The sequence below is a fragment of the Aquarana catesbeiana genome, linkage group LG04 (genome assembly GCF_042186555.1).
Source record: "Aquarana catesbeiana isolate 2022-GZ linkage group LG04, ASM4218655v1, whole genome shotgun sequence".
NCBI classification, from domain to species: Eukaryota; Metazoa; Chordata; class Amphibia; order Anura; family Ranidae; genus Aquarana; species Aquarana catesbeiana.
This window is the reverse complement of record NC_133327.1, coordinates 352,519,114-352,663,292: the sequence shown is the minus strand read 5'-3', so window position 1 is coordinate 352,663,292 and position 144,179 is coordinate 352,519,114.

Genomic DNA, 144,179 nt, shown 5'->3' with positions numbered 1-144,179 from the left:
TGAGTTCTTTGTGGGTAGGGGGGCCATCAATATGCCAGACAATTTGTGAAACCTTGATCAAATAAAAAAAAAATTAAGCAAATCTTTGGTGACATTTACTGCTTGTGTTTGTTTTAGCTGACCCTGACCGAAATGTGGTGAGTCCTGAAAATGGCGTGATTGTGTAACCTTATACAAAGCACTGTTGGGTGTTATTTACTAAAGGCAAATACACTTTGCACTACAAGTGCACTTGAAAATGCACTGAAACTGCACTTGTAGTGCAAAGTGGATTTGTCCTTATGAAATAACACCCATTGTCACAGAAAGCAGCAATTACATCACCACAAAGTGTTGTAGCGTTGAGACAATAATCCACACATTCTTGATTAACAATCTTTTTAATACCTGCACAATCACATGTGCATTTAGAAAAGGTTTTTAAAACAAACCAACATATTTGTTGTATAACAATTTTTGTGGTGGCATTATCAAAAATAGAAATGTCCATTTAAGATAAAACAGGCATGTTTCAAAACAACAAGAAAGACACAAATCTTGAACTTACAAAGTTCACATTAGGTAAAACTTGAAGGCATTATCATACATGAGTATTTAGGAACTGTGTTTGATATCGCGTTCAGATGGGGTGAAGTCACCCCAGGAAAAGCCAAATTTTGAAGATGCACACCAATTTACGAATGTCAACATGTGCTAGCTGCCATCACGGGGGATCAAGGGACATGTTTTGGGGGAGCAACCCCTTCCTCTCAGCTACTTTATTATTGAGGAAGGGGTTGCACCCCAAAACATGTCCATTGATCTCCCGTGATGGCAGATAGCACATGTTGACACACTGTGTGCATCCTCAAAATTTGGCTTTTCTAAAAATCGCTAAAACATTTTTAACATTGTAGCACACAAAAAACAAAGGGATTTGGAGGGGTTTTAAATTCTCCCCAAAACATCAATGATGTTATTATTTTTTTGAATAACATCATTGATGTTTTTCTTGAGGTTTTCCAAAGCTAAATTACACCCCATGATCTCCCCAATAAGGATCTGTGCACTTTCCGAGATGAAATGCCCTGAATCCACAACATCACGATCACCTAAAAAGAGAGAAACCAAAAAAAAACAGGTATTATAAATATGCCGGCATCCATCTCTTACCTGAGCCTGTGGTCACAGACACTCACCTGTTGTGGTGCCAATTTCCACCATGACTTCTTCCTCCTCCTGCTCTGCTTGTGTTGGGGGTATTTCCCCTTCTTCCCGAGGTGGGGGGTCTGTGGTCTCCTCGGATGAGGGGTGTCCTCCGAGTCTTTTCTCCCCTATGTAAAACAAAAATGGTATACTTAGCACACAGATATTTAATGGCAGAACTATAAATATGAAACATTGCTTGGAAGTGGTGTACAATTGTCTATTTTTGCAGAGTTCCAAGATGTAGAATTTTTAGTGTCCTTTGTCAAGCTTCTATACTTTACCTGTTTTGTACAAGCTTCACAGATGGAGACCCCCCTATAGTATCCACTGGAGCACCTGTGTGGGCCCCCTAATAAAAAGGGTGTTCTTGTGTCCCACACTAGTGCTCCAGCGTCCAGATGTGAAAACAGCTGCTGAGTGTCCTCTCCTTACACAGAATCTAGTTTGCATTTCATTCTAGTAACAAACCCATCTACACAACCAAATATTTTTCATACAAGTAGGCCCTAAAAAATGTGGGCAAAGGCATATGGCCTAAACAATGGTGTTTTATAGACCGAAAGAAAAATGTTTGATACGAATGAATAATGTGCCCATGAACATGAAAGTTGCCATTTTAAACTGTACAACACTTAAGAAAAGCACATGGAGCAGCACGAACGTAATAAAGACAAAAAGAATAGGAACACAGCAGAACTACTTACTTTTTTGCAGCACTCTCCGGATCTTTCTGTACTGCTTGGGCTCTCTTAATTTCAGGTCCGACCACCGCTTCCGGAGCTGATCTTTCGATCGTCGTACCCCGAAATTCCGGTGCAGACTTTTGACCACTTTCACCATGATCTTGGCCTTTCTGATATTGGGGTTGGGGTAAGGTCCATACTTTCCATCATAGTCAGCCTTCTTCAGGATGTCGACCATCTCCAACATCTCACCAAAGGACATATTTGAGGCCTTAAATCGTCTCCTTCTGGATTGGGATGTTTCCGGATCCGGGCTTTCCTCCTCCTCCTCCTCCTCGTTGCTATAATTAGCACGCACCTGCTCTGACTCCACCATGTGCTCTTCACCCACTGCGCCGAAGGAAAAGGGGCGGGGAATAGACTAGAAAGAACGTCAGGGACGGGCGGAGTTACACGCATGAGCAGTGTGTATAAAGTGTAACACGCGTGCGTAGTACGTACGATCTGTGAGCGGAGGAAGGAGTATCGGAGGCGCTGATCGTGATAAGGAAGGTAAGAGCCAAACTTGGGCCTATACTGCTTCTAGACTGAGGCCTATATTGTAACTAGATTAGGAAAGTTTTGCCTGACATTAGGGTTTGTCTTGTGTTGTGTTTTGCAGTGAAAATGGATATCTTGAAAGATACCTACTTTATGGCAATCTTCATAGATATGTTTAGGGAGCTGCCTTGATAAACCACCCACATTATAAGAACCAAACAAAGAGGAAGGCAGCGCTGGATCAATTGCTGGAATTTGTGAAGACGGTGATCCCCACGGCAGACATGACCTATTTGAAGACCTAATTGGTGGCCTGAAGAGCACTTAGCTAAGGGAGCACAAGAAGGTCCAGGATTCCCAGAGATCCGGAGCAGCAGATGACATCTATGTCCCCAGGATGTGGTACTATGAATTTTCTGGCAGGTCAGACTGAACCCAGGCCAGCACTCTCCAGTCTTCCTTCCACGCTTCCTTCCCCCCCAGCTGAGGCTTCTGACGCCCAACCTGGGCCTTCCAGGCAGCAACATGTGGAGGAGCCCAGCTTGAGCCAGGTATAGCATTCCTCTAAATATTTCTGCTTGTCCAATCAATGATGTTAACTAGATGTTAGTTTGGAGTACTAATTTATGATTGTGATTGATGATGCAAAAAGTAAAACCATGCCCCTTTTTCATACACAGGGAAGTCTCAGCCAGGAGGTGGCGGGGCCAAGCAGGCTGCCTTATATCCAGGTCCCTCCCAGCCACCTGCAAAGAGAAAGTGGCAGCAAGAGGAGTACCCCGGAGCAGGCTGCCATAGGCCTCTTTTGGAAGGCTACAGAGGCCCTGACAGCCCCCCACACTGTGGAGGAGGACTTTGCTGGCATAATTGCCTGCAAAATGCAGCGGATGGAGGAGGGCCAATAACTCATGTGTGAGTCCTTAATGTTGGATGCTCTCAATAAGGGGTTGAGGGGCCAAATAACATCTGCTACCCACATTTGTGACCTCACACATGGTCCTCCTCCTCCTCCAGGTCCTACTACTCCTTCTCCAGGTCCTACTCCTCCTCCTGCCACATCTCCAACAGCAGAGCCACAGCCAGGAAGGAAGCGTGGAAAGAAGACTAGAAAGTGATGACCTTGGGTCCAGTCTGGTCTGGCAAAAGATGCAGGCTCTTGTAATACCACAGCCTGGGGACACAGATGTCATCTGCTTCTTTCTGGATCTCGGGAACTTCTGAACCAGACTGCACTCCCTTAGATATGGACTCCTCAGGCCACCAATTTTGATTTTAAAGAATTGATGTCTGCCCTGGGGGTCCAAGGCTTTGCCAATTTCTGCTGTTTCTCCAGCGTTGCCTCCCTCTTTGTTTGGTTCTGAGCCCTTAATAAAGGAATTTTTGTTTCAATTATACTCGCCTATGTGTGTTTTCCTTCAAAAAGGACAGTTTGTTTGTGAGGATTCAGGTACATTTCTAAAGTACAATGTGAAATTAACAAGAGACACCAACACCAAGCAATCTCCTTGAGATTAAATAATACAAGATATCAATGGTGTTGTGGTAACTTGACACACAAAACACACACAAAAATATTCTGGAGTAAAACTAAAAATAAAATAAAACAAAGATCAGCCTTAAAAAAATACAAACCTAAAAAAAAAAATAAAAAAAAAAAAAAAATTATGCCTTAAAATAAAAAAAATAAATAAAACAACACAAAAATAATTTTGTCAGATGTGACAAATCAAAATATATTGAGGGAATCCCGATAAATAATAAAGAAAGAAGTTTGTGAGAAGTCTGTGTGAATATGAGCAGCAAAACTACTTCATTCTTCTCACATTATAAAGAAGAAGAGAGTTCGCTGTATTAAACCATTTTTAACATTGCACCGTGACGAAAGTGTTGTATCCATTGCGAACGCTAATATAACCAGACCGAGCGGTTCCATCTCGGAATTTCTTCTGAGCATGCGTGGCACTTTGTGCATCGGAACTGGCCACACACACGGTCGGAATTGACGCGATCGGATTTTGTTGTCGGAAAATTTTATAGCCTGCTCTCAAACTTTGTGTGTTGGAAAATCCTATGGAAAATGTCTGATGGAGCCCACACACGGTCGGAATTTCCGACAACATGCTCCGATCGGACATTATCCATCGGAAAATCCAACCGTGTGTACGGGGCATAAGGCTATGTTGGTACTTTTAGAAATAAAAAAATAATTATTAATATAATACTAAAACTGTATCAAATCCTGCAAAATTTACGGTTTACCACCTGGGATGTAGGAAGTGTCAGAGATGTGGATATTCTGCAGTTTACTTTGGTTAATTAATTTAGACCCAGGGCACAAATAAAAGGACAATGAATTAAATGTTAGCTTTTATTAATATAATTCCATTTGATATTTTTGTATTAATTTATTCCCTATATTTATATAACACATGCACTTTACAGAGTATATAGAACCTCTCACGTCAGTCTCTGCCCCTAATGAAGGTGGCAGTGTAAGGTTTATTCTGCACTCAATGCAAGTACATATATATGTTTAAAGCACCTCTATGATGAACATGTGCTTACAGTATCATTACTTATTTTCTAAAATGAAGGCACACAATGATCTATAAATAGAAGTGGTATATAAAGGAGTTTTTTAAAAAATCAACTGGAAGGTCTTTAAAGCAATGTTCAGCTACATATTTGTTGTAAATGTGAGATACAAACAGGGAAGAATTGGTGTAACCATTTTGTGAACACTGAGCTTAAGAGAAAGGTATTATGGGCTGGACTCAGCTGTAAGATAGATAGCAATCATTCCATTCCATCAATCATTCAATCTCCATTGCAGAACATGTCATGTGATTCACAATAGATAACTAAGTATCAAACTCTGTATATAAGATTCTGTAAAGTGTTACAGTCAGTAAATTGAAATAGTTGGTCACAATTCAGGATCTTATATTTTCTACCTGATAAGTATACAACAAAACATTAATTTGCAGAGTGGGTGAGCAGCTCAACGCAATGGTTGTCAAGGTAAATCTATTTTTATTACTAGCATGCAATTATTTGGTTTATTCAGGTAAAAAGTAGAACATTTCAAAACTTAACAGAACTCATTGTGTTATATTTTGAGTTGTATTGAATTTTTCTTCACACTGAGAAAAAAAAAGCATTGAAAGGATAGACTTCATGTAATTTTTAAATTTTGATTAATAAGATTGGTACATTTCATTTTCAGATCAGGAAATATACCTGCCAAAATGTTATATTGTAGTAATGCTGGTTATCCTGTCCGACATACTGACAAGAATATGCTTGCTGATATGTCACTTCCATTATTATTATATAAAGTGACATGCTATTTGATTTGAAGTTTACCATGTGCATCTGTTCTCTCACGACTCAAAAAAAAAGAGATGACCACACTGAGACATGACATCTTATGCCACATACACACGATCGGAAATTCCGCCAGCAGAAGTCCGATGTGAGTTTTGGTCGGCAATTCTGACCGTGTGTGTGCTCCATTGGACTTTTACTGGCAGAATTTCTGCCAGCAAAAGATTGAGAGCAGGTTCTCTATTTTTCCGACGGAAAAAGTTCCTATCGGAAATTGCGATCGTCTGTAGCAATTCTGACGCGCAAAATTCCTATGCATGCTCGGAAACAATTCGACGCATGCTCGGGAGCATTGAACTTCATTTTCTCGGCTCGTCGTAGTGTTGTACGTCACCGCGTTCTTGACGGTTAAAAGTTCAGAGAACTTTTGTGTGACCGTGTGTATGCAAGGCAAGCTTGAGCGGATATCCGTAGGAAAAACCATCCAAGGTTTTTCCGACAAAAATTCCGATCATGTGTACACGGCATAAAACTCTTCTGAAGGAGTCTATTATCAAGGAGTCTACAAGGTACCTTTCCTACACAATTACTCCTTGACTAGTGGGTGAGCAGAAAAAATACAGTTATTTAGAAGAAAGGTAAAAATGTTGCCCTAAAAATTTGAAAAAAAAAAAAACCAAGCTGACCAAGTATTAACAAAGAAAAACACTCATTTTTTTCCTTTCAATAATTTTTATTGAATTTCAAACAATGCAGAAAAATACAAAGTGAAGCACAGAGATTTGGTTGCCATGAATGCTCATTACAGTATACGTATAATGCAATAACAGACTGTGGCGTCACTAGGGTTGGTGTCATCTGGTGTGGAAAAAATTGGTGTCACCCCCTCCACCAACCATAGTCCCCCTTCAGTACAGCCCCCCCTCCCTCAGTACAGACCCCCTCCACTAACTACAGACCCCCTCAATTAAGTACAGACTCCCCACTAGGTACAGACCCCCCTCACTCAGTACAGACCCCCCCATTCAGTACAGACCCCCTCACTTAGTATAGACCCCCTCACTCAATACAGACCCACTTTCCTCAGTATAACCCCCTGCAGTATAGACCCCTCTCCCTCAGTACAGACCCCCCTCCACTAACTACAGACCCCCTCCATTAAGTACAGACCCCCCCTAAGTACAGACCCTGTTTCCTCAGTATAAACCCCCCCGCAGTATAGACCCCTCTTCCTCATTACAGACCCCCCTCCTCTAACTACAGACCCCCTCCATTAAGTACAGACCCCCACTTAGTACAGACCCCCTCTCACTCAGTACAGACCCCCCTCACTCAGTACAGACCCCTTTTCTCAGTATAAACTCCCCTCCACAGTATAGACCCCCTCCCTCAGTATAGGCACCCCCCTTCCATCAGTATAGACCCCCTCAGTGCAGACTCCCTCCCTCCGCATAGACCCCCCTCCAGCAGCACAGACCCCACTCAGTGCAGTCCCCCTCCATCAGCATAGACCCCCCTCAGTGCAGACCGCCTCTCCATCAGCATAGATCCCCTCAGTGCAGACCCCCTCCCATCAGCATAGACCCCCTCAGTGCAGACCCCCTCCCATCAGCATAAACCCCCTCAGTGAAGACTGCCTCTCCATCAGCATAGACCCCGAAGGGCAGACCCCCCTCAGTGCAGACCCCTCTCCCTCAGTACAGACCCCCCCTCCATCAGTATAGACCCCCTCCCTCAGTATAGACACCCCCTTCCATCAGTATAGATCCCCCTCAGTGCAGACCCCCTCCCTCAGCATAGACCCCCTCCATCAGCATAGACCCCCTCAGTGCAGTCCCCCCTCAATCAGCATAGACCCCCCTCAGTGCAGTCCCTCCTCCATCAGCATAGACCCCACTCAGTGCAGACCTCCCATCAGCATAAACCCCCTCAGTCCAGACCGCCTCTCCATCAGCATAGACCCCCTCAGTGCAGACCCCCCTCAGTGCAGACCCCCTCCATCAGCAGAGACCCCTTTCAGTGCAGACCCCCTCAGTGCAGACCCCCTCCATCAGCATATACCACCCTCTCAACTTGCGCTGGTAGTCCACCCTCTCCCCTCCCATAACACCCCAGAACATGTCCATATACAAATACAATACACTGTTCAGACCTCAGAACAGCATGGGATAGCCACAGCAGTGTGTCCCTCCTCGGACATGTAAACAGAGAGGAGGCGGCTTTGGTCCACTCCGCTGAGGGAGACAGCCGGAGAGACACAGATCAGTGCAGGGGTGTGCGGACTGTGCAATGCTGCTGCCCACAGGTGTCACCCCAGTCACCCAGGTGCAGCCTGCACCCCCCACCCCCCCCTAGCGACACCACTAATAACAGAAACAGGTACTAAGGAACAGCGAGATTGCTCAATGAGAAGAACTTTACATGACATATGGAACACCAAGGACAGGGCCTTCATAGTAGAGCACTTATGGAGCACAGCAGATGTCAAGTTGGTACCACTCAAGCCACCATTAACCATAGTTTACTAGTGGATAAAAACCTACCCTCTGAGGATGTGAACATGCGTTCATAAGAGCCATAAGTATGCACTGAGGAGACCACCTCTTCTAATAGAATTGGGTCATCAGTCTTCCAATGATGAGTAATGGTCAGTCTTGCAGCTAAGAGAATGTGGACAGTCACCAATGCAGGTGAAGTGGGAAATTGTCAATTCCTATACTTAATAAGGAAAATTTGGGGGATGGGTCTACAGGGAATTTGGTGATTTTATAAATGAGTGTGAATACTTCTATCAGAACGGCTCCACTGGGCTGATTTGACAAAGGAGCTGACTCGCTTCGAAACATGTTACCGCCTCTTCTGTGACGTCACCATGCCCCAAAGTCATCACATGTCCACACCAGCACTGGCTTGCTTTCCAATCTGTTACGATTTCTCCCTTAGACTTCCCTGCTCATCAACCATGATGGATCTGCCTGCCATTCCTACCATCATGCAGCCACTGTTCCATCCTGTTGCAGTGAGTTATAAAGAGTATACCAAGATACCCCTGGACTATTAGCCCTCTGGAAAAGATGTACAGACTGTGAATGATGATATGCCCAATTTCTCTTTCATCCTGTGAGTGGAATCATAGTTGTTTTTAGTGTTCATTTAATAAATAGATAGGGCACCTTTATTTCATTTTCTTTTTACAGAGATTGATCTTATAAATAAATTCCCAAAGATTGGAGGAATGGGTCACTTTATAGCTAACGGTCAGAGCTGCCGCCCATTGAGAGAGGCATAAAAGAGCTACCTATGTCTCTCTCCCATTTCAACATCGGTGGTAATTTGCTAAATATAGTTTTTGCTTCTAGTAAGTTGTAAAATAGTGATATACCTTTGATACAGGTGTTATCACTTGATAAGTATTATCATACCCTATTGTGCACATAGAGATGGAGGTGAGGGCTGCGTAATATGCAGTAGGTTATCTGGATGTATTAAAAAGTATTCTGTAGGGGTGCATGAGCGGCGCTGAGATAAATGGACGTCTGAAGCTGTAGCTTCTCTCCACCCGGGACTCTAACGGCTTCCCAAGGGCTACAAACATCATTATTCTCAGCAATTCCAACACCCCTCAAGCTGCATAGACTTGGTGCATGCCGACGAGGAAGAAGAAATCCCGAGGCCCTGTTCAGAACACCCTGACACACTATCTCCTCCGCACGTGGGAACAGTACAGCATGTCCCAAGATGGCGCTGCAGGGAGAAGTAATTCTCCTGCTCCGACTCCACCATCACCGCCGACTCCTTCCCTTAAATTGGGCTCCAACAGTGAGTACTCAGCCGCTCTCTCTAAAGCACATCTTGAAGCAAGCCTAGAAGCTATGTATGCTAGGCTGGCTACTAAATTTCAGACAGAACTCCATAAGACTTCACACACACTGTCACAAGAGATTGCAGCCTTGGGCACAAGGACCGAGAGACTTGAAACAAAACATGATGAACTGGCCCTGGCATATAATGATCTCAGTAGGGAGCAGGAATCATTAGCATCAGCTTTCTCCATGATTCAAGCACAAGTCGAGGGTCTCGACAACAGAAACAGGCGCAATAATCTACGTTTAATAATCTAACGAGGGATCCCTGAGTCAGAGACTGAATTAATCCCCACAGTGATCCAGATATTCAAGTCCCTTCTCCTGGATTATGATTCTGCTGCTTTCAAATGCGACCGCATTCACAGGGTCCTCCGACTAAAACCACCTGATGACAAACCCCCCCCAGGTATGTGATCCTCTGTATGAAAGACTTCCTCACCAAGGAGGAGATTCTGAGGGCAGCCCGGAATAAGCAACGGATCATGCTGGATGATCATTCCATCCAGATCTATCCAGACGTCTCTCCAGCCACCCTGGATAGAAGAAGGGGATTGAAAGAGATTACCACAGCTCTCCAATCAGCCCACATTTGTTACAGATGGGGTTTCCCCTTTAAATTGCTGGTTCCCCACAACAGCACCACATACTCAGCCTCGTCCCTTCAGGAAAGCCAGGAGATCTTGGTGAAGCCGGGCCTCCTTGAAGCTGCAGCGATTCGCTGACCACCATCTACACCCAGACCAGCACCATCATCTGGCAGACTCCACCACCTAGGAGAGATAGAAGAAGGATCTGCTATGACATTGGAGACAGAAACGATGAACACCCTCGCTGATCAATTTGCTGCCCATGCAACTTAATAGTCTCACGACTGTTTGCACTCAATGCCTTTACCAGCCTACTCAGAAGTCTGTCCCTCTGAGCCACTGCATGTCCTTCCCACCTAGCAGACACTTTACTCACATACTTTAGGGCTGTGTTTCCCCCCCACTTTTTTTTTGTGTTTTTTTTTTACTTTTTTTCTTTTTTTTGCTAGCCCTACAGATTCCACTCCTTGCAACACCATAGAACGGTGTTTGCGAGTTGGCTCACTGGATAGTTTCTCCTTTTTATCAGGTCATTTTTTTTCTACCTGATCCAGTCCTAAAGTTAGTTTTCATGACTTTCTCAAGGTCACCAGACTTTTTTCTTTCTATCGTTAGGTCAGTCAGTTTACAGTTTGAATGATAATCTCTCCCACAGGTTTTTTTATGATATCTGTATGGTATATCCTTACGTCATGGCTTATAAATTATGTATGATTAGAAAAAAAAGAAACTCCCATGAATTGACGTGAGATTTGCCACCATCCCTAGGCAGTACAAAAAGAACCTCAGAAAATGGGATTTTAAGGGCAATAATAGAATTAAAAACCAATCTTCTAGATAAACAAACATATAAATGACACAAATACAATATATTACAGTGATGGCAAAAAAATCCCACTACATAGATGCTCCTCATCCATGAGTGTGAGTCCAATGCGTTTCAAAATAATTAAATATATATTCTTCCTCAGGGACAATTTGACATTTCTGAAAAGTACAAGATACAATGTAAATATATAAAATACAGAGATATATCTTATAGCATACATCTGAAAGGATATATAAAGCTTATATCAAGTTATACAAAAAACGTACATATCAAAAAGCAGTGATTCGAATAAAAGGTTCCTATACCCCATCAGACATCCACGGAGCTTGTATTGGCCTTTCAACATGCAAAAAAACCCCAGATGTTATAATCCAAAAGAGGCACCAAATTAGTAAGGCGGAATACCGCCTTAAAAACAACGGCTGAGGGCAGCAACAATAGGGGGGCCTATGAGAGAAATATACAGCATGTGGTAAGGCTCATATCTGAATAAACATATATATAGTTGTCATTAAGCAAATAAACCTACAGTCCAAACTTGGGCAGGATACAGGGTAAACCCCCCTCCCCAATGAATCCCTCAAAACTGAAGGGTCAGAGAGGTTAAATATCCACAATGCCAACAAGTGTAAAAAAACAAAAAACAAACAAACAAAAACAACCATAAGTACTTACAAAATATGATGTCCGAATCAAAATCTCTGATTGAAATTTGTTCCAAATGGGAAAATCCAGATCACCAGGAGGATGGAAATAAAAATTCCCAACCCTAAGGGGTAATGGGGGGAAAAATACAAGGACCATCTAAAAAATAAGACACAAGATAGCCATCAAAAAGGGGATTCCAAAGCCATAATTAACATAAAAAAATGGGAAAAAGGAAAATAAACGCCACATGGTTAAAAACATACAGTGGGCATAGTATCACTCCCCAAGAGGAGCCCAAAGAACTCCCCTCCACAAGTGAAGCCCAGAGCTTTAAACCACAGGAGTAGAGTAAATTGAAAGAATGTCTAAGAGAGCTAAACAAACCAACATTGGTGAAAATTCTCACAGATTCACCTAAAGCAGCCCAAAATCCGTAGTAACATCTAACTGAGGGAGAGGTTAATCCTCTCCTCTCAAAGACAAAAATGTTCAACCTCCAAATGGGATGTCGAGAGATAAGGATGGCAGCTCTGGGGTTCCCGGCGTCTTCCTTATATAGCCCGTGCCTTCCACTGTCAGAGCCCCGTGGAGCGTCAGGGGACGACGCTACACCAGGTGTCAGTGATGACGTCATCCCCCGAGCGCCGCTCGCACGGTGGACCCATCGGCAAAACAAACAATGTCCAAGGCATCAAGCTACGACAGAATGCAAGGGGAGTGCGGCTAGAACATGCAGCCCCACCCCCTACAATCCTGGACGTGAGAGTAGAGGCATTACTGCTGACAGTAAATTGTCGCTGCAAATCACATGATGCCCATTGAGGATATCTGGACAATCCAAATCAGAAACAGCTCCGTAATCCACACAGCGCAGCAGATGTAAACAAAACAAAGGGCCAAAAGAATATCAGGATTTCATAAGGCATAAGGAAAAAAGACCCCTAAGGGGAATCTTTCCATAAAGGAGGGACTAATAGCCCCCGACACAAGAATTATCCGCCCAGAACTGTTAGAACGGTGCTGAAAGCATCCATAACCACAGCTCGGGAGGAAAAGTGGCCCCCAACATCGTGGGGACCTACGTGTGCTGGATGCATGATGATGGCCACAAGTAGAAGTGGAAAATGCTGGATGGGGTACAGGAACATAATCTCATCACATGTATATAAAAGAAATATAAAGAAAACACAACACAAATCATATTGCATAATCTAACCACCATAAAGGTGGAGCACCAACAACAAAAAGTGTATGTCATTAACTAGTACATTTCCAATAAAATAATATAGTACAGCAATAGATAATGTCATTCTAACAGATCTACTGACAGAAAGACAGAATAAGAAGGACAAAAAGAGGAGAAAGAGGGAGTGGGACGTGATGGATTTTAGTTTTTCCTGAACTGAAGCCTTCTAAAAAAGGCCTGAAACTTTCAGCCTCATTGAGGCCCGGTGGGGTAGTAGCATCTAAGTATCTAATCCAGCGTATTTTGCACTGTAATAGAATTTTATTCCAGTCCCCACCTCTAATAGGGATATGGACTCAATCCAATACTGTAAAGTTCACAGATGGCATCCTATATTCATGTCCGCTGGCCACATGTCTTCCAAGGGGGAGGTACAGGTTGCCAATTCGCATACTTTGTAGATGTTTGCTAACACGCTGTCCAAATTCTTGTCAGGTTTTCCCGACATAAAAAGCCCCACATTGGCATTGTACCAAGTACACAACTCCCTGAGTCTTGCAGTTGGCAAAATGCTTCATGTGGGAACGTTCTCCATTGGGTAATTGGAAAGAGGTTCTCTTACCAATGACCCCACAAAAGGAACAGGAACCACAGGGGAAGGTCCCCCAGGTTTTACAAGGGTCCTGTCTTAGATTCCCCTTGTATTCACTCTGAGTAAGCATCTCCGCCAGGGATCCTGCCTTCCTGAAAGTGATCTGGGGTTTAGGGGTAAGAAGACCCCCCAAAATGGGGTCTTCGGTAAGAATCAACCAATGTTTTGTAAGGATCTTCCTCATAGTGTTGTGTTCATTGGAGTAGTGTAGGATGATTCTTGTTGTATCAACCTGTTTTTTGGTTTTAGTTTTAAAGATTAAAGCGTGTCTATCCTGGTCCTTGACCCGATTAAAGGCTTTTTTCAGGGAGATTTTGTGTATCCCCTTGCAAGTAGTCTCTCACTTAGTTTGTCTGCCTCACACTGAAAAGCTTCCAGTGTGCTGCAGTTCTGCTTTAGGTGTAGGAATTGGCTGAAAGGTATAGATTTTTTGAGGGGTTCAGGGTGGAAACTGTCGGCATGCAAAAGAGTGTTGCCGGCGTTTTCCTTCCTGTAAAGCCTGCTGGCAAGTTTCCCATCTTGGTCTTTATAAATGCTGATTTCCAAAAAATTGATCATGTGGTAATCGTAGGACATTGTAAAAAATACATTCAAAGCATTATGATTCATGACTTTAAGGCAACTCTTAAGGGTGTCTTCTGGATCATTCCATATCAAAAAGATATCATCTATGTATCTTTGCCAAAGAATGATATACTCAGTGTATGGAGTTACCTGGTCATCGGATAAAAAAGCTTTTTCCCACTCCCCCAGGTACAGGTTTGCATAGGAGGGGGCGCAACACGTCCCCATAGCAACCTGGAGGTAGTGGGAACCCTTAAAAAGAAAGATGTTACAGTATGTCTTAAAATGAAATCCAATTAAATCATAAAGGCTTCGTCAACCAGGCGATAAAATTCCTGGTTGAACCTATCAACTTAGTGAGGCTGAAATTTTCCGCTATCGCCTGGTTGACAAAGCCTTTATGATAGGGGCCATTACTCGTGAACTGTTGGAGTTTATACGCACTAGACACCCTTGTACTCCCACTATGTATGCACTTCCAAAAGTACACAAAGATCTTCATAACTCCCCAGGCCGTCCCATCATTTCAGGGAACAGGCTAGCATATCCAAAGATATTAGTCAAGTCATTGACCAACATCTAAGACCTCATGTCCTGGAGCTGGCATCTTATACCAAGGATACTATCCATCTATTGCAAATATTGAATGATTTGGTGATTCCTGATTCGGCCATTCTGGTCACTATAGAGGTCGAATCATTACATAACAGCATACCGCACGATCTAGGGGTGGCTGCTGTTAGTCGTGTTCTACAACAAAAAGCAACGACGGAGTCGAAATTCAACAAATTCATACTTGAGATGTTGGATTTAATTTTAAGACATAACGTCTTTCTTTTTAAGGGTTCCCACTACCTCCAGGTACAGGGTGTTGCTATGGGGATGTGTTGCGCCCCCTCCTATGCAAACCTGTACCTGGGGGAGTGGGAAAAAGCTTTTTTTATCAGATGACCAGTTAACTCCATACACTGAGTATATCATTCTTTGGCAAAGATACATAGATGATATCTTTTTGATATGGAATGGTCCAGAAGACACCCTTAAGAGTTGCCTTAAAGTCATGAATCATAATGCTTTGAATTATTTTTTTACAATGTCCTACGATCAATTTTTTGGACATCAGTATTTATAAAGACCAAGATGGGAAACTTGCCAGCAGGCTTTACAGGAAGGAAAACGCCGGCAACACTCTTTTGCATGCCGACAGTTTCCACCCTGAACCCTTCAAAAAATCTATACCTTTCAGCCAATTCCTATGTGGAACTGCAGCACACTGGAAGCTTTTCAGTGTGAGGCAGACAAACTAAGTGAGAGACTACTTGCAAGGGGATACACAAAATCTTCCCTGAAAAAAGCCTTTAATCGGGTCAAGGACCAGGATAGACACACTTTAATCTAAAACTAAAACCAAAAAACTGGATGGTACAACAAGAATCATCCTACGCTACTCTAATGAACACAACACTGAGAGGAAGACCCTTACAAAACATTGGGCGATCCTTACTGAAGACCCCATTTTGGGGGGGTCTTCTTACTCCCAAACCCCAGATTACTTTCAGGAAGGCAGGCACCCTGGCGGAGATGCTTACTCAGAGTGAATACAAAGGGAATCTAAGACAGGACCCTTGTAAAACCTGGGGGACCTTCCCCTGTGGTTCCTGTTCCTTTTGTGGGGTCATTGGTAAGAGAACCTCTTTCCAATTACCCAATGGAGAACATTTTCACATGAAGCATTTTGCCAACTGCAAGACTCAGGGAGTTGTGTACTTGCTTACAATGCCAATGTGGGGCTTTTTATGTCAGGAAAACCCGACAAGAATTTGGACAGCGTGTTAGCAAACATCTACAAAGTATGCGAATTGGCAACCTGTACCTCCCCCTTGGAAGACATGTGGCCAGGGGACATGGATATAGGATGCCATCTTTGAACTGTACAGTATTGGATCGAGTCCATATCCCAAATAGAGGTGGGGATTGGAATAAAATTCTATTACAGCACGAAATGCGCTGGATTGGATACTTAGATGCTACTACCCCACCGGGCCTCAATGAGGCTGTAAGTTTCAGGCTTTTTTAGAAGGCTTCAGTTCAGGAAAAACAGACTAAAATCCATCATGTCCCACTCCCTCTTTCTCCCCTTTTTGTCCTTGTTATTCTGTCTTTCTGTCATTAGATCTGTTAGAATGACATTATCTATTGGGGTACTATATTATTTTATTGGAAATGTACTAGTTAATGACATACACTTTTTGTCGTTGGTGCTCCACCTTTATGGTGGTTAGATTATGCAATATGATTTGTGTTGTGTTTTCTTTATATTTCTTTTATATACATGTGATGAGATTATGTTCCTGTACCCCATCCAGCATTTTCCACTTCTACTTGTGGCCATCATCATGCATCCGGCACACGTAGGCCCCCACGATGTTGGGGGCCACTTTTCCTCCCGAGCTGTGGTTATGGATGCTTTCAGCACTGTTCTAACAGTTCTGGGCGGATGATTCTTGTGTCAGGGGCTATTAGTCCCTCCTTTATGGAAAGATTCCCCTTAGGGGTCTTTTTTCCTTATGCCCCTGCTTCGGGCTGGGCTGTGATTTTCCATTCTTCCATTCAGCCCGACTACCATTTACATATATGGGGGACCCACTAAGATTACTTATTTAGTTGGATTACAATTTTTTAATACCCTGGACATATTGATGCTCGAATCTTGTTTGGGATATCCTGATATTCTGTTGGCCCTTTGTTTTGTTTACATCTGCTCCGCTGTGTGACTTACGGAGCTGTTTCTGATTTGGATTTTCCAGATATCCTCAATGGGCATCATGTGATTTGCAGCGACATTTACTGTCAGCAGTAATGTCTCTGCTCTCATGTCCTGGATTGTAGGGGGGCGGGGCTGCGTTTGCTAGCCACGCTTCCCTTGTATTCTGTCTTAGCTTGATGCCTTGGACATTGTTTGTTTTGCCGATAGGTCCACCGTGTAAGCGTCACTCGGAGGATGACGTCATCACTGACACATGTAGCGTTGTCCCCTGACGCTCTATGAGGCTCTGACAGTGGAAGGCACGGGCTATATAAGGAGGACGTCGGGAACCCCAGAGCTGCCATCCTTATCTCTCGACATCCCACTTGGAGGTTGAACATTTTTGTCTTTGAGAGGAGAGGATTATCCTTTCCCTCACTTAGATGTTACTACGGATTTTGGGCTGCTTTAGTTGGATCTGTGAGAATTTTCAGCAATGTTGGTAAATTTAGCTCTCTTGGACATTTTTTTAAATTTACTCTACTCCTGTGGTTTAAAGCTCTGGGCTTCACTTGAGTTCTTTGGGCTCCTCTTGGGGAGTGGTACTATGCCCACTGTATGTTTTTAACCCTGTGGAGTTTATTTTTATTTTTCCCCTTTTTTATGTTAATTATGGCTTTGGAATCCCCTTTTTGATGGCTATCTTGTGTCTTATTTTTTAGATGGTCCATGTATTTTCCCCTCCATTACCCCTTAGGGTTGGGAATTTTTATTTCCATCCTCCTGGTGATCTGGATTTTCCCATTTGGAACAAATTTCAATCAGAGATTTTGATTCGGACATCATATTTTGTAAGTACTTATGGTTGTTTTTGTTTGTTTGTATTTTTTTTCACACTTGTTGGCATTGGGGATATTTAACCTCTCTGACCCTTCAGTTTTGAGGGATTCATGGGGGGGTTTACCCTGTATCCTGCCCAAGTTTGGACTGTAGGTTTATTTGCCTAATGACAACTATATATATGTTTAATCAGATATGAGCCTTACCACATGCTGTATATTTCTCTCATAGGTCCCCTTATTGTTGCTCTCCTCAGCCGTTGTTTTTAAGGTGGTATTCCACCTTACTAATTTGGTGCCTCTTTTGGATTATAACATCCGGGGTTTTTTTGCAAGTTAAAAGGCCAATACAAGCTCTGTGGATGTCTGATGGGGTATAGGAACCTTTTATTCGAATCACTGCTTTTTGATATGTAAGTTTTTTGTATACCTTGATATAAGCTTTATATATCCTTTCAGATGTATGCTATAAGATATATCTCTGTATTTTATATATTTACATTGTATCTTGTACTTTTCAGAAATGGCAAATTGTCCCTGAGGAAGAATATATATTTAATTATTTTGAAACGCGTCAGTCTCTCACTCATGGATGAGGAGCATCTATGTAGTGGGAGTTTTTGCCATCACTGTAATATATTATATTTGTGTCATTTATATGTTTGTTTTTCTAGAAGATTGGTTTTTAAACTTTTTTGTACCAATAAAATCAATATAATTCTTTTATACAATTTCTCTACCTATCTATTTCTATTATTGACCTTAAAATCCCATTTTCTGAGGATCTTTTTATAAATTATGTATGCTTAGACTTATTACTACCGTCTGCAGGGCGGTGGTGGCTCCCCTGGTTGGATTGGAATTGATTGGATTACACCCCCTTGCTACCCCTCTCTAATTTCATACTTGATTACCTCCCAGCTGATAGTACAACATTGCACCACCCATGGCAATTACTTGTATCTCACATAATGTAAAGGGGTTTAACTCCCCCATTAAGAGACGCAAGCCCTTTCCATTTTATAAACAATTAGGAGCCAAGATTCTCCTGATTCAGGAGACTCATTTTTCCCAAACCTCACATCACAAATTCCTCAACAGAAATTTCCCCCAAGCTTTTTACTCTCCCCATTCTGCCAAGAGCAGGGGTGCCGCCATACTCCTGCATGCTTCCTTCCCTATGGAAGTAAAACAAGTATATAGAGACAAAGAAAGCAGATACGTCATTATTAAGGAGTTATACACAATAGAGAAATAACAATTGCCAGAATTTATGCCCCAAATGACACCCCTGCATCTTTCTTTAAATCTTTCTTTGATAGACTTGCTACTTTTCAATCACCCCATATGATCATAGGAGGAGACTTTAATTTGGTGGCTAACTCCACACTTGACAGATACTCCTTGGCAGCCACAGCTAAAGCCTTCCCCAGGTCTCTCACCTGCGGCTTACTTGAACACCAACTGGTGGATACCTGGAGAGAGATCAGGGAAATTACCTTTTACTCCCATCCCCATAATAGCTATGCTAGATTAGAGTATATATACACCTCCCCCATAATTTTAGCTAATTCCACCAAAGCAACAATCCACATCTGTGTATGGTCAGATCACCATGTAACCTCCTTCACAACGGAATTTATCAGACTAGCCCCCACCCCCACACCCACACGTGGAGGCTAAATGAAGCACTCCTCTCTGATTTAGCAGTTGACTCAGAGATAGCAAAGACCATGGAGGAGTATTTTATTCTAAATGCCCTTCCTGAAACCCTCTACAGTCTGGACTGCCCATAAAGCAGTTCTGAGGGGCACACTTATTGGTATAGCCTCGTTTCACAATAAGATTAACAGACAAAAAATATTAGACCTCACACAAGAGCTAGATCGCCTGTATAAAAATAGAGACTCATTGAATCTAGAGTCCACTAGACTATCTATTAACCAAAAACGCCTAGAATTAGACTCACTCTTATCCACTAAGGTTGAAAAAGCCCTTAGATGGTCCAAAGCCAAATTTTTACTTTACAGTAACACCTCCTCAACCCTATTTGCAAGGAAGTTGAATCAGTCTACTCGTCCCCCTCATATCTATAAGTTAGCCACTGGAGCAGGTCTGATCACCTCTCATCCAAAAGAGGTCCTTAAAATATTTGAACAATTCTATTCGACCTTGCTGGCACCAGGACGATCGAAACCAACACCGGATGATGAAACCTGGTTCCAGGCTATCCCCATACCCACTCTCTCACAAAACTGGACACACTTAACGCCCCATCACATTATCGTAGGTCCTGAATGTGATTAAAACCTTGAAGATGGGTTCAGCTCCGGGCCCTGATGGTTTTTCCTCTATATATTATAAGAAATTTTCCATTTCAGTTCAGCTCTTCAACTGGGTGTTACAGGGTGGTAGTTTTCCCGAAGAGATGTTATTGGCTAACATGTCCCTGATACCAAAACCTAACAAAAACAGTACACTTCCCCAAATTTATAGGCCAATTTCCATCATAAACAATGATTTAAAAATATTCAGCAGAATCTTAGCTGACAGATTGGCAGGAATAATCTCTTCCCTTATATCCCCCTATCAATCTGGCTTTATTACCCATAGATTCATCACAGATAACACACGTCTAGCTGCAGACATTATCCAGGATGCTAATTTATCCTCCTGGAAACTATTTATGCTCAGCCTAGATATACAAAAGACTTTTGACAGCGTCTCCGGGAGTTATATATCCACTCTCCTACAACGCATGGGTTTCCAAGGCAAATTTTTGCAAGCCTTTCAAGCCCTTTATCAAAACCCTAAAACACGTATTAAGATCCTAGACTGTAGTTCCAAATTTTTTAACCTAGGAAGGGGCACCAGGCAGGGGTGTCCACTTTCCCCTTTAATTTTCGCCCTCGCATTGGAACCGCAATACTAAATAACCCAGGCATATCCGGCTACACCAAAGGTCCTTCAACCTACAAATTTTGCATGTACGCGGACGACGTACTAATGTTCCTCACTAGCCCCCTAATTTCTTTGCCAAATCTACTACGGACCTTGTCAAACTTTGCAAGAATCTCCGGACTTTTGATAAATGTCTTGAAGTCCAGTGGGGTTTCCACCTGTGGCACTTCACCAGCTTAGACAAACTTATCCTTTCACATGGGCTGAGACCCATCTCCCATATCTAGGCATTAATCTAACAGGAGATTTTTGCAAACTTTTTGAAGCCAACTATCCCCCGATGATAGCCAAATTGAAGAGAACCCTCAGACTCTGGTCCCCTCTCCATATTGCTTTCCTAGGCAGCATTACGGCCCTCAAAATGACAATTCTACCCAGGTTACTTTACCTGTTCCATTCACTTCCAATTAGACTCTCTAAAACCTGCTTAACATTCAGGCCCATTTTAATAAATTTATTTGGCATGACAAACCCCTGAGATTTGCTAAAGATGTTTTATACTGCTCCTCAAAGAGAGGGGGCTTGGGAGTCCCTCAAATATGGTTCTACTACTTAGCCAGTAGATATACGCAACAGGCCCAATGGAACATTAGGAACTCCAGCGTCCCCTGGGTCAGATTCAAAAGTGATTCTATCACTCCCCTATATCTCCCTGGGCTGATGTGGTCCTCTAACCCTTCTAACCCTGAATTGGCTTTTAAAAACCAAATAGTCTCAATAGGACTGAAGCTATGGAACCAGTATAAGGCAAAATACAACCTTATATCGCAAACACCTCTAGGAGCCTCATATCTTAGAGACTCCAGATTCCCCCCCAGCATATGATCACCCGGAATCCTTCCTAGTCTGGACTGAACGAAATGTGACCACATTGGAAGACTTTCTAGTTGGGTTGAAATTTGCTACGTTTTCAGTTTTACAGACTTGTTATCATATACCGGATAGGAAATACTATAATTTGCTACAAATCCATAATTTCTTTCAACAGCACTATACCAACCCCCCTTCAGATTCTAAAACACTCTTTGAGGACTTATGCCACACTTCCCCACGTCAAAAAGGCCTTATCTCGGAAGTCTATAAGACACTAGAATCAGTGGATGAGAAACCCACATTAAAATACAGATCCCAATGGGAGCAAGAACTCGGTCTAGAGGAGGAGGACCTGGACTGGGAGAAAGGCTGGCAAAACATGCGAAAATGTATGAAATCGTTAACAATCAGGGAGACTGCTATTAAACTGATGACACGGTGGTATTACACCCCCGTGCGCCTGATTTATCCACAAGCTTTCCCTATGTGCTTTAGGGGCTGCACCCATTTGGGCACCTATCTGCACTTATTTTGGGACTGTGAAAAATTACAATCCACCTGGAAAGAGGTATTAAAAATGATTGACAAATTAGCAGGGGGATCCATAACCCTGACTCACCAGCACTGTCTCCTATTTCAAGTTCTCCCTGATACTCCCAAACCCTTGATGAGATTGATCCACTCAGTTTGTATTGCCATGCATTGGGCCACTGCATTACATTGGAAGACATCCTCGGTCCCATTCGCACAAGTTATGTCATGCATAGACCACATGATGATAGCCAAAAAAAATTTTCATGCCCTACATGATTCTATCCCCGTATTTGATACTAAATGGAACCCTTGGTTCCTGTTCAGACTTCAAGACTGACCGTAATTAGATTAGTTGTTTCGATTTCTTTTCATTGTTTTCTTTTTTAGTTAATAGGAATATCCTTCAGGATTGTTGCACACCATCAGAATAAGTTAGTTCTCTTATCATTTGTCGAGCCAGACGCTACTTTGACAGGTTATGATCTAGACTTTTGACATAATTGAATGCCACCTATCAATAGCTTGATGTAATACCTATTATATTGAAGGATGTCATTTTTTCATCTGCACGGTAATTTTGTTACTCTTAATAAAATCATTTGAAAAAAAAAAAAATTCTGTAGTTGGAATAGAGAACGAATAAGCCACGTACACACGAGCGGAATGTCCGACAGAAAAAGTCAGACGGAAGATTTTCATTGTCTATTCCAATCGTGTGTGTGCCTCATCGGACTTTTTCTTTGTAAATTCTGACGGACCTAGAAATAGAACATGTTCTAAATATTTCCCATGGAACCAATTCCTATCGGGAAAAACGCTCGTCTGCATGCTGTTCTGACGGACCAAAAACTACGCTTTCTCTGAAGCAAGTATGAGACGGAAGCTATTGGCTACTGGCTATTGAACTTCCTTTTTCTAATCCCGTCATACGTGCTGTATGTAACCGCGCTCTGGACGGTCGGACTTTGGTCGGACTTTGGTTTGACCGTGTGTAGGCAAGACCGATTGAATGGAATTCTGTCGGAGTTCCGTCGGAGAAACCTTCGGAGTTTATTCCGACGGCAAAACCGGTCGTGTGTACGTGGCATTAGATTATAAATCTAATAACTGCAGTATACCCAATCCTTGCCATGAACACATGCATATATTGGGAATTAGTAGGGGTAAAATAGAGGCATTGGCAATAAAATAAGTGAAGGCCGCCACTGTGGCAGCAATGGTAGGAAAGATGATTGTGTTGTTTTGTTTCATTTGGGGTTTCTGATAAGCCAAACACTTACTGTAGGTCCTGACCAGGAATTTGCAGATATTCAATGTCCTTCCAAGGACAAAAGGCAGTACTAGTAAACCAAGTTTTAAGTTGTGCCAAAATGAATGCAAAGTTGTAGTCTCTAAAATTTATATACCCTGCACCACCTACAGATCTATGTTTTGTTAGGTTTGACTAGAAACTTTTGACTTTTGCCATACAACTTGTAACCTGAGTGAGTGTGGGTGCGTGTCTACAATTGTCCCTATCCCTGTACATTGTGTCTCATTAAGATGCTCATCTATTATATTATTATTTTATTTAAGGTACCCATATAGTGCCGTCAATTGTTCGCAGAGCTCCACACATACATCACACACTCACATCGGTCCCTACCCTTCAAGGAGCCCACAATCCAAGATCCCCAACTCACATTCATGTACTAGGGCCAATTTTGGACAGAAGCCAATTAACCTACCAGCATTAGTGATGATTAATGCTTTTAATATATTCTTGGGGAAAGTGGCTGAGGAAGCAGCAGCATTGAACATGTGGGCAATGTGGGAGAGGTTTGAATTGTTTATAATACTCTCCTATAAAGCCATTGGGCCCAGGAGCTTTATTGTTTGGTAGAGAATCAATGGTATTTCCTATTTGCAGTGTCGTGAAGAGAACATTAAGGGCAGCTAGTTGGTCGTTAGATAGTCTTGGAAGGTGTACGGAGTCTAAGAATGCCTGAATAGAGGCATCATCATCCGGCTGATCTAGGGACTTTTTCAAGTTATAAAGGTTATCGTAGTAGGTACTAAAGACATTTGCGATAGCCTGCAGGTTAGATTTTGTTTAGTGATAGGGTGGTAGATGAAGGGAATACGAGTTTTGATATGAACCCCTTTAATTTGACTAGCAATTTACATGCCCTGTTGCCACAAGCACAGAATTGCATTTTAAAGCATTTCTGAGTTTTGTCAACATTTTCTAAAAGGAGGGACTGTAATTCAAGCCATGATCTAAGTGATTGGGTGCTGTTTATTAAGGGAGTCTGCAGTCTACATATAAGCTAAGAGATTGTCAATGTGCTCCTTCCTTAGCCTCTTGTCCCAGGCCCCCATTTGAGTGAAGAGTCTGTGTTGCGCTTGAAGAAGTCCTCCAGATGTGGCGTAGGGAGTTTAAATAAGGGTCAGATTGAAGAATCCTCCACAAGAAAGTGGGAGATGCTCTAGGAGTATGATAAGCAGCTTTAAAGCGGGACTACATCTTTTTAGAAGAGACGTAGAGTCAATGTGGGTGTCAGGCGTGATATTGAAATCTCCACACGCAACTACACCTTACTGAACAGTGAGAACTTTCCGGTGGAGTTTTCAAAAGAATCGTAGTTGATGGACATTCGGTGCATATACTGACACAATGGTGTAAAGAGCGTTATTGAGAGAGCATACCAGGATAAGGTAACGCTCATCTGAATATTTGATGCAGGATTGCAGTTAAAAGGAGAGGGACTTCTTGATAGCGGTAAGGACGCCTCTCTTTTTAGTTGAGACAATAGCCGTGTAGATGTTGGTATAGTTTTGGTTAGTGCAGGGGGGAGGATTGGAAGCGCAGACGTGGGTTTCTTGTACACAAAAAATGCCACAACTGGTTTTCATAGCCAGTTTCTATAGGGATGATCTCTTAGCTGGATGATTGAGACCGTTAATGTTGAGAGACCAGATCTTGATGGTCACGTGGGAGTAATTCTGGAAATGACTTGAAATGCGTTTGTGTTCTTACTACCAGAGCAATATAGCAAGCCCCTCTGGATGGGGTACTCTGGATGTTGATATAAAACCATATAGTAAACAGTAACCATTCGTAAGAAAAGAATCAAAATGCTATGTTCGGCAACCAGGTGTAAGTAGTACTGATAAGCTACAGAGACAAAAAAAAGAAAGCAAACAAGCAATAAACTAGGTCAATGCCCAGAAAATGTTTCCTGGTAACAGGCGTAACCAGTGCCATGAAAGGCAAAAGTGGGCTAAAAAGCTCTGAAGACCGAGTGTGGGTTTGCACAGCACAGGACTGCCTTGGATCAGACATTCCTGCTGCTATTTGGTAAAAGCGATGTCTATTGAGTCTTTGAGGTAATGGATGGGCTTGTTGGTTCTCCCCGCTGCCCTGATCCATAGGTGTGGCAGTAGATGGGTCGGGAATGATGTTCCATTCCTGCAGGAGGCCTTCTTGGATCGAAGATACCATGTGTTTAATACCATTGTAGGTGGGGGACATTTTGGCCGGTGCTATCCATTAGTATTGGATGTTGTGGTTGAGCAGCGCCTTGGTAATTGTATTGAGTTGCCTGCGACGACATAGGATGTGTTGGGAAAGGTCTGCAAATATTTGCAGCTGGCTGTAGGGATCTGGTAAGGTTCCCAGCTCTCTCATTTTTTGTATAAGCTGCTAATTTATGTGATATTCAGAGAATAACATCTCTGGGTACTGTTTCAGATAGGAATGATGGTTTGGGAAGCCTATAAATACGGTTTATGAACAGTTCAATGTTCTTAATTATGTCGCGAGCATAGAAGGATATATCAGAGGGCTGCATCCGTTCTGGTATTCTGCGGATCTTAATGTTGCGATGCGATCTATCTTCTATGTCCGCTAATTTATCATTTATCCACTTGACATTCTGCACATGATCCTCCTGAGCATCAATAATATTATTGAAGGTCGTAGCAATGTCTCCTATGTTAGCTTCAATATGAGAGACTCTGTCCTCAAGTACAGTTATACTGTGGCCAAATGTATGCATAAGAGAGATCATATCTGCTTGTAAAAAACTCCTCAGGGACATTAACATGTCCTTCAGTTTAGTGTCCATCACAGGTTGGTCCATGGTGGGGAAGGAAGCTATGGAGTTATCCTGGGAGCCCTGAGGTGTCAGTGTGGGAGACAGAGAAGAAATGTGGCTCACCTCATGGCTGGCTTCAGAGGAATCTAGTCACATTTTGTATTTGGTAAGGTTGCTGGAGATAGGGGAGCCTGGAGAGGATAGCGGGGTTCCCATCCTGGAGCATGAGGGAGCCTCAGGGCCATCCTGGTAGAATGCAGGCTGTCCAGGCAGCAGAGGAGGTTGAGATGCGGGAGCTGCATCCAGTGAGCCGGCTGCAGCACCATCTTGGCTGCACCTCGCATTCAGGCATTTGTAAGCACTGGTCTCATCCCCCTGGCACTTTCTATTAACTAAAACAAAAACGTCTTAAGCTTGAATACACATGTAAAATGCTTGAAATGCATTTCTAAAATGCTCATATTCAGGCAAAAATGCTAAAAAAAAACTTAAATAAAAACACCTGAAAAGTACTCTGCTCAGGTGTGAATGCAGCCCAAAGCTTAACTCCACATTAACTTTAAATAAATAATTTGGGCCAAGCTGGCCCAAACAAATGATTTCCTTTACTAATAGATGTGCCCGCTATCAGCATTGTATAAACTGTATAAACTGATTTTTTTTTATTCATTCATAAAAATGTAAGGCTTCCTATGAATGACTGAGCTGTGCTCAGCATGACATGATTTTGTTCCGGCAGCAGATATAAAGTCTATGTAACACTACTGAAACATAGAGCTGTATACTGTATGTAGTTAATGCTACATACAGTTTATGTACTGCAGTACTGGCAGTGGGTGCATCTATTAGTACAAGAAAAAGTTTATTTGGGCCAGCTTGTTCCAAAGAAACTATTTAAAATGAAATGTACATAGAGGCAACTAGGTTTCCCCACTGTTTCCTGCTTTGTGGCGCTACATCACTGCTCTGTTTCACAGTTTAATCTTATTTACTAAACTGAATGAAGTGAAGCAAACATTGTCTACTAGTAAATGCTTGAGGTGATGGTAGCTGTATTAGTGCACTTGCGACAGAGACAATTGAGTACTGTCCATGATACTTTTTTTATTTGCACTAACATACAGTTGCAAACGAGGATGAATTTGTACAGACATACCATCAAGGAACATAAAGAAGATTCTGCACATCTGTGGGACATCACTTCTCGCAACAGGACCACACTATATGAGACATCAATGTTTTAGTTCTTAAAGGGAATTTCAGAACTATCCAGGAAAATTATGCGAATTTTGATAAAAATGTATGCTTCACCAACTGCGCGCCTTGTCACCCCCGACTTTGTCTCTGACACAATCCCCTTAGCAAAGGGAATGAGGCAGGGATGCCCCCTATCCCCTTTGCTGTTCAACTTTGCAATTGAACCCCTATCAAGAATACTCAATTCCCCTAACGGGGTTAGTGGCATCACCTAGGGTAACCAAATTCTCCATTCCGCTCTGTTCGCGGACGACATACTGCTATTCTCTACCAACCCCCTATCCGACTTCGACAGACTCCAAGAACTTTCTGCAGCCTTCCGACTATGCTCTGGCTTTTGAATAAATTTGGACAAAAGCGAAATTATAGCACTCCACCCACGCTTATCTATTAAATGGAGACATCTATCACCGCTTGCCCTGGCAACCCAACATATCACATACCTGGGTATTCATATAGGACGTGAGCCCTCCTCTCTATATCTACTCAACTTTTCCCCCTTAATAACCAAAATTGTGAAGCTTGGGCAGCCCTCCCTCTCTCGCTCTTTGGGAGATGCCACCTTTTTAAAATGGTGTCATTTGCAGACCATACCTCTTTTACTGAGACACTCTGATGTACAAAAAATCCAGGGAGCGTTAACTGCCTTTCTATGGTCTTGCAAAAAAACACGCATTGCGCTACAAAAACGACGTCTCTCAAAGGGTGAAGGCAGGGCAGGACTACCCAATATACGTTTTTATAACCTCTCATGCCTACTTAGACAGGGTCTAGATTGGCTGGCTGGAAAGTCTAAATACTCCAATACTGTACTTGAAGGTGCTATGGCCTCCCCATATGCCCTTTCAGCTATCCTTCACTATAATCCTAATACTCTGCCACCTCACCTCAAGACAAGTGTACTCTTCAGGGATACAGTCATCACCTGGAGAGAGGTCAGGAAATTACTGGGACTACCTTCTAGTATCTCACGACACCTACCAATCCAAGGGAACCCTATGTTTCTCCCATCCACTCTGCACAAAGCTTTTAGTCAATGGCAAGCCAAGGGCCTCACGAGGATAACCTCCATGTACCATGACAACCATGAATTTAAACCTTTCCAAACCTTGCTGTGGGAATTCTCATTGCCACCGACACATGTCTTTTTTTACCATCAACTCACTGACCATCTAAGGTCTTGCTGTGGACCCAAGTCCGATCCCCTTCAAATGTCCCTCATCGACACTGTACTTCAGAGAGATGACTATTCCATCTCCAGTATCTACTCCTACCTCATCCAACACCAATCACAAAAATACCATCTCAAACCATTCCAATAATGGTCTAACATAATGGATGACAACGATCTGCTGGAAAAAATCTTTGAGAGATATAGACATATCCGCAAACTTACTGCCTCAGAAACATGGTGTGAAACACAATTTAAGATCATTCACAGGGCTTACTACCCGTTCTGCTTCAACAAGGCAGACCCAACTCAAGCACAATGCCCCTGGTGCTCCCTACCTCGCCCCACACTGCTCCACCATCTCTGGGAATGCACAGCTATCACTACCTACTGGAATTCTGTGATGGCCTTCATCAGCAAAATCAATAAAACGCAGATACCGAAAGACTGTCTTCTATGCCTGTTCGGTTACACGCCACCATCATCCTCTTCATCAGCAATAGGCCTACTAAATATTACACAATGGGCTCATTTATGTCTTTAGGTTGCCCGCAGGACTATTATGTATCACTGGATCACATCGACACCACCCAATCTGCCGGCGGTTAAAAAAGCTATGACATCACTCTTTTACTTGGAGAGATTGGACGCCATTACACTAAACTTTTGTTCTACTTCACGCTTCTTCAAGAGATGGCATAAATATTCAATGTTTCTGACCCCTCTACTTTTCTACCGTCATTGGACAACCGCAATTCCACAATGCTCTTTGACGTCCATGACTCTCTTCTATCTAAAATCAGTATCATCAACTAGACCAATTTATGAGATCACTAGTTAATTATATCCAAACGTTGCTTCCACTCCTGAAGGTACTAAGGTGTAAGGTACAGCCTTTATAGGCACTACATTGTTATAATGTGAAAAGTGAAACTCAAAAAAACTACGCCCTCCTTGAGTCCCCACCACTGCGCTCAAAGCCAAAGAGGTGTTTTTACCCCTGTGTGAAAAGTAAGTGTGATTTTGAATGTGACTCTGTAAAATTTATCTAAAGCAGCCACTTTAAATATAAAAACTGAAAAACCTCTATTAACTTACAAAAACCCCAAAAATTATTGCAAATCAATATAAGTGGCGCTAGTATCAGTGATGACACCACCTGGTGTTCAAAATATTAAACCCTTTGTGCGATAATGTTCTAGTGATATTGCGTGATAATAAAGTATACCATACACAGAACAATCTATGCCAAAAACTGTATCAAAAGTGAAAACATATAAAAAAAACTATAAGCATTTCATCCAAGAAGAGTCCATAGAGAGAACACCGTGAAAAAAGTGTGCGATTTTCTGAAATGTCCACCAGTTCACTCAGTGCCAGTGATTCCTCTCCCTTTGAATTCAACACTCACTGACTCAATATGCCTCACATTCTCGTGTTTTGGCAATCAAGCATAATCAACTAGATGGTCAGATGAAGGTAACAGCTCCAAGTTCCATCCGTTCCAGCATCATCTCATTCCATATAAAAATAAAGATGCACAGATAGTGTGATACCGTAAAACATAAAATTTATTTAAACTTGTGAACAACTTCAATCATTGCACTCACATGATAACCTCTTTAAATAAAGCCAAAACAACACAGCAATCCAAATATCAATCCTCCTCTGTGAAACGCCCAGCACCACTGTGAATGAAGGTCACGGCGGACCCAAGGTAAGCGATAACAGGCTCTCACCCCCGCTCACTGAAGCTCCTCAAATCAAGCACGGCTCTCCCGCTGATACACGGAGATGAGAAGCAGCATCCCGTCCGTCACTCTCTGCTACTGATTGATGCCGTACAGCCACGCCCCGACATGTTTCGTCATACCTGACTTAATCATGGGAGGGGTATAAGAGTAGGAGGTGCCGTACCGTACAGCCAATCCCATGATTAAGTCAGGTATGACGAAACATGTCGGGGCTTGGCTGTACGGCATCAATCAGTTGCAGAGAGTGACGGATGGGACGCTGCTTCTCATCTCCGTGTATCAGCGGGAGAGCCGTGCTTGATTTGAGGAGCTTCAGTGAGCGGGGGTGAGAGCCTGTTATCGCTTACCTTGGGCCTGCCGCGACCTTCATTCACAGTGGTGCTGGGCGTTTCACAGAGGAGGATTGATATTTGGATTGCTGTGTTGTTTTGGCTTTATTTAAAGAGGTTATCATGTGAGTGTAATGATTGAAGTTGTTCACAAGTTTAAATAAATTTTATGTTTTACGGTATCACACTATCTGTGCATCTTTATTTTTATATGGAATGAGATGATGCTGGAACGGATGGAACTTGGAGCTGTTACCTTCATCTGACCATCTAGTTGATTATGCTTGATTGCCAAAACACGAGAGTGTGAGGCATATTGAGTCGGTGAGTGTTGAATTCAAAGGGAGAGGAATCACTGGCACTGAGTGAACTGGTGGACATTTCAGAAAATCGCACACTTTTTTCACGGTGTTCTCTCTATGGAATCTTCTTGGATGAAATGCTTATAGTTTTTTTATATGTTTTCACTTTTGATACAATTTTTGGCATAGATTGTTCTGTGTATGGTATACTTTATTATCACGCAATATCACTAGAACATTATAGCACAAAGGGTTTAATATTTTGAACACCAGGTGGTGTCATCACTGATACTAGCGCCACTTATATTGATTTGCAATAATTTTTTGGGTTTTTGTAAGTTAATAGAGGTTTTTCACTACATTGTTATACCATTGTCATGATGGTAAATGTGAATTACTGATTCTTCAACGATCTGCTAGGCAGACCCCCTGAGACCCCCATTGAATGCGAGCGTCTACACAGAGCTCTCAAACCCAGAGGCAGAGACACGGATCCCCCCCCAGGGATGTGATATGCTGCCTAGTGAATTTCAGATTAAAGGAAGATATCCTGAGAAGAGCTAGGGAGTGCCGCAGTTTGCTACGCCAGGGAGCAGAGATCAAGATATTCCAGGACCTGTCTCCTATAACCTTCCAAAACAGACGAGACCTGTGCCTGCTACTTGATCTAAAGGATCCAGTACCGCTGGAAATTCCCCTTTTGCCTATCTGCATCAGCAGCGGGACGCACTGCTTATCTGAAAGTTCCAGAAGACCTCAGGGGGTTCTGCAACACACTACAAATACCGCTCATCGAGCTTCCAGATTGGTACAGAGCCTTCCATACCCCCCATCTCCAGAGAACCAGCTCTTTGGATGCCATACCAGTAAGAGATGATTTTCACATCAGAAGGCGCTGATCATCATCCCCGAGACCACTTCCTCAAAGGGATCAGAGGGATAAAGACCACCACAGCCCAACAGCTTCCCCCGCTCACAGGCGGGCCAGGCCAGACAGGTCTCAATGACATCCCTATAAACCCACAACGATGGCATATTTCCTATTCAGAACCGCCGTCCCTTCCAGGCATGCTTCGTTCTTCCAGGGCAGTTCAACAAGCTTGCCCTCATCTCAAACCTGACCTGAAATGGCCTACCCAGAGAGCCGCACAGACTTACCCGCCCATACCTGGATAGAAATTGTTCCTTTCCTAAAATTGTAATACTTTCTGAGGACCACATACACTCTCCCAACATAAAGGGTCATCAACGAAATCACCCTTCTGGATAACTGATCCTCCTCCACAGACTCCCACAGAACCTAACGTATCCTACCCCTAATATGCGCCAACTAGCTGAGTCAAACACGAATGAAACAGCAAGTGAATAAGTAACTGGCTCCACCACAATACAGTTATGCCCTTTTCCCATCCCGGCTTTTGGATGACAACCTGGGACAGATTTCCTCCAACCCTAGCTTGACTCTCCTCTATTGCAATCAACACCTCCTGGGTCCCCTTACTCGCCACCCCCCCTTTTTTTATCCTCTCCCCCCTCCCTCCCACTCCCGACCCACTTCCCCCTCTTCTCCCCTTCCCACACCCAGGTTTTTAATCAGGTCTAAAAGGAAGTGTACCACCAGTATGGAACGAATGCATGATAAGGGTACACACAAGGTTTACAACCACTGCATTACACTTTGTTTCTTTTTGCACTTGCTGTTTTTTTTTTTTTAATTATTGCAACTCCCTTCTCTCAAGATATTCTTACATACTGCATATGCCTATAAAGGGGGGGCATCCCCCATGGAGACTACCCCTCTCTCTGGGCACCACCCCAACATACAATGTACCCACATTAAAAGTCTCCATGTGGGACGACCCTCCAAATGGTGGATATATACTATTATTCTAATAATCCTTGGGCTAACTCTACCGAGGTAAACCTTAACCATTGTTTACTTGCAGGTCACTGCACAGGTACTTAATTACTAAATTACTGATGAGTTACAGTTTACGCAGCTCATGGCCGCCATTAGAAAGCACGAATATATGAGGGGAGATATCGTTTTAACCCCCCCAATTGTACAATCTCTGAATAATTCATAGACACATATTTCACTGACTCCTCATTACCCCTCCCCAAAACCGGATCTCTCCAGATCGCTGTGAGCATGCCTTTAAGAACATGCTCCCCCTCACATTCCTAGTGCCTTCATAAATCCTTAGAGCACAATACTAGCCTCACCTATTAAAGATAAGATATACTACGGCAATGTGTCCGCCGATTAAGATATGTTTACCTGTTGCATAGTTATACAGTTCTCCTTATTCCAAACTACTTGCTCTTGTGACTGTTATCTCCCCAAGCACTTCATCGTTATTTCCTCTGTACATAGCCTAAAGCGTACAGTTTATGCTGTTTATATGGTTGACTGTTTGTTATAATACGACACTGGTCGGAAATCCTGAATTACCTTTGCCTAATATTTCTCTCTTTTACCAAAAGCAGGCTCCCACTCCACAAAGTAAAATGACCTTTGATGACCTACTATGGACTAGACGCTATATAGACCTATACTCGGACACTTTCCACTCCCTCACACAACGGGATCGTGACTGCCACCGTTGACCCATACCGGACCTCACAACCTCCTCCAGGGTAAGGTTCCTAGACTACACATACCTCCGGTTACTACACCTTCTTCCTCACAAACAACCCCCACCCTATCCACCCCCTTCTTTCTCTCTCTCAGTCCCATCCCCTTTCCCTACTCCTTTCCTCATCACCCTCCCCCTTTTTCTTTCTCCCTGGGTCTCGCCTCCTCTGGTCTCCGCCGCAGTGTTCCTCACCCTAACATATAAGAAATTCTCAAGGGCTCCCAATCCCCCACAGGTTCCACCCTCACACACCAGCCACATTTTTAAAAAAAAAAAGAAGGCAGACCTACCACGTGCCTAATCCATTAACCCTTTAAAGCCGAAACACAATAGCCACCCCAAACTCTAATGTGCAACATACCAAGTGGTTTCTCAAAACGTTAAAGCATCCCCGAGAAGCGAAGTCAAATTTTAAACATGATGTCTAAATTAAAGGTGGACGTGGTGTTTCTACAAGAAACCCACTTTCGCATGAACAACATCCCTAAACTCGCAAACCATACGTACCTATCATGCTTCCTTGCTACCAACTCGTTAGCCAAAATGAAGGGAGTCTCAATTTTGCTCTCAAAACCTTCATTGGCAACTGACAAACTCCCTCATAGACCCAGAGGGCAGCTACCTATTCTTAAAGGGCAACATACACAATTGGACGGTCACTTTAGCTAATATATATAGCCCTAACACTACTCAGGTCACCTTCTTTAGATCTATCGCAACCATCCTTGCTGGCTTCCAATCAGGGATTACAATCCTTGGGGGCAATTTTAATGTGACATTACAACCCCTCCTAGACTCATCATCCAGATCCACAACCCTGCCTTATAGAGCACTAAGACAAATTAAAACACAGATACAGGATCTCCTCATACACGATACATGGCGCACCTTACACCCAAATGAGAAAGACTACACCTTCTTCTCTGCTCCCCATAATAAATACTCAAGATTGGATTACCTCTTTCTCTCCCAAAAAGACCTCCCCTTTTTAAAATCCACCACCATTGAGCCTTTACTCTTCTCAGATCACCACCCAATCACCCTCTCCCTAACACTCCCAGAAAGAAATATGGTCACAAAAATCTGGTGACTGGATTCTTCACTCCCCACATCAGAAAGTGATATTAACCTCATCCGCAACTGCTTATCTAACTACTTACAGGAGAATGACAACTCGAGACAGCACATCTTACCCTCTGGGAGGCACACAAGTGTGTCATCCGAGGGCAATTTTTGTCACTTAAAGCTAACCGGAAAAAAGCACAACAGACAGCAGTACTATAACTAACCAACAAAATAAGGAGACTAGAACTAGCCCATAAACAGTCGCAAGCACAAGACACCTACATCAAACTTACGCAAACTAGGAAGCTACTTCTAGAAACACTCGATTGCAAAACCTGACGCAAATTTACACTAAATCAAAAACTCTTTTATGAACAGGGGAACAAGTGCGGGAGATTACTCGCCAGAGATATCCAAACTAAGAGAGCTAACACCAACGTCCACATTATTAAAGACTCCCTAGGCAAGTCATATTTGCCTTCTGCTGACATAGCGTCTCAGTTTGAGCGCTTTTATAAGGAACTCTACAACCTACCCCACCAACCCTAAGCTCTTATAGGCCAAAATCCAAGGAAAGCCCTTATTATGGATTTTTTAAAGAAGTTCAGTCCCAAACCAATACCCAGGGAAGACGCCCTCGAGCTAGACAACCCCATGTCTGAGGAGGAACTCAAGAGAGCGATTAAACAACTAAAAGCGGGCAAGAGTCCTGGCCCAGATGGCCTTCCGGCACCCTATTTCAAAACATTTGTAGATACCCTTTCAGCCCCGTTCCTAAAAGCTTTCAACTCCCTCACCTCAACGACCATACCTTTCCACGGACTACTAGAGGCGCATATCACGGTCATACCAAAAGAGGCGAAAGACGCCACATCAGTTACCAGCTACAAACCAGTTTCCCTACTTAATGTAGATCTTAAATTATTTGCAAAAATTTTAGCGAACCCCTCCTACCCCTCCTACCTTCAATTATAGAGAAAGACCAAGTAGGATTTGTCCCTGGCAGGAAATCCAGGGACAACGCCATTAAAGCAATCAATCTACACCATTGGCTTTCCACCCAGAAACAAAAGGGCTTCTTTCTGTCACTGGATGTGGAGAAGGCGTTTGACAGGTTGGCCTGGGAATACCTGGGGGGCGGTCTTACACCACCTAGGACTACAAAATCGAATGTTCAACTTTATCATGTCTCTATACACTACACCAATGGCATGGGTCAGAGTCAACGGCCACCTGTTGGACGACTTCTCCATCCGGAACGGAACGAGGCAAGGATGCCCATTATCCCCAATCCTTTTTGTTCTAATTTTAGAACCCCTCCTCCGTTGCTTGCGATCAAATGAAAACATAAAGGGCATACCCATAGCAGGACACACTTACAAGCTAGCGGCTTTCACCAATGATATCTTGCTATTCTTAAGTGACCCACTAACCTCGATTCCCAATCTGCTAAAAGATTTTAACTTATTCCAACGCATATCCAACTTAAAGTGGAGTTCCACCCACTTTTACAACTCTTCAGCATCCCTCACTAAACTGTGCACTGTAAACGAATTGGACATTTTTCTATTTTTTTTCTCAGCACCTACTGTATATCTGCTGTATTCATTTTTCACTTCCTCCTCCCTGGCCGCGGCCCATCGCATCATTTCCTGTTTGCAATGCCTTCTGGGAACTTCCTCTGACACTGCCGTTGCTATGGAAACCTGACCTGAAACCTCTTACACTGCTTGTGCTGCATTGAGCATGTGCGAGATCTGCAAGGATGAGATCCAGGAAGAAATACAGTCTGGCTTCAGATGCCCACACTTAAGATGGCCACGGCCTGCTGTAAGTTTATAAAATAACAAACTACTGCTATAAACTAACAAAACAGACCTTAGTTTACAGACTAACTTTACTAGAATACATTAAGCTTGTGTATTATAGGGGTATTTTTATTTAAAAAGTATAATTTCGGCCGGAACACCACTTTAAACATTCATTTTTCTAAATCCCATGCTCTCAACATATCCCTCCCGAAAGACCTAGTCACGCTATGCCAAAGCAACTTCCCTTTCGTGTGGAAACAAGATGCCATTACATATCTGGGAATCCAATTAACCATGCTTCTATCGGACCTCTACACAAGAAACTTCACACCACTGATTTGCACCATCTCAGACGATCTGTGCAAATTATTTCTCTTGGTTTGGACACGCGGCCATTCTGAAGATGAACATCCTTCCTCTGTATCCTGTATTTACTGCAAACAATTCCTATCAGGCTTCCCTCAGCGTTTTTCCAGATAGTTAAATGGCTGTCTCTAAACTTTTTATGGAAACACAAATGCCCAAGGATAAGTTTTGTCCAACTCTCCAAGCCCAAAACTAAAGGGGGTATTGGTCTCCCAGACCTTCAAAATTACTCCCGGGCTTGCCACCTGGAAGAATAGTTGACTGGACAGTACACGAGGCGATCAAAGACTGGGTGAGTCTAGAGAACTCCTTTTCGCATCTACCAATTAAAACTACCCCTTGGATCCTCCCTTGCCACATCCCTGGAATCTTAAAAGATCATGACATTATAGAAGCCACCTTGAGTAGCTTTAGAGAGGTATGCAAGAAATTCCAACTTTCCTCTAATCCGGGGCCCCTCACACCTATTAGACTTAATCTGGCCTTTGCCCCTGGGATGTCCAACAACTTCCAGCTAGGTATATGGCCACACAAAGACATACTAGCCCAGTGATGGCGAACGCGTGGCACGCGTGCCGCTGCCGACATGCCGAGCCATCTCTGTGGGTACGCCGTGACAGTTGAGAAATTATACATTGAATCATCCACACCGCGAACTACATCTCTCACAGTTCTCTGGGGCTAGCTTGAGCTAGCTGTGACCTGTCCGAGTGGGCGTGATGCATGCTCTGAACGCGAGCGCTGAAGCCATGCCCCCCCTGTTCTCGAGCATCCGACGTTCCCTGCCGACGCACCTGCTGACGTGTCTGCTGTGGGAAATCCCTTCCTCGGAGCTACGGACACCATTGGAGCAACCGGGGACTGTCCCCACACCGCAGTCCAGCTGGAAACCAGAGGACAACCAACTCAACTACTCAAATGTGAGTTTAATAACCACTTGCTGACCGGGCCATAATGCAGTCGGCTTATTCTGGGAGGACGTCCATGGACGTCCTCCCAGAATCTTGCTCCCGCGCACCCTACAGTGTGAGGGGGAGGGGAGAGATCATTTGCAGAGTATGGGTACAGAGCAGCGCTGTGGGCACTACAGATCCAACCCACAGCACTGCTCAGTACCCAAACTCTGCAATACTCTGCAGTACTCTGCCCATACTCTGCAGTACTCTGACCATACTCTGCAGTACTCTGACCATACTCTGCAGTACTCTGACCATACTCTGCAGTACTCTGACCATACTCTGCAGTACTCTGACCATACTCTGCAGTACTCTGCAGTACTCTGCCCATACTCTGCAATACTCTGCCCATACTCTGCAATACTCTGCCCATACTCTGCAGTACTCTGCCCATACTCTGCAGTACTCTGCCCATACTCTGCAGTACTCTGCCCATACTCTGCAGTACTCTGCCCATACTCTGCAATACTCTGCCCATACTCTGCAGTACTCTGAGCATACTCTGCAATACTCTGCAGTACTCTGCCCATACTTTGCAATACTCTGCCCATACTCTGCAATACTCTGCAGTACTCTGCCCATACTCTGCAGTACTCTGCCCATACTCTGCCCATACTCTGCAGTACTCTGCCCATATTCTGCAGTACTCTGCCTATACTCTGCAGTACTCTGCCCATACTCTGCAGTGCTCTGCAATACGCTGCCCATATTCTGCAATACTCTGCCCATATTCTGCAATACTCTGCTAATATTCTGCAATACTCTGCAGTGGTCTGCCCAAAAAAAATGTTTAATGGAAAGCTCTGTTATTGTGTTTTTCTTTTTAAATAAATGCTGTTAATTAGTTGACAACTGTACGAGTTGTTTTTTCTAAACTAAAACCTCAGTATTCAGGTGTAATTGCAGTGTTGGCACTTTTTAGGCAAAAAATAAGTCGTTTTGTGTTGCAGTTTGGGCACTCGGGCTCAAAAAGGTTCACCATCACTGTACTAGCCCAACACTTCTTTCGGGATGGTAATTTTCTAGACCGTAATTCACTCCTAATAAACACGGATAACGACCCCCTCCTGGACTTATTTCCAGATCCGCCACTTCCTTAAAACAATGAACCGAGGCTCATCCGTATCTCGAGACCTAACCGCATTCGAAATCCTCTGCTTTCAATCTACACCACAGCAACACATGATCTCCAATAATTATTCCATGCTCTTTGCATCTGTCTCAATTAAGGATGGGAAAGCTTCCCAGGCATGGGAAAGAGAATTACAAATATACCTATCGGAGGAGAACTGGGAACGTATTTTTACAATAGCACATAAAGGCTCACTTAATGTCATGACACAAGAGAATAACTACAAAACCCTCTCACACTGGTACCGAACAACTGAAATTTAATTCCAGATACATCAAACAAATGTTGGAGATTCTCAACTGAAACAGGTACACTCTTACATGTTTGATGGTCTTGCCCACTACTTCAGACTTTCTGGACACAGGTACACAGCATCACCTCTCAGGTTACCACATACCCTCTGGAGTACACTCCAGCTAGGCTTATTCTTCACCACTCCTCCACATCAGCCCATTCATACAGGAAATCTTTGGGGATACATATGATCAATGCAGCTAAACTTTGCATCTCAGTTCACTGGGGCTCACCCAACGCCCCAACTATATCCGAATGGCTTACCCACGTGGGAAAAATAGCTGAAATGGAGGAGCTAATCCACATTGCACGAGATTACCCATCGAAATTTTCTCAGATTTGGGCCTGCTGGACCCACTTCTGTACCACAGAGAGAAATACCTCCATTATGGGTCTAAACCATCCCGAACCCTCCAACAGCTGACTGAAGTACCCCAGCTAGCTATTGCTTGAAGATCACCCTGTCAACCTGACACACAGAATATTCCACTCTCACCCTAAAGCAGATCCCGTGGGGGGACTCCCCTAGACGGGGGTCCCCTCACGGGATCATTCATATCCTCAGCGCACAGTGGGGACTGGGGACGCAACATCCTCAGAACCCCCTCTCCGCCCCTCCTTCTCTTTTCTTGCTCTTCACCTCTGTCCCCCTCCCCTTGATACCCACCTTCCTGCCTCTACCCCACCCGCCCAGGTGACGACAATCCACTTAATTATCCTCATGATTATTTTAGCCCAGGTGACTGACCATTCCCCTTATCCCCACACCAACTAGATGGCCCCCACACAGCTTTATTCCATTTTAATTTTAAACTTCCCTATCTGCTCAAATACGAACAGACAGATATATATATATATATACATATACGTGTATATATACATATGTGCCACTTCTACCATTAGCCCCATATTCAATGAGCTATGACCAGAGTGGCCATCATCCTTTTGTCCAGTTACAGATTCCAGATGATGGAGGGGACCTCTAGCTATTTTGATTAGCATATTTGCTCCGCTTTTTTTCGCGAGTAAGGTCATTCCAAGTATGTATATGTACATGTTGTTCAATCACCTTCTGTTTGTATAAAAACTATGTATCAACACCTTGTTTGCAATAATAACTTTTATGGGAAAAAAAATGCTAAGAACTGGTTAACTCACTGCTAATCGATTCCATGTGCCTGATATCTTATCTTAATAGTTGTTTAGAGAGACAAAGTTACTGCACTGAGTCACTAACTTCCTGTGTATGCTAATTGAAAAATCTCTATATAAAAAGTGACACAAATATGGCAGAAAAAGCCGGTTAAAATGTCAAGGTAGTACGAAAAGGTAAAAATTTAAATATTTATTTAAAACATGTACTCATTAAGAATATCCTATTGTTTCCTTTCAATGCTTAGCAGCTGAACTTAACTGCAACTGGATGTATGTTTTAAAAGATAAAAGCTAATTCCATCAAAAACACATATTTAAAGTCTTCACAACATGTAGTGTTTTACTAGATCATTTTGGAAATTCATAAGATCAAAAAAAAGAAAAAAAAGAAAAAAAAAAAAACAATTAAATTAACTGATAGATTGAAACCATGTTTTTAATGAAAAATAAATAAAAACAAACAAAAAAACCCACAGCTAATTGTTTATGATATATGCTTCATTCTTTATACACTTCATTCTTTATACACTTCATAATTGGCAGTAGCAATTATTCTCTTCTGGCTTGCAAAAGTAAGCTATAAAGGTCATATTCTTTGATTAAATGACTGATACATAAACTCAGTAGAATTTCAGGCCACATTACAATCAAAACATGATAAGATGAAAATATTCTGATAACATTTTAACAGAAAAATACATTGAACTACTATGTAAAGAAAACTAAATCTAAAAAAGTAACAGTACTTTCCATATAGATTGGAAGCCTACAGTATTTCAATCTGCCCCTGGTATTTGTAACAGCACCGAGACAAAGATTTAGAAATTTGGTGGACTAAAAAGAATTTATAAAGTGAACTTCTGTTCACCCACAAGTAAAGTAATCCAGAAAAAGTAGAAGCTCATGTCCATCATCTGCCAAATCTAGCAATTTAATGACCATTTAAAAATGTATATGGTTGGATTTGGAGTACTTGTAATAGCAGGTGCATACCAAAGCTACCTTTGCAATGTTATGTTCAAAACAATCAATTAGCTATAGGAACACACATTCCTTAGCAATCAAATGGTTCTGCTGTGCAATTTACTATTTTAATACACAATAATACATAATATACAATGCACTATTGCAAAGTAATACATGAAACAATCTTTCTTCTATACTTGTACAAAAACCTAGGAGCTGTGGAAAAATAAAATCTAGTTTTATATAATTGGATACTATTTAACTTGGGTAACCTCTAACTCATAAAAATCAGAAAAGCTCAGCCAGTAATGCAATTTATTTACAGCAGTTTCAGTCTTGGCAGTAGAGTGAGGATTGAAGAGTGCTTAAACAGACCTTCTGGTTACCACAAGTTTATGGGGATTTTAAACTTTTGAATACCAAGGCTTATGAAACTTAAAATGTTACTTCATAATGTGCATAAGAGAAAATACCATCTCTCAAACTAACTTTTTCCTAACAATAATGACATTTGTATTAAGCACTAAGGGATACCGTAGCATCACATCATTTGCAAGTGTATGCTTAATTAACTACAAGTTGACTATTCTCAAATCCATATATAAAATAATGGTAGTAACATTACTGCTGATGGTCAAGTTATAACAACAATGACAATAACCAATCTTAGTACATTATGGGGCTGATTTAAAATGGAGAGTCAGCATCTGTATTCACAATTTATTATACTCCACAGTATTGCTCAATACTGTCCCTCATCCATAAAATACAAGTGTAATTTTTGCCTAATGCAAAAAAAAAAAAATAAAAAAAAAAAAAAAAAAACAATGTGAAGAAACCAATCAGGTAACTTTGGCAGATCATATGACTGGGCTCTCTCTTTTTTTTTTTTTTCATTTTACAACTTCTTTATTTTATAGCACTCTGGCAGTTTTTGGACTTCCATGCCAATGGAGTACAATGCACATTTATGTTGTGCATTTTTATGGCAATATCATCTTGCAAAAAATATTTAATTATTTTATCTATAGACAAATGATATAAAGAATGACCAAAGAGAAAAATAGTCATAAGAACATTTGACTATCGGACTTAACATTTACCAATAGAGAAAATAATCTAGCACTTTAACCACTTCAGCCCAGGAAGATTTGGCTGCTCAATGACGAGGCCACTTTTTGCGATACGGCACTGCGTCGCTTTAAGTGCGTGGTCGTGCGACGCTGTACCCAAACAAAATTGACGTCCTTTTTTTCCCACAAATAGAGCTTTCTTTTGGTGGTATTTGATCATCTCTTTTTTATTTTTTGTGCTGTAAACAAAAAAAAGCGACAATTTTGAAAAAAATACAATATTTTTGTACTTTTTGCTATATTAAATATCTTCAATTTTTTTTTAAAAAGCAAATTTTTTCCTCAATTTAGGCCGATATGTATTCTTCTACATATTTTTGGTAATAATAATCACAATAAGCGTATATTAATTGGTTTGTGCAAAAGGTATAGCGTCTACAAAATAGGAGAAAGATTTATGGCAGTGCAGCTAGCGCGTGTGCACCTGCTATCCCCACTTAAAGGGCTGACGTACAGCTACGATGGTTTGCGAGAACGTGTCGACCTGCAGCAATATAATGATGTTGACTGGTCGGCAAGCGATTAAGCTAATAATATTCAACCGCCAGGCAAAATAATATGACAGCGACCTCAGAACTTTGTACACTCTATGGAGGTTTCTGTGCAAATGGCTGAACAAATGGGTGTTCAGCCTAGTACACTTCCAGCTGCATTGTGAAGTGAAGCATTAAGAATTGGTATTATCACCACTGCTAAATGTAAAAGCTTCCTCCTGGTTGGTAGGTAGCCTGCACCCATCAACGTTCTAAAAACCAGTGACTCATCCCTGTCTGGCACGTTCAGCTTTCAAGCAGTGATTTTATACTGACATCTTTATACTGACATCTTTATATCCCTTTATATTGGAAACAAACAGTGGGGATTGTGTAAAAAAATGGTGTGGAGTCCCCTCTAAAATTTATACCAAGCCTCTTAGGCCTGGTATAGATTTTAAGAGGTATCCCACAAACAAAACAACAAGAAAATGGGAATGAGGTCCCCTCAAATTACACAGTAGACCCTTACCCAAGCATGCAGCCTGGGTGAACCATACCAGACCACATGCTTTCAACATGCAGACACTCAGCATCTTTCCAAATAACTGTTCTGCTTTATTATGACGCAATTGAAGGTTTTTTACACATGATTAAGTAGGTATCACATTAATATTACAATTGTATGTTTATGGTAACAAGGAGCGTAACATAGGCAGACTAATTCAAATCAGGACTCGAAAGAATGCAAACATTTAATGAAAACATTATTAGTGCCATATGCACAGTGAGGGCAGTGTGCAATACATACAAAATAGAATACAATTATATACAGAACTTACAAATTTCCTTTACAATCTCCTCTCTTTTGATCAATATTTTGATCACTAACCATACCTGCTATTACCTGTAACCTGGAACCACCACACGTTTAGGTGGAGGTAGTGCTGGCCAAAGAGGAAAAACTCCATTGTGGAGAATATAAAAGCTGAGCAGCTTTTTCATCACAAAATGACTTTTAATTGTGAAAAACAAATGATTGATAAGACATATTTACAGAGTACTGGCTGTACACTCCTGTGGCCAGAATGGCCTTGTAGCTTAATTGTTGGCATGCTGACAATTCTACATAAAATAGAAGATGTACAAAAGACAAATATGACTTTAACATGGCTAAACTACTTTTCAAATCACATTTTATATATATATCTATGTCTATATATAGATAGATCTATATCTATATATATAGATCTATCTATATATATATCCCTTACAATTAATAAGCTGTATATTTGCTGCACAGAATGTGGGACCATTCAAAATGAAATATTTGACCAAAATAATGTCTGTAACTTTGTCTAATAGCACCATTGCAAAAAGCTACAGCTCTAATTTATCGCGTGAACCTTCATTACTGGGTCCAGCTTGCATAAATATATTACAATGGCTTGTTTTCTATCATGCTGTTTGTGTAAGAATTTCAGTTTTATGTTTCAAAAAGACAACTTTTTCCTGGCAATATTATAATTTTTCATTGTTAGCTCTGTTGTTGGTTTTAGCTAGATAACACAAGTCCTTAGTTTCCATCTGACATTATTTTCCTGATGTCATAACATAATAAGTATGCTTCTGTTTATAGCACAACACTTACAAGGAAAAGGGGCACATCATTTCACAATCCACACATTCTGCTTTGGATTTCAAAAAATAAAAATAAATAAAAACAAAAGGACCAACAATCTGTATATGACAGAACAGAAAGCTCTCAGCCAGATTAAAAACTATAAAATAACTGGCTGGAGGTGGCATCTATCCTAACATGGTGTGTGGACTTGATGTGATGGGTCTGTTATATTTAAATTTTATTTATTATTGCTAGGGATGGGCGAACGGTTCAGCTCGAGCATAAGTTCAGGCCAAACTTTGGTTGTTCGGACGTTCAGCAAGCAATGAACATTATGCAGTGTTCACGGCGAATTCAAAAGCCACTGAACACTTTTAAAGTCTATGGGACACTAACATGAAAAACCAAAAGTGCTCATTTTAAAGGCTTATATGCAAGGTATATCATAAAAAGTGTTTGGGGACCCGGATCCTGCCCCAGGGGACATGTATCAATGCAAAAAAAAGTTTTAAAAATGGCTGTTTTTTTCAGGAGCAGTGATTTTAATAATGCATAAAGTGAAATGATAAAAATTAAATATTCCTTTAAATATCATGCCTGGGGGGTGTCTATAGTATGCCTGTAAAGTGGCGCAGTTTTCCCGTGTTTAGAACAGTACCACAGCAAAATGACATTTCTAAATGAAAAAAATCATTCAAAACTGATTGTGGCTGTAATGAATTGTTGGGTCTCGGCAATATAGATAAAACTCATTGAAAAAAATGACATGGGTCCCCCCCAGTCCATTAGCAGGACCTTTGGGTCTGGTATGAATATTAAGGGGAACCCTAAACCAAAAAAAAATTGCATGAGGGTCCCCCCAAAATCCATACCAGGCCCTTCAGGTCTAGTATGGAAGTTAAAGCAGGGGTCCACCTATCATTTTTTTTTTTTGGAGTTCATTCACAAACTTTTCTTCTCATGATTATCTACTCACATGTTCTGTGTAATAAGTCCGCCTGTGTCCGATTTCGTTGTAAAGAATAACTTATAAAATTCACTGAAGGCGGTTTCCATCTTCATTGTGGGCATTTGAAGCCCACACGCATGTATTTCCTGGATATGGTGAATGCTGTGCTCCCAGCATTCACTGAGATGTTGTGATGACGCTGTTGCACAATGCATGCTGGGAAGCCTGAGACTAGCTCCCAGGGGACTGTGGGAGGTCTGGGAGAGGCTAGAAACACGCCTACTCCCATGGGAGGAAAACCAGGAAGTGCTAAGAAGATTAGAAAAAAAAGGTAATTACGGCGATTTAAATTTTTTTACACAGCATGTCAGCATCTAGGCAAGGAAGAGAATGCATAGAGATAATGTTCAAAATTTGGGTGGAACCCCGCTTTAAGGGGAACCCTGCGCCAAATTTTAAAAAATGGTGTAGGGGTCCCCCCAAAATCCATACCAGACCCTTATCCAAGCACGCAACCTGGCAGGCCACAGGAAAAGAGGGGGCATGAGAGAGCGCCCCCCTCCTGAACCGTACCAGGCCACATGTCCTCAACATGGGGAGGGTGCTTTGGAATAGTAATGTCCAATCTGTCCACCGCAATGTCGCAGTCATGATAAAAATCACAGATCACCACCATTACTAATAAAAAAAATTATTAATAAAAATGTCATAAATTTATCCCCCATTTTGTAGACGTGATAACTTTTGCATAAACCAATCAATATACGCTTATTGCAATTTTTTTTACCAAAAATATGTAGAAGAATACATATTGGCCTAAACTGTGGAAGAAATTTGTTTTTTATATATTATTTGGGGATATTTATTTAGCAAAAAGTAAAAAATAATGCTTTTTTATCAAAATTGTCGCTTTTTTTATTTATAGCGCAAAAAATAAAAACTGCAGAGGTGATCAAATACCACCAAAAGAAAACTATATTTGTGGGAAAAAAAGGAGGTAAATTTTGTTTGGGTAAAATGTTGCACGACTGCGCAATTGTCAGTTAAAGAGACACAGTGCCGTATCGCAAAAAAGGGCTAGGTCAGGAAGCCGGGAAATCCTTACGGGGCTGAAGTGGTTAACATAGTAAAAATGGATATATTACCAAAATTATTATACATAATCCAAACAGTTCCAATATTTTTTCCAACAACCTTACCAGATCAATTGCGTAGAGCTGTAGGGAGATTTATATGGGCGCATAGATCTCCCCGATATATTAATTAGAACAAAGCTGGATGGGGGTTTGGCACTTCCAGATTTTTCAATATACTTACACTCAGCATTTATGACTAGGATAGTGGATTGGTTTCATAATGCAAATTGTAAGCAATGGGTGAAATTGGAAGAAGATATCACTGCCATAAAAACTGAAATCACTACCATGGGTCGATTTTAATTCCCGACCTATGATGAGGGACTTGCCGTTTTTAGTTTCTTCGACATCGAAGGTATGGGACTCACTGTTCCATCCCATAAACTTTTATCTACTCAGATCGGGCCTATGACACCTTTATTTTCTAATCCTGTATTCCCACTGGCGGAAAAGGCATCGGTCTTCCTAAAATGGCACAGTGGTGAGGATGTAAGACTTGTCCAGACCCTGGTAGATGGCAAACTCCCCCCATTGAACTCTTGGGATATGGAGTTTAGGATTAAAAGGATGCAATATCAGCAACATTCAAACATATATTCACTCTTTGACACAAAACTCTCCATTAGATAGACCATTAACAGAATTCGAATGACTAATATTACAAGAACAAAGACCAACTCATGTGCTATCTACCATCTATAAATATTTGCTTCCGAAACATTCTGGTGAGGAATTAACATATTTACCTAAATGGGAAGAATAATTAGAAATGACAATCCCCGTTTTTGACTGAGAAAAGTTGTTTCTTCTAACACATAAATTATTCCTGTTAGCCAGACATCAAGAAAGAAACTATAACAGTTTAGCAAGGTGGTACCGATGCCCAGTGGATGCATAAAATTAAGGTTGATAATCAAGAGACATGTTGGAGATGTCTTAATGCAAGGGGTGCAATGTCACACATAAGGTATTATTGCCAGCTTGTTATTCATTTTGGTCAAAGATTTTTAGTATATACCGGAAAATTACAGGATCTACTATGCAACCAGATATATGTATTTCTGTGTTGTCAAATATTCCTGGATCAATAAAATCTATTAAAAAAGATATTCTATGACATATGCTTACTGCAGCATGTACGGTCATAGCCCGTAACTGACGGAAAGCGATAGTTCCCTCAATGGTAGAATGGGTGTGTGAGATGAGCAAGATGCAGTCTTTGGAACAGACGATAATAGGTTTAGAAGAATGAATCACAAAGAACTGGCAACAATTGGAGGAATTCCGAACCTCTGCAATGTTATCAAAATACTTACTGTATAGTGTAACCTGACCCTTTTTTTTCAATGATTTTGTAGCGTAGTGTCTTGTTCTTTGTTGGTTTTGAATGTTTATTTTTAATGTAATAATTTGTAAGTCTTGGTCTATAAAATGTGTATGAAGAAAATTTGATATTAATTTTAGGATGTGGACAATATTTAGGTTAGGGTAAAGATAAATCCAATAATTATTTGTTGGAATATAGGTATTAATTATTGACATATGGTATGGGTTAGATATACCTTATTTAGGTTTGTAGAGAGACATAAGCTTTATGGTTATATATTTAGATTGAGAAATAGAGTTTCCTAATTTTGGATTTCTCTGAAGCTTAGGCACAATTTTAAATCCATTGTCAATGAGAATTTGTTTCACTGTAAGATTTCAATATGGTAATGTAAATGGAGAATGAAAAAAGATATCTCCAATAAACACACACATTTTGACAAGTCATTTAACCACTTGCCACCCGTAATACTTACATGGATGTCCTCGGGTTTCAGTGGTTTTACCGGGATGATGCCTGCACCTACAAGCATCATCTCAGTATCATTCCTTTTAGCCAGCAAGTCTCTTTCATGCAGAAGTAATCCGAGTGGCTAATTAGCCACTCTATCCCTTCTGCGGGTGGCAGAAGTGGGTCCCACCCCCTCCCACTGCTGCCTCTCCCGGACTCTACTGTCCCATTGCGGTGCTCGGGAGCGATGTGCTTGGCCATGATGGCTGCCCTGCACAGAGAGAGAGGAACAGACATCGTTCCCCTTTCTCTGTAACCCCGGAAACCGTGAGCGATGAGTAGTTTGTCACTTCCAGTTCCGCCCCTTTTTAAATCGCCCTGTCCCATCATGCTTATGTGCAAATGTGAACTCATATGTTACTCCCGCACGCATATGTAAACAGTGATCGCACCACACATGTGAGATATTGTGGCGAACGTCAGAGTGAGAGCAATTATTCTAGCACCAGACCTCCTGTGCAACTCTAAACTGGTAACCTGTAAAGGTGTTTAAAACGTCACCTATGGAGAATTTTAAGCATCGCAGTTTGCCGCCATTCCACGGGTAGACGCAATTTTAAAAACCGAATACCAAATAAGTGCAGCATTCAGTGAACATGAATAATCAATAAATGTAATATGTGACCCTCCTATTACAGATGGTCAGTAGTGTACAGTGCTCAGTACAATCTCCAGATCCTCAGTAAAGTGCAAGTGCTCAAAAGTCCACATAAATTCCCAATCATAAAACAGCAAATAAATCCCACGAACATGAATAATCAAAAGTGCTAATTTTAAAGGCTTATATGCAAGTTATTGTCATAAAAAGTGTTTGGGGACCTGGGTCCTGCCCCAGGGGACATGTATCAATGCAAACAAAGTTTTAAAAATGGCCGTTTTTTCAGGAGCAGTGATTTTAATAATGCTTAAAGTGAAACAATAAAAGTGTAATATTCCTTTAAATTTCATACCTGGGGGGTGTCTATAGTATGCCTGTAAAGGGGCGCATGTTTCCCATGCTTAGAACAGTCTGACAGCAAAATGACATTTCAAAGGAAAAAAGTCATTTAAAACTACTTGCGGCTATTAATGAATTGCCGGTCCGACAATACACATAAAAGTTAATTGATAAAAACGGCATGGGAATTCCCCACAGGGGAACCCTGAACCAAAATTTTAAAAAATAAATGACATGGCCCTTCAGGACTGGTATGGATTTTAAGGGGAACCCCGCGCCAAATTTTTTTTTAAAAATAGCGTGGGGTCCCCCCAAAAATCCATACCAGACCCTTATCTGAGCACGCAACCTGGCAAGCCACAGGAAAAGAGGTGGGACGAGAGAACGCCCCCCCCTCCTGAACTGTACCAGGCCACATGCCCTCAACATTGGGAGGGTGCTTTGGGGTAGCCCCTCAAAACACCTTGTCCCCATGTTGATGGGGACAAGGGTCTCATCCCCACAACCCTTGCCTGGTGGTTGTGGGGGTCTGCGGGCTGGGGGCTTATCAGAATCTGGAAGCCCCCTTTAACAAAAGTACCCCTACCATTTCACAAAAAAGTGTCAAAAATGTTAAAAATGACAAGAGACAGTTTTTGACTTTTTGACCTCACGTAACCCCGTGACTCCGCCCCCTCTGACATCACGGGGAATGCCACAGGGAAGTCCCCATCAAGTCCCCGTGCGTCAGAGGGGGACGGGGTCACCGGGTGGCCCCGCCCTCCGTTATTTAAGAACCATCAGAAGAGGAGAAGCGTCACACAGTGGGAGCCTCCCATAATGCCATCATGTATGTGGAGCAACCCAAGGAGAAGAAGGGAAGAAGATGCCGCGGAGGAAGATGCCGGACGAGAACAGGAAGAACCAGAAGAACCAGAAGAACCAGAAGAAGAAGAAGATGGAGGAAGAAACCGAAGGAAGATAGAAGATAGAAGAAAGAAGATAGAAGAAAGATGAAGCATTTAAATAAAGGAATTGTCAAAAACTGTCTCTTGTCATTTTTAACATTTTTGACACTTTTTTTGTGAAATGGTAGGCCCTTACCATTTCACACAGGGGGCGGGATCTGGGGGTCTCCTTGTTAAAGGGGGCTTCCAGATTCTGATAAGCCCCCCGCCCGCAGACCCCCACAACCACCGGGCAAGGGTGGTGGGGATGAGGCCCTTGTCCCCATCAACATGGGGACAAGGTGTTTTGGGGGGCTACCCCAAAGCACCCTCCCAATGTTGAGGGCATTTGGCCTGGTACGGTTCAAGAGGGGGGCCACTCTCTCGTCCCCCCTCTTTTCCTGCAGTCTGCCAGGTTGCGTGCTCAGGTAAGGGTCTTGTATGGGGACCCCAGGCCATTTTTTTTTAAATTTTGGAGCGGGGTTCCCCTTAAAATCCATACCAGACCTGAAGGGTCTGGTATAGATTTTGAGGGGGACCCCACGCCATTTTTAAAAAAAATTTTGGCGGGGTTCCCCTAATATCCATACCAGACCTGAAAGGCCTGGTATGGAATTTAGGGGGACACCCACGTCATTTTTTAAAAAATTTTGGCTCGGGGTTCCCCTGTGAGGAATTCCCATGCCGTTTTTATCAATGAACTTTTATGTGTATTGTCGGACCGGCAATTCATTAATAGCCGTGAGTAGTATTAAATTACTTTTTTTCCTTTGAAATGTAATTTTGCTGTCAGACTGTTCTAAACACGGTAAACATGCGCCCCTTTACAGGCATACTATAAACACCCCCCAGGTACGAAATTTAAAGGAATATTACACTTTTATTGTTTCACTTTAAGCATTATTAAAATCACTGCTCCTGAAAAAATGGCCGTTTTTAAAACTTTTTTTTGCATTGATTCATGTCCCCTGGGGCAGGACCCAGGTCCCCAAACACTTTTTATGACAATAACTTGCATATAAGCCTTTAAAATTAGCACTTTTGATTTCTCCCATAGACTTTTAAAGGGTGTTCCGGCAGCTTTCGAATTTGCCGCGAACACCCCAAATTGTTCGCTGTTCGGCAAACTAGCGAACAGCCGATGTTCGAGTCGAACTTGAGTTTGACTTGAACTCGAAGCTCATCCCTACTCACGGGATATCTATTCGATTCTCTAATCACAGTGGTATCCTACTATGCTCCTAACAAAACTCCATCATCATTCCTCTCCCATTTATTACAGGTAATTGATACTCATAAAACGGGCACACTTTTAATCTTTGGAGATTGGAATCAAGTTCTTTATCCTTTTTTAGATAAATCCCCAACACCTATTGCCTCTAGTTCTCAATCTCGAAAGTTGAAACAACTTCTTCAACAACACTCTTTATTAGATTTTTGGCATGAAATCAATCCTGCTAGGCACCAATTTACTTTTTTTTCTCATCCACATAAATCATTTTCCCGTATTGATCACATTTTCATCTCAATAGGCATGACCCCTGAACTCCTTTCTTCATCTATTATCCCTTTTACATGGACTGACCACTGTGCTGTACTTTCAACTTTCACTTCTCTAATACCCAAAACACAAGATTCTACATGGCATATTAATGACTCAATCCTATCTCATCCATCACACTCCTCTGATCTAGAAATAGCCATAAAAGATTACCTGGCCAATAATGAGACCCCTGATATATCCCCACTGACCCTATGGGAAGCTCATAAACCTGTTCTCCGTGGGGTTTGTATCCTCCAAGCCTCATTTCTTAAAAGAGAAAAACAGCAACTAAAACAAAAATCAGAAGCAGAATATAATACATGCCACACAATCTTTCACTCCAATCCTACCCCTATGACTAAATTACAGCTTGATAAAGCACATTTAAACCTTGACCTTTTTTTATCATAATCTGTGGATAAAATGTTATGTAAGTTTAAACATAAATTTTATCTTAAAGCGAATAAACCACACACTCTTTTACCCCGAGCAATTAAAAAACGAAATCACCCCTTTAAATCAATTCGACTGAAATTATCTCATGATACATTTACTAATAATCCAGTAAAGATCCTCCACACCTTTCAAAAACATCTTACCTTCTTATATAAAAAGGAAGGATCTTTTGGTCAAACTTTAGCAGAATCATTTTTTTCACAAATCAAACTTCCTACTATTCCCTTATCCCAACACGATTTTCTTGAAAGCCCCATTATAGCTATCAAAATTAAATTAGCAATTAACTCTCTTAAACCAAATAAACGTCCAGGCCCAAATGGCTTCTCTGCCCTATACTATAGAAATTCTTTCATATCCTTGCTCCAATGTTAACAGACGCATTTAATTATCTCCTTAGAGATCAATGCTTTCGCACCGAAACATTAACGGCTATAATTTCAATGATCCCCAAACCTCAGACTATTATAGACTCATATCATTACTAAACCTTGCATTAGGTTACTAGCGAAAATCTTAGCGACTGCTTAAATAGTGTAATAGGTTCTTTAATAAATAAAGACCAGTTTTATCCCATAGCGCCAAGCGGCAGATAATGCACACAGGACTACTTTACTAATTCAAGCAGCTAAATCAGGACAAATACCCAGCTATCTCTTATCTTTAGATATCAAAAAAGCATTTGATACAGCTTTGTGGCATTACCTACATTTCGTCCTGCAGCATTGGGGATTTGGTCCATATTTTCTTAGCTGGGTCTCCTCATTATACAAAAATCCCAAAGCTTATGTAAATATGCTGAATATAAATCAAACCTATTTGACATCTGTAGGGGTACGCGTCAGGGATGTCCACTTTCTCCACTCTTATTTGCCCTACTTATTGAACCCCTTGCTCAATCAATCCATACTGACCCCTTTATTAAAGGTCTAGATTTAGCTGGTCACCAACATAAACTTTGACTTTGCTGACGGTATCTTAATCTTTATATCATCACCTCATATTTCTGCTCCTAATCTTATAAGTAAACTTGATCACTTTGCCTACGTATCTGGTATAATTATTAACTCTCAAAAATCTATAGCCTTAAAAATAATTTTACCGCCTCATATTTTACAACAAGTGCAAACATCCATCCCTTTCTCATGGTCCACTTCACGCGTTCTTTACCTAGGGATAACTCTCACACCCAATCTTTCTGACATTTTCACTGCCAATTATCCTCCAATTTAGCTTCAAATATCTAATCTTCTGACACAATGGTCCTCTCTACCATAATATTGGATAGGTAAAATTAACGTAATAAACATGGCTATACTTCCCAAAATTCTTTATCTTTTTCGAGTTTTACCTATCCTTGTTCTAGCATACTTTCTCAGAATACTACAATGTAAGACATTAACTTTTGTTAATGGGGCTCCTTGAAACCCCGTCTGCCCAAACACACTCTTTACCTTCCAAAGCCCAAAGGGAGACTAGGGTTTCCCAATTTTACCACCTATTACCATGCAGCTCAATTAGCCCATATCCCTAAATATCATGCAAAATTTTAAATTCTGCTTTGGGTTTCGCTGGATTCAATAGATTGCAACCCACTTTCAATAACCAACTCGTATGGTCTAATGTAAAAAACGCAATAATCCTATAACTAAACATACACTAGCCATTTGGGATAAATTTTAATTAGTAAATGGACTACAATCTCCCCATATACCTCTTTTATCATTTCTTAAAAATCCACTTTTCTATCCTGCTTGGTCTTCCCCTAAATCTTTTAAAGCATGGACCTCCACTAATCTAACTCAACTCTGTGAACTATCATCCTCTACTTCTTTCAAAACTTTCCCTGACTTATGTGAAAGTCACAAACTTCCTAATTCAGAGCTCTTTCAATATCTTCAGATTAAAACATTTTTTATGCCCTATATACAAGGAGGAATTCATTTTGATAAATTAACGTGCTTTGAAAATATATGTAAACGTGACCCACAAACGAAGTGACTTATTTCAACTCTTCACACTCATCTTATTACTAAACCCAACTCAGACCCACCGTCCTATATGGCTAAGTGGGAGATGGATCTTGGGTTTTCATTGGAAGTAGCCGATTGGGATAAGATTTGGATCCAAGTCATCCTCACAAAATATAGCTGCCTTAGAGAAAAATTACAAAGTACTCACACGGTGGTATTCGGTCCCTGTCAGAATTGCGAAATATGCTCCAAATTATTCCCCATCTTGTTTTCGTGGCTGTGGTGATCTTGGATCACATCTCCATACTTGGTGGGATTACCCGGTAGCAAAACATTTCTGGAAAGATGTATTTCTTATGATTTCAACACTGTTTGAAATCCCTATCAATCCTGATCCTACAATAGCACTTTTAAACCTTAAACCGGCCACTCTCTCCCACCGCCAATTCAAACTCCTATTACAGATCATTACAGCTGTGAAACAAACAATTGCCAAAGCTTGGAAGAAATCCCAGTCCTTAATAATTGCTGAAACTAAAAATAGAGTCAATTAAGCAATGATCCATGCCAAAACAGAGGCTATAACTCAAGATAAAATATCCAACTTTGAGAATATATGGAATCCCTTCTAATTTTGATGCTTCTCTACTAAGACCTTGGTAATCTCAGTTTATACTTCCATGCTCTGCATTCATGGTATGTGTTTATTACCATGTACTACCCGAGGACTCCTACTACCTCTCATTTCTTTCTTCCCCATCTATTTTTTCTCCTACCTAAGATTACTTTTTCTTTTATATTCTTTCTCTCTCCTACTTTTTCCCCCTATTCTCTCTCTCCTCTTTCAATTTACTCTTTATATAGTTCTGGTAGCAGAACTTTTATTTCCTTGGTTATCATTATACCAATTGTACATAGTTCCAATATGTAGTATAAGATTTTAGATTCTATGATAAATGATTTCTTATTTTTTTTTAATTTAAAAACTATACTCTTGATAATAGTTAAGACTTTTTTTTTATCTGAGGTCATCTTATATTATCCTAGTCTAAGTTGATTTTATCCTTTCTTATACAATGTATGATGTAATCTTTTGAGTAGTTAGATCCATGCTAAAATTGTTTTAGTTAAACTACTTTTAGTTTATGTTGGAACTACAACTCAATATTATTACCATATATGTGATCTTTTCTTTTGCTGCCACCATATGTACTTATGTATGCTAATTGTATGTATGCTAATTGTTAAAATTCAATAAACAAATTTGACAAGAAAACAGCAAATTAATAAACGAAGTGATAAGATATGAATAATCGATGCAGTAATTCAACAAGGTTCTTATAAACAATTAATAAATGACGAATAGTCCAATTTATAGGGAATATGAATAATATAATAGTCCAATATATGTGAATTAAGGTGAGATGCTATAGACCGAAGCTCTTCACTTTGATTTACCTTTGTGCTGCATGTGACAAATCACTCCTTGTGTGACCCTTCATCGGATGTGCCCTAACTTTAAGGCTTAAAAAAAACATGTGACAGTGGTTAATCCTCTGGGGTGCTCCTCTTATTTGTTCCACCATCCTTTGGTGTATATCATAGGCAACCAATTCCACCATGTAAAACTCCTTCCTGATAGACACCAGAGCCCTCCTCTCACATCACCCACATGCAAAGAAAAAACTGGCAATAGTGCTTTATCCTTTTAAAAATGTATTAAACAATCATGCGCCATATATATATCAACTCACATTTTCCATATTAAAACCAGCCTATGTGCAAACCTGTGTTTGGAGACGGTGGTTTCACCTGAGATCCGGATCTGCAGCTCCGGTCGGCAGTGTTCCCTCCGTCCATCACACTAATGCCCCGTAAACACGGTCGGACTTTGTTCAGACATTCCGACAACAAAATCCATGGATTTTTTCCGACGGATGTTGGCTCAAACTTGTCTTGCATACACACGTTCTAAACGCGGTGACGTAAAACACGTACGTCGGGACTATAAACGGGGCAGTGGCCAATAGCTTTCATCTCTTTATTTATTCTGAGAATGCGTGGCACTTTGTCAGTCGGATTTGTGTACACACAATCGGAATTTCCGACAACGGATTTTGTTGTCAGAAAATTTTATATCCTGCTCTCAAACTTTGTGTGTCGGAAAATCCGATGGAAAATGTGTGATGGAGCCTACACATGGTCGGAATTTCCGACAACAAGGTCCTATCACACATTTTCCGTCGGAAAATCCAACCGTGTGTACGGGGCATTAGACAAACTTTCGAAATACTTCCTGATATGTCAGCCATCCAAGCCCCTCCTACTAGTTTTGTCACAGCCTCGTTACTTCCTCTGGGAGATATATCTAAGGATCCTTGCTGAACTGGAGGATTTTTGATCCATCTATGGCCAGCTTGAGTAACACAAGAGAATCACCCCTACTTGTTTTCATGTATACCTTGATGAAGGAGATCAGCTTGTCTTTGAAACATCACTCTGTGTGATGAACGTATTCAATACAAAAGGTCATTTCGACGTATTCAATTCATTTTTTGAACAATGCCAATCAAGAATTATGTGATCACTTACAAAAAAAAAAAATATATATATATATATATATATATATATATATATATATATATATATATATATATATATATATATATATATATATATATATTTTTTTTTTGACTGAAATCAGACCTGAAACGGTGAACAGGGACACACCGGACCCCTGCTGTGAGCCACTCCATGCTGCAGTGTTAACTGAGCCTGAAAATGTAAAACAACTTATTCAGTTAAAAATAAAGAAATGAAAGATATATATATATATATATATATATATATATATATATATATATATATATATATATATATATATATATATATATATATATATCTTTCATTTCTTTATTTTTAACTGAATAAGTTGTTTTACATTTTCAGGCTCAGTTAACACTGCAGCATGGAGTGGCTCACAGCAGGGGTCCGGTGTGTCCCTGTTCACCGTTTCAGGTCTGATTTCAGTCTGAATTTTTGGCTGAATTCAGACCTAAAACGAACCAGCAGATGCACAGGACTCCTGTGCAATTCGCATCAGAGTCACTTCGGAGATGTGTAAACCAGCTACTTAGAGAGCTGGTCACAATATCCTGACATGCGAATTGGATGCGGTGACACCCACATCCAATTCACAATTCACAATAATATAAGGGTTCACAAATGCTTTACAGAATGTTGCTTTTAGGTAGCCCATTCAAAATGAGTGGGCTGTCATACATCTCAACGCATGAAAATAGGTCCTGCTGCATTAAATTGGCAGCATGGTGACCCACAATGTAAATCATGTTTTGTGATGCACTGCAGTTGACTACTTTCTCATTGAATAGCACTGTGACACACTAACCTGTGCATGGTGCAGTACTGCAGCATAGTGTGAAGAGGCTCCTAGTTTTAGAAGTGTTTTAGAATTACATCTGTTCTACAAAGATTACAACCTAATCTTGCATGTCTGCAGTTCTCCAGTCATTTTGTAGCGTGCTACTGGATTTTTATTTTTTAAAAATGGTGGTCTCCACCCCCCCAGGCTTGTCACACCAGTATGTGTTTTTAAACGAATCCTCCTAAATCTTAAAAAAAATATTACTATGAGAACTGGATCAAAATGTATATTCAGAAAACCTTTTTAAATTAAAATCAGCAATCTTTTTTCATAGATGATGTGATAAATTGTTTCCAGTGTCACAGTACAATTAGTTTAGCAGCTGTTATGAGGTTGTTAATTAAGCTATTTTTTAATAGCTTACAGTCTTATTATCCAGATGAACAATTTCCGGAGAAAGGTTTAGGTTCAATCCTGCTATGATTTTAAAACACAATTAAACTTTATTTCAAAGGTCACATATAATGTTACAGAAAAGGACCTCTACAACACAGAGGACACGTTTATGTTTAATGGCTGAGGTCTAACACCAGCACAAGATAATTGTAATTTTTGCAATCTTACTGTGTATAGCTTTCCTTAAAGGTAACATGTCGAGGTTTTCACTTATTGAAGCAAACGTATTGAAGTCAGGCAAATTTAAAATATAACCAGCAAGTGGAGCTCCCTTTTCAAGTTTTCACCTTTTCACAGCCTGTTAAAAAAAAATGTCAGTTGTTTGCACATGATGTAGAAAATAAGGAAAGAACATAACCAAGAAGGAATTCTAAAAGCAGAAAATTTCAACCGCGCTAGGAGAGAGATGAAATACTATATAAGTATCTCACGGAGTTGCTGTTAAAGCGGAGTTCCACCCAAAAATGGAACTTCCACTTTAAGGGAAGGTGACCCCCTGACATGCCACATTTGGTATGTCATTTTTTTGGGGGGGAGTGGATAATCTCTTTTTAGAGAGCCCCAGCTCCTACTTCCTCCCGGCGCACTGCGGCACCAGAAGGGAGATCACCTCTCCCCCTCCCTCTCGGCAATCATCTGGGACACATCACAGGTCCCAGATGGTTGCCCAGCCAGTCAGGGCATTGCATGCCTGGCTGTGAAGCCATTGGCTCCCACTGATGTCAATCAAAGGCAGTGAACGAATGAGCAGAGAGAGAGGGTGGGGCCTAACAGCAGCTCTGTGTGTGAATGGACACACAGTGCTTCAGCTCGGGAAAGAGCCTGCTTAGGTGACGCCATTGCAAGTTGCTTTCTCTGGGGCACTCGGAATAAGGGAGGGACCCAAGAAGAGGAGGAGTATGGGAGGAGTATGGCATGTTTGTTTTTTGTTTTTTAAAGAAAGCCTATAATATCATTTTAAGTTGAAACTTAAAGTGTTACTAAACCCAAAAAAGTAAAATCAGTCTGCATATGCAGTAGAGCATGCTTGTTATACTCACTGTGGAACCTAAGGGGTTAATCCTCCACTGATTGCGTAAAATGGCTGTTTAATCCTGTTTTCTCTGATATTCCCCTTCTTCTACTGACCCCAATCCTTCTCCTGATAGTAGCCTTTGGAGTCACTCTGCACATGCTCATTTTGATGTGTATTGCTAGAGAGTTTTTTTTTTTTTGGGAGGGTGCATGTGATTGACACAGGGCCTATCAGCACAGTTAAGACAGAGGGTCAGGGGCCCCTGTAGCCTCATAGGACAGTCAAAGTAGACTAAAAACTCTTCCTACATTCTTTAACTATACACTGATAGAAGTCACAAGACTGTTATGAGAAGTATTAAGTTGAACCAGTTCCGAAGGGACCGGCTGAATTTGAATCCATGTATGAGCAGGAAGGTTGTACATATGTTTATTTACAAAGGAAATATTAAGAATTGGGTCACAGAGAATACAGTATCTCACAAAAGTGAGTACACCCCTCACATTTTTGTAAATATTTTATTATATCTTTTCACGTGACAACACTGAAGAAATTACACTTTGCTACAATGTAAAGTAGTGAGTGTACAGCTTGTATAACAGTGTAAATTTGCTGTCACCTCAAAATTACTCAACACACAGTCATTAATGTCTAAACCGCTGGCAACCAAAGTGAGTATACCCCTAAGTGAAAATGTCTAAATTGGGTCCAATTAGCCATTTTCCCTCCCCAGTGTCTTGTGACTCATTAGTGTTACAAGATCTCAGGTGTGAATGGGGGGCAGGTGTGTTAAATTTGGTGTTATCACTCTCACTCACTCATACTGGTCACTGGAAGTTCAATATGACACCTCATGGCAAAGAACTCTCTGCGGATTTGAATTGTTGTTCTACATAAAGATGGCCTAGGCTATAAGAAGATTGCCAAGACCCTGAAACTGAGCTGCAGCATGGTGGCCAAGATCATACAGTGGTTTAACAGGACAGGTTCCACTCAGAACAGGCCTCGCCATGGTCGACCAAAGAAGTTGAGTGCACGTGCTCAGCGTCATATCCAGAGGTTGTCTTTGGTAAATATGTGAGGGGTGTACTCACTTTTGGGAGATACTGTATGTAGATGGTATCAATATACTCTAGGTGTAGCAGCTACAGTATCTGTATGATGTATAAACAATCAGCTAAGATGTTTTCGTGGGGACAGCGATATCACCAATTGTCCAAAATGTATATATTATGTACACAACATAACACAGAAATAAAGGGCTTGAAAAGGAACTATACAACAAGTGTCCCATGCTCATCTATATCATAGATATAAAAATCAAAAAACAATCCATATACATGTAGCGGTACCCCCATAGGGGCTGCTAAGTTATGTAGTCCACCTGTCACCCTGCCCAGCCCGGTATTCAATCCTCAGTCAGTCCAAGGCAATGAACAGTCCATGTGCTTGTTTTTTTTTTTAATTTTATTAAGGGGAATTTAACTTGGATGGGGTAAGGGAATTATGAGATGCCCAGCAAACTGTATATCAATCAATAGGTGGATTGTACATCAATTAATTGGTGGATTGTATATCAATCAATTGGGACAACTATGTACACTTCTCTGTACAAGTTACTACGTCAGTTTCCTCCAGAAATTTCCTTGCTTGCAGACTATTCCTCTTCCTTTCCCCTGCACAACTCTTAATCCTCAGGACCAGCTAGCAAATGTAAGGTTAGGCCTGACACTGGCTCAGCCAGGCCTCAGCAATTGCCCTTTGCAGGCAGAGACCGCGGGCTCCTATAGTGTAGCATAGCATAAGTAATAAGTAGTGTAGCATAAGTAGAAAGTCTTTAGTGCTAGCTGTCCTACTGATGGACTACTGCTCCCAGTCAGCCCTGTTCAGGCCCTCCCAGCCATCATGGCTGCAGCTGCCCGACTACACTGCCCATGACATTGCAGCACTCAGTACTGGCTCTGCACCCACTTTTATCAAGTGTTTTGTAAAGTACAAACAAGTAATCTTCAAACCTCCACAACTATAATAAAAAATAGTTCCAGTGTGCAAACCACCATCAAAATCTACTAAATAACTCACCAGAAGTAGTGGCTGGCAATATTAAAACCAGCAGATGCGCACATGAATAGAAATATGCCTCTTACAGGGGCACAGGGGATATTTTCCCCAGAACTGTTTCAAGTGATCATCTTACAGTGATTGATCAGTCATCCAACCCGGGTTAGATAGAGAGGAAGAAGGGTACTTATAGCCCCTGAAGGACATGAGTTGTTGAAACGTGTCGGCCGGGCTTGGATGTGACAACATCATGCACGCCAGGTCCAAGCTCGCAGTTATGGGATGCAGCCAAAGATGGGCTGGTGAATAATAGCAGAGTGTGTGGATGGGGGTATCAAGCCAGTTTTTCTCATTGAACCCGGTGTTAAACAAATAAAAAAGGCTAATCTATGAATTGCCTTACTCATCTCAGAGACTCATGTCTTATCCCATGGCTCAGGCTGAAGTTTTAGTCAGATTAAAATATTGAGTTTAAAAATAATCTTAAATAAATAGTTTTACATTTTTCATCAGTTTTTTTAAGTACTCATCATGCACATAACTGAGCTATTATTACACAGTGGGGTTGATTTACTTATACAATTGAATGTTCACTTTGTAAATGTACACTGAACCTAGGAGATAAGATGAAGCTGTTTTCACTTCAATCAACTAATCAATAGTTGCTCTAGATCTGAGGGGAAGCTCTGAAATGAGGGGAGGCACTGCTGATTTATATCATCCTATCATGTGCAAGCAAAAATTTTTCCTTGCATGTTTTTCTCAGAACTCAGAACTAGAGAAACTGCACTTGCAGTGCACTTGAAGTACACTTGTGGATGCACTTGCGGGCGCACTTTCAGTGCACAGACTATTTATCTTTAGTAAATCAACCCCATTGAGGAATGTTTACTAAAACTGGTGCACTCAAGGAGTGGAGTTCCCGAGATGGACACCTAGCTCAGAGCTCCATCCTGCTCCAGCCAGCCCAATACCACTACAGCCACCAGACGGATCCCCGATCCTCTCCCCCAGGATACAAAAGCAGCAGACTTGCCAGAGGAGGCCCCCACACCCGAGGGGAGTACATAGAACAGATGGGAGGGCCCCCGTATAGAACCAGCCTATACAGCCTCGAGGCTCCCAGTAAGGCCTACACAGACCAGCGGAAGTGGGTGGGCAGACTCCCGGTCCTTTGCTGGTGGAACAGCGGACATATCAGGGACCGCATCCCTGAAACCGGGGGATGAGCGTGATAGATGGGGCGAGCTCCACTGGACCCCGGCCTATCCAGCCTCCCCTCAGTGCCAGCCTGCTAAGCCCAGCCCCACACCCACAGACAGCAGTTTTTCTCCTATCCCATCTGGGGACAGGAATCAATGAGATTAGCAGGGCACAGTGCCCATGCGCTCAGGGGCTGTTAGGAGAAATTTGTCCCGCCACCCAGGATTCCTCATCTCTACCACAGAAGCCGACAAGATGGCTTTGGGAACTCCATTTGAGGAGGGGGACAGGGGAGAGGAAATGGAGGCAGGCACTAATGAAGGCCCACAGCCCACTTCCCAGTCAGAGCAGGATGCTGTAAGTGCTATGCTCCCTAACTACTATCACCAGCTTCTACTGTGTCCCTCCTTGAGAGAATGCTGGAGGAATTAATCACTTCCCCCATGAGAGACCCTAAAGCTAGCTCTGCCAATTCAGAGGTTTCAGACACATGCTCCCCATCACACCAAATGGAATTCCAACCTATGATGAACACTTTTTCCAAAATGCTCTCCAAGGGTCTTGCCCAAACCGCTTCTCAAATTACTTCCACTATTTAAGCAGACCTCCAAAACCTGGGATCCAGGATTGAAGCCATTGAAATAAGATGGACCAGACAATAGCCAGGACCAATCAGAATGCTTCCCGTATTCAAGACCTACAGGACCAACTAGAAACAGCCCTATCAAAAATTGGTGATTTGGAAAATCATTCTAGGCGTTACAATTTCCGAATTTCCGAGGGCTCCTGGAATCCATCACGGATGTCCAGGAGGTGGTTCGTACCTTTATAAAAGACATCATTCCCAACATCCCGAAGCACCGCTTAGAGCTGGACATAGCTCACAGAGCCCTGCATCCCCCTCGCTCAGACAGCCTACCCAGGGACATACTGGTTAAGCCTCACTATTATGGCATAAAGGAAGAAGTTATGCGCATCTCTAGAAATGCGTCTCAGCTGTCTATCCAAGGTCACCCAATCCAAGTCTTTGCAGATCTATCCCCTTCTACTATTCAATGAAGGAGAACCTCGAAACCGCTTCTTGAAGTCTTAAACCAAAAGTCTATCAAATATCGGTGGTCGTTCCCATTTCGCCTCTCCTTGGTATACAAAGGCAAGACACATGGCTTCTCCACCTTCCAAGATGACAGGCGACTATTAGATCATCTTGGCCTCATCTCCCGGGATCCACCCTCATCCTCAGGTCACAAGAATACTGGATTGGCAAAGCGCCCATCACCACAAAGTCCAATCGCTCAGATGTGGCAGAAACAACAGCCCAAAAGTTCCAAGGACTCTCATCCACCTTGAACTTCCAATATTATTCCTTCCCTACTTCATAGTTACAGGCGTCAGCTTGTGATTTCACTTCTTAGGGACCTTTTCATTTGGTAGTCTATCTGTTCACCTTTGAATTCACAGTTTCTCTAACAGGTTATTAGTTCACTGGTCAGTATGTTACTAGTTTCACTGACAGCTATAGGTCGTGTTTAACATTTGATAGTATGTTTGGCCTGTCTCTCATTAGCCTTATGTTAACCAGGCCTACTTGATGTTCGGGGGACTCGGGAATTGAGATCACGGTGAGGATCTCTCTCCCACCATCCCCCCGGGTCACCCTGGGAGCACGGATAGCTATATACTTCCTCTTAGAATGACAACTTAGTGGGGTCTTTGTTCCCTTAACAGTATTACCTGTATATACTAGAATGGGCCCTGGTTGTTGCCGGATCCCTTGTCCATGGAGTTGGAGGAGGGAGACTTCGCACTCTGATTGGAGGTGCCTGGCTCTCCCCAAAGGTCTACGGACAGGGGATTGCCTCAGGAGGGGGGAGAGAGCCTCCCAGGCTCATTATTGCCATAGCTAAGTTATGCTACAGGGATTTCATTTTTATAACCTGGTGTTGGGTTCTCATTTTGGCCGGAGCTGTAGTTATGTTCCTCCCTCTGCCTTTGGGAGTCAAATGTTGACACTCCTGACAGCAGATGTTGTTCTGTGACCCAGGCAGACTCTTGTGTGGTTATGCCTTAGAGTGGGGGTAAGCGCGCCTGTCCCCATCTCATTGTTACTGGGGAGCCCAGTGGGAAGTTATTCCCATGACCTCCCCGGCCCCTTTCTTTTTGCTACTCTCCTTCTACTCCTCATTTTCTGTCTCACCTTGTCTTTTCTTTCTCCTTTCAGGCACTATGGAAGCAATATAATTACGTTGATATTGTGGGATCGTCTCCTCGTCTCCCTTACAAGGTTTCCGTCCAGTTTCTCATGGAGGAAGGTAGGTCTCCAAACAGTGCTGCATTTCATTTCCCTTCTGATCCATGGCTTCACCCAATGACACACCAACTCCCTTTAAGGTAGCCTCTCACAACGTCCAAGGACTGAACTCACCACTGAAGCGCCAGAAATATTTTCAGCTCTCCCACTCCCAACATATTGAGGTACTACTCTTACAGGAAACAAACTTCCCCAAACAATAACCCAAAATAAATACATGCCAAATTTCCCCAATTCTACTTAGCTAACGCGGCAGACAAGACTAAAGGGGTGGAAATATTTTTTGCTAAAAACACCACCTTCTCCCCCCATAATGAAATCAGAGACCCTGAGGGTAGATATATTCCCCTGGCAGGCTCTCTGAAAGGGGCCACATACACACTTGTGTCATATTACGCTCCAAACCACGGACAAGCCCAGTTTTTTTCACTCCATGATAAACACCCTCTCTCCTCATTTTGTGGGCACTAGATAACATGTTAGACAAATCAGGAAATGGTCGCTCCCACTTCCTGCGTCCTCCCAATCATAGTCTCAAAATCGCTAAACTTCTCCAGTCCCAGGGGATAGTAGATATTTGGAGGGAATTTAAGCAGTCTACGAAGGACTATACTCATTATTCTGCTCTCCATTCAACACTAGCGAGAATAGACCCTATTTTTACAGCGAATCCAACAATCCCATTTATCACCAAGTCGATCATCAGGGATTCCCCTCTGTCAGACCACTCGATGGTAATATGCTTGCTAATGAATCCACAGGGCCCCGAAGGACCATATCGATGGTACTTAAACAAATCTAACCTAAGTAACCCAGTCCACTGCATTATGCTAAAGACTTGGGGGAATACTTCCAAGTTAACGATAATGGGGAAGTCACCCCTTCAACTCTTTGGGCGGCTCATAAAGTAGTGATTAGGGGTAAGATTATTCAACTCTCCACAAAGCTTAAGCGTGAAAGACAGGCAGATATAGTAAACCTAGAACGTGACTTTCTTACACTATCCAAAAACCATAAAAAGAACCCAACTTCCAAGTCCAGGGCTTTGCTAGAATCCTGGAGAGTCGCCCTTAATCTTACCTTGACCACCCAGGCGAAAAAACATTTACAGTGGAAGAACGCCCATTTCTATCTACAAAAGGACAGAATCGGCCCCAAAGTGGCTGCCAAGTTGTCCCCCAGGCCTCGCTCATTTTCCTTTCCCAAAATACGTGACAAAGTGGGAACTCTTACACAAAATCCCCAGTGGATTATGACCGCGTTTCATGAATTATATGACAAACTATATAAGGGGGAGGAGGGATCCCAACCTTCAGGTCTTTCTGCTTTTTTAGATGAGATTCTGCTCCCTAAGCTGGAAAACAGACAAGGAACAGCCCTAGATCAACCAATTGTGGAAGCGGAGGTTTTGGAAGTGATCAAAAACTTGAAGAAGGACTCGGCCCCAGGACCAGATGGGTTCTCTACCGAGTACTATAACGTTTTTGCTCCCGCTATTACTCCATTATTAACAAGATTCTTCATGAGGGGTCCCTCTTTGACAACGAGGCCAATCTTGCTTATGTTTCAGTTATCCCCAAACCGCTTAAGGACCACTCTGATGTCGGCGATTACAGGCCTATATCTCTAATCAACAATGATCTAAAGATACACATCTGAAGATACTGGAAAATAGATTATTTAAATTTATAGGAAGCTATGTTCACAAATATCAGGTGGGATTCATCCCGGGGGCCCAGATCAGATCTATAGAGCAGTAGATATAGTATCCTTTTTACAGTCAAAATGGGACGGGGTCCACGTCAGGAGGGGTTCCTGCTATCAGTAGACCTAGAAAGCTTTCAACACTGTTGACTGGTCATACCTATTTGAGGTCCTTAATAGATGGGGATTTGGCCCAAGATTTGTGAAAATTATACACGCTCTATAAGATCAACCAGGAGCCCAGGTCAAGCTTCAAAGCTGTTACTCAGACCCTTTCCCAATCTCAAAAGATGACTACATTGCCGAGGCTATGAGACTATTGGGGGATACAGGCACGAACATCAAATTGAAAGGAGATCCTGTTATAGAATATACGAAAGATCTGAAATCACTTTTAGATCAAGCTTTATTGGATATGGTCCTCACCAAAAATGAGTATCACTTTCTCTATAACAGACACGCCCTGACCCCACATTTTTACCACATTCCTAAGGTGCACAAAAGCGAGGTTGATCCCCCAGGTAGACCCATTATTGCAGGCATTGATAGCATCACTAGCAATGTGGGATGCTACATTGATCATTTTCTACAGGGTATAGTCACGAATCTTCCATCTTTCGTTAGGGATTTAAGCCATATGCTGGAAATTTTATCACATTATGTATGGAAGCCTAGATACAGATGGCTTTCCTTAGATGTGGCCTCGCTTTACACATCGATTGACCACATCTATGGTTTAAGAGCAGTAAATTACTATCTGTCCAAAGAAGGTGTACTCAACTCTGTGCAGGCGAAGTTTGTGCTTGATTGCGTTAAATTCTCTCTTACACACAACCACTTCTCTTTTCTTGGAGAGCATTATTTGCAGATCAAAGGTACTGCGATGGTGGCCAGGTTCACTCCTAGCTATGCTAACATTTTTATGGGTTATTGGGAGGAGTTGTTCATTTGGAACAATAACCCCTTTGGGGCGAACCTGGTCCTCTTTTCCAGATATATCGATGACATCCTTATAATTTGGGATGGATCCGATCAGGAGCTATGTCTATTCCTTGAGCATTGTAGAGAAAATCCTTTTGGGATTGAGTTCACTCATATCATCAGTAGTGACAGTCTTGTCTTCTTAGATCTTGAGCTCAGGAATGGCCCTGATGGCAATATCGTCTCCAAAACACACTTTAACCACCTCAATACAGGGCACTTACACCCCCTTCCTGCCCAAGCCATTTTTCAGTTTTCAGCGCTGTCGCACTTTGAATGACAATTGCGCGGTCATGTTACACTGCACCTTAATTAAATTTTTATCATTTTTTTCCCCACAAATAGAGCTTTCTTTTGGTGGTATTTGATCACCTCTGCGGTTTTTATTTATTGCGCTATAAACAAAAGAAGAGCGACAATTTTGAAAAAACACAATATTTTTTACTTTTTGCTATAATAAATATCCAATTTTTTTTTTTTTTTAACAAATTTTTTCCTCAGTTTAGGCCGATACGTATTCTTCTACATATTTTTGGTAAAAAAAAATTGCGATAAGCGTATATTGATTGGTTTGCGCAAAAGTTATAGCGTCTACAAAATAGGGGATAGATTTATAGCATTTTTATTATTTATTTATTTTTTACTAGTAATGGCGGCGATCTGCAATTTTTATTGTGACTGTGATATTGCGGCGGACACATCGGACACTTTTGACACATTTTTGGGACCATTCACATTTATACAGCGATCCGTGCTATAAAAATGCATTGATTACTGTGTAAATGTGACTGGCAGGGAAGGGGTTAACACTAGGGGGCGCTCGAGGGGTTAATGTATGACCTAAGGAGGTGATTCTAACTGTGGGGGGAGGGGACTGACTGGGGGAGGTGACCGATCGCTGTCCCTATGTACAAGGGACACGCCATCGGTCTCCTCTCCTCTCTGACAGGACGTGGATCTGTGTTTACATGCACAGATCCACGCTCCTGCTCTGTTACCCGGCAATCGCGGGTGCCCGGCGGACATCGCGGCCGCCGGGCACGCGCACCGGGTCCCGAGTGACGCAGCGGGCACGCGCGCGCGCCCCCTAGTGGCTCGGGAGGGCGAGGACGTCATATGACTTCCTCCCAGAACAACAGAAGCCTCGTCCAGCCGTCATATGACGGTGGGCGGTGGCTTAGCAGTTAAACCCAGCAGTGGCAACTCCTTTTTACATGCTGAGAGCAACCATCATCCTAGATGGATAAGGAACGTCCCATATGGACAGTTCTGCCGTCTAAAGCACACCTGCACAATGAAAAGTGACTATTTAGAACAGAGCAAGACCCTCCAGAACAAATTCATTGACAAGGGTTATGATTCCACCTTAATTGATACCGCCTGTAATAAATATGCCCGTCTATATGATGAGCCCCTTGTACATGATCCACGGTCTACCTCTGCCAGTGATTAGGATACTATACAAACCCGGTTCTCCACTCAATATACTAACAAAGCCTTTGAGATACAAAGCATTTTACGGAAGAATTGGAGTATCCTCAAACACAATCCGATTTTAAGTAAGCACCTTCCTGATAGACCTAACATAGGCGTGCACACAGGGTGTGCCAGGTGTGCCCAGGCACACCCTAATTACCCCATGCGCATTAGTGTTATCGCTCTGTGTAGCAGCAGGAACATGGTAAAGATCTCCCTCTTACCTGCTCTGCCATAAGAAAAAGTGTTTATGCTCTTTTCTTTCACTGTGCCGGCAGGGAGATCAATGTGCCGGTTCATATATATGTAGACACATACACATGAATGTGTGTTTGAGCTTAAGGGTGCACACCCTAATGCAATAGACTGCACACACCTATGAGACCTAATATAGTCTATAGAAAACCATGAGATCTTAGAAGCTTGATATCTCCCAGCATGGGGAAGAATCCCCCGAGTCCATTAATGCCTGGTCGATTATCTTTGGTCAGAAAGGTAGCTACAAGTGTAGTGTTAGGAACTGTGGCACTTGTCAATACATGTGGCACAGAAAAATGTCTGTCACTGGCAGTGATGGTAGAGTTCACCACCTGAAGCAGTTTATTAACTGTGGGACGGACCACGTGGTTTATGGCATCATTTGTCCGTGTGGGCACCTTTATGTTGGCCGCACCTCTCGTCCTATGAGAGTGCACATTGGCGAACACAAATGTGATATTACCAACACACGAGTCAAATACCCTGTCCCTCAGCACTTTCATGGTGCACACCACAGAGATCCGTCTGGTATGAAAGTGTTTGGGATTGAGTCCATCAGGGGTGACCTGGATAGAGGTAGAAGACACCAAAGGCTCTGCAAACGCGAGGCCTATTGGATCTTCACCTTAGGTAGCATGACCCCCGGGGGGTTGAATGAGGATCCTGAGGTTCACAAAATAGTCTGACTGTGTAGAGCCCGCTGGTACCCTCCTGCCTTCCCTACCCCCATTTTTCCTCTTTTCTGTCCATCCTTGCTCCCCTCTTCATGTGGACAGGCTGTGTGTTAATGTACAATTTCTAGTATACAGCAAGAGTTTTAGTGCAATAATTTTTTCAATCTTATCAGATAATAATCAATAATTAATAATTACTGTCCATCATTGTTTATTAACATTGTAGTTGTGACACCATTTATGACATTCTTGCATTTGTGAAATATATGTATTGTTTTGTTATTGATTTTGTAGTCATCCCCACAACCACATGTCGCACACAGCGACTGGAGAGAGATTACCCTTTTAATATTAATATTATATATCATATATTATTTATTTCATTTTACTAATAATTATTAGTTGTTCTACTACAATGGGATCTATGTATGCTCAGTACCTCGTAATTACTAATTTTTAGACATTACTTCTCCAGTCGCAGTATGATGCTGCATGTGTTTATCTCCTTCAGCATGATCTTTATTTTAGTGCAATTTTAATTGGGTTGGTTTCCGCTTTATATAGCTCCCATAATCGCTGACCTGTGGTTGAGTTGTGGCATGCTAGTCTGTGGGCACATACATGTACGCATGCAGAGTTGTAGGTGTGGTGCATATTTTATGCACTGATAGTTTTTTATGCTGGCGGTCAGATGATGAACACCACATCATTAATATTATTATTTTTTTCATCTTTTTAATAGTATCATTACCTTCATTATTATTCATCATTATTATTATCATCATCAACACTACTATTATTATGAATTTTATAATTCTATTTCATTATTTAATATGTATCTAGTACTGTTTCAGTATCTATTTAATTTTATACATCTAATGGTATTTATACTACTATTACCATTATTACTCTAATACTTGGTATATTCATTCATTATTCTCAAGGGGCTCTTTGGTCTCCTACTAGGGGCTTCATGACCTTTAAATCCGTGTGAGCCACTGCAGCTGCTAGTTCTGACTGACATCAGGATGGCTCGAGTGAGCGACCGGCTTCTGACATTCAGGTCCCACCCCCAGTTGTATGCCACTGGGCTGTCTTTCGCCGCTCACGTCACCAACAGGCTTTGTGGGATGCAGAGGAAGCGATGTGGATCCTGCCCCCCTCCTCCAGCTTGGAACACAAACACATCGGCGTGCATTCTACTTCTACATCGCCACGCTGTAGCTACCGGCCCACAGTACACCCAATGCTGAGGCGCTTTACACACACGGACCCCCTGAGATTATATTCTAGGTATTTATATTCTATTCTTTGATATGACTGATGGTAATTGGAATGGGGGGTTTCCTACCTACTATGTTTATTGCCGTTTAATACAGTTCACATCTAGCATGCTCAATATATCTCATGCCTTTGTTATCTCTGCACTTTGTGTGCGCAGCATGCCACGATTCACTACCAATGGTTTAACTTGCCTCTATTATATTTGTTTTCTCACACATATATATATACACACAATTTTCTGTATATTCGTTTGCTTTTTTGCCCATATGATTGGAGGGCATTAGAGGGAGGGACGCTTTGAGGGGGAGGAGCCTCATATCCCATCCTTGTTTCATTGATACTCAGGCACTTATAAATAGGGACTGCTGAAGGAGAGTTCACTGCATAGCTCTGATGAAGAGGGGATGATCCCTTCGAAACGCGTTAGCTGTTAGTGATGCCTGTGCGTTCCTCTACGATCTTTGGAAGGTATCGCTCATCCTAGGTCGCATGCTGTTAGTTGGTGCACTTTCACGTTTTGCCTTCCTCTACCAATCGCTTGTGAGTTGTTTCTTTTTATCATTTTTATTCAATAAATATTTTAAAAGATAATGCACAAGGCTGGTTCACCCCCTTTCTCTTTTCTCCCTTTCCCAATCTCTAAGGGGACTATACCCTCTTTCCACTATCATTTTTGCCATTACAATCGAAACCTTGGCAATTGCAATGAGGGAGCACCCCAACATGGGATTAGATGTGGCCAAAGCTTGCATAAATGTGCCTTATTTGCAGGCGACCTGCTACTGTTCCTCACCTCCTCCCTAATTTCTACTCCTAATATTATTAAACTCTTACAGGACTTTGGGAGGGTCTCTGGACTTAAAGTAAACATGTCCAAATCGGCAGCGTTAAACATTTCCACCTCGGCGTCGTTGGTTGAACGGCTAAAAGACCACTTTCATTTTGTCTCGCATTCGTCACACATTCCTTACCTGGGTATCAACTTGGCAGCCAACATAGACCAAATATATAATAGCAATTACCCTCCTATGTTTAAAAAATTGGGTGCGGACATGTCCAACTGGGGACAGGGTAACCTTTCATGGCTGAGTAGGGTGAACTCGATCAAAATGACCTTCTTTCTCTTCCAGTTCTGGTAAAGAAGCCTAAATTAGAGAAGCTTCAATCTCAGATTACGTCATTTTTTTTGGGAGACAAAGGCTACCAATGCCCTAAAAGCGTTCTATATAGAAGAAGCACACGTGGAAGTCTGGGGTTACCAAACCTCTGGAGATACAGCCAGGCGGCTCAATTGGCACAATTCTCTACTGTCTACGCTTCTGGCAATAAACTAGGTTGGGTCAACATGAAGAGACAGGCAGTTCCATTACACACCATTGCCTTTTTGATATGGGCTCCCCCCAAACAGAGGCCCCCAACGCTAGCCCCTACCCTTTCACATTCGATGGCTTTATGTTACATTTTATACAAATCTACTCACTTGATATCAGGTATCTGCCCGTTAACCCATCTGTTTAACAACCCACAGTTTCCACCTGGTATGGACATTAGGGCATATAAATGGTGGACGGACAAGGGCTTATACAGAATAGCCCACTTCATGTCCTCTGTCGGACCTCTGATGCTAAATCATTGTGTTAGTAAGCTGGATATGCCTCATTATGAAAGGTTTAGTCTACACCAAATTCGCATTTCTTATCATCCATTTGGGACTCAAAACCCGATCCACCGAGAATTACTATGGATGAAAGATGGTGTTCTGAAGCCATGAATCAGAGGGGGAGGAATATCATTAATCTTTGCAGCATTGGTGGAGAACCTAGAAAAACCATATGCCCTGAACTGGGAACGTGATGTGGAGGTCAGGTGGGAAGCAGAAACCTGGTTCTCTATATATATCAACAAGCTTTTAAAGGCATGGTAAATACTTCCTTGATGGAAGCCAATCTAAAGATTATTACACTCTGGGGGGTGTGGCCTGACCTCAGGAGAAGATGGCAGCTTGAATCCTTTGCTCTCGCTGACAGAGAGGATAATCTGACTACAATGGAGGTTTCTTACCCGCCTGAGCACCTGAAAAACATGGGGACTTCTTCCCGCAGCTCCTCCGCATCCTGCTCCAGGTCCCCCCGAGACCTGACTGGCAGGATTAGCCAGAATATTCCAGAAATGTTCCGGTCTCATTCTGGCAACATGGCGCCCACACGAGGCTCTCAGACAGCAGGCCTGGCGGCAGAGACCATCTCATCCCCAGATAATGGAGCGGTAATTCTCACACCGCATTCACAACCCAGCCTTCAAGATCTCCATTCCGTGGCAATGGATATAAAAAACACCCTCACGGCAGCACTCACAGCCGCAATCACGGATCTCAGGATTGACATACAAGCGATTGCAGGCAGGGTTCAAGAAGTAGAAAAGACGACCACATGGGCGTGGCCAAGATGGCGATCTGAGAGGACGCAGATCTCAGAGCTCTGCTGAAGATCCGATCTCCTGGTGATTCTCTACACCTAAAAACAGATAAAACAGCTCCGGATGCCATACAGAACGAGATACAGAGGGAAGAAACTTCGTTTTCCATCAGAGACGGAGATATCAACTTCCAAAGTTTCTTCCCGCGTGCAAACCTCCCCTGGCTGTGCAAGAAACATGGCGTCTCAGACGGACATGGAGGAACAGTCAGAAGTGCAGCAACTCGGCTTTCAAGAGGTAATGACTGCGATAGCCTCATGCCAAACTGCCCTGACCAATAAAATTGAAGCGGTACAACTAGACGTCAGTCTTATTAGACAGGACTTTGATAAGCTCCGAACGCGAGTGTCTGAAGCAGAGAAACGTGTGGGACTAGCAGAAGATACACTCACGGACCATACTGCGTCGCTCCGTACCCTACAAACGAGGGTCAGGGCGCTGGAATACAAAGTCGACGACGCCGAGAATAGGAACAGGAGGAACAACCTCCGCCTCGTAGGTATGCCGGAGGGAGCGGAGGGAAAGAACCCCACTGTTTTCATGGAAGAGGTTCTGAGGGAGCTACTGCCGGCCGCGCAGTTTTCGCCGTACTTTACAGTGGAGCGCGCTCATAGAATTCCTCCTGTTCCGGGACCACCAGGATCTAACCCCCGCACCCTAATCTTTCGGGTACTCAACTTTCGAGATCGGGACGAAATACTCCGTGCAGCACGTAGAGCGGGTGAGCTGAAATACCAGAACACCACCCTAATGTTTTTCCCTGACTTTTCACTGGAAACGCAAAAATTGCGTAGATCATTCGACCAGATCAAAGTGGGGCTACGAGCACGCAACATCAAATACAGTATTTTGTTCCCTGCCAAATTAAGGGTCCAGGATGGTGACGCAGTTAAATTCTTTACCGCGCCTCGGGATGCTGCCGCGTGGCTGGAATCCTTGCCTCTGCACCGCTAACTACAATATTCAAGATCATCTACCGCACACTCATGTGAGTTCTGAAGCACCCATGAAGAATTTTCTGTTTTTATTTTCTATGTTCTCCCTTTCTGTTTTTCTTTTGGGCAAAACTTTATGTCTACTCTACTGAGGAATCGTGCTAAGGGCTTTTCAGCCCTATATTTGTAAAAGGCGCGTGCCCATGTACCTGCAGGAGGTTGCATAGGGGGAGGTGCTGGTGACATTTTGCACTGGACCCATACTAGAGGAGCTACAAATGCAGCTTAGAGATCCTGTACGTGCACAGACATGTGAGCAACAGGAAATGTCTGCTGCTGATCTTTCGTCGCACTTGTGGGACTGCTGCGGGCTGGATGTCTCTGCCCCCACTCTGAAAGGCGCTTCATAACACCATTATCCTATGCTCTCTATAGTTTGGAGATTGACACTCAGTTTAAGCTGGCTGTGCACGATTCCATAGTCACGGTACTGTCAATAACTCTGTAGCTGCAATCCAGCACTTTATCCTTGAACACGAGACAGAACACATAAACCAGTTTGCTGGCAATGACATGCTCGGATGGTTTAGGGGTGGCATAACTGATATGTGCTCTCTAAAGGAGGTGTATGGGCCACACTGGGATAGCTGCTGTTATGCCGTGGCGGTTCCAGAACTGTGATAACATTCTCGAGAGGGGGAACTGCCTCCTGCAACAGCCTGCAGGACATTGCTTTATGGTTGATTTGGCATTGAGGTGCATGGCTTTTTGGAGCCGAGGGTTGGGTAGATGGGGAGAACTGGAACTCTGTAACAACCGACCAGAGCCTTCTGAGTTAGTTACCAAGGAATAAAGCATACTCTGAGGCTCTGGAAAAACGCCTGAGATGGCTCATGGGTTGGCTGGTCGGGACTGTGTGATGTGTGGGTTCTGGCTAATCCATAAAGATGTTAACCGTTAGTTCTTAATACTGTTTAAATGACTGTTTAGTAACCAAGATAAGTGCCCCTGGTTCACCAGGAGAAAATATATGTGACATGAACCAGCAACTCTGTCGCCTTGAGAGGAAACACTCCACGCTACAGGTGCTCGCCCTCCTTTAAGTATAGTTGTTGGGGGTTCAGGGTATGAGGCATCCTCGGTTTCAGAGGGGGATGTGGGGAGGGGGGAGGGGACATCTGCTGTTGCAGAAGTTTAAGGCCTTTGAGCCTTTAGGTTTTCAAAAGGAGTTGCTCATTTGTAGTTGGAGTGTTACCGACTTAAGCAAACAATATATAGACGTAAACGAATTACACCATGTTTTTCCTAGACCCAAGTGGAACAATAAGATATGGCTGGGTGGGGACTGGCTGGGGGGAGGAGGTGATGTGCGGATCCTGCATACACGATTTCATATGAGAGGGAATGACTGATCTGTCCATTGTTTCGTGGAATGTCCGGGGCCTAAATTCAGCCACAAAAAGGACACTTGTTTTCAAATACCTACAAAAGCACAACCCACACATCTGTGTACTCCAAGAGACCCATTTGATAGGTAAACGTGTCTTGGGCCTCCGGAGGGCTTGGGTGGGAATTCACCACCACTCTACATACTCAAACTATGCGAGAGGTGTGAGCATTTTGATCCGCAGATCGCTTCCAATGCAGATCCTAGATGTAAAAACCGACCCGGGGGGCAGATTTGTCATTATTAATGCTACACTCTACGACAGAGAAATGGTACTGGTGGGCCTATACCTTCCTCCTCCTGCCGAGGTACAACTGTTAAAGGATATAATGCAAATAGTTATGGGGTTCAATGTACCGGAAGTTTTTATTTTTGGTGACTTTAATCTGGTCCCATCACAGGAGCTGGACAGGTTGCGTGGGACGACCCGTGCCTCATCAGTATTGGGGGGATGGGCTGACGCGTGTGCTCTTACGGACGTATGGCGCCATTTTCACCCGGGCAAAAGAGAGTACACGTGTCACTCCACCTCTTACAGAGCGCTCTCACGCATAGATCTTGCATATGCGTCACCTGGGGCGTTGCAGTGGGTAGGAGCAATAGAGCATTTGCCTCGTGGCATCTCGGACCATGCACCTGTCTGCCTCAAAATCTCTTTAATGAGACCCCCAGGGTTGAGATTGTGGCGGCTGTCCGCTTTCTGGGCCAAGGATGAGAAAGTCCAAGAGTCAATGACGGAAAATATTTGTAATTATTGGAATGAAAATGGGGAATCTGCAAATGCCAATGTGTTATGGGACGCCTTCAAATCTAAGATGAGGGGGGAATACATTGCCCGCATATCTCTCCTGCAGAAGGAGGCTTCCAAGACAAGAGAGACACTGGAAAGAGAGACTGTTAGAAGGGAGGCAGAATATATTCAATCCCCCAGCGACACTAACTACCATAACTGGCAAACTACCTTACGGGAACTTTCCCTACATAATGTCGAGCAGACTAAAAAATCCATGCTATTCGCGAAGCAAAAAATATTTGAGTATGGAAATAAAAATGGGCGACTCTTGGCCTGGCTGGCAAAGAACCAGATAGCTTTCACCCACATAGCTAGTATCCGTAATACTAGTGGACAGCTACTTTCCTCCCCAGAGGCAATAAATGCCGAATTCTTTAAGTTTTTCAGAGAAGTGTACACCTCTAGGGCCCAATTCACGCCATTAGAACTGCAGGAATACCTGGACGCAATACCATTCCCATCCCTATCGGAAGAGCATAGAAACATGTTGGAGGGGGAGTTCTCTCTGGAGGAGGTCCAGGCTGCCATTAGCGAGTTACAAAGCGGTAAAACTCCGGGTGCAGATGGACTTCCAACAGAGTTTTACTCACAAAACGCTGAACTGCTTGCCCCCAGACTGAGATCCCTTTTCTCTGGCCTGCTGGAGACAGGGGCTCTCCCGGAGTCTATGGAAAAGGCTATTATAGTTTTAATACCTAAACCTGGGAAGGACCCTCAGGAGTGTACTTCCTTCAGACCAATATCTCTACTTAACGTCGACGCGAAAATCCTAGCCAAAATCCTGGCCAATCGGCTATCGCTGGTAATTACCACAGTGATTCACATCGATCAAACAGGGTTTATGCCGGGAAAGGGCACCGACATAAACCTTAGACGCCTTTTCGTGAATTTGTCGCTTAGTCAAGATGCAGTGGGGTCTCGGGTGATTGCCTCCCTCGACGCCGAAAAGGCGTTCGACTCTGTAGAGTGGTCCTATCTATGGGGGGTGCTACAACACTTTGGGTTTGGCCCCAAATTTGTCCAGTGGATACGGCTACTCTACAGAGCCCCAAAGGCTAGGGTGCGTACTAACGGCCAATTGTCGGATTTGTTTTCTCTGCACAGGGGCACCCGTCAAGGATGCCCCCTGTCCCCTGGATTATTTGCCCTGGCCCTAGAACCTTTGGCTATAATGATTCGCGAATCTCCAGAGATAAAGGGAATATGGGTTGGCACATTAGAGGAGACGGACGACGCTTTACTTTACCTGAATGACTCTGGTCCATCACTATCCACCGCCCTGGTGTTATTTGATCGGTTCGGCACGCTAGCGGGTATCCGTATCAATTGGAATAAATCGATCTTGTTCCCTCTGGATAGGTTGTCACAGGGCCCACACAATCATACGCCACTCCAATGGGTCGATGAATTCAAATACCTTGGGGTTAAAATTTCTAGGGACGTCGGTCAATACTACAATCTGAATATGCTCCCCCTGCTTCGACTCCTGCGGGAGAAATGCCAGTCTTGGTCCGGACTTCCATTGAATCTAATAGGCCGAATAAATATTATTAAAATGATCATTTTACCTAAATTTAATTATTTTTTCCGCAACAGCCCAATCTGGATACCGCAGATCTTTTTTCAAGAAATTGATAAATGTATCACCTCCTTTATATGGGGTGGATCCGTGCCAAGACTGGCAAAGACCACTCTGCGTGCACCTACAAATCTGGGGGGGCTAGCCCTCCCGGATTTCAGGGTTTACTATTGGGCGGCCATGTTGGTTACTGTACACTGGTGGTTTAAGGCGAGCAGATCAAATGCTGCGGTTTGTGTGGAGGCGGCATGGCTGGGCTCACTACAGGACCTACAAAACTTAGCATATAGAGGTGTGAAAGCCTACGAGGATCTCCCTTTACTGACTAAGGCGACGATAAGGATTTGGATTGCGGCTAGACGTAGGTTCTCCCAGGTGGATAGATGGTCACCGGTTCAACCTCTCTGGGGAAACCCCAATCTGCCACACTTTAGGACAATACCGGATCCCCAGGCCTGGGCAGGGTTCGGCATCAAGACACTAAGGGATATCATGCCCTCGGGCGCACTAATGTCATTCTCACAATTAGCTAGGAAATATGAGTTGCCTGGATGGATGTTTTTCCGTTATATTCAACTAAGACACGCAGTTAGAGCTCAGTTTCCTAACCAACCTGTTCTACAATTAGACCCAGTAGAGAACCTAATGTCACATGAAGACCTTACAAAGCCACTTTCGGCTCTGTATGGTGTCCTACTCCCAATAGACAATGCTAAGATGGATAGACTCTGGGAACAATGGAAGGCTGATGTTCCATCTTTAGAGAGGGAAGATTGGGAGGACAGTCTTGAGAGGGGCCCCAAACTAGCAATAGCGGCAGGGGATAAACTTATACAGACCAAATTCCTTCACAGGGCTTACTTTACCCCGGTACGTATGTCTAGAATATATCCTGGTAGGGACCCACAATGTCCCAGGTGCTTGGCACATCCGGGCACCTACCTGCACATGTTCTGGGGGTGCCCTATGCTGTCGACCTTCTGGACAGAAATATTTGATCAATTAAATGTCCGACTTGAGTTGAATGTTCCTATGACACCAGAACTAGCCCTACTGGGTATACATGAAGATGATCAGCGATCACATCATAGCAAACTACTAATCTCATATTTGCTCTTCTACGCTAAGAAAGAAATATTGTGTAAATGGTCCTCTTCTGCCCCTCCAGAAGTTGCTACATGGGAAAACAAAGTGAATGCTGCCCTTCCTTTATATAAGTTAACGTATATTAACCGTGGTTGCCCATGGAAGTTTGACAAGGTGTGGTCATCTTGGGCATCAATCTAGTGGTGAAAGAATGCTAGGCCCCCCCTTGTCTTTTCCTTCCCTGTCCCCCCCCCCTCTCTCCATCAGGGTGAAGCTTCGTGCGTCTGTTTCCCCTTTTATGATCTCGCTCTGGTGTCCCCCCCCCCGTCACTCAGGAATTATACCCCTGAACAGGAAATCTCAGAAGTTTGTGCCATTAAGAATGTAGTATGCGGCATATTTCATGGTGTATGTCTTATGTGAACTGCTGATACGTATGTAACAAGCGACTCTGTAACAACTGACTGTGAACTTGAATTATTGTACATGTTATCTCTACAATAAAGCACTCCTGGTTTAAAAAAAAAAAAAAAAGAAAAGACGACCACAACCCACTCTACTGTGCTACAACGTACTTGTCAGGTCCTAGATACCCACACCCTACAGCTACGGGACCTCAACCGCCACATGGAAGATTTGGACAATCGCGGCAGGCGCCATAATCTACGTGTACGCGGCCTACCGGAATCAATCGAGGCAGACCGGCTACAAGCAGAAGTGTCCTGCTTATTTAACAGCCTCCTGGAAAAGCCCCCCACTACTCCAATAGGAATGGAACGCATTCACCGTGCCCTGCGTCCACGGGGGAGAGATTCAGACCCCCCTAGAGATGTGATTTGCCATATTATTGACTACCAACTAAAAGAAGAGCTCCTGCGTAAGGCCCGCACCACTACACAGATATCACATAATGGTGCGGACATTCGCCTATTCCAAGATCTCTCTACAATAACACTGAAACGCAGCAAGAGAATTGCGCCCCCTTTTGGAAGTGCTGCGTGCCAAGGGAATTCCATACAGGTGGAAGTTCCCCTTCTGCCTGTCAGCCTCCTCACAGGGACGCTCCGCGCTCCTCAGAGTGCCAGAGGATCTACGCTACTTCTGTGACACCCTGGACACAGAGGCGGCTCTCTAATTAGGCGAAATAGGCGGTGGCCTCAGGCCTCGCAGTCATAGGGGCCTCGCACAGCTGGCTAGTTTACCTAATTAGAGAGCCGCCCCTTCCAGCAGCAGAGATCTCCGCCATCTCACAGTCCTGTAGCCCCTCACTCTGCTATAGGGAGAGATACAGGCTGCGAGTGAGACGTGTGATCGGAGCTCCGGATCACACACAGGGAGAGCCGCTCAGTAGAGCTCTGACAGATCTCCCCCCTCCCCCTTCTGCCCGCACAGCCAGACAGAAGAGGAGAGAGAGCTTCTGCTCCTCCTCCTCCCGCCCTCTCCTCCTGTGTCTGCCCCGCCCACTCTCCTCGGCAGTGTTCTCTGCTCTGCCTCAGAGAAGGGGATGTGTGGGTGGGAAGATTCAAGCTGAAGCCCAGCAAAGAGAAAAGGACAAGAGGAGTCTGATCCATCCATCCATTCATCCATCCATCCATCCATCCTGCCTCCCAGTGAGTACACTGATGTAGGGGATGCTCTTCCTTCCCTTCCCTCTCCACCCCCTTCTCTTTCTTTCTTCCCTTCCTTCCATCTATTTTTCTTTCTTTCTTTCTATCTATCTATCTTTCCTTCCTTCCATCTTTCTTTCCTTCCATCTTTCTTTCCTTCCATCTTTCTTTCCTTCCATCTTTCTTTCCATCTTTCTTTCCTTCCATCTTTTTTTCTCTTTCTCCTTCCTTCCATCTTTCTTTCCTTCCATCTTTTTTTCTCTTTCTCCTTCCTTCCATCTTTCTTTCCTTCCATCTTTCCTTCCATCTTTCTTTCCTTCCTTCTTTCTTTCCTTCTTTCCTTCCATCTTTTTTTCTCTTTCTCCTTCCTTCCATCTTTCTTTCTTTCCTTCTTTCCTTCCATCTTTTTTTCTCTTTCTCCTTCCTTCCATCTTTCTTTCCTTCCTTCTTTCTTTCCTTCCATCTTTCTTTCCTTCCATCTTTCTTTCCTTCTTTCTTTCTTTCCTTCTTTCCTTCCATCTTTCTTTCCTTCTTTCTTTCTTTCCTTCTTTCCTTCCATCTTTCTTTCCTTCTTTCTTTCTTTCCTTCTTTCCTTCCATCTTTCTTTCCTTCTTTCCTTCCTTCTTTCCTTCTTTCCTTCCTTCTTTCCTTCTTTCCTTCCATCATTCCTTCTTTCCTTCTTTCCTTCCATCTTTCCTTCTTTCCTTCTATCTATTTATCCTTCCTTCCTTCCTTCCTTCCTTCCTTCCTTCCTTCCTTCCTTCCTTCCTTCCTTCTCCACCCATCCCCCTTTATTTCTCTCTTTGTGACAGCCTACCAGAATAGGTAGGATCTGTGAGAGCAGCTTCCCTGTGCAGCTCTGCTTGAGGAAAATATATCTTTATTATGCCCACTCACCTACCCCCTGTACTGTCCACTCCCCTATACTGTACCCTCCTAATACAGTTCATTTTCATCCCTTGAATTTTTTTTCCCATTATGGGAGTGAGTGGGGCCTCATGTCTAAGTTTTGCCTAAGGCCTCACAAAGTCCGGAGCCGCCTCTGCCTGGACATACCTTTCACAGAAGTCCCCGAGTGGTACGCGGAATTCCGTCCTCCGGCTTCCAGAAAGATCCCGCCTGACAACGAACCCATGGAAACTCAACCACACCGCTACAGGAGGTAGGGTTCCCCGTCCGAATCCAGACTTCGTCAACAAGCTCCAAGTATGGACCGCGGCCCCAGCCCGCTGAACACCCCGCAACCCAGGAGAGCGCATCGAGACCGCTGAGCTGCAATAACAGATCTTGCAATACTCGGAGAACTTAACTCTTCAGTACCCTTCGTTCCCCTGGTTCCCTCTACTTTTTTCAGAGTTGTTCCTGGTTTATGATATGCTTCATTTATCCCATACATCATCAGCAAGTCACCCCTACGCCCTAGGATTTTAAACCTGCCTATTATCTTCTACACCGGATACCACAACACGGACGGTAAGCCCCCCCCCCCCCCGTGCAGAGCGATGCAGAACTAAACGCAAGAGGAGAAGATACAGTTCAACGCTCTCTACCCCACAGGAGGTACTGAACACGATGATAAGATCTGACTTATCCACTTACAATGCACAGGTCAGGTACAATGGACATGAGCAAGCTAAACACGTATCCTTCCTTGTCCTAACACCCTACTCCCCCTCGCATTAGATTGGGGGTAGGGGAGGCAGTTGTATACTCTTATCTATATACCCTGTTGTTGCTTTTTCGATGTCTTAAAACTTTTATTTACTTTTTTTTCTTTACTTTTTATTATCAATGCTCTAAACTTGAATGTACAGTGACGATGGGGGTGATGATCCGTGGGACTATATAAAAATACATTACACAACGCATTGACACACATATGCGGACTATAACTGACGTCTCGATCAGACATGTCCATTTATGGCACTACAGGTACTGACTAATTGTCCATGGTTGATGCCTTACACACAGCTCTCGATCTGCGAGACTATACACCCCAATGATTCTACCGTTTCAATTTCCTAAGTCAATCTCCCCTCCTCCTCCTCCGACGAGTACTCATAGTACTACACAAACCACCTATCTTTCTTTGCCAGCACCTCCAAACCTAAACCATCCCCTCAATATGCCGCAAATGTCACGCACTAAAAACAAAACAATCAAAGTAATATCCCTAAACGTACGGGGCCTTAACATTCCCGAAAGACGTTCTCAATTACTACTTTCCTTACAAAAAAATAAAGCGGACATTGTCTTTCTTCAAGAGACCCATTTTAGAACAGGCTCCACCCCAAAACTCTCCAACTATCGCTTTCCAACCTTCATTCAAGCAACTAATAACTCTACAAAATCCAAAGGAGTCTCTATCCTATTCGCTAAAAATTGCCCGTTTCACATTAAAGACACTTGCATAGACAAAGAAGCACGCTACCTTTTTGTCAAAGGTACACTACATGGAAAACGAATCACCCTCGCCAACATATACGCGCCTAACACGAAACAGGTCCCCTTTTTCAGGTCCACCCTACAAAAACTCACTATGTTCCAAGAAGGCCTTCTTGTCCTAGGAGGAGACTTCAACGTTCCTCTGAATCCCTTACATGATACCTCGACTGGTACCTCAACCCTGCCATATAGCGCGTTATGTGCAATTAAATCACAACTAAAGGAGCTGTCACTACATGATTCCTGGCGTACACGTCACCCGAACGAGAAGGATTTCACATTTTATTCGACTCCTCATAATCGATACTCTAGACTAGATTATTTATTCCTAACACAAAAGGGACCTACCGATGTTAATCACAGCCACCATTGACCTCATGTATCTTTCGGATCACCACCCTATATCCATGACATTAGTATTCACAGACACCAATCCCCGACCCCAAATTTGACGTCTGGACCCCTCACTTCTCACAGATACCGCCACAATGACTGCCATACACGAATGCCTCTTGCTTTACTTCAAGGAAAATGACTCCCCTGATGTCTCACCTATGATGCGATGGGAAGCCCATAAAAGCACCATACGGGGAGAACTAATAGCACTCTCGGCTAAACGAAGGAAGGACAGACAGGAACACATAACTACACTGACTTCCCAGATGGACAACACTCAAAGAACAAAAGCCATCCACGACTTCCTCACGAAATACAGTCCCAAACCCATATCTACTGAAGCAGCTAATGATCTGGAAAAACCCATATCACCAGCTGAAATAGATATGGTTCTCAAACAATTGAAAACTGGCAAAAGCCCCGGACCTGACGGTCTGACGACAGGATATTACAAAACATTTATTGACACCCTCAAACCACATTTCCTGAATGCATTCAACTCCCTAACCTCTGACAACCCCCCACCTAGAGACCTACTGACAGCACACATAGCTGTAATACCTAATCCCAATAAAGACACATCTATGGTGTCGAACTATCGCCCAATCTCATTATTGAATGTCGACCTCAAAATTTACACCAAGATCTTAGCTAATCATCTTTTGCCCCTTCTGCCTAAACTCATCTCGTTAGACCAGGTGGGCTTTATACCTGGCAGAGAGGCAAGAGACAATACAATCAAGGCGATCAATATTCATAAATGGCTAACTTCCACCCAACAGCAAGGATTTTTTTTGTCTCTGGATGCGGAGAAGGCATTCGACAGGGTGGCGTGGGACTATATGTCTGAAGTACTCAAAATGATCGGTATACGAGACCGCATGTTGCAATTTATAATGGCCCTCTATGCCTCACCTACCGCACAGGTCCGTGTCAATGGCCACCTGTCGAATGCCTTCTCCATGTCAAACGGGACACGCCAGGGATGTCCGCTTTCACCTTTAATATTTGTCCTTACATTAGAACCACTCCTCCAAGGCATACGATCTAATCCAGACACCAAAGGAGTCTCCGTCTCAAATACTACATATAAGCTGTTTGCCTTCGCAGACGACATCCTCTTGTTCCTGACAGATCCACACATTACATTGCCCAATTTACTTAAAGATTTTGCCACATTTAACTCCCTGACCAACCTGAGTTTGAAACTCTGGATGCCGCACACCGGATAAAGTTGAAAACATCTTCTTTATTATAAAACTTGGATCATAAAAAACAGGACAATCAGGCGGGTAGTACAGACACAGCTGACGTGTTTCGCACTCTAGTTCGAGCGCTTACTCATACTCTTACTCTTACTTTGATAGACTATCTTTACCCAAATTAAAAGGAGGCATAGCTCTCCCAGACATTGCCAAATACCACAGGGCATGCCAATTGTCAAGAATCATTGACTTGAATGTCCATTCCCACACTAAAGCCTGGACACAAATTGAAAATTAATTTTCATCGATCCCAATTCGACAATTACCTTGGATATCCTCGAAACAGATCCCTCTGGCTTGCACACAACATCCCTTGATCTCCTCTACACTTAACTCATTTAAGACAACGTGCCAAAAACATCACATTTCTTCTACCCCAGGCCCAATGACACCAATCCGAAATAACCCAGATTTTCCACCGGGTCTATCCACTACATTCCTTGAGGACTACTGGCCCCACACTGATTTACGCGCAGAACATTTCTTCTCCGGAAACACCTTCCTAACCATTACTAATTTACCCACACATATGTCCGGAAGACCCTTTCTGCTATGGACATACATTCAAATACGTCACTTTCTTAACCACCCCCACAAGAACCCTGAATACTCCAGACAACTCACACCTTTTGAAGTACTGTGTTCGAAGACGGAACCACAGAGACATGTGATCTCAGAAATATACGCTCTCCTTTTCTCTGAACACAACCCCAAATCCAATATAGCCACTCGTGGATGGGAAAGAGAATTATCACTAGACCTATCAGAACAAGAATGGGAAAATATATACTCCTATATCCACAAAGGTTCAATTAACGTGTCAACACAAGAAAATGGCTTCAAGATCTTCTCTAAATGGTACAAAACTCCACCTGTTGGAGATGCTTAGAGGGAGAAGGCTCCCTTGTTCATATATGGTGGTCCTGTCCACTCATCCAACCCTTCTGGAAAGAAGTCCAACGTATTACCACTAACATTACCACCTACCAGATTGAATTCACCCCTGCCCAAATGCTGCTACATCACTCCTCCATCCCAAAAAAAGACTACCATCGCTCTCTTGCCTTACACATGATAAACGCGGCAAAAATGTGCATCCCGACTCTCTGGAAGTCCTCCAAGCCCCCTACTATAGCTGACTGGCTCAAACGAATAACTAAAGTAGCAGAAATGGAGGAACTGATTCACCAAGCTAAAGATACGCCCTCCATATTCAAGACTATTTGGTCTTGCTGGCAACATTTCCAAACGACAGACGAATATGCTGGTCTATTGTCCTAAGGTCTTACACTGGCGTTTGAGGCCTAGTCGGAGGAGGACTCGTTAAAGTCTATTCTGCTCATCTAACTCATGTATTCTTGCCTCCCCTTAGGTCCTACCCTTCTTTACTATCCTCCCCCTCCTAAAAGGGACAATACATGATGATAAAGAAGACATAACCATTCTCACACACCCACTCTACACCTTCTCCTTAGACCTATTATTTCCAAATCTGTGATCCCCATGCCCCTCGATACAGAACTTCCAACCTTCCTGACCAACTAATCGTAGGATTGCTAGTGGTCCGGTGACCGCAATCCTAACACACATTAACCCATCCAGAGGCAACATACAATAACCAGTAATATTACGTACACAGATAACTCTAGGATCCCAAACAAATAAATATCAGTTGAGCTCACGATTGATCGAGCCTACACATATCCTTAAAGGGGTTGTAAAGTTGTTTTTTTTTTTTTTTTTTTAAATAACAAACATGTTATACTTACCTTCACTGTGCAGCTCGTTCTGCACAGAGTGGCCCCGAACCTGGTCTTCTGGGGTCCCTCGGCGGCTGTTTCAGCTCCTCCCCACAAGCATTTACCACCTTCATGCGAGCTCCCTCGCACGGTGGTGAGTGCTTGCGGGCGCGCTCCCGTGATACAGCTGGCGGCTATAGCCGCTCGCTGTATCACTCGGCCCCGCCCCCTGGTGCGCCGCATCATCGGATGTGATTGACAGCAGCGCGAGCCAATGGCTGCGCTGCTTTCAATCCATCCACTGCAGCCAATCAGCGACCAGGCTGAGCTGCAATGAAGCTGACGAGGACGAGGAGCGAAGATTCGAGGCGTCAGGTAAGTAAAACGGGGGGGCTGGGGGCGGCGGTACTGTCAAAAGTTTTTTCACCTTAATGCATAGAATGCATTAAGGTGAAAAAATTTTTACCTTTACAACCCCTTTAATCATACCTGAAGGCCTCTTATCATTACCTACACTATTCAAACGGTGCCTTCTTGAGAAACACGATAGCTCACAGTAACCCAACAGGCTCAATAAAACACATCATTAGGATACCCCACAAAACATACGAAGACCTAACAGGGTCCCAACAACACAATATACTCACTAAATCGATTCTAGGCATAGACACCCCTGTTTGAAAGTTTAATACTTGTTTATGATTACTTATGGTTATATCATATTTCTGTTCATCAATATAAAAGTTAAACATAATGTATAGTACTGAATAGATGCTAATTGTATCTCATATTCTATACCAAAACACTATACTATTCCTTATGTACCATCAATATGTAACGCTAATGTATAACATGACTTTTATTTACAATAAACATTATTCTGGAAAAAAAAAAAAGATTATTACACTCTGGTATATGGTTCCCTCTCGCCTGGCCAATATATTCCCGAACACCTCCCCACTGTGTTTCAGGGGATGTGACATCTTGGGCTAATTCTTTCTCACTTGGTGGGAGTGCCCTCAGATTCAGGGTTTCTGGAATAAGACTTTCTGTTTGCTGCACAAAGTACTGGACAAGCTCTGCCAAAAACACCCGAGCTGGCTCTACTGAATAGCAGGCTGGTTGATTGTAGTAAACCCCTTCGGAAACATATCCATTTCATGTTGTTAGGAGCTAAGATGGCGATCGCCCATGCCTGGAAGCGACCCTCCATATCCTTTGCTGCAGCACAGCGGAAAATATCATACATAATGGGAGAAGACAGCTAATCTTCTGGACAACTCTGACAAATTTGTAGCTGTCTGGGAACCCTGGCAGAAATATCTTAAAGTGCCTTTGTGATAATCATCTGCAAACTATTACTTATAGATGCTCCATAGTGCCATTTTATTTATTTATTTTACTTTCTCTTAGACCTTTCTCTCTTCTTCTCCTTATCTCACTCATCCTGTCCAAAGAATATCCTTTCAGCACCCTCCTTTGAATACTTGGAACTTGCACTCTAGGTAGTTCCTGTTAGCGATGTATCATAGGATAAACTGTTAGGTTGAAATTATCTCCTAATGTGGTCTTTTACTGCTTTGAATTTTGACCTCTAGTTCACCCCTTTATCTCTTCTTCTTCTATTGTTCTTGTTCTTCTATATGTTCATGGAACTGGATGGGTACTGTGTAATGGTGTTTCTTTATGAGGATTAGTTCTCGGTGTCTGGTGTGCTCTCTATCCCCTCTGACACAGTTAGATCCCATATGGTGTGTCGGGGTGTCGGGGTGGGATGGACCCTGCCCATTTTCTGATACAATCCCTTCTTGTTTTTTAATTATTTCCACGGGTCTTATCTCACAGTAATCCACGGCTGAGCAGAGCCATTACCTTTGAGTGTATATGTTACTTAATCTACAAGGTCACAGACGGACAGTCAATTTGTGATGTTTGTGCATTGTTAAAACTCAATAGAAAAATTAAAAACTTAAAAAACTGGTGCACTCAGGATCATGCAGCTGTGCATGGGAGCAATCAGCTTCTAACTTAACAATAAAACCTGGAAGCTGCACCAATTTTGCATTCTCCAGTTTTAGTAAATAACCCCCATTGTCTCTGTTAAGTGAACAACCCCCCTCTTTTAGTAAATCAAAATCAATCCCCCATCAATGAACTTGACCTGACAGATTTATCTGGCCACAACAGTAAAATCACATTATGGGGAAAAATGTACCAAAACTAGAACACTCAGAATCTGGTTATGCCATACATGGTAGCCAATCTGCTTTTAATTTCAGCTTACATAGTTACATAGTTACATAGTTAGTCAGGTTGAAAAAAGACACAAGTCCATCCAGTTCAACCTTGTTCAATTAAGCTTTGATAATAAAACCTGGAAGAAGATTGGTTTTTAAACAGAGCTGCACCAGATTTTGCACACTCCAGTTTTAGTAAATCTCCCCCTTCCCGTGTCTTAGAATAACATAGGGGAGGCAACTCCTTTTCCTACTTTTTTACGTTTTCTACTTTTTCTTTGAATGGGTTTTGTTGATGAATTTCTGTAAAATAACCATCTCCTTGGGAGATCACCTGATATGCATTCTAATAGATGTTTATATTAGATACAAATTGACCCTCTAGAAACACCTATACGATATGTCTGGCTGGTGAGTATCCACAATTAGAGAATTATTTGACAGGTGCACGTTACCTGTCTATAGTATTCCAAGTGGCAGTGGAGAATATCTTTTTTCTCAAGCATTTTACTATTTTGCTCTCATTGAAAGAAACTGAACCCCTGTATGGCAATACATAATCAATGCAATTTGGTATTTGTGATTGCATTGAATAAAGGTTGCATTACTTGGTAGCAGAAGTAAATATAAGAGATTGCTTACTGAAATAGATGAATGAAGCTTACACTGCACACACATAGTAGTGGTCATCACCTGTGCATCCCTTTTGAGGGGGATCTTAAAGGCTATACCAATGCAAGGATCATTTCAGTTAACAAGGTACCCAGGCCAATTTCCTAGTCTGTGGGTGGATTAATCTCTGCCTGGTTAGTTCTGGTCCTGATATTACTAAGAGAGGTGGTGGCATGGAAATCAGCATCTGCTTTAAATTAGTAACCAATGGACACCAGTGATTTTGGGCGCTTTTCCCTCCTACATGAATGCAGTTGTGGGTGCTGTGATGCTAGATTCCAAATGCTCCACCTTAGGGTTTGACGCTTTAACCACTTAAGCCCCAGACCATTTGGCTGCCTAAAGACCAGAGGACTTTTTACAGTTTGGCACTGAGCTGTTTTAACTGGTAATTGCACGGTCATGCAATGTTGTACCCAAATGAAATTTGTGTCCTTTTTTCCCAGAAATAGAGCTTTCTTTTGATTGTATTTGATTGCCTCTGCGATTTTTATTTTAGGCCAAAATGTATTCAGCCACATGTCTTTGGTAAAAAAAAATGTCAACAAGCGTATATTTATTGGTTTGCGCAAAAGTTATAGCGCTTACAAACTAGGGTACATTTTCTGGAATTTACACAGCTTTTAGTTTATGACTGCCTATATAATTTCTTGAGGTGCTAAAATGGCAGGGCAGTACAAACCTCCCCAAATGACCCCATTTTGGAAATTAGACAACACAAGGAAATTGCTGAGAGGCATGTTGAGCCCACTGAATATTTAATTTTTTGACCCAAGTGATTGAATAATGACAAAAAAAAAAATTTTTTACAAAAAGTTGTCACTAAATGATATATTGCTTACACATGCCATGGTTATATGTGGAATTGCACCCCAAAATACATTTAGCTGCTTCTACTGAGTATGGGGATACCACATGTGTGGGAGTTTTTGGGAGCCTAGCCGCGTGTGGGGCCCCGAAAACCAAGCACCGCCCTCAGGATTTCTAAGGGCGTAAATTTTTTAATTCACTCTTCACTACTAGGGATGAGCTTCGACTCGAACATTGGCTGTTCGCCAGTTCGCCAAACAGCGAACAATTTGGGGTGTCTGCGGCAAATTTGAATGCTGCGGAACACCGTTTAAAAGTCTATGGGAGAAATCAAAAGTGCTAATTTTAAAGGCTTATATGCATGGTATTGTCATAAAAAGTGTTTGGGGACCTGGGTCCTGCCCCAGGGGACATTGATCAATGCAAAAAAAGTTTTAAAAACGTCCGTTTTTTCGGGAGCAGTGATTTTAATAATGCTTAAAGTGAAACAATAAAAGTGTAACATCCCTTTAAATTTCATACCTGGGGGGTGTCTATAGTATGCCTGTAAAGGGGCGCAGGTTTCCAATGTTTAGAACAGTCTGACAGCAAAATGAAATTTCAAAGGAAAAAAAGTCATTTAAAACTACTCGTGGCTATTAATGAATTGCTGGTCCGACAATACACATAAAAGTTAATTGATAAAAACGGCATGGGAATTTCCCACAGGGGAATCCTGAACCAAAATTAAAAAAAAAAAAATGACGTGGGGGGTCCCCCTAAATTCCATACCAGGCCCTTCAGGTCTGGTAAGGATATTAAAGGGAACCCCGGCCAAAATTTAAAAAAAAAATGGCATGGGGTCCCCCCAAAAATCCATACCAGACCCTTATCCGAGCATGCAACCTGGCAGGCTGCAGGAAAAGAGGGGGGATGAGAGAGCGTCAAAAATGTTAAAAATGACAAGAGACAGTTTTTGACAATTCCTTTATTTAAATGCTTCTTCTTTCTTCTATCTTCCTTCGGTTTTTTCCTCCTTCTTCTTCTGGTTCTTCCTCCAGTGTTCTCGTCAGGCATCTTCCTCCATGGTGGGCATCTTCCTCTTCTTATCTTCTCCTCGGGCCGCTCCGCATCCATGATGGCATGGAGGGAGGCTCCCGCTGTGTGACGCTTCTCTCTTCATCTTTTTCTCTTCATCTTCTTCTCTTCATCTTCTTGTCTTCATCTTCTTTTCAGGCCGCTCTGCATCCATAAAGGCATGGAGGGAGGCTCCCGCTGTGTGACGCTTCTCCTCTTCTGACAGTTCTTAAATAACGGGGGGCAGGGCCACCCGGTGACCCCGCCCCTTTTGACACATGGGGACTTGACGGGGCGGGGTTACATAACGGGTGACCCCGCCCCCTCTGACATCACGGGGAATGCCACAGGGAAGTCCCCGTAAAGTCCCCGTGCGTCAGAGGGGGCGGGGTCACCGGGTGCCCCCCCGTTATTTAAGAACCTTCAGAAGAGGAGAAGCGTCACACAGCAGGAGCCTCCCTCCATGCCATCATGGATGCGGAGTGGCTCGAAAAGAAGATGAAGACAAGAAGATGAAGAGAAAAAGATGAAGAGAAAAAGAAGAAGAGAAAAAGAAGAAGAGAGAAGTGTTACACAGTGGAAGCCTCCCTCCATGTCATCATGGATGCGGAGCGGCCCGAGGAGAAGAAAATAAGAAGACGCCGCGGAAGAAGATGCCGGACGAGAACACCAGAGGAAGAACCAGAAGAACCAGAAGAACCAGAAGAAGAAGAAGATGGAGGAAGAAACCGAAGGAAGATAGAAGATAGAAGATAGAAGAAAGAAGAAGCATTTAAATAAAGGAATTGTCAAAAACTGTCTCTTGTCATTTTTAACATTTTTGACAGTTTTTTTTGTGAAATACCACATGTGTGGGACTTTTTGGGAGCCTAGCCACGTACGGAGCCCCAAAAACCAAGCACCGCCTTCAGGATTTATAAGAGCGTAAATTTTTTATTTCACTCCTCACTACCTATCACAGTTTTGAAGGCCATAAAATGCCAAGATGGCACAACCCCCCCCCCCAAATGACACCATTTTGGAAAGTAGACAACCCAAAGCTATTTGCTGAGAGGCATGTTGAGTCCATGGAATATTTTATATTTTGCCACAAGCTGAGGGAAAATGACAAACTTTTTTTTTGCACAAAGTTGTCACTAAATGATATATTGCTCAAACATGCCATGGGCATATGTGGAATTACACCCAAAAATACATTCTGCTTTGTCTCCCGAGTACGGGATACCACATGTGTGGGACTTTTTGGGAGCCTGGCTGCGTTCGGGGCCCCGAAAACCAAGCACTGCTTTCAGGATTTCTAAGGGCATAACATTTTGATTTCACTCCTCACTACCTATCACAGTTTTGAAGGCAATAAAATGCCAAGATGGCACAACCCCCCCAAATGACCCCATTTTGGAAAGTAGACACCCCAAGCTATTTGCTGAGAGGCATGTTGAGTCCATGGAATATTTTATCTTTTGCCACAAGTTGCGGGAAAATGACAAACTTTTTTTGCACAAAGTTGTCACTAAATGATATATTGTTCACATATGCCATGGGCATAGGTGGAATTACACCACAAAATACATTCTGCTGCTTCTCCTGAGTACGGGGATACCACATGTGTGGGACTTTTTGGGAGCCTAGCCACGTACGGAGCCCCAAAAACCAAGCACCGCCTTCAGGATTTATAAGAGCGTAAATTTTTTATTTCACTCCTCACTACCTATCACAGTTTTGAAGGCCATAAAATGCCAAGATGGCACAACCCCCCCCAAATGACACCATTTTGGAAAGTAGACAACCCAAAGCTATTTGCTGAGAGGCATGTTGAGTCCATGGAATATTTTATATTTTGCCACAAGCTGAGGGAAAATGACAAACTTTTTTTTTGCACAAAGTTGTCACTAAATGATATATTGCTCAAACATGCCATGGGCATATGTGGAATTACACCCAAAAATACAATCTGCTTTGTCTCCTGAGTACGGGATACCACATGTGTGGGACTTTTTGGGAGCCTGGCTGCGTTCGGGGCCCCGAAAACCAAGCACTGCTTTCAGGATTTCTAAGGGCATAACATTTTGATTTCACTCCTCACTACCTATCGCAGTTTTGAAGGCAATAAAATGCCAAGATGGCACAACCCCCCCAAATGACCCCATTTTGGAAAGTAGACACCCCAAGCTATTTGGCATGGTGAGTATTTTGCAGCTCTCATTTGTTTTTGAAAATGAAGAAAGAATAGAAAAATGTATTTTTTTTTCTTTTTTCAATTTTCAAAACTTTGTGACTAAAAGCGAGATCTGCAAAATACTCACCATACCTCTCAGCAAATAGCTTTGGGTGTCTACTTTCCAAAATGGGGTCATTTGGGGGAGGTTTGTGCCATCTGGGCATTCCATGGCCTCTGAAACTGTGATAGGCAGTGAGGAGTGAATTAAAAAATGTACACCCTTAGAAAGCCTGAAGGTGGTGCTTGGTTTTCGGGGTCCCGTGCGCGGCTAGGCTCTCACCCGCTCTTCTAACCACTTGAAGACAAAGCCCCTTTTTGTTTGCATGAAAAAATATTTTTTTGCAAGAAAATTACTTTGAACCCCCAAACATTATATATTTTTTTAAAGCAAGGGCCCTACAGATTAAAATGGTGGGTGTTTAATTTTTTTTTTTTACACAGTATTTGCGCAGTGATTTTTCAAACACTTTTTTTGGAAAAAACACAAGGGTTTTAATTTTAATGCACTAAAACACACTATATTGCCCAAATGTACTCAGCCTAAGATGATCCGAGTACATGGATACCAAACACAAAATGCTTTAAAATTGCGCACAAACGTGCAGCAGCGACAAACTACATACATTTTTAAAAGCCTTTAAAAGCCTTTACAGGTTACCACTTTAGATTTACAGAGGAGGTCTACTGCTAAAATTACTGCCCTCGATCTGAGCTTCATGGTGATACCTCACATGCATGGTGCAATTGCTGTTCACATATGACGCCAGACCGACGCTTGCGTTCGCCTTTGCGCGAGAGAGGGGGGGGGACAGGGGTGCTTTTTTCTAATTATTTATTTTGCTTTTTTATTTTATTTTTAAACTGTTCCTTTAATTTTTTTATAATTTTTATTGTTATCTCAGGGAATGTAAATATCCCCTATGATAGCAATAGGTAGTGACAGGTACTCTTTTTTGAAAAAAATGGGGTCTATTAGACCCTAGATCTCTCCCCTGCCCTCAAAGCATCTGACCACACCAAGATCGGTGTGATAAAATGCTTTCCCAATTTCCCAATGGCGCTGTTTACATCTGGCGAAATCTAAGTAATGAAATGCTCGTAGCTTCCGGTTTCTTGGGCCATAGAGATGATTGGAGCCATTCTGGACTCTGATCAGCTCTATGGTCAGCTGACGGAACCACCGGCTGCATTCTCAGGTTCCCTGTTGGGACAGGAGAGCCTGAGAAAACCATGGAAGATGGTGGGAGGGGGGACATTGCCTCCCACTGCTTATAAAAGAGGTCTAGAGGCTAATTAGCCACTAGGATTGCTTTTACATGAAAGCCGACCCCTGGCTGATGATACCTAAACCCGCAGGCATCATTCTGGTATAACCACTCAAAGTCCAGCAACATACCAGTACGTTGGGCATATATTGTAATTTTTTTTTCATGCAGCCTGTGGGCTGAACGAAAAAAAGAGATTGATCGGTGGGTATGCCCACCATTAGAATACCTCCCTTCATCCACCTACTTCTAATGATGGGCATACACGCACCATTTTGTTTTTTACTGTGGTGGTGAAATCACCTCCTACAGTGCTGGAGTCACGGCTTTATGTATCATGGGAGCAAATGCTGTTGCTGTCAAGATAGATAAATCAGTGCTGCAGCTGAATGGCCTAAAAAATATATGCCGAAGCATGGGGGCATCCGCCCCAAAAGTTAGGAGCAAATTGCTCCTCCACCCCTGCTGCCCCCATGCTTCGGCATATATGCTCTTTTTTTTAACTGTGGTGGTGAAATCACCTCCTACAGCGCTGGAGTCACAGCTTTATGTATCGTGGGAGCAAACGCTGTTGCTGTCAAGATAAATAAATCGGTGCTGCAGCTGAATGGCATACCTGAAAACAAAAAAGGTTAACAATAAAACACAGTAAACAGTAAAGTACAAAAAAATTACATACCTAAAAAGAAAACATGATAAAACATAATAACAATAAAACATTGCAGAATAGAATACAGTAAAAAAGAGCAGAACAATAGAGAGAGAGTAGAGAGAGAAAGAGAGAGAGAACAATAAATGGATGACTACTTTTGATTTTTTTATTTTATATATTTTTTTGTGTTTTTTTTTAACTTTTTTTTTACACTTTTATTTGTAACTGTAACGGTTCGGGTCTCTCAAAATGTGATGGCATCTTGGGAGACCCTGTGAAAGTGTGTCCTAGTCTGTGCAGTACTGTATCCTATGCTAAAACTCCACTAGTGTATGGTAGCGTTCAAAACATTCACCATGGCAAAGACCAGGATTTTCAGGACAGGAGGGACAATGATAGCGGTTGTCACGCCTATATCTGCACTTGCTACAGACACAACATCTTCTTTGGGGGCTCGTTGGGTAGGGGTACTCAGGAGGACATACGAAAAATGCCTCTCATGCAGCCGGCTTACTGCATTTGGATTGGGAAGGTGAGGTGGAGCACCATCTGGAAACAGAAGGGCTCTGACGATCTCTTCCTGGAATTTAAGGAAGGATCTAGTCCGTCCTGTATAGTACATGAGTGTTCAGCAAAGCCAATTGAAATAAGTATACAGACACTTTTTTGTACCAGTGTCTGGCCTTATGGGCAACTAGGTACGGCGCCAACAACTGGTCGTTGAGGTCCACCCCTCTCATATTTTGGTTATATTCGTGGACACAGAGGGGTTTCTCCACAACACCAGTCGCCGTAGGAATTTGGACCGTCGTGTCTGCATGAAGGGAGGACAGAACAAAAACATTCTTATTATCCCTCCACTTCACAGCGAGCAAGTTATTACACTTCAAGCAGGCTCTCTCCACCAGCCTAAGATGGGAATCTACAAGCCTCTGGGGTAAGCCCCGGCAATTAGATTGCATGGTGCCACATGCGCTAATCTGATGATCAAACAAGTGACTAAAAAGTGGCACGCTCGTGTAATAATTGTCCACATACAAATGGTACCCCTTTCTGAATAAGGGTGACACCAAGTCCCACACAATCTTGCCAGTGCTCCCTATGTAATCTGGGCCCTATAGATAGGCTCTACGTGACTATCTCTTCCCTTGTCAACCATAAAACTATATGTATAGCCTGTGACCCTGTCACAGAGCTTATACATCTTGACCCCGTATCTGGCACGCTTGCTGGGAAGATATTGTTTGAAAGACAAACGGCCAGAAAACTTAATCAGGGACTCATCAACGCAGACAACTTGATAGGGAGTAAACAAGTCTGCGAAAACGTTGGTTGAAGTGATTTACGAGGGGCCGAATTTTGTAGAGCCGATCGTATCCAGGATCTCCACGAGGACGACAGAGTTCATTGTTGAAGTGCATGAACCGCAACATCTGCTTGTATTGTGCCCTGGTCTTGGAGGCAGAGAACACGGGCATATGGTAAATTAGGTCAGTGGACCAATATGACCGCAACATTTTAACTTAATATTACTCATTTTAACTATGCCCATGTCAAGGGATAGGCCCAGAAAAGTCTTAAATTCGGAAACCGTAATTGGTTTCCAATCTCTGGCAAGGGAGGACTGGAGATTAGCGGCGATGAATTGACCAGCATACAAATTACTTTGGTCCACAATAGATCTATAGAGATCTTCTGTGAAAAACAGTGACTAAAAATCAAGTGACGTAAAATCAACTGTTTCCACCTGAATTCTGGGTTGGCCAGTGAATGGGGGAAGTACAGGTGCTGCAGAAGTGGTGGGCTCCCAATTAGGATTGGCAAATTCTGCAGGAAGGACACTTTGGGCACGACGGGCCTGTCTTTGTCTTCTTGGTGGCAGTGGGACACTACTTGTGCTTGCCACCTCGCCAGCTTGAACTGCACTTATGGGACTCGCCATGTCACCATGTGATACTGTAGTGCTGGATGTACGACCAGGGTGTACTAGGCTGCCAGAAGGATGAGCGACACTAGTACTTCTCTGCTCCATACGAGAGCCCTTGCACCTCAACAACAGCAGAAGAAGATCAGGGTCTGGTACACCTGACCTTGGCAGGGACCACAACTCTGTCGTCAGAGCTATCTGTCATGGAGCCGCTGTGGTCTACAGGATCATATACTGAGCCTGAATCTGACAGATGTGTGACTTCATCTTCACTATCTGTCATGCTCAGAAACGTGTAGGCCTCTTCACTAGTGTACCTTTGATTTGCCATTTTGGGCTCTAAATTTACTGGTACACTAGTGAGACTCATAGGTAAAAAAGCTCCTAGGCTGTCAGCAACTGTATCAAATGCTACCAAAAAAAGTGTTAGCGATTGCAGGGATCAGGACTGACTCTGCGAAAGCTGCAGTTACGTGTTTAGTGTTTTGTAAGTGACAGTGATCGATCGATACTGCACTTGGGTGGGCTGGGCTGGGCGGAGGAGCAAAGCACAGGTGCTAGCAGGTATCTGGGCTAAAACCCACTAACACTGCATTTTTGGGCACCCTAAACTGCTGGGAACGCTAGTATAGATCTGATCGGATCAAATATTGATACGTTCAGACACTATACCACTAAGGGAGATGTATGCTGCGTGCTTGGGTGTTAGCGGTACCGGCACTAATCTGACGCTGCCTGGGGCAACGCAGGCCCTAACTGACCCTAAAACCTAACTGATATCACCCGCCGGGCGATCAGGGGGTTAAACCTTTATTGGGTAATAAACGTAAGCCTGCTGCGCAAATATGGCGTGACAGAAAGTATTGCAACGACTGCCATTTCATTCTCTAGAGTTTTAGAAAAAAATATTGAATGTTTGGGGTTTTAAGTAATTTTCTAGCAAAATAAAACTGTTTTTAAATTGTAAACAACAAATTTTAGAAAGAGGCTCTGTCCTTAAGTGGTTAACAAAAGCTTTAAGGGTTTTTTGTGATGATTACATAATTTTTCAGGATGCTAATGCATTTTGCCATAGGGCAAAAGCCATGAAAATGTTCCTTCAAGATAGACATATAATGTCAATGACATGGCCTGCAAATAGTCTGGACCTCAATCCAATTGAAAATCTATGGTGGAAATGAAAGAAAATGATCCATGACAAGGCTCCAACCTGCAAAGCTGATTTTCCTCAGAATGTTTTTCCTCTGTTTGATCTGCAAAAACAGTTGCAATTGACTGCAGTTTTCTTTATTTTTTACAATTTTTAAGCGTTTCTTAAAGCCAGCAGTTGGAATGTTAAATGAAAATAGTTTTGAGGCATGTCTGTGGTTAGTTTTTTCTACACAATTAAACAATTGAATGAACATTTTCCAAGATTGGTGATTCCATACTTTTTGCCAGGGGTTGTATATCATTCCACACACAACAGCCCTAAATAATGTAGAGACTGGCTGTCCCTAAAGTATAGAGGAGGCATATTTTATTTGGACAAAAAAAAATTTAGTATATCACATTCAAGATCCAGAAATACTGCCCAGACATGCAGCACACCATGTAAGTGTTTTTACTAGGCTGAAATACAAGATGGAGAGACTGGGTGAGTTTGACACTCATACAATATACATTAGAGTGTGCCTTTTTTCAGAGCCACAAACCATGAAACTGAACTGATTAGCTGAACAGTATGTACTTCTTATTTGCTAAGATTTTATGTCATAGAGCGATCACACAGACCTGATCTGGGGTAAACAAATAAAAACCTGAGACCATAGACCTAAACAATTTCATGTAGACTTATTGAAGCCTTTTTGATGTTCAACTATTCCAGAGGGGGAGAGCAGACAGATCACATATAAAAATATAAATTTGGTGTTTTTTGGTGAAACATTTTTTTTTAGACACACCTTTTTAAGCCTTTATTGCATAGGCCACAGTTTTGAAAAGAAGAGAGTGAAATCAGACTGCACCTTTAAATGTCAAATTTGTGTCGTCTATTGAAAAAATATGACAGTTTTGAAGTACAATTATCAAGCCTGTATAGAAAGACATCAATTGCTGGGAGATTGAGCATCAGAATTCTTTCTTAAAACCAAAAAATGTTGTCTTTTTTGGACAATGAAGATGGAAAAATCATACACCTTGCAGAACAGCTAGCAAACCTTTTTTGCCAGGCCACAATTTGTGAGCGATTCAGGTGGCATAATGCATTTAAGTTTTAAAAATTAGTTTCTTTTTTGGACACTATAGATAGAAAGAGCATACAGGTTTGCACTACAACTAGCAAATCTGTTTGGACAATTTCTGAATGATTGAGCAGTCATTTAGCATTTGAAAAAAGTAGTCCAGAATTTCAAAGGCATAGAGTGAGACTAAGCATTTTTTATGTAAGAAATCACTCTTAAAGAGTAAATAAACCCTGATGGGTTTTACTTCCTCTTTTGCTCCCTGCAAAGCCTGTAAATTTAAAGCATAATGTAATGGGCTAGTATGCATCGCATACTAGCCCATTATGTGACACTTACCTGTGAACGAATCTATCGCTGTCCCCTGTGCAGGCTGCATCCATCTTCTCTCCTCTTCCTTCCGGGGGCCGCAGATTCCGGCTCTCTGACTGGCCGTAGCCGCGTGATGTCACTCCCGCCCATGCGCACTGGAGCCGTCAGTAACGGCACACGCTTGGGGAAGAAATGGCACAGAGGTCCGTTTCTTCACAGCGCATGCGGTGATTACATTATCGGCGACCTACAAGTGAAAAATCTCCTAAACGCCACTCGTTTAGGAGATATTTCCACTACCTATAGGTAAGCCTTATTCTAGGCTTACCTATAGGTAAAAGTCACTAGGTAGGATTTACAACCACTTTAAGCTTACACTACATTAAAGAGCACATATTCCAAATTTCAAAACTAAGAAACAGAATAAGAAAACATAAAGCATTGTCCATAAAAAAATAATAATGGTGCGGCCTTATGCACACAAGCTGAAAAAGGCCCACACAGTTGAGCTCTTTGGGGAAGACCAGGGAACAACAGTCTCCTGCAGGAAGCTCTGCCATCCAATGGAATCAAATTGTTGCTCCCTACACTTCTCTGCGAGATGCCTGTGGATGACATCTTGCCCTGCTGGGGTTGTGTCCCTCCCGCACCTTCTCTGCTCTATTAGGCATCCAAGTATTGTAAGGGACCTCATCTTCATCCCCCCTCCTCATCACTGGAGCCAACTTGGCAGTATGGTGCAACTGTGGCAACATAACTGCTATCTGTATAAACAATTCCTAAGGATTTGTGCATGAGCGCTGCAGGAATTGTCTATATTGTTTGACTTTGCTGCTTTTGGAGGATTAAGGCTGTCTCCTAGCTGGCTGCCCCGCAGATTTTTTTTTCTTGGAACCACTTGTTGCTCTCCTATTTGTGCTTGAGTTGTGTATTGTCAGTTTCTCCATCACTGCTAATTGGTTCTCCCAGCCTAGTGTCCCCTCCCTCTTGGCTCCATTTCTGCAAAATCCCTGGAGATATCAAATAAAAAATTTTTATTTTTTGCATGCTCACCTGCACAACTCATCAGCTCTTTTGGTGCAAGCCTTAGCTATATTGGTGGGATCGTTCCAAAGGAGACTTTGATTTAGGATCTCTATCATTGTGGGGATCATTGTACTTTGCTAATTAAATATCTTGTCGTTTTATAAATTCCACTTGACATAAATTAGCACTGAACTGCTAGTTGGCACTCTTTGGACACTAAATCAACAGTGCGGGTATTTATGCCTAAATGATTGGTTAGGGTCTGCTGCTTGATTCAGCGAGGAAATTGCTCAGTATGAATGAACACCAAGAAAGCCAGAAAATTTCCATGATTATTCTAAACATATACCACCATTAACTTGTTAGCTAAAATAGGCTACATTAGTGAAGCAGATACTCTTGAAATGGGTTATAAATGTTGCAGAGAATTAAACTTGTAGTGCACTTGTAGTGCAGAGTGGGTTTGCCTTTAGTAAATCAACACCATTGCATCCTTCTCTCCTTGCTAGAAGAGCAGAGTGAAAATAAAAAATGTGTGTAAATAAATAAATACATGCATAAATAAATAAAAAAAATAAAAAACTTATGTTCAAACTAGGTTTATTCTAGGTCAGTGTCAGGGTTGGAGTTTTTTTAAATTAGTGTTAGTGTCAGTGTTTTAGGTAGGATTAAAAAAGTAAAATGCGCATAATTATTTCTGGGCCATACTACAGGTGGAAACAACAAATACCAAAGACAGATGTGGTATAGCTGTGATCGTCAGGAGTAGGAGAATTTATTTTGGGTTGTTCTTTGGTGGCAAGTTAATAGTAACAAGAAAAACACAGCTAAATTAAAAAAAAAGAATTGTATTATTTTGGGACAGGTTTCCTTTAATTATAATACAAAATAGGAGATATTTGTTACTATACCACCAAATGAAAGCTCAATTTGCTTTGAAAAAAATCTTGAAACAAAGAGGGGTGGATTTACTAAAGGCAAATAGACTGTGCATTTTGCAAAGTGCAGTTGCACCCTGCAAGTGCAGTTGCTCCAAAGCTTGGTAAATGAGCTAAAGTTTCAATTTGCAAAGAGTACCCAATCATGTGAAAGGAAAATAAAAAAACCTACATTTTTGCTTGCACGTGATTGGATGATAGAAATCAGCAGAGCTTCTGCTCATTTACTAAGCTCTGGAGCAACTGCTCTTGCAGAGTGCAACTGCACTTTGCAAAGCGCACAGTCTATCTTCCTTTAGTAAATCAACCCCAGAGTTTCTATCCATGAACTGCTGCACCACCAGACTGAGAACCTGTGCTAGGCAAAGCACGTGTATCAAATTTCCCTGGGGGAGGGGGGGGGAACAAGGGTTGGTGCATTGTCTCACACTACCATTCTTGGTCTTTTCAAGGTGTCACTGGATTGACCACCCCTGGGATTTCCCCTTCAGAGATGAGAGAATTTCTATGCAGTGTGATTGACATATTTCAGTTTCTTCTGAGCTGCTGCTTATCCTTTTGAATGCTTACATGGGACTGGTGGATCAGAGGAGGACTTAGTGGAAAATCACATTGAGATAATAAAAAAATAAAAAATTCACATTAATAATAATAATAAAAAGGAGATACCTGTTACTATTCACCACCAATCAAAGCCCAATTTTTTCTGAAAAAAAAAAAAAAAAAATTAAAATTAAAAAACCTAAAAAAATGTAAGCAGTAAATTAAACAAAATACAAGGCAAAATGAGTTAGAAAGATGGCAACACATCTAGCATGAAGGGGTTAAGCTTAAAATGCGTTAGTAAGGAAAGTAACGATCATGTTTAAAAAACACAAATTTAGGGTTCCCTGTACCTGCTTGCTACTAAGGATTTCTAATGGTTTTACACTTGCATGGACAGCAATGCTTGATGTGTTGCAATCTTTGTAACTAATTTTGCCTTGTATTTTGTTTAATTTACTGCTTAAAGCGGAGTTCCACCCATATAAAAGTCAGTAGCTACAAAAAGTGTAGCTGCTGACTTTTATTAATCGGACACTCACCTGTCCACGGTCTAGTGATGCGGGCGAACGAAGCCCCGCTCCTCTCCCCCTCCTCTCCCCCTCCTCTCCGTGGTGCCAGCATTGTCACTGTGGACGCCCGGCAGTGGCTTTACAGCTGGGCACGCACTGTGCATGTGCAAGCCACGCTGCACACTGTGACTGGCCGGGCAATCATCTGGGACCTGTGACGTGTCCCAGATGATTGCCGAGAGGGAGGGGGGAGAGGTGAACTTCCTTCTGGCATTGGGGTGCCCTGGGAGGAAGTGGGTGTTGGATCCGTCTAAAAAGAGTGTATCCGCCCCCCAAAAAATAACATGACAAATGTGGCATGTCAGGGGGTCACCTGCACTTAAAGCGGAAGTTCCATTTTTGGGTGGAACTCCCCTTTAATTGGATTATTAGCACCAGTGTTTAGACCGGGGGGGGGGATTGGCTTGGACTTATTTACTTCCCTAATGAATAGATAGCAGATATTGATTCCTACATTTGGAAAGGAACGTTGGAAATCTGAACAGACCTCTTTGTTCGAAATATAGACTTATCTGAATCCCAGTATAAACTAAGCCAGCTTTAAGGGTGGGTGGCTGGCAAACAGAGAAATGTATGGAGCTTCTGTGTAAAAGAATATATTTGGCACTATGAAAGCTGATACTGTATGTGGCATAGGATTTATGCTTCCAGGCTTGTACAAGAATTTTGTTATGTCCTAAATTCAGTGGACGCTGGCTGAATTAATATTAAGTCTTTGTGTACCTGTGGTTCATTTTTTGTAAAATACAGTACATCTTAGAATGTCATGGTCATTACTGTGGAGTTTTCATACAAACTGACCTCAGACAGGTATCACAATATGTAGAAGAAATGAATATACAACTATCATTGTGTTAGATATACAGTCTGGCAGATGAGCACAAATGTATTTAGCATTTTATCAAGGTATTATCTACAGTGTGCTGTGTCTCATTTATACGCTGCAACAGCTATGAATCTTCTGATGACCTCTTGTGGTTACAATAAGCGTTGCATTTTTATTTATTTATTTATTTATGATATTACATCATTCAAGAAAACTCTGTACAAGGATATGAACTATGCACATAAAAACTGACACCCTAATAAAGGTCATTAAAGGAAACTGACCAATTGGAAAAAAAAACCTATTGAAAACATTTAGACGTTCATGGTTAAGATGGGTGTCATATTTCAAAGGCTTGAGCTACATGAATGATTTTTGATCACATAATTATGTGAATAAAACCACACGTGCTCAATTGCATGAGCGATTATTAGTCACACTATGTAGAAAAGTACCACAGTGCTACAATTTAGTTGCATTGCAAACAGTACTATTGTTTTTTCTATTTTTCAAATATGCAGTTGTGAATAGCTGCCCATAGTGAAAAACATTTCTGTTTTGACTTGAGATCTTTGTTAGATTTTTGAGCAATGAAAATGATCTGGTGAGCCATTCCTTTTAAAAAGTGACTGATAACATAAACAACAGTTGCAAAAAAATGTATAATATTGTGTACAATCACATCATTTTTGCAATCAAAAGTTGTAGATCTCGCCTTGGAGTGTTATTTTGCTTGCCGCCTCAACCTCCGCAACATCTCTAAACTACGTCCCTTTCTAACCAATGAAACCACAAAGCTCCTGATTCACTCCCTGCTTATCTGTCCCCTCAACTACTGAAACTCCCTCCTGATTGGCTTACCTTTAAATAGACTATCCCCGCCTTCAGTCCATCATGAATGCTGCTGCCAGACTCATCCAACTTACCAATTGCTCAGTGTCTGCTATCCCTCTCTGCCAATCCCTCCATTGGCTGCCACTCGCCCAACAAATTCAATTCAAAATACTAACAATAAGTTACAAAGCCATCCATAACTCTGCGTCCAGCTACATCACTAGCCTAGTCTCAAAATACCAACCTAATTGCTCTCTTCATTTCTCCCAAGACCTCCTGCTCTCTAATCACCTCCTCCCATATCTGCCTCCAGGACTTCTCCTGAGCCTCGCCCATCTTCTGGAATTCCCTACCCCAATCTGTCAGACTGTCTCCAAATTTATCCACTTTTAGGTGATCCCTGAAAACTTTCCTGCTTCCATCTAACAACTGTACTATTTTCTCCATTAGCTCATCCCCCACAGCTATTACCCTTTTGTATAACTTGACCCTCCCTCCTAGATTGTAAGCTCTAACGAGCAGGGCTCTCCGATTCCTAGTGTATTGAATTGTATTGTAATTGTTCTGTTTGTCGTAATGTTGTTGTAAAGCGCTGCAAAAATTGTCGGCGCTATATAAATCCTGTATGATAATAATAATAATAATAATAATAATAATTTAGGAGTATTTATCTAAGGAGTTTTGGATTTTCTTGTAAATGTTTCTAAATCTCACAGCACATTTTTCATGTGTAAATCATCTTTAAAAACTTAAATCATTAGTCTGATAAATAAATATAAATAAAAACAGCCCCTTAAACAGTCCCTGTGCTTTTGAATAAATTGGTTTCATTATATTGATCATTCTATTGATAAATTTGATTTTCATTATATTGATTTTTGCATTAAATAAATATGCATTGCTTAGACTCTAATGAGCATATATGTGCCACCGGCGCAAAAAAAACAAAAAGTTGTTACTATAAAATTGAGTTGCTGCAATCAAAAAGAACACCACTGGGTGAAAAAATATAAAAAAGTATAAATGTGTTGAGTGCGCTACTCTACTTTTGATACACCACTCTAATCAAATTCATACCTGCACAAACATCCTAACCCCCAAAACCTTGTATCACTAGTAATAGTGCCTTAATTATCCACCTCACTAAGTATATCCTGAATATATTTCAACATAAATAAATAATAACATATGACATTTGTGTCCAAACTGTATTGTCCAAATTCATGTGTAAAGTGCAATGTGCAATAATTACAGGGGTTTCTATAAAACCTTCCTTTGGGTTTACAACATATATTATCCGTGACTCTTCGTGACACTTTCACCACTTTCGTGACAAGACCACCACCACCTGGATTAGCCACTTACCAGATGCCAATGAACAATACGCCTTTGGTTCATTTAGTAGGGATAACCACTCCACCTGCACCGTTTCTTTGCTGACCCCAAGACGCCATGTCCTCCTCATAGGAAATAGACAGCGATCATTGCGTAGTATGTAAAAGCTGTTTATTTATGCTAAGTTAAGAAAAAGATTGTACACTCACATTTCAGGGTGCCCGTGCACCAAGCTATTCCAGCAGCTAATAATGGGTGTAGAGATAGCGTTGTGTAATTTCCGTGCCGGCGTGCGGTGCAAGCCTCGTTTGCACCCGGCTTGCGCTTCAACCCTCACTCTCGCCTAGCTCGGAAGTGACGTATTGATGTGACGAAAATCTCCCAGCAGCCTCTATGCGTTTCGCTGATGACGCATACTATGATTCAAAACGCGTTGAGGCTGCTGGGAGATTTTTGTCACGTCAATAAATCACTTCTGGGCTAGGCGAGAGTGAGAGTTGAAGCTCAAGCTGGGAGCACCGCACGTCAGCATGGAAATTACACGACGCCATCTCTACACCCATTATTAGCTGCTGGAATAGCTTGGTGCCGGCTCATGGGCACCCTGAAATGTGAGTGTACAATTTTTTTCTTAACTTAGCATAAATAAACAGCTTTTACATACTGCACAATGATCACTGTCTATTTCCTATGAGGAGGGCATGGCTCATATATAGCGTATTGGGGTCAGCAAAGAAACGATGCAGGTGGAGTGGTTATCCCTACTAAATGAACCAAAGGTGTATTGTTCATTGGCATCTGGTGAGTGGCTAATCCAGGTGGTGGTGGTCTTGTCACGAAAGTGGTGAAAGTGTCACGAAGAGTTACGGATAATATATGTTGTAAACCCAAAGGAAGGTTTTATAGAAACCCCTGTAATTATTGCACATTGCACTTTACACATGAATTTGAACAATACAGTTTGGATACAAATGTCATATGTTAATTTTTGTATTTATTTATGTTGAAAGATATTCAAGATATACTTAGTGAGGTGGATAATTAAGGCACTATTACTAGTGATACAAGGTTTTGGGGGTTAGGATGTTTGTGCAGGTATGAATTTGATTAGAGTGGTGTATCAAAAGCAGAGTAGCGCACGTTTATACTTTTTTATATTGCTTAGACTCTATTGCACAAGCAAATTCAAACAGCTAATAGCCATTTTATAAAAAAGGAAAAAAAATGTGCAGGTGATAACAACCAAAAGTGAAATATAAGCTGCTTGCAATGTCACAATAGAACAAATTGTGCAATATTGTGTAATATTTTTCTTAAACAATAGCCCATATAGTGCTCAAACAATTAAACTAATAATAATGAGCAAATAGAAAAGGAAGTTATTAAGGTGGTGTCGAAAGAAAGTGAGTATTTAAATGAATATCCACCTAATAGTCATTTTATACCACTGACAACTGCTATTTATTCATCAAACATTTTTATCACAAAAGGTTATACTAAATTTAGACACACCAGTGCTGACTTCTGGCATTTGATTTTGACTTGCCTTACTACATATTTCTTATGTACAGGTGTGTTATAGATCTATTCTAGTGCTGTTTTAAAGCTTTCATCATCATCATTTCATCTACTTTTTTTTAATGCACAGTCTTTCATTACAAAGCAAAATTATTTGCATTCAAAAGTCCAGGTGAAATCTTTCTTTGTACAGAGCAGTGAGCCGTTAAAACCTCTATATTGCTGTCTGTATATCAGTTGGGGAAATTTTAGCTCACTTCCTGTTCTGAAGACAAACTGTCATCAGAACAGAAAGTGATGAAATATCTCTTTGATGGAGACAGAGACATGTATTAGAGTGGGAAAGAGATTAGAACATCTGTAGAGATTGTTTTATCATTTCTATCTTTCAGTGATAACTACACTCTCATATATTTTGTACTGGTGTCACCAGAACAGTAAGTAAATGGAAACCTTCCCAATGAAGATGAAGACAATGATACAACAGAAGTTTTAACTCTTACCAAATCTATAAAAAAGGTTTTGGCTGAAGTTAGGGTTTACCTAGGTAGCCTTAGTTTCCCACATAGATAGCCTTAATTTTCCTGGTTCTGCCTGAAAATGTATAAATACATTTGTTGAAAGAAAGGGTGAATGATGTCATAGATAAAGCATGATTTCACAAACACAGACAGAAATGAATTGACTAAATTGTATTTATTTATATGTATCTTCTTTTGGCTTCTTAATTTGTGTTATCTTGTTGACACACACCCCCATGGTGGTCCTTTGGGTGCTTTGAGAATTCAGTTATCAACAGTTGGGCAAACTGTTCAAGCAAAGCAAAAGTTCAGACTGAACATCATCTGTTTGTCAAACACCCAACTTTGCAGCGCTCAGTGGGATATAAGGCCATTCCTGCTCTCTACCATCATGTGAAAGGCAATGTTTTTGCATTGTTGGGCAAGGCAGTCAGCAGCAAGGTCCACATTACTGCTGACACGTGGTCCAGCAAGCATGGTCAGGTATGTTATATTTTGTTCACAGTACACTGCTTGCAACTAGAAAGGATGCAGGACAGAGCCCAGTGATGGAGCTTGTTTTGCTGCCACGTCTCCATACAGCTGGCAGGCCAAAAGAGTCTGTAGCCATTTCAGGCAGTCATGCACAGACAGTGTTCTTTAAAAGCCTATGACACTGGTGGAGGCGAACACAAGCACTGTTGAAATAATTCCTTTGCACCTGTGGGGGAAGAGTACAACTTGGATATACTATAATCAATCACTGGTCATTTCATGTTTATGGACTTTTTTACATGAACCACCTGATTTGTGACATGCCCACCAGGTGGAACTTGACTTTGGCAATGCTGCAGCAGCTGCACATGCAGCAGAGGGCCATCGACAAGTACCTATGTGAGTATAAGACAAGGACAGGCTCAGGGGAGCTCAGCTTTTTTTCCCCATGCCAATGGCTGCTGATGAAGGATGCATGCAATGTACTGTCACCATTTGAGGAGGCAATGATGATGGTGAGCCATGACAACACATGCATCAGTGGCACAATCCCTCTTGTGTTCCTGCTGGAGCATACTCTGTGTGGCATTATAGACAGGGCACTTCAGGCAGAGTAGTGGGAGGAAGGGGAAGACTTCCTTTCCTCTCAAGGCCCGCTTTTTGCAGCTACCATTCTTGCGACGCCACAGAACACACAAGAGGAGAGGGAGGAGGAGGAGGATTCTGGCTTTTTAAGAGGCATTAAAGCAGAGTTTTTTCACTCCGTGTTTTTTCACTTTAATGTATCCTATGCATTAATGTGAAAAAACTTCTGACACTGACCGGCCCCCTAGGTGGAGACACGCTCAACCTCTCTGCCCGGGTACTTGGCTCTTGATTGGATAGATTGATAGCAGCACAGCCATTGGCTCCTGCTGCTGACAATCAAATATAATGACGCCATCACCAGGGGTGGGGCCGAGTCCAGCATTCTGTGTCTATGAACTCTGGGGAACCCTGTGCCAAAATTTAAAAAAATGGTGTAGGGGTCTCCCCAAAATCCATACCAGACCCTTATCCGAGCACTCAACCTGGCAGGCCACAGGAAAAGAGGGGGGATGAGAGAGCACTCACCCTCCTGAACCGTACTGGGCCACATACCCTCAACATAGGGAGGATGCTTTGGGGTCTGACCCCAAAGCACCTTGTCCCCACGTTGATGGGGACAAGGGTCTCATCCCCACAACCCTTGCCCGATGGTTGTGGGGGTATGCGGGCGGGGGGCTTATCGGGATCTGGAAGCCCCCTTTAACAAGGGGACCCCCAGATCCCGGCCCCCCTATGTGAATGTGAATCGTACCCCTACCATTTCACGCAAAAAAGTATCAAAAATAGTAAAAAAGACAGCTTGGGACAAGTCCTTTATTAAAAGATTAAAAAAATAAAAATGTCCAGCGATGTTCATTCATCTTCTATCATGCCACCGATGAGCCAAAAAAAGGGGAAAAAAAGAGGCAACACCTCTGCCTCCATGGGAGGCTTCCACCGAGTGATGCTTCCCATTGGTGACAGCTGTTATATAGCTGAGGGCGGGGCCACCCCGTGATGTAAATGGGTGACCCCACCCCCTCAGATGCCACGGGGGCTTCCCTGTGATGTCAGAGGGGGCGGGGTCACCCGTTTACGTCACCGGGTGCCCCCGGGGTTATTTAATGTTTGTGGACTTTGTTACACACATTTATATATTTTTGAGATTTATTATTTGTTGTATGAAGATGATTCATTACCAAGTACTTTATTATTAAGAATCACGGTTTTCAGTTGATTCTTCAGTAGTGTAGCACTGTTTATACTACTTTTTTTACATATATATATATATATATATATATATATATATATATATATATATATATATATATATATATATATATATATATATATATATATATATATATTCTTCTGATGAATTTATTAATTACATAATAATGAATTATTAAGCACTTCATTAAGAATCACCGTATCTAATTAATTATTTTGTAGCACAGCACTGTATTATTTACTGTGTCATTTTTAAGTGGAGTAAAAGCACTTTCTAGTGACAGTGGCGATTCTATTTTTATATTATTACAATTTATATTATTAGCGCCAAAAAACAATAAATCCTATGCTGTGCTAAAACGTGCTACACCATGTAAGCCTGTATCATAGTCTAGTAAATTTATGTACACTTACATACACATGTAAATAAATAAATAAATGGAAAATGTATAAATATATATATATATATATATATATATATATATATATATATATATATATATATATATATATATATATATATATATATATATATATATATATATGTGTGTGTGACTGGTAATAACACTGCGTAAACACATCAAATTATATAATAAAGTGCTCCTGTGACTCTGAGTGATCTGTGTTACTGGTACTATCCAATAGAGGTATAAAAAGTCCCCTTATAGGTAATTACCAAGAAAGTGCTTCTGTGGCACACAATAAATAAATATTAATGTCACAATCTAATTAAAAAGTATCGAAGATACGTCATCCTGGTATCGACACCCGTTGGGGAGGGGCCAGGACGGAACGAGAGGTAGTTCATCTGCCTGGGATGTGATACATACCATATATTTTTACCGGTTCGGTATTTACACGCCTTGCATAGAGTGGTGCACATGTGAGTACCCCATCTGGGGAGTGTATTTTATTTGCTTAACCACTTGACCACTGGGCACTTAAACCCCCTTAATAACCAGACCAATTTTCAGCTTTCGGTGCTCTCACATTTTGAATGACAATTACTCAGTCATGCAACACTGTACCTATATGAAATTTTTGTCCTTTTTTTCACACAAATAGAGCTTTCTTTTGGTGGTATTTAATCACCACCGAGTTTTTTATTTTTTGCGCTATAAAAGAAAAGAGACTGAAAATTCAGTAAAAAAAATCATTTTTCTTTGTTTCGGTTATAAAATTTAGCAAATTAGTAATTTTTATACTGTTACATATCTTTGGTAAAAATAAGTACAAATTGGTGTATATTATTTGGTCTTTGTGAAAGTTATAGAGTCCAAAAGCTATGGTGCCAATATCTGAAAATTGATCACACCTGAATTACTGACAGCCTATCTAATTTCTTGAGACCCTAACTTGCCAGTACAAATTTGGAGGGTACAAATACCCTCCAAATGACCCCTTTTTGGAAAGAAGACATTCCAAGGTATTTAGAAAGATGCATGATGAGTTTTTTGAAGTTGTCATTTTTTCCCACAATTCTTTGCAAAATCAAGATTTTTTTTTCTTTTTTGACAAAATTGTCATATTAGCAGGTTATTTCTCACACACCGCATATGCATACCACAAATTACACCCCAAAACACATTCTGCTATTACTCCCGAGTACGGCGATACCACATGTGTGAGGCTTTTACACAGCGTGGCCACCAGTGCTGGGACAAGGCCATTTGGTGCCCAGGGCAAAGATGGCAAACTGCGCCCCCCCCCCCCCCCCATTTTTAAGAAAGAATCAATGTCATTTCAAAACAAGGATATACTTAAAACAATACAAATTCAATTAGGTTTATTGTGATAGAAACAGAGTTCACTCACACCTTTTAATTATATATACAGTCAGGTCCATAAATATTGGGACATTGACACAATTCTAATCTTTTTGGCTCTATACACCACCACAATGGATTCCACCACTGGTCCACAGTGGGAGGATTCCCCCTTCCACCTGGAATGTGTAGATGGGGGAATTGGAACATTCTTTTATTTTTTCATTCAACCTAATAGTTGAATGAAAAAAGTGATCAATGTATGGGCTGCCCAAGAGCGAAGACTAAGATAGTTTAACCTCTTGACATCCACGCTATAGCTGAATGATAGCCACAGCGCGGACCTGAATTTCCGGAGTGCACGTGCCCTATGCGCGCTGTGATCACCGAGTCACTGAGTCCCAGCCCCTTACAATGTGATCAGCTGTCAGCCAATGACAGCTGATCACATGATCAAAACAAAAGCTCTATGATCGTTTTTTTTTTCTCCTCACGCTGACAGCGCGAGGAGAAAAAAAAGCTGATCACCAGCTCATCTGCAAGGGACATCGGTCCCGAAGAGGAAGAGGCAATTATGCCTCATCTGTGCCACCTGCCATTGCCACTTACCTATGCCCATGAGTGCCACATTTTAATGCCCACAAGTGCCACCTATCAATGCCACCTATCAGTGTAACTGATCAGTGCCGCCTCATCAGCGTACATCAATGAAGGAGAAAAATTACCTGTTTTAAAATTTTATAACAAAATATAATAACATTTTTTTTTTTTTTCATTTGGTCTTTTTACATTTTTTTTAACAATAAATAAAAACCACAGAGGTGATCAAATACCACCAAAAGAAAGCTCTATTTGTGGTGAAAAAATGATAAAAATTTCATTTGGGTACAGTGTAGTATGACCGCGTAATTGTCATTCAAAGTGCGTCAGTGCTGAAAGCTGAGAATTGGTCTGGATAGGAGGGGGGTTTAAGTGCCCGGTAAGCAAGTGGTTAAATCTCAGCTGTTTCAGTGAGAACTGGCTGAGATTGGAACCATTAATGGGCAGGCTGAATGTTCCAAGTTGATCGATCAAATTGGGTACAACCAGCCTGCCGGATTCTCTTATGATTATCACTAGCGGTTGCTATATCTGCTAGTGATAATCACGTTTGTGGGGACAATACAGTTGCTCAGCAGAAGGGAATCCCCTGTCAGCACTGACTGTGCTGACAGGGGAATTGTGTTAATTTCTTTCATGCAATCTGTGGTTACTGGAAAGAAATTTGTACCATCTATTGTACCATCTATTGTCTAACTGAAAGTGAAAGTGAAAGTTAGTGAATATCTTGAAAGAACATGAGGGGGGGAGGGTGAGGGGGAGACAGATGGAGATAAGGACAGTTCAGTGATTACATTGTACTGTGGTGTACACAGTTGCTCACTCACCCAGGTCCAGGCTGGATGCTCAGGCATCTTTGGAATCTGGAGCCTGCAGCTGCTGTTTTCATATCTCCCACACATCCCTTCTCTTCAGATATATCTGCACGTCGGGGATAGTGTGGGCGGGGCGGGAAGTCACTGAAGGAGCAGAGGTGGGAGGAGCTGTATTCCTCCCTGATCTCCTGTCAGTGTGGGGGGGAGGTAATGTGTTCGCTGGGCTGTGTAAGTGTCACAGTCAGACACACTTACACAGCTGCAGCCACCAGTCTCACAATGTTACAGACTGATTCTCCTATCCTACGGGACGGGAGAAATCAGACTGTTTTCTCACAATTACCAAGATAATGGGAGGCTTGTCCGCCCCTCCCCCTGCTGGTTCAATCCCTCTGAAGTCGCTCTCCTCCCTGACAATGAGGGGGAGGGAGCAGATCGGTCGGAGCGGCTCTCACATTATGCTCAGAGTCATCGAGCAGAGGGAGGGGGAGAAATCCGCCCCCTCTCACACTCCGCCCAGGGCACCCGCCCCTCTCGCCCACCCCTTGTACCGGCCCTGGTGGCCAAATACAGAGACCAAACATGCAGGGAGCACCTTCATGGCGTTCTGGAGCACCCAGGCAAATTCTGACATTTCTCTCCTACATGTACTAGAAAATTACATAGAACCCCAAAACATTATATATGTTTTTTTATCAAAGACACTAGAGAATACAATGGCGGTCGTTGCAAATTTTTATCTCACACGGTATTTTTTTTTTTGGAAAAAAAACAGTTTTGTGCTTTAAAAAAAAACAAAACAGTAAAGTTAGCCCAATATGTTTGCATTATGTGAAAGATGAAGTTATGCCGAGTAAATAGATACCTAACATGCCATCCTTCAAAATTGCACACGCTCCTGGAATGGCGCCAAACTTTGCTACTTCGCTAAAAATCCCCATAGGCGACGCTTTAAAATTTTTTACTGGTTACATGTTTTGAGTTACAGAGGAGGTCTAGGGCCAAAATTATTGCTCTTGCTCTACCGATCACAGCGATACCTCACATGTGTGGTATGAACACCGTTTTCATATGTGGGCGGGACTTATGTATGCGTTCGCTTCTGCATGCAAGCACACGGCAACAGGGGCGCTTTAAAAAATTTTTTTTTTATTGTTCATTTTACTTTATTTATTTTAGTTTGACACTTTTTTCCAAAAAATTTTTTTTTTGATCACTTTTATTCCTATTACAAGGAATGTAAACATCCCTTGTAATAGGAAAATGGCATGACAGGTCCTCTTTACAGTGAGATATGGGGTCAATAAGACCTCACATCTCACCTCTAGGCTGGGAAGCCTGAAATAGTAATAAAAAAAAGATCCTAGCTTTGATTGTAGCGGTTAGTCGGTAGAAGCACTGGAGGGTGGCGGGAGGGGGGACTTCCCCTCTCGCCTCCCGTAAGAATGATCAAGCAGTGGAACAGCTGCTATGATCATTCTTATGGTGTAGGGAATCGCTGCCTGAAAAAGCTGATATCTGAATGATGCCTGTAGCTGCAGGCGCCATTCAGATGTCCCCACACAAAGTCAAGGATGTCATATGACGGCAGGCGGGAAGTGGTTAAAACGCATTGTTTTTTAACACAAAGTTGTCCATTTATACAATATTTCTAACACATAGCATGTACATACCAAAAATGACACCTCAAAATAGATTCTCCTACTCCTCCTGAGTACGGTGATACCACATGTGTGAGACTTCCACAGCCTGGCCACATACAGAGGCCGAGTACAGCCGAGTATGGCTGAGCATGGCAGAGCATGGCCGAGTATGGCTGAGCATGGCAGAATATGGCAAAGTATGGCAGAGCATGGCCGAGTATGGCTGAGCATGGCAGAGTATGGCAGAGTATGGCAGAGTATGGCCGAGCATGGCTGGGTATGGCAGAGTATGGCTGGGTATGGCAGAGTATGGCGTTGTATTGCAGGGTATTGCGGAGTATTGCAGGGTATTGCTGGGTATTGGGGGGTATTGGGGGGTATTGCAGCGTATTGCAGGGTATTGCGGGGAATTGCAGGGTATTGCAGAGTATTGCAGGGTATTGCAGAGTATCGCAAGGTATTGCTGGGTATTGCGGGGTATTGTAGAGTATTGCAGGGTATTGCAGGGTATTGCTGAGTATTGCGGGGTATTGCAGGGTATTGTTGGGTATTGCTGGGTATTGCAGAGTATTGCGGGGTATTGCAGGGTATTGCAGGGTATTGCAGGATATTGCTGGTTATTGCGGTGTATTGCAGAGTATTGCAGTGTATTGCAGGGTATTGCGGGTTATTGCAGGGTATTGCAGAGTATTGCACAGTATTGTACAGGGTATTGCAGAGTATTGCACATGGTATTGCACAGGGCATTGCACAGGGCATTGCAGAGTATTGCACAGAGTATTGCAGGCTGTTGCAGAGTATTGCAGGCTATTGCAGAGTATTGCACAGGGAATTGCAGAGTATAGCACAGGGAATTGCAGAGTATTGCACAGGGAATTGCTATAAATGAAAATAGACATTAAATAAATATAAATAGACATTAAAAAAATATTTGGTATCTTATCGGTAGCATTGAGAAATGTGAATTGTGCCTAAGCAGTGACAACATCAGCAAGTGAAAGGGGAGTGGGTTCCCAGGCAGCTCTGATTTCTCCTAATTCTCCTCCTTTTCCAGGAAACATGCATGGCTTGCTAAGGCATCTTGTGCAGTTTTGGTAGACAGCCTGTGGACTGCGTTTATACCTAGACAGGCTCATACAAGGTAGAGAGGCCATCAGCTACTATTGTCAGATACTGGCAGCTCAGTGTTGGACCTTCTGAGGACCAGGAATAGTTATAACCAAATTGTTAGACACTTGTTCCTATAATAAAAAAAAATTGTAGTGATTACATATGCATCAGGGGATTTGTGTATTCTCTGTTCCACTAACAGCTATGGTTTAAGGGGCTATTTCTCCCTAGGGTCCACTATTCTATTGGCACCAATATTTTTAAGGCCTATTTTTTTCCTAGGGTTTAATATCTCACTAACACAAATAAAGGTGCTATTCCCCCCTGGCAAACACCATCCCACTGACAACAATGATTTAGGGGCTAGTCTCCCCTGAGGCCCACATTCCCACTAACACCAATGATTTGGGGGGGCTCTTTATTGTCATTGTGTCTATTTTATTTACAGCAACTCATATTTTGACTGATTACCCCCACTTTAATATATTTTAAATATATATTTTGTATGAGTATAAGTTTTTTTTTTTACTGTTTGGGCATGTAAAGTTTTGAAAGAATTAATCAGGCCCTGGTCTCACTACAACTGAGAACTACTTACTTAGACACTCTATGCTGAAAAGAAAGCTATATCTGAGAACCTGCAGAAAAATGATCTGTTTCTACTTAATTTTGTTGGTCTGTGCTTTCTGAACCTCTCCTCTTCCCCTCCTGCTTCTTGATCATTACCTCACCAATGATCAGATCAACAGTTATCAGGATGGTAACTCTGATATAAGCAAGCAAAGCCCTGCAACTGCTATAATGGCTGCTTCTACAAAGAAAAAATATTGCAGAACAAAGCACAATACATCAGTAATTGGTAAAATAATAGCTTCAGGAAGCCTATAGGCAAGACTGGTGACCAGTAAATTGGCCTCTGTTTGTTTTTTTGGGCACAACTTTCACAGCGCAAGTCCTCATCAACACTGTAAATCAAAAAATATATATAACCGGAGTAAAATACATGTGGTCTCTAAGTAAACACATTTGTATATGATATTTCAAAGGTCTACATCCAATGATTTGATTTGTTGAATTAGGAAAATGCATCAGTTCATAAATTATTGGTAAAGTCATGTAAGTTTGATTTCATCTGCAATTTCAAAAAGTAAATTTAATACTTGGCCTTTTTTTTTAACCAGTCAAAAAAGATATTTGGTTTAACATTGCACATCCAAATTGAAAAAACAATGAAAGTGGTCCGAGGTCTGGAATAAAGAAATTATCATTTAATAATTTATTTTACAAATGCCTAGTTAAATTATAGGAAAGAGTTGTCATAATGTCATTTTTATAGAAAATATTAGGTTGGCCTTCTAAATATTGAACACATGCACAGATATCAATTATATTGTGAGAGTTAAATGTTCACATTACATTTCTACAACCATGCTGCCCTCTACAGTTCAGAATTCAGATTTTAGAAAGAGAAAATTCAGAACTTTTATTGTCAGTTAACTTATAAGATAATGCATCATACACACTGACATGAAGGATACTTTGTTATTGTGGCTTATTTTGTTGTGATTTTATAGAACTGAAATCTGTGTCATTGAGGGTAAGGCGATATGAGACAATCCAATCATCAGGGACAGCTAGTGATGTGATGGTCTGACCAGAGCACAGATTTGATCATAGGTGCTTACTAGTGACTGACCTTAAACATACTTGGGTGCACCCAGGTCTTATGTGCTTTATCAGACTAGATAGTGTATCTAAACCCCAGAACAGAACATGTACTACATTGCAGTTTACCAGTCCTTACATGTGGTGGCTGTATTCATTTTCTTTTTTTAGGCTTTTTTTATTTTCACCTATTGATTCTGCTAGTAAAATTTTTCCTGTCCAAGGATGATACTCTTCTTGTCAGGACAACAAATTTAGGACAGAAATACAGAAACCTCCCATCTTCTCCTCTCAACTATGGCATAGAGGGCTAGATCCAACAGACATAACAAAATGGAAGAGTATATGTGGTGAGGAGTGCTGAAACTATGTATACAGTGAGCTAAATAGCATCTAGATATTTATGCTCAAACAAACTGAATGTGAACACCACAGTGTACCATACACAAAAAAAATATAAAATAAAAATATATGAATCAATTTCTGCAAACATAGCACAGTATTATTTTTGTGAAAAACAATAAGAAAATTCTAATGCTGAAAAAATACTAAAATAAAGTCCACATGCAATTAAAAATGGTGCACATCAATATGCATTAATCTTCCGCTGTATCAAAATAACACAAGATGAATGAATATAAGTGAGTCTTCCTCTGTGTGAATAAACAACCTTCACCAGCTGCATAACACACCCTATGTGCTCTGTAAGTGGATGTCCACTTACCAGAAGATGTTGACCTTTTAAATTAAAAAGAGGTCAATTATAGCTTTTAGCAAGAAATGGCTTGCAACCATGATGTGGATAAGCCTTGTGGATAACCTCTTCCTCTCCTCCAGTAGAACGTCAGGCAATATATAGAAGGATACAAGAAAGTCCAAAATAGTGTAATCCCATTTATTAAAATTATTAAAAACAAGAAAGCCAAATGGCTGCTTACATTAGGAGGTGCCCTCGCCCGGCACCGAGAAACGTTGAGGCGTGCCTGGTTACACAATCTTCATCCCTTTCCGGTCCCTGTGGTTGTCGGCAGCTGAGGGTGAAGCGCATGCCAGTTTCCACACACAGAGCGGAGCTTTCATATTAGATCAGCGGTATAGCCTCAGTGCCGGGCGAGGGCACCTCCTAATGTAAGCAGCCATTTGGCTTTCTTGTTATATTTCTTGTTATACAGTAAATCCACTGTAATATTTGGTAAGGTGATATTAAGTGCTTCTGATTTATCAAAATTCACTTTGAAATTGCTCACCTCCCCAAAACGCTTAAATTCCCTAATTAAATTTGGTAGAGTAACCAAAGGGTTAGTGATATATAATAATAAATCGTCGGCATAAACTGACATTTTATATTCATTATCCCCTATTTCTATACCTGAGATATCTCTATTATTCCGAATAGCTGTTGCTAGATGTTCCATAACTAATACGTATAATAAAGGGGACAATGGACATCCCTGTCGGGTACCATTCGCTATGGTGATTGTATCAGATACCTCACCATTTGTTCGTATTCTTGCAGTTGGATTATGATACAGCACCATTATTTTTTCTAAAAGCACTGGCCCCAACTCTCACTGTTTTAAAGTTTCCCGTAGAAAGCACCATCCCACCCTATCAAACGCCTTCTCAGCATCTATTCCCATAAGACAGGATGAGATGGTGTGTCTCTAAACGTATTCCACCAATATCAGGGTTTTTAAGGTATTATCTCTTGCAATTATTTTAGAATATATTCTCAGATCAACATTTGTCAATGAAATAGGTTAATAATTACCACACAAAGTGTGGTCCTTTTCGGGTTTGGGTATTAGTGAGATATAAGCCTGCATACCTTGTGAAACAAAGGGCTGCCCGGCAGAAACAGAATGATATGTCTGCTTCAGAATGGGGACTAGTAGATCTGTAAAGGTTTTAAAGAATCGCGGGGTAAAACCGTCAAGTCCCGGGCTTTTGCCCGGCACCAGTGTATCTATTATATTCTGTATTTCCAGCTCAGAGAGCTCCTGTTCTAGTTGTTCTACTTCTGTTACCGATAAAGTTGGTAAGGCCGTATCTTGTATATATTGGTATACTCTCTGCTGGAATTTTTCCGGGTCCTGCTCTGCTAGTTGATTTGGAATATTGTATAATCTGGTATAAAAGGTATGAAAAGCCTTTAGGATCCCCCTCGGGTCATATGCTACGTCACCAGTTTCTGATTTGATCTTTATAATAGATGATGTTTTCACCCGTTGGTGTAGAGCTCTAGCTAACAATTTACCCGGTTTATTACCCTGCTGAAAATACAGAGACCGGTTTCTATCCCTAGCCCGCAATGATTGTTCATTTAACATGGTTCGCAGCTCTGTTCTTTTTTCAATTAATTCCTCACATTTTCCCAGTGCTGGTGTTCGCTTATGTAATAACTCTAGTCTTGAAATTTCCTTTAGCAGTTCATCTGTTCTGTTCTCTTTAGCTTTTTTTAATCTAGATCCATGTTTTATGAATAAACCCCGTACCACACATTTCAAGGCCTCCCATTGAGTAGGTAGAGGTGGTATCCCCTATATGATCATTTACAAAGTTTATTATAGCTTCTTTAATCTCTAGTACACAGGGCTCATCAAACACAATGTTATCATTTAACTTCCAAAAACATCTGTTCCTATTCTTATTGGAATCTGCTACCACCAAAAATATAGGTCTATGATCTGATCAGATCGCGCTGCTTATATTTGAGGAGGAGGCTGCAGCTGTGGCTAGCTGATTAGTCAGAAAATAATCTAATCTATGATAGGTATCATGAACTTTTGAATAAAATGTATATTCCCGTTCCATTGGGTGAAAAGCCCGCCATATATCGACCAACTGATACTTTCCCAACATATCCTTAAATTTCTTTTTATCCCTACCATTCTGCACTCTCAGGGATGTAGTAGTGTCCATATCCTGATCCAAAACAAAATTAAAGTCACCCCCTACTATTGTTACCCCTTCCGCCCTCTCCATAAGGTCTGTTAACAGGTGTATTGCTGTTTTTATTTGTTCATGGTTAGGAAGATAGACACTAATAAGAGTGTATCTCTTACCCAGTATAACAAGTTTTACCAAAAGTGCTCTACCATCTTTATTTCTCCATGTTTCTACTACCTGGTGAGGGATTGATTTATGTTTTGCTATTGAGACTCCCCTAGATTTTGAATATGAAAAAGAATCATGGTACCAAGTTGTATAAAATCTATTTTGTAAATTACGTATATGGTCTGTTCGAAAATGTGTCTACTGGCAATATCTACCTTTTGTTTATGCAGAGAGTATAGGATTTGTGATCTTCTTATTGCAGAGTTTAGGCCTCTAACATTGTATGAGCAAAATTTTATTGTCCCCGACATAAGGAGGAGAGAAAAAAAAAAAGGGGAGAAAGAAGAAAAGAGAGAAAAAAAAAAATTGTGCCCCCCCCCCAACAATCACACAAACCACACACACTTGTACTCTCACTACCTATTCAATTCTTTTAGAATCAATCTTACATAGTAAGTTCCCTATTCAGGCGGATAAAAGGGTTTACCCTAGAAAAGACGTTTCCTACCCAGACATAATATTGTAATAATTTCTTTTTGTTCCCAGCAATTCAAGAAAGAAAAAAAAAAAAAAAACCACACTAATAAAAAAAAAAAAAAAAAGGGGAGGGGGGACCCCCCCTCCTTCCCTCCCCCCTATACTTTATTCTGGTTATAAATAATATACAACCATCAAAATTGCAAACTTAATATCCCAACATTATAAGTCATTTATCTCTATTCCCCAAAATATAATACCTTCTTCATTTAGTGTTGTCAAAAGCTTTAGACAATGTATACTGTGATATCTTATTCACTATTAAAATTATATATTTTGTGTGGTATCCCTTAGTTTTTTCCAACAATGATATTTTCCTTCCAATATACATGCAACAACTAAAGCACAACATGGACAATACAAAATATAATATCCACAAAAAAAAAAAAAAGAATCCCCCATATCGCACCACCCGTTGACCCCCCACCCTTGATCCCAATATCCAAACTAATTGAGATCAGGCAAAGTCATCCTTATTGCACAACTAAGTGAATGTCTACACATTATTAAAAAGAATAACAATGCTCCCTAGTGATGTGAAACCCATAACATCTAATGCACATTGAACCAATATACATTGCAAGCTGTCATGGCCTATACCAAACACAAGAAAAAACAAAAAAAAAACAAAACAAAAAAACCCTCCCCCCACCGCACCACCCGTCAACCCCCCCCCCCCCCCCCCTATAATCCCACTATCCAATCAATTAAGATCAGACATAATCAAACTCAATGTACATCTAGATAGGTGAATGCCCATATGTTATAGAAATGCTAACAGTGCACACTAATAGTGTGAGACCTATAACATCAATGCATATTGAACTCATATACAATGCAAAATGTAGTGGCAAAAAAAAAAAAAAAAAAAAAAAAAAAAAACTTACCCACCCAACCTCTAAAAAGTCACTTACCACCCATGTGATATCCCATAACCCAGTTCACCCAGAAATTTACAGAACAAATATTAACCTCGTAATAAATTTTACTTCACAACACCTCTATCTCTTTCCAAATATTAAGCACCAAACGGTGTTTAAACTTAATTACGCAAACAGTGTTTGATCTTAATTACTATTAATTGGGTAAAAAAAAAAAAAAAAACCTACCTAGCTACTCAGCTATCAAACTATCCCCTGCTTTACCCTGCTGGGTTACCATAATATATTTGAGACCATGTAGGTAAATCCACTAGACGGAGTTGGAGCTTTTTTAGAAAATTAGGGAGGTCCCCCAAGTCTTGAAATGAAATATTATGTCCATTTTGATTGACCTTAATTTGAAAGGGAAATCCCCATCTATATGATATTTCCTTTTGTCGCAGAATGTCCAGTAGGGGCTTCACTGCCCTCCTTTTCATCAATGTGTATCTAGATAGATCCTGTAGGAGCATAAGCTGGGCTCCCTCATATACTATAGTACGTTGTATCCGGGCAGCTGCCATAATGCTATCTTTAACAAAGAAAAAATGGATTCTACATATAACATCTTTTGGTCTTGTTGTTTCTCTGTCTCTGGGCCCATAACCCTGTGTGCTCTGTCGATTTCAAGGTCTTCTGTCTTTGGCCTTTTCAATAAGTCATTCAATATACTTTGAAGAACCACTTTCAGGCCATCTGTTCCCACCGATTCCGGTAGGCCTCTTATTCTTATATTGTTACGCCTACTTCTATTTTCCAAATCATCGGAAACATCGATTAAATGTTTTAATCGTCGATCGACTTCTTGATTTTTCTCCTCTAATAGTAGTATTTTTTGGTCAATAATATCCAGTCTGGAGTCTGTGGTTGTGATCCTTTTTTGTACGTCATTTAAAGAAGACCTTAATGTCTGCATCTCCTCCTTATATGAAGTTTCCAGTCTGTATACATATTTGTCCATATCCTCCCTAGTTGGTAAAGACTTTATATAAGCCTGCATATCCCACATAGGATTCTGTCCCAGTCTCTTGATCCATTACAAGTTGTGGCATATGGGCTACAGCAGCAATATTGAGTCTAGACTCTATATAACTTGTAGGAGACACAGAGTTTATATCAACAGTCATGGAACCTTCTAGAATATCCTGAGACTGGGAATGTTGAAAAAAGTCCTTGATATCTGTTTTAGGAGTTACTGGCGGTTTTGGGGGGGATTTAGCTGTACCTCCATTAGATCCTCTTTTAGCTTTCTGGGATTGCACACTTTTTGGAGGCATATTATAATCCAGTTCCACTAGGATGAGGACAATTACAATAAATGCCCATCCAAACTTTTCTTGCACATCTGCACCTTTTAAAAATAGCTTAAGCACCACCAGTTAATACTATGTCAGCTTAGCTCGTATCAAAACCAAAACCAAGGAGAGCTAAAGTCCTTTCCACTATCAAGCCCACGACTAGGACTTTAAAATATCAAGTTGCCTTTAGGGGTAAGTGAATCCTTCCTCTCCTTTAGATATAACAGAAAATAAATATTTCTCCAGTTCCCTTCTAGATTTATATATTGCACTGCGATTCACATCCTCCCTCAGATGTTAGAGTGGGTGTTTTATAGTGTTTCCATCTCTAGGAATCATCTGATCACTAAGTAGAGATACACAATAATATCTGCACGGTCCCAATATAATACGCCACTCTTCTTATTTGTCAGCAATCCTTATCCCCAGACTAAGCATTACTCACTGGCTGGATCATCCCTCGATCCCGCAATGGACAGAGAGGCAGGGAAGCTCGGATCCGTTTGTCTCTGTTGGTGAATCCTTGAGCAGTTGTAGTCAATACGATCTATCCAAGGAAAGATGCGTTTCTTCCACACACTCGATCCCGCTCTCACACTGCACAGAAAGAATCATTGACATACATCGCTGCTCTTCTCCGTTCAGCGGATATGGCCAGTAGGTACCGTCAATAATTCACTCCTTCTCCGTCATCCGCTCACAGGGGATATTTGTCAAGCCCAGCAGCTAGCTCAGATCATCTCCAAACACACTGTGGTTAACTGCATGTTGCTAGGTGAGAGGTCCGGTAGGGGCCCATAATCAGGGAGTTAAAACAGCTGATTGCCTGGGTAGTTAGGAGCGGCCTCACCGCACGTCCATCTCGATCAACCCTCAACCTCCACTGACCTCAACTTAGTTGTTTTCTACATAGGCATTATCTTTGATTCGCCTTTAAATCACTGCACTTTATATTTTTACATCTGTGATAGGCAAAGTAGAGAGAGAAGCACAAGGCACAAAACACTAGGAATACAGATTAGGGGTCAGCTAAGGAATTAGAGGTTATAACTAGACAAAGGCCTATAAGGACAAGAGGAATTATAGATGGTACTAGAAACAATCAAGGAAGCAAAATGCTCACACAAATAATACCTGCACATCATATACTCTACAAGGGTCAAAGTAATATTGACCAATTAACCACAATACACATGAACACAATAACTAGGCCTAAAATGGGAGAATATGCAGCATTACCCAGAATAACGTAACAGGAAAATAGACAGAAACAAAATAAAAAAAAAAGAAAACCAGAGCTAGAAAGGTTGCACAATCTAAAGCCTCGTACACTTGATCGGATTTTCCGATGGGAAGTGTGTGATGACAGGCTGTTGGCGGAAAATCCGACCGTTTGTACGCTCCATCGGATAATTGTCGGATTTTCCGCGGACAAATGTTGGATGGCAGGCTTTAAAATTTTCCTCAGACAAATGTCTGTTGTTGGATTTTCCGATCGTGTGTACAGTCTGTCAGAAAAAAATGCCAAAGTACAAACACGCATGCTCGGAAGCAAGGGTGAACCAGAAGCGTTTGGTCTTGTAAACTAGCATTCGTAATGGAGAATTAACATTCGTAACGTGGCAAATTATGAAAATGTTGAAATGCAACAAACATTCTCTTCTTCTTTAATGGGATAATAAAGAAGCTGCTTTGCTGGTGATACTGATGGAGTTCTGCCAAACGTATTTTAAAAGGCTTTTATTTTCTAGTGATATCAAGAATAATATTATTATGCTTGTTTTTATTTTTTTTTTGGGCAAGTTACCACAACACCATTATCCTTAGTTTTTAAGATCAAAGATACAACTACGTTGGTGTCCCTTGTTAATTTTACATTGTATTTTTTTAAATGTACCTTCCTACTCCCAAACTGTCGTTTAAAGTAAAACGCATAGCCAAGTATTATTCGCCACAATTTTTTTATTGTGCATTAAAAAAACAAAAAAAATTAGACATGCTATCTGGCAATACAACTTAACCAAAAAGTAGAATGTATCCAAAAATATAGAAAATATACCAAATCAAATCATTATTCAACCAAAAAATAAAATAAAAGCCTCATGCATGTGTCCTGCTTCTTAATATAGGGAGTCAACAATGCCAAGAGTTGGTGAAAGCAGGGGTCCGTCATCCGGAGATGATTCCAAAAATCATCTGGATTATTCTTCTGGAGCACCTGTAGCAATGGCACATGACATAATTGGTCACGATTAATAAAGCAACCAATTTTTGGTCCAGAAATCCTCCTCCTCCTGTTCCTGGACTCGACTTGGGTCAAAGCAATAACTCCAAGGCCAATAATAAATAACACGTTATCTCCTCTGATTCCGCAACACGTCTGGTTGACGAACGGCTGTTCAGAAACGAACTGAAAGGCACAAAATGAAAAGCGCAAAATGAAAAGAGCAAAATGAAAAGTGCGAATCAACACTCACCAAACTTCTACTAACACAAAATTAGCAGAAGGAGCCCAGTGGGTGGCACCTGACAATTGAACTTCCTCGTAGTACGGCTTAGTACGGCTCGTAGTACGTCTAGTATGTCACTACGTTCGTGTTTGTTGGCCACCAATTGTGTGCCGTTTGTATGCAAGACAAGTTTTTGGCCAACGCCCTTCGGACAAAAGTCTGAGGCTTTGTCTGTAGAAAATCCTATCCTGTGTACGAGGCTTAAGAGAGACAAGAAAAATAAGTATATTGTCATAGAGTTGCTTTTGAAACCTGGTAATACCTCGTACAAGTACAGAGTGACTGTGGGGAAGATTTACTAAAACTGGAGCACTCAGAATCTGGTGCAGCTGGGCGCATGCGCGGCAGCGTCCAAGATGGCCGCTTAGTCCGGGAGCTCCGCGCCTCTCCGTCCTAACGCCAGCCGCAGCAGCGGTGTAAGCCCTCGTTCCGACCCCACACCGGTACCAGCTACTAGGGGACACCCCCGGCCACGAGCGGATGACTTCTATTCCCGCCCGGAGGAACCTCATAGCCGCGCTGAACGACTCCACGGAGCGGCCCGGTCCCTCCAAGATGGCGTCCGTCACCTCACGAGGCCTGCCCTGCCTATCTGACTCAATTGCTGACCAGGATCAAGGGGCCCTCCCGTCATCACAATCCTCGGATGCCACAGTGAGTTCTCTCCCAGGGCTCCCCTCACCAGCATCCACAGACTCTCTGCTAAGGAGGTCATTTTGGGGGGCAGCTCTCACCCCTCAGCAAGATTTACCTCACAGCCTGGACCCTTGGGACGCACAAGCCAGGGATCTCCCCCCCTCCCCTACTGACTTTCCCTCTATGATGGCTGCTTTTTCACAGATGCTCTCAAAAGGCCTATCTCACACAGCTGCACAGATCACGGCTTCCATACACGCAGATCTGCAGCAGATTGAAGCTAGAATTGAAGTGATCGAGCAAAAGTCTGACCAGGCCATCCTGAGAATTAACCAAAACTCTTCCAGAATCCAGGATCTCCAGGACCAACTGGATTCCGCCATATCCAAAATAGATGACCTCGAGAACAGGTCGAGACGTTACAACTTCCGTATCAGGGGGCTCCCTGAAACCATCAAAGACACCCACTCGGCAGTTCAGGACTTCATCAAAAGTTTAATCTCGACCATCCCAGCCCACCGCCTGGAGCTCGATAGGGCCCACAGAGCGCTACAACCGCCTCGTTCTGATGGCCTGCCACGAGACATTATCGTGAAACCGCATTTTTATGCAGTTAAAGAAGAAGTGATGAAACTCTCCAGGGCGGCGGAGAAGCTGATGATCCTAGGTCACCAGGTCCAAATCTTCGCGGATCTTTCCCCATATACAGTACAAAAACGACGGGCTCTGAAACCGCTTCTTCAAGTCCTGGCGGGCAAAGAGATCACGTACAGGTGGGCCTTTCCACTGAGACTGAACTTCTCATATCGCAACAAACCATACAGTTTCTCAACATTCCTGGACGGGGAACGACTTCTCCTGCATCTGGGCCTGATCACTCAGGAAGTCCCACAACCGGCTGCCCCTCGAGGAGCATCGTCTGTCAAGCGAACATCTCCTACCAGCCCAGTATCACCAGTCTGGCAGAAACAGCTGCCCAAACGTTCCAAGGAATCCTTCCCCCCATGACCAGGCCTGTAGGCTGAAATGACTCTACCTCTGGCCCTCCCTTTGGCCTTTGTCGGCGCTTGACCTGCAGCTAGTGTCTTGGTCACTTTCTCTCCAGGACATCCTTTCAGTTCCTCACGGGTTAAAACTTCCACGGGCAGTTGTCCCTCTGTCCCGTTTTTGGCTCCGATAGTTGAACCTCTGTTTTTTCCTCTATCGGACCCAGACTCTCTCGACCCTCGGGTCGCAGATCTCCTTTCTTTTTGGGTACCGGTCCAGGCAGGGAAAGGTCCTTTGCTGGTCCGTTGGGATTTGGGTTATGAATTTAAGATGCTATCTAATGCTCTGTTTCTCTACCCTCCTCTTCCTCTCTTCCTCCTCACTTCTCTTTTCTTCCCTCTCTCCTTTCCTCTCCCCCGTCCTTCTCCCTCATCTTCCGCTACAGGTTCCCGCTGGTTCTCCCCTCGGCCGCAGCGCAGATCGAATTCTCAATGCCACCGGGGTCGTCCCCTATCTGCCAGGGACATCAACGACGTCAGGTAAGACTTACAAACACTCAGCACCGCATTTCTTTCCCCCTCATGACTGACTCCACACAGACAACAGGGACGCTTAGGATTTTTTCACATAACGCACAGGGCCTTAACTCCCCTGTGAAGAGATGCAAGGTACTGCAACAGTTACACTCCCTGAAGGCGGATGTAGTTCTCCTCCAGGAGACTCATTTTCCTGCTTCATATCAGCCCAAATTCCTCCACAAGACCTTCATGAATTTTCACCTAGCCAACGCAAACGACAAAACGAGAGGAGTGGCGGTTTGCTTTTCAAACAAAACTCACTTTGCTCATACACACACAATCAAAGACCCTGAGGGAAGATACATTCTAGTGACTGGAACGATTAATGGTGACGCTTACACATTTGTCTCATACTATACTCCGAACACACGCCAAGACCTTTTTTTCGAGTCCACACTGAAGGTACTAAAGCCGCACTTCGTTGGTACTGTAATATTGGGGGGAGACTCCAATACCCCGTTTGACTTCTCCTTGGATAAATTCAATACCCTGAGGCCCAAATCCAAAAGGCCCCCTAAACGTAGCCGGCGGGTGGCGCAGACAGTTCAATCTTTTGGCCTGGTAGATATTTGGAGGGAAATGAATCCCCAAACTAGAGACTACACGCGCTACTCAGCCCCCCACCAAACCTTCTCTAGGATTGACCACATATTTGTCCCACCACATGTAATCCCGAGAGTAATCACCTCCAAAATATATGACACACCACTTTCCGAACATTCGATAATGTCGCTATCATTACGGGGGGGGTTTGGTATTAGAGGTCCCTTCAAATGGCGCCTCAATGAAACTCTCTTGAGCAATCCAGTCCATTGCACGATTATAGACAAGGCTTTATCCGAATACTTTAGCGAGAACGACACGGGGTCGGTTTCGCCAGGTTGTCTGTGGGCGGCACACAAGGCGGTGTTGAGGGGTAGGATATTACAACTCTCCTCGCAACTTAAGAAGGAGAGCAGGGCAGAAGTTTCACGGCAAACTTCCGCCTGCTAAGCAAAAGTCACAAACAACACCCCACGGCAGATAGCCTGGCCAAGCTGAACTCGGCTCGAGTGCAACTCAACCTCTCTCTCACCACATCTGCGGAGAAACACTTACGGTGGTCAGGCGCCCGTTTCTATTACCAATCCGATAGGATAGGCTCTAAGTTGGCAACCAAGCTTAGCCCTAGGAGCCGTAACTCGGTATTCCCCAAAATTTGAGTCTCATCTGGCAATTTGACACAAAATCCAACGCTTATTATGAAGTCGTTTCATAATTACTATTCTCGACTCTACGAGAATTTGCCGTGCGCACATCGCAAGACCAGGGAACTGTTTCTCCGAGACATTAACCTACCTCACCTGCAGCAAACACACCGTGATATACTAGACGCCCCCTTCTCCACGGAGGAAATATTAGAGGTCATTAAATCCTTGAAAACGAACTCTGCCCCGGGACCGGATGGTTTTTCGGTATGTTATTACAAGAAATTTGGCCCTCGTCTGGCCCCTTATATGGCCCGGTTCTTTAACTCCCTCCGGGATGGAGCCCCTCTCCCTAGTGACTCAAATTCGGCCTTTATCTCGGTCATACCGAAACAGGGTAAAGACCCCAGCGAAGTGGGAAGCTACCGCCCTATTTCGTTAATCAATAACGATCTCAAAATTATGACTAAAATACTAGCAAACAGGATGTCTGACTTTATAGCGCTATACATACACAGGGATCAAGTGGGCTTCATCCCGGGGAGACAGGGCCCTGATCAGGTTCGCAGAGCTATTGATTTGATTTCCCTTCTGCAGACCCAGTGGGACGGCGGGCCTGCTCGGGGGGCTTTTTGTTGTCACTGGATCTGCAGAAGGCCTTTGACTCCGTGTCGTGGCCATACCTTTTTGACATTCTTGAACGCTGGGGTTTTGGCGAAGGATTTAGCTCGATAATCCACACACTGTATTCCTCACCATCGGCTCAGGTGCGTCTAATGGGTCACTACTCGGATCCCTTCGATATTCGCAGGGGAACTAGACAGGGTTGCCCTTTCTCTCCCTTGATATTCGCTATCGCGATCGAGACTCTGGCTATTGCCATTAGATCGAACGAGAACATCAGGGGAGTACAGTGTGGCCCTGACATTCACAAATGTGCCTTATTTGCTGACGACATGCTACTGTTTCTCACAGCCCCTCTCATTACTACGCCAAACGTCTTCAGACTCCTTCAAGATTTCGGCATTATCTCCGGTCTCCAGGTAAATGTGTCTAAATCTGTGGCCCTCAATGTCTCGGTACCGGCGCCGTTAATAGACCAACTCCAACAACACTTTCCTTTCACGTGGGCAGGTAGTTCAATCCCCTACCTAAGTATCAAACTGACGAGAAATATAGGAGACCTATATGCCGCCAACTACCCCCCCATGCTCCGCTCTCTGGAGCTAGATCTCCAGAAGTGGATGAAGGAGGGCTTATCATGGTTGGGTAGACTCAACGCAGTCAAAATGAATCTCCTGCCTCGACTTTTATATCTATTCCGCTCACTTCCCATCCTGGTCAAAAAGCCTATCCTATCCATATTTCAATCCAGGGTGATAAGATTTGTCTGGGGGGACAGAGGTCACCGTTTCGCAAAAGAAATTTTGTTCCGACTTAGGTCTCAGGGAGGCCTGGGTCTCCCAAATGTTTGGCTTTACTACCAGGCAGCACAGTTATCACAGTTCTCCGCCATCTATACCAAGAACTGCAGGCCCGACTGGATTTCCCTCGAGAGACAGGCCGTTCCACATTTCACTCTCGACTTCTTAACATGGAGACCCTCCAAACATAGACCGGCAGTTTTAGCCCCCACCTTGTCTCACTCCTTAGCTCTCTGTGACCAAGTACACAAAAACACCAACTTGATATCGCCTCTAAGACCCCTCACCACCTATTTCACAACCCTGACTTCCCACCTGGGATGAAAATACACGCTTTTCATTGGTGGTTGAACAAAGGCCTCTTCCGGATAGGTCATTTCCTTACTCCTAATGGCCCCGTTTCGTTGAGCCACTGTTTGAGTACACTGGAAATGCCCTCATCGGAAATGTTCCGACTATCACAAATACGACACTTTCTCCACTCTCTCTGTACTGACAAGTCGAACACTCCCAAAGCCACGATGTATGAGCTATGGTGCTCCTCGACAAGCCCCCAAAAAGGAGGGATTTCCATCATTTACGCTTCCCTGGCAGATAGGACGGACACCCCTGAGTACGCTCGATCTTGGGAATCGGACCTGGACATCCAGTGGGACCCTGCTAAATGGTTCCAAGCCTTCAGCAGATCATCCAAAGGTATCTTGAATATTGCCCTGATAGAGGCCAACTTCAAAGTTTTTACTAGATGGTACTATGTCCCAACAAGGCTCTCACGGATATTCCCAGACTCCTCCCCCCTATGTTATAGGGGGTGTGGACTCCTGGGCACGATGCATCATATATGGTGGACTTGTCCCCGTATACGGAGTTACTAGAATAAATTCCTCCATATTCTACGTAGAGTCTCTGGGATAGATGTTCCACAAGACCCCACCTACATCCTTCTAAACTGTAAATTGCACAACACGCCTAAAACCACACAACAGCTTATCTTTTTTATGTGTTTGGGAGCCAAAGTCACCCTAGCGAAAGCTTGGAAAACCCCATCAGTATCTATTTTGGCCACCAAGCGGAAAATCTCCTGGATAATGTCGCAGGAACAAATAGTGGCTAAGCTGCTTGACACAGTCCCACGCTTTGAAGCGATCTGGGAACCTTGGGCTAAGTTTGTCGGCATCTCTCTGTACCTGGGTCAATCGATGCCCTAGGGGAGAATCCAGCGAGACTACCATCCTCCATCATACATCCCACCACACCTCCCTCCCTCTGCCCTTCATCTTGCTTTTTTTCCTCTTCCTCATCCCTCTTCTACCCTTTCTCTATCCCTTTCCTATTCTCATCTTCTTTACACCTTCTAACAACAGATAACGGTTTTACAAGGCCAAAGCGTGTTCATTAGACTCCTTAAACTGTTCTCATTTACTCATTTGGTGCCCCAGCATGGGAGGCAGCTAGCTAATTCCTGGTCTACACCTTAGACGTTGTGACCGTTGGCTCCGTCTGGGGGGCGTTGCCGCTGGGGCTTCTTCCCGGCGGGGGCGTCTCCCCGGGGGAGCTGATGGATGATTGGGGGGTATCTCTTCTGGGTGGAATCCTGGAGCTCTCGCGCTCCACACTGTGTCCCCATTGGGGTGGAGTGAGGACCCCGGGTGTCCTCTGGGGGAGATCTCCCTAGCTACAATGGTTACCAGATTATCTGTCCTCCGGGCGGGAATTAGCACCGTTTTGTTTTGTTGGCACTCATACCAGGAATTCTGTTTTACCTTGTTCACATTACCCTTGTAAGTGATATGTTTTTCATCTACTGTATTTTACTCCTTTGGCTGCCTTAGTCATCCAGGAGTTACATCTTGTATGTACTGCTATTAATATTTCTTCTTTGAAAAACACAATAAAAATATTGAACCAGAATCTGGTGCAGCTGTGCATGGTAGCAAATCAGCTTCTAACTTCAGCTTGTTCAATTATGCTGTGACAAAAAAACCTGGAATCGGATTCATTTCTGTGCAGAGCTGCACCAGATTTTGTACTCTCCAGTTTTAGTAAATTTTCCCCCTGTGTGTTGTGTAGGTTCCAAGAAACAAGGTATTGACATCACTTTGACATGATCAAATCTGGCACCTAAGCCTATTTAGAAGGCGTCTAGTAACGGCATTCTTTTTACTCTAAAGATATTGGGAGAGTGGCTTTGCATAGAAACCAAGCAACTTCCAGCTTTTTTTGCCAAAAATTAAATGAACAAGCTAATGTTAGAAGCTGATTGGCTGCATGCACAGCTGCACTAAATGTTGCACTCTTCAGTTTTAGTAAATGAACCTCATTGGGTCCAATATGCCCAAGTATACCCATACCAGAGGATTTATGGCAGCTTGGGCTTTTTTTTTTTGAGGGAGATATGTGCGGGTTTGTCTTACATGTACTGAAGAATGAAGTACAATATCAAAAAAGATGCTAGACATTATACAGATGAGGCAGCATTTTCAAACAAACTTTGTTTCAAAGACATTTACATAACATTATATGATACATTTACAGTATGAGTGGGTCAAAGTGACTGTGACAAGAATTCATCTAAGTAAGTACTATAGTGAAAAAGCTTTCAGTAAAAAAAAATACATTGAACAGTCCTGAAAAGTAACACAGATGTCAGCAGTGCAAAAAAGTCATAGATACATCTAGATTTAGGAAAGTGAGAGTGTTTTGCCTCTTAAAGAAGGTGTGTACTGCAGAAGGTACTGCAAATTGGCCCACTGCAGAGCGCCCCATAATGCCCTGCAAGATCAGTGCATTGAGGGCTGCTGATTGGCCAAAGCATGCACCTGACCTGCATGCTTTGGCCAATCACAGCGTGATGTGCTGTGAGAGCTATGGCTCAGGGGCTAAGTCGATGCCCCACACTATATAAGGCTGCTGCTTACATGAGGGCCATATATAGTGAATGAATGGAGTTTAGGCAGGTAGTTTAGTGTGCAGTCAGTCATTGCAGTATATATAATACAGTTCAGAGTAAGGGGCGGACTTACCTATTAGGCATTCAGGCATTGCCCGAGGGCCCGGGGTGTCAGGGGGCCCGTGAGAGGCTCTGCAACACATGCAGTCTAGCAGGGAAGCGGCTGTAACAATACCTCTTACAGTGCGCTGCTCCCAGCTGACCCCTCCTTCCCTCCCGTCCACCCCAGGTGCTTGTAAGTTGTACATGACATCACCTGGGACGGAAGAGAAGAGAGGAGGGGCTGACGGGGAGCAGCACGCTGTGAGAGGTATTACAGGCATTGGGTGAGGCGCTGTGTACTTTTTTTACTGGAGTCTGGAGGCACTGTGGCCACCATCGAAGGGGTGGGAGCGAGCAGCATGGCAGCCAGTACAGATGTAGGGCCCAAACAGGACCACAGGAAGCCCCATGATACGCTTCCGGTCCTCCCCCCGCACAGTGTCCTCCTGTGCCCTCCACCCCCCCAAAGGTGTTCCCCTGTGTCCTCCACCCCCCCACGGTGTCCCCCTGTGTCCGTCACCCCCCCACGGTGTCCCCCTGTGTCCTTCACCCCCCCACAGTGTCCCCCTGTGTCCTTCACCCCCAACGTTGTCCCTCTATGTCCTCCACCCCCCCCCCACGGTGTCCCCCTGTGTCCTCCACCCCATGGCTGCCCTGAGACACTGTGCTGAGCCTGGAGGATGCCATTGCTCTGTTGTGTGCCCTGTATTTTGGTTTGTGGCTTGCTATTTGCCCTACTGCATGCCCCATGGCCTGTGATGTGCCCCATGCCCTGGCCTGTGATGTGCCCTGCTGTGTACCCCCTAATGTGCCCTACTGTGTGCCCCATGCCCTGTGATGTGAACTGTGCCTTGCTATGTGCCCCATGCCCTGCTGTGTACTGCCTGATGTGACCTACTGTATGCCCTGTGATATGCTCTACTGTGTGCCCTATGATGTGCTGTCTACTCCCCAATGTGCCCTACTGTGTGTCCCATTCCCTGTGATGTGCTGTGTACTCCCTGATGTGCTCTACTGTGTGCCCCATGTCCTGTGATGTGCCCCGTGCTCTGCTGTGTACTCCCTGATGTTCAAAAATAAAAAGAAAAAAACTGCGCTGCAGAGCAAAAAAGGTCAAAGGTAAAAGCTGCACACAAAATACACCAATATCTGTGTATACCATGAAAAATAAAAAATAAATAAAGTGCGCTAATTATATGAAAATACACACATAGATGTGAATACATGTGGGTAGTAGTAAAAACCACAATCTACTGAGAGCAAGTAAATGACTCCATGAGTGGTAAAAATATATAAGTGCAAAACATAAAAACTCAAATAAAAAGAAGAAACAAAAAATGTGTACATGTGAAATACAATGATATTAATAGCATGAAAATCTGAAAATCAAACAAACTCAGTCCATGGGTTCAAATATAAAAAGTTCATCAGTGAAAATAAGCTTCCATCCACTATACAGCTCAGCAGCAACTAATCCCCCTATGAGTGGATTGACAAAGGAGAGAGATGTGCAGGATGGTGCAAATCCACTGGCGGTGACTCCAATAAGTGAGAAAGTGATAAAGGTGGACTCTTACCCTCCGTGTTGGACCCCCTCCTTGGCAGGGTCTATCAGGCATGCAGATTTTTGCCCTCTGCAGGGACCATGTAATGAGAAGATCTCCCCAGCAGCTGTTAGGAATGTTGTCTCCGATCCGGGCTGGTCCAAGTGAAACGCCTGGAGAGGGGGTTTCCTTCCCCCCTCTCCAGGCGTTTCACTTGGACCAGCCCGGATCGGAGACAACATTCCTAACAGCTGCTGGGGAGATCTTCTCATTACATGGTCCCTGCAGAGGGCAAAAATCTGCATGCCTGATAGACCCTGCCAAGGAGGGGGTCCAACACGGAGGGTAAGAGTCCACCTTTATCACTTATTGGAGTCACCGCCAGTGGATTTGCACCATCCTGCACATCTCTCTCCTTTGTCAATCCACTCATAGGGGGATTAGTTGCTGCTGAGCTGTATAGTGGATGGAAGCTTTTTTTCACTGATGAACTTTTTATATTTGAACCCATGGACTGAGTTTGTTTGATTTTCACGCTATTAATATCATTGTATTTCGCATGTACACATTTTTTGTTTCTTCTTTTTATTTGAGTTTTTATGTTTTGCACTTATATATTTTTACCACTCATGGAGTCATTTACTTGCTCTCAGTAGATTGTGGTTTTTACTACTACCCACATGTATTCACATCTATGTGTGTATTTTCATATAATTAGCGCACTTTATTTATTTTTTATACTCCCTGATGTGCCCTACTGTGTGTCCCATGCCTTATGATGTGCCCTGTGCTCTGCTGTGTACCCCTTTATGCGCCCTACTGTGTTCCCCATGCCCTGTGATGTGTTCCATGCTCTGCTGTGTACTCCCTGATGTGCCCTACTGTGTGCCCCATGCCCTGTGATGTGCCATGCTCTGTACCGCCTAATGTGCCCTGTGACCCATGATGTTACCTACTGTGTGCCCTGTAATGTGACCTACTGTGTGCCCCATGCCCTGTGATGTGCTCTGTGCCCTGCTGTGTACCCCCTGATGTACCCTACTGTGTGTCCCATGCCCTGTGATGTGTGTCCCATGCCCTGTGATGTGCCCCGTGCTCTGCTGTGTACTCCCTGATGTGCCCTACTGTGTGTCCCATGCCTTATGATGTGCCCTGTGCTCTGCTGCGTACCCCCTTATGCGCCCTACTGTGTTCCCCATGCCCTGTGATGTGCCCCATGCTCTGCTGTGTACCCCCTGATGTGCCCTACTGTGTGCCCCATGCCCTGTGATGTGCCATGCTCTGTACCACCTAATGTGCCCTGTGACCCATGATGTTACCTGCTGTGTGCCCTGTAATGTGACCTACTGTGTGCCCCATGCCCTGTGATGTGCTCTGTGCCCTGCTGTGTACCCCCTGATGTACCCTACTGTGTGCCCCATGCCCTGTGATGTGTGCCCCATGCCCTGTGATGTACCCTGCTGTGTACCGCCTAATGTGCCCTGTTCCCAATGATGTGCCACATGCCCTGCTGTGTACCTCTTGATGTACCTTGCTGTGTACCACCTAATGTGCCTTGTGATGTACCCCACTGTGTACAGGGGAGGGCTGGCAACCTTAGACCTGGGGGGCAAGTCCAGTCAAGTGGCCCATTGAATCACCGAATCAGCTCACCATCGATCTACACCACATTCCCTGTAGAGAGAGAGGGCGGGAGACTGCTCCACATTGCCCCATAGAGAGACAGAGCGCTTCACACTGCCTGCACAGAGAGAGAGAGAGCGCTTCACACTGCCTGCACCAAGAGAGAGCGCTTCACACTGCCTGCACAGAGAGAGAGCGCTTCACACTGTCTGCACAGAGAGAGAGCGCATCACACTGTCTGCACAGAGAGAGAGAGAGAGCACTTCACACTGCCTGAACAGAGAGAGAGAGAGCACTTCACACTGCCTGCACAGAGAGAGAGCACTTCACACTGCCTGCACAGAGAGAGAGACCGTTTGACACTGCCTGCACAGAGAGAGAGAGAGAGCGCTTCACACTGCCTGCACAGAGAGAGAGAGCGCTTCACACTGCCTGCACAGAGAGAGAGAGCGCTTCACACTGCCTGCACAGAGAGAGAGAGTGCGCTTCACACTGCCTGCACAGAGAGAGAGAGAGCGCTTCACACTGCCTGCACAGAGAGAGGGCACTTCACACTGCCTGCACAGAAAGAGAGACCGCTTCACACTGTCTGCACAGAGAGAGAGAGACCGTGCAGTGAGAGAAGCACATGCAGGCGCATGCCGGAGCACCGGCCAGATTAAGGGCATGGTGGGCCTGGTGCTGCAGTGGTGCAGGTTTAGGAGTGGCAGGGATACGAAGTAAGTAATGTCATATACCAGCTCTCCTCTTACTGGCCACCCTCCTGTATTTCCAGGAGCACAGAGAGAGAGAGCGCTTCACACTTTACAGGCGTTTTAGTGCTAAAAATAGTGCCTGTAAACTGCCTCTCATGCCATCCCAGTGTGAGACCCCGAGTGCACTCACACTGGGATGTCCTGCAAGCGGCATTATTGGGGCAGTTTGGGAGAGGTGTCCTGCCCATTGAAATGAATGCAACATGGGCAATTTTAACCCTTTCTTTGGCCACTAGCGGGGGTTAAAACTAAAACAATGGTAAAGCTCCACTAAAACGAGCAGTGCTTTACCACTACCGCCCACACCACCCCAGTGTGAAAGTACCCTTAGATATTAGATGTGCAAACAATAAGGTGAGAGCCCATCTAATACCTACAGAGAGTAATGGAAATAAGGTGGAGTTCAAAGTGAACTGTACCATTACCTGCAGGGATTGGCATTTAGGGGGTTAAAACAGGCAGGGATGAAATGTGATATCAACTCCTCACCGCCTGTCAAATGCCTCTCAAAAGTGACCTGAGCATGGGTCACTTTTCAGAGGAGTGGCAGTGCCTGCTGCAAGTGAATACAAGCCTTTGGGCTCACATTGGTGTGCTGCGGTTTGGCTGCAGTGCGGGTGTACTGGCGCCTTTCCTTAGCCGCAGACCCTCAGACTTCTTTTAGGTTGCACATTTTTGCTGCATTTTCTGAAAGTGCACCAAAGATACAGCATGCAGGACGTTTTGTGCACTTTCAGAACATGCAGTAAATGTGCAACCTCTATGGGACCAGGGGCAACATGCAGGAAGACTGCCAGTACACCAGCCAAACTGCAGCATGCCAGTGTGAGCCCACATCATAACACCTAGGAGGGTGAGGTACTGTCACAGGCTGCTAGAAAAAAAAAACTCTTTGGCTGCAGAGAGAGGGAAGGTGGAGCTCACTTACTTGGACGGTCCCAGCCTGAGGAGACTCACTGGATTCCAGCCGACTGCTCAGATATAACTTTCCTGCCCACACATCCACTTCACAGACAGCACACGGGCTGCCCAGAGTGTGGGCGGGGAAAAAGAGAGCAGGTCCAGCCTCTGCCAGCCATTCATGTGGAGGAGCTGGGCGGGGCTGTGCTGTGCTCTGTACCCGATACCCATTCACATGGGGGGGGGCGGGATCTGGGGCCCCCTTGTTAAAGGGGGCTTCCAGATTCCGATAAGCCCTACACCCCGTAGACCCCATCAACCACGCCCAGGTTTGTCAGGAAGAGCTCCTTGTCCCCATCAACATGGGGGCAAGGTGTTTTGGGGTGGGGGGGCGCAGAGTTCCCCCTGCCCCAAAGCACAAACACAGCATGTTGAGGGCATGTTGCCTGGTATGGTTCAGGAGGAGGGCATGCTCACTCCTCCTCCCCCTTTCCTGATCTCCAGGCTGCATGCTTGGATAAGGGTCTGGTATGGATTTTGGGGGGGGGGGGGGCACTTGCCTTTTTTTTTAAATCCATACTAGACCCAAAGGGCCTGGTATGAACTGGGGGGACTGTTTTTTCATACATTACAGCCATGAGCAAGTTTAAATAACATTTTTTCCTTTAGAAATGTCATTATTACTGCGGCACTTTTCTACACATCGCACAGATGCGCCACTTTACAGGGAGGATAAGGGGACTTCCCAGGCACGGTATTTAAAGGAATATTTCATTTTTATTGAATCACTTTAAGCATCATTAAAATCACTGCTCCTGAAAAAGCGATTGTTTTAAAAAACTTTTTTTTTTTGCATTGATACATGTCCCCTAGGGCAATACCTGGGTCCCCATACACGTTTTATGGCAATAACATACATATAAGCCTTTAAAATGAGGACTTTTGATTTTTCATGCTCGTGTTCCTTAGACTTTAACCACTTGCCGACCAGCCATCGCAGTTGTACTCCGCCAGAATGGCACAGCTGGGCGAAACGACGTTATGTAACGACGCTTTGCCCTGTGGCCACTAGGGGGTGCGCGTGCGCCACCGGGGGCACGCGCCCCTCCCCCGAGCCAATGCAAGTGCCCGGCAGTCTCGATCACCGCCGGGCTCCCACGATCGCTGCTTAAACACGAAGAACCCAGAACTGTGTGTGTAAACACGCAGTTTCCGGTTCTCTGAGGGGAGAAGTGACAGATCGTCTGTTCATACAGAGTATGAACAGAGATCTGTTATCTTCCCTGCACAGTGCCCATCCGCCTTCAGTTAGAACACAAACTAGGACACACTTAACCCCTTCACTGCCAGTGACATTTTTACAGTAATCAATGCAGTGATCGCTGTATTAATGCCAATGGTCCCAAAAATGTGTCAAAATAGTCCGATGTGTCTGCCATAATGTCGCAGTCATGATAAAAATCGCAGATTGCCACCATTACTAGAAAAAAAAATATTAAAAATGCTAAAAATTCCTCTATTTTGTAGATGCTATAACTTTTGCACAAACCAATCAATATACGCTTATTGCGATTTTTTTTTTTTAACCAAAAATATGTAGAAGAATACATATCGGCCTAAACTTAGGAAAAAAATATATTTTTATATATTTTTGGGGGATATTTATTATAGCAAAAAGTTAAAAATATTGCATTTTTTTCAAAACTATCAGTCTTTTTTTGTTTATAGCGCAAAATATAAAAACTGCAGAGGTTATCAAATACCACCAAAAGAAAGCTCTATTTGTGTGAAAAAAGGATGTCAATTTTGTTTGGGTGCAACATCGCACGACCGCGCAATTGTCAGTTAAAGCGACGCTGTGCCGAATCGCAAAAAGTGCTCTGGTCAGGAAGGGGGTAAAATCTTCCAAGGCTGAAGTGATTAATAAGATTTGCGTGTTCGCTAGAACTTTTTGCCTGTTCAAGGTTTTCTGGTGTGAACCGAACCGGGGGGGGGGGTGCTTGGCCCATCCCTAGTCACCAGTAATGCCTGTGGCCTTACTACAGTGGATCTTTTAACCGGTGGCGGCTGGTGAATCTTAAGGAAGGGAGGTGCCAGACCTGCCCCTCCTTTTGACCCCTCCCATTTATAAGCCCCACCCCTTTTAGTATCCGCCCACTCCGTCCCCTGTATTTCACTTGCTTCCACCCATAGTATCAAGAGTATACAACTCCCGCATCACAGGACAGAGTATACAGCCCCAGCACCACAGGACGAAGTATACTTTACGCCCCCTATGGATGGGCCGCCACTGCTTTTAACCATTACTGACTTACCATGCCTTGCTCCACAATTGGGTTTCTGAGTGGAAGCAGCCAATTTAATAAAGGAGAAAGCTATGTTTCTGCATGATGACTGGAGATCCAATGACTGGTGGGTGATATTCAAAATGTAGCAGGGGAGGTTCAGAAAACACAGATCCAAAGCATGGAAAAAGCAGGTATCGGCAGTGCACTCCTGTTTTTCAGAATGTAACACAGTGTAACATTTTTAGGGTACTGCTAGATGTTCTAGATTTTTTAGATGTTTTATGTAAGATAGAAAAATATTACTTTTTGAGTTTAGCTTCACATTAAGTTTCAGAGTAGAAAGACACCTTTCAAAATTTAAGAGACACCTTTCAGAATTTGGGATGGATTCAATGGCAGCTGGTTCTCCAAACAAATACCCCCACCCACCCGCCGGCCCGCTTGCCCACTGGCCTGCTCGTTCACTCGCCCGCCCACCTGCACCCTCACCCGCTTGCCCACCCCCACTTACCCCATCCAGGTCGTTGGCGGCTTCCCCCGTCTTCACCTCCCAGCCAATCTGGTCATTTCTCCTCCCCGGTCTTAGGACCTGCTTCCTGTCCTGACTGGCCGAAAGAAGAAGCAGGAAGACAACAGCGAATGGTGATTTGCCTATATCACAAGTGGGTGGGCTTGGGGTGCAGTGCTCCGAGCCCAACCTTTTTGAAGCCAGTAAGAGCCTCAGGCTCTTATCATGTGCTTTAAAAAAAACCTGTAGAAATCCATGCGTCCAGCACTCCACATGAAGATTAGGGCCAAGGGCATGGAGATTAGGGGGGCGGCACCCCTGCGCCCCTCATGGACCGGCCAGCAGGGTGGACCGAAGAATATAAAATAGTGGTAAGTTAGCATTCTCAATGTTCAGATTTTGAAATACTACAGGAGAAAGTGAGAAAAAAACAAAAGAAAGGAGAATTTATAGTGATAAAACCACTATACGGTGTATAGCTGAGATTGTATTCTGTCTGTCACACAATGAATTCTGTCTGTGACATCACATAATTATTTTGAACTTGGCTCTATATTCTTTTGTTCTCTATTATTTGGCATGTCATTGTATAATGCTGTGTTCTGTTGTGGGAATACCTTCTTGTAGTAATAAAAACTCAAACAAAGGACAGAAAAAAAAATGAAGGTGGTGGAAAGGTGCACGTACAGTACATAGTATGTGAACAACAGGGCACTGACAAATGCTTTCTTTTGAATACGGTTTAAGGTTTTAGGTGGGTGGTCAGGGGATGGTAAAAAACATTAGCAACCACCTGTTTTTAGTGTCCCTTTTGTGAAATGGCCCTTAGACAACCATATGTCTTCATTGTGCATTTTTGAGCAGTGTATGTATTCTTGATTACAGTATAATACAAATGTTTTGATCTTACATTGGTGTGAAAGTATCCTTTGCATCATGAATTTTGAGGTTCGGTAAAGAATACGTTTAGAATTTAGAGTGAGGTTATGTCCTGCATAAGACTTGGTTTAGGATTATTTTCTGATTTTTAGGGTTTTGGCCTCATGCACACAGGACATTTGATTTGCTCCTCTGAACACCAGAATTCCTGGCAGGAGAAAGGCTGCATAAAAAATGCACCCAAAGCTGCGTATTGCAAGTGCGTTTAGACACATCAAGCATTTCAGTGATAATGGATTTAATTAGCCAGAATATAATTTTTTTTACTGGCTATTAGAATGCATTAACACTCAAATGCTCAAATGCTCAAATGTTTACACACGTGTAGGTGCATTCACTGTTTCTTCTGTTCTGCACCTTTTCTCCTGAATGTGCTTTTGATGTTTTTTTTTCCAGCCATTAATTATCCATATTATTCTAATATGCCTGTAAACATCTATATGTGCATGGCGTCTCGTCTACAGCATTCCCGTGATTGTCCCTGTTAATTGTAATCTGCATCTGATCCTGAGTTACTGACCCAGCTTGCTCCTGACGATTCTTGCTCTCCACCTGCACCAACACCGGCTTTTTCTTTGACCATTCTCCTGTCTCCTCACCTGTACCTGATCTGATCGCACTGTGTATGACCCGGCTTGTCTGACTCTGGTTATGTTCCAGTCCATTCGGAGCTACCTAATTACAAGCATCTGTCCATCTGCCACTGGGACCTGCTCTTCCGCTGACCATTGACTAATGTCCAAGTACCAGCCTGTTCTTGCGCTCAAAACATCTGCTGCCACCTGGCATACTACTCAACCAGCAGTCCAGCAACTAGCATGGCTATCAGCACTCGTGCAACTCTGCACTCCTGCCCCACCTGTCTACTCTACCAAGGGTCCTGAGTCAGAGGTGTAAGAGAGGCCTTCCTCTGCATAAACCACGCTCTTCCTACCAGGTATGTGACACCCCTCCAGCCTTCATTCATTGACTATACTGCTTACCCAAAACAGAAGGGAATCTTAGCCCCTCCCACTTGGTTACCTTAGGTCAGGATCCAGAGCAGAGGGAGGACATGTAACCACAAATGAGCACAAAGAAAAAAAGGTATTTATGATTGAAAAAAAAAAAAAAACCCACACTGCACTGTTAAACGAACAAACACATGGAGGTTAGATTAATTTTAGCCATTTGAGTTTACAACCACTTTAAGGGGAAAGCTGTCCAAACCTTCCTGGCTCTATGTGAAAAAGTAATTTCCCCCTCCCCCTTGCTAAATCATGAATGAACTGTGATTAACCACATTATTTGGAAAGCTGAGTTAAATTTCACTTGCCACGCCCAAGCCGCATTACTGCCAGA